Source organism: Gymnodraco acuticeps, unplaced genomic scaffold, assembly GCF_902827175.1.
Source record: "Gymnodraco acuticeps unplaced genomic scaffold, fGymAcu1.1, whole genome shotgun sequence".
NCBI classification, from domain to species: Eukaryota; Metazoa; Chordata; class Actinopteri; order Perciformes; family Bathydraconidae; genus Gymnodraco; species Gymnodraco acuticeps.
In genome coordinates, this window is record NW_022991621.1 from 203,746 (window position 1) to 322,942 (window position 119,197).

Sequence of the window (119,197 nt, forward strand, 5' to 3'; positions counted from 1 at the left end):
GGGACTCGGGTCTGTAGTCTTTCTAGTTGCGTATTTTTCATAGTCTTATATTTCAACAGTTTTACGACAAACTGACTTTTTTGACATGGAAATGATTTTTTTAATTAACAAACATCATGTGTGTAATTTGTGGCACAATTCAAACGGGATCGAAAGATAATCTTTCTCTCTCCAATACATACTTTTTCAGAAATAAGGTTCCATGGGGCGGAGTAGACGGGCGGGGACTTCGCCTCTCTATAGCAAAGACCAATTAGCCAGGCACATCTACAGGTCTACCCATTTATCATTTGGTGATTCATCCTGGTATTGTCTCAGCGAGTTTGCTTACAGAGCCAGGTGTCGTTGTGGAGCTCCTCAGTGATGCTGGACACCTCCTGCTCCGCCTCCCCCCCGTCGAACCTGCAGCTGGTTCTGGATCAGCTGGACTCTGGAGCGGGTCAGAGCCAGCTGCACCAAAACTCTGCTCCACCTCCTCCCAAGCATCCTGAAATCAGATTTGGTACACTTTACATCACAGGTCCCCTATTATACTGTTTTTCATCAATATATCACAGGTCTCAGATATATACAGAGCCTGTCTCTGATTGGCTGAAACACCAAACAGATCATTGCAGCATTACCCATAATCCCCTCTGTTCAGCCCTGTTTCCAAAGTGCTGATTCTCTGTCTGTTACTTCAGATGAAAACAAGGAGCCCCTCCCCACGCCCCTCTGAGAGAGATTTGGTTACAAAGAACTCAATGGTGCTCTAGAGGAGATTCAGGGTGATAAGGGTGGGGGGGGGGGGGGGGGTTTACCTTGGGTTGGCATGATTGGCTAATGGTTACACAAGACACACATCGTGATGACATCATCAAGTGGCCAAAATCTGATCAGCTCATTTCAGACAGGTTTTTATAGAATATGGATCAAAAAGAAGAGAAGTCTTTGTTCCTGAAACTTTCAGAGTCTCTTTGCACAGAGGGGACACATGTTATGTAGAAGAGACATGAAGAAGAGGGGACACATGTTGATGTAGAAGAGACCATGAAGAAGAGGGGACACATGTTGATGTAGAAGAGACATGAAGAAGAGGGGACCCATGTTGATGTAGAAGAGACATGAAGAAGAGGGGACACATTGTTGAGTAGAAGAGACATGAAGAAGAGGGGACACATTGATGTAGAAGAGACATGAAGAGAGGGGACACATGTTGATGTAGAAGAGACATGAAGAAGAGGGGCACCATGTTGATGTAGAAGAGACATGAAGAAGAGGGGACACATGTTGATGTAGAAGAGACATGAAGAAGAGGGGACACATGTTGATGTAGAAGAGACATGAAGAAGAGGGGACACGTGTTGATGTAGAAGAGACATGAAGAAGAGGGGACACATGTTGTAGAAGAGACATGAAGAAGAGGGGACACATGTTGATGTAGAAGAGACATGAAGAAGAGGGGACACATGTTGATGTTGAAGAGACATGAGAAGAGGGGACACATGTTGATGTAGAAGAGACAAGAAGAGGGGACACATGTTGATGTAGAAGAGACATGAAGAAGAGGGGACACATGTTGGTGAAGAAGAGACATGGAGAAGAGGGGACACTTGTTGATGTAGAAGAGACATGAAGAAGAGGGACACATGTTGATGTGAAGAGACATGAAGAAGAGGGACACATGTTGATGAAGAAGAGACATGAAGAAGAGGGGACACATGTTGATGTAGAAGAGACATGAAGAAGGGGACACATGTTGATGAAGAAGAGACATGAAGAAGAGGGGACACATGTTGATGTAGAAGAGACATGAAGAAGAGGGGACACATGTTGATGTAGAAGAGACATGAAGAAGAGGGGACACATGTTGATGTAGAAGAGACATGGAGAAGAGGGGACACATGTTGATGTAGAAGATACATGAGAAGAGGGACACATGTTGATGTAGAAGAGACATAAGAAGAGGGACACATGTTGATGAGAAGAGACATGAAGAAGAGGAGACATGTTGATGTAGAAGAGACATGAAGAAGAGGGGACACATGTTGATGTAGAAGAGACATGAAGAAGAGGGGACACATGTTGATGTAGAAGAGACATGGAGAAGAGGGGACACTGTTGATGTAGAAGACATGAAGAAGAGGGGACACATGTTGATGTAGAAGAGACATGAAGAAGAGGGGACACATGTTGATGTAGAAGAGACATGAAGAAGAGGGACACGTGTTGATGTAGAAGAGACATGGAGAAGAGGGGACACATGTTGATGTAGAAGAGACATGAAGAAGAGGGGACACATGTTGATGTAGAAGAGACATGAAGAAGAGGGGACACATGTTGATGTAGAAGAGACATGAAGAAGAGGGGACACGTGTTTGATGTAGAAGAGACATGAGAAGGGGACACGTGTTGATGTAGAAGAGACATGGAGAAGAGGGACACATGTTGATGTAGAAGACATGAAGAAGAGGGGACACATGTTGATGTAGAAGAGACATGGAGAAGAGGGACACATGTTGATGTAGAAGAGACATGAAGAAGAGGGGACACATGTGATGTAGAAGAGACATGAAGAAGAGGGGACACGTGTTGATGTAGAAGAGACATGAAGAAGGGGACACGTGTTGATGTAGAAGAGACATGGAGAAGAGGGGACACATGTTGATGTAGAAGAGACATGAAGAAGAGGGGACACATGGTGATGTAGAAGAGACATGGAGAAGATTCTGCATAATAGGTGACCTTTAAAAAAGGTCACCTATTCACCATCAACTAGTTGTTAATTAACATGCATATTAGCAGTATATTGGCTGTGTGTGTGTGTGTGTGTGTGGTTGTGTGTGTGTGTGTGTTAGTGTGTGTGTGTGTGTGTGTGTGTTCAATACCTCTAAGAGACTCTTAACAGATGGCAGATCATCCTCTTCTGCTGACATGTCCAGAAGGTGATTGCTTTCATAGCGGAACCTGTGATTAATATAAAAGGTGTATACTTTAACACCGAAAACGTTTCTTAGTTTAAAAGCAGGAGAGAACATTAATAAAGAGTTTACTTTAGATTGGTCACATCCCGCATCACGTTCAGAGCCGAGAGTTTCTCCTCCAGTTCCTCCTGCCTCTGGAGGCTAAATACTGTAAAGCTGAGAGGATGTGGCTCGGAGGGTAACCGCCCAACAGGTTCTGATCACATGATGAGAAACATTATTATTCAAAGTGTCATAGAGTGCCGCAGTGACGCGTCCTAAAACCCGGAAGTAAGTTAGCATTTTACCACGTCCGGTTCCTTCGACAAAAAGCAATTAAAGTTCTCCATAGGGTTTAGGAAACTATCTGAACTAAGGTCTGTGGTTGAGACACATTGAAGAGACAGATCACGTTTTGTTCTACGACATTAAACACATCAGCAGTGACCCCGCTGGTGATTTCTGAAGAGTTGACGTGTCTGAAAAACGATGGTTGTTACCAAGTGGCTGAATAGGACTACAGAAGTCGTGGAGGCCGTTGTACGTCATTACGCCGAACACGTGAACACTCCTCTAAGTTAGTTTCTGTTCTGCTTGAAAGCAAGTTCCTGAAACGCTTCAACACAAGGACAAAGCGCCTCACCAGTCTGGTAGTCTGTGTGCGTCCTCTGAGCGGCAGGAATACTCGTCTGGTAGTACTGCATGAGACGGGTCACGTTTTGTTCAGTCGGAAAATCTCCACATGCCTATCCTACTTTTATAATTGTTTAATCATAAATCTAATCACCAGAAGCTAAATGCTAACGTTATGCTATAAAGGAACCATGCCCGGCGCCGTGGGAGGGCCAGGCCCTCCCATTTGACATTCCTGCCCTCCCCCAATAAACACGTTTTTTATTATTTATAAAAATTAAAAAATATATATATTTTATTTTTTTAATTATAAATAAACTGTGAACTTTTATGCTACGATGTATGTGATGTCAGAACAAACAAAAAAAATCGCAGGCTACGTCAAATAAATGCATGTGTCTGTGATTCGTCCCCATTTAGACCAATCACAGCGTCACACTCTGCCGCCTATTCTGGATTTGTTTATTGTGCATTCTGTAGACTCCCATTTCTGTTTGAATTACAAAATGGACATCAGAAATTGGCTCAAAAGGTCTAAGGATTTGTTAAAACGAAATAGCGATGAAAGAACTGCAGCCGATGGTGCTGCTGGCGACCCTGCACCTGCCGTTGCAGCAGCGCGCCTTAATGTCACAAGCTTGACCTCGGCAAACCCCGGGGCTGAGTTAGCGATGATCTTGGGGTTAATAAACCCAAGCAGGTGAAGCTGGATCGTTATCCAGGGAGAAAGAAGCGCACTTTAGCCGCTGCATGGTACACAACAGACCATGGCTTGAATATTCGTTAAAAGCAGACGCAGCCTTTTGTTTCCCCTGTAGACAGTTTAAAGTCAATACATCTTCATCTGATGCGGCTTTTACTGTCAAAGGTTTTTGCGACTGGAAACACGCATTACAGACTGATAAAGGACTGCTAAGGCATGCCGCATCAAAAGAACACATTTCATGTGAGAGTGTGGAGAGAGAGAGAGAGAGAGAGAGAGAGAGAGAGAGAGAGAGAGAGAGAGAGAGAGAGAGAGAGAGAGAGAGAGAGAGAGAGAGAGAGAGAGAGAGAGAGAGAGAGAGAGAGAGGAGAGAGAGAGAGAGAGAGAGAGAGAGAGAGAGAATACGCGAGGAATCAAATATGAAATGAGTTACTTTGGTGCAGATCAGCCTGCACGGAGCCGTTATTAGTGTCAGCTGTCGTTTATATTATAGCTTTTTAAGCCTTCAACCTTGCTCGTGATTTACCAGTGTCTGTGCTGCCACGCACACAATGTTTCAAAGTGGTTGCTAGTTGCCCTTTATTTGTGTATGTTTGCGATAAGTGTGCATCTTTGCGCAATGCCGTTGGCCTTGCTGTTTGATATATATTGTGCCGCAGGCCCGCAGCACGTGACGGTTTTGTGTGCCCTCCCATGAAAATCATAGGCCCTCCCTTTAGATTTGTGCTGGCGCCGGGTCTGAAAGGAACTACAGCAGGGTCGCTGCTTCAACGTCACGCCGACTTCAGATCCATATTCAAACACACAGACTCTAGATGGAACGAGTTGAAGTGTTTGTTTGAACAGTCTGCAGGAGGCAGGGACTTGCTTTCAAGCAGAACAGAAACTAACTTAGAGGAGTGTTCACGTGTTCGGCGTAATGACGTACAACGGCCTCCACGACTTCTGTAGTCCTATTCAGCCACTTGGTAACAACCATCGTTTTTCACACACGTCAACTCTTCAGAAATCACAGCGGGGTCACTGCTGATGATTTAATGTCGTAGAACAAAACGTTATCCGTCTCTTCAATGCGTCTCAACCACAGACCTTAGTTCAGATAGTTTCCTAAATCCTCTGGAGAGATCCCATTGGAGGAACCGGAAGGAGTTTACTTCCGGGTTTTAGGACGCGTCACTGTGGCACTCTCTTCACAGTAAACGAGAGGGCAAAATATGTAGAGAAATGTGCTCAAAATATACAAACCTCCACAGCACTCAGCCAGTACTGAAACACAGCAGTCCTCTGTTCTCTGCTCATACTGACAGGAGACAAAGACAGAATTCATTCAAGAAAATAAAAAGGTTGCCAAGCGTAGTAGAGAGTTATTTTTTCAATACTGTATCTCTCGTGGTAGTTCTTACTGTTTGGACGTTGTCTTCAGCTCACCGTCTTGCAGAGACTGGTAGAAGCGGACTCTGCATTCACACAGCTCTCTCACTTCATGCTGTCAAAGAATAATTAAATAGGATGACTCCTTTAATCAGCTAAGAAAGATATGGGTCTACATTTGTCATATTTAGGTTACAGGTTGCTAGTCCAAAAATATTTAGATTCCAGCTTTGATATATTTTACTTCTAACTTCAAGCTACTGAACACAATTGTTAAATGTATATAGTACACTATATTTATATGATTAGTAGATTGGTATATTACAGAGTATTCTAATTATACTGTGTATTTTATAGTGTTTAGATACTCCTCTCTGATTATATGTGTTTTTGACTGAGAATATGTATAAATTGTTTTTACATTTAAAATGTTTCATCTTTATTTTATTTGTATTTTTATTCTATTTTTAAGTAATTTTGTAATTCTTGGAGATTGACTGTCTTAATGCTGCTGTGACCAAAACAATTTCCCAACTTGGAATGGCTAAATATCTATCTATCATCTATCTTACAGCTGTCAAATTAACATCAATCTATTGTGTAGAAGTGGAGAAGATGGAATCAGATGCAAAAAGAAACAACCAGAAGTTATGCATTGCCGTTCGGTTTCCCACGTAAAATCACATATTGCAGGCACTACAATAAAAACATTTCCCAGACAATTCAGACACTCAGACCAAATGAGGGATGTGAATAGAGTGCAATATATAGTAATTAAACATTCCTCACACAGTCCATGTTTAGCTGTTGTGTGAGTCGGCCTGTTCACACAGACTGAAGCAGCTCTTACCAGGACTTGTGCCTCTGCTGCAGCTTTGGAGTTCAGGTTGTCCCCATCACTGCTGCTCGAGGGCTTATTATCAAACAGCACCTCAACCTCTGCTCTCCTGCAAAACACAACACAGCTCTTACTAACGTTCATGATGGAGGAGTGTTGCATGGTCCAAGGAAGAACCGTTTACAGTGTGGAGTGGATCCGAGTAACGGCCCGTCCACACAGCAGCTTTTGGCGATTTGTCCACCGCGTCTCCGCCCATTGACTTTGAATGGGGATGACGTCACTTTCCCTCGCTTGTCGCCGAACTGCATTGTGGGGGGGGCGAGGCGAAGATTTCCAGGATGTTCAGGATTCCAAAGTTGAACAATGTTCAACTTTTGAGGCTGAGCTGGAAGCGACAGCCAATCAGATCCGTTTATGCAAATCTGACAGTTCAAGCTCTAGCCAATCAAACCGCGTGTAAGCAGGGAGAGCCAGACGGCAGTTCATTTCCTCGTATTCCAAACGAGAAATTACGGTAGCAAATCCCCCGGTTCTTTACGACCAGACTATTTACCGGGATACAAACCGGAGGAACCAGGCATGGAGGGAGGTGGCAGAGACAGTGGGTGAAACTGGTAGGTTTTCGGCTGTTTGGGGATTTTATATATATTTATATATATATTGCTCGCATAAAATCCCCGGGGTTTTTTGCTTTGTATGTCGGGGGCGGGAGATTCATGTGATTGGTTGTTGGTCGCGTTGCTCGCAAAAAAAATCCCCAAGCTGTCAGACACGCCCAGCTCCAAGATTTTCAAGATTTGTTCAAAGCTGCGGTGTGGGCGGGCCGTAACGGCGAGGATACAAGCATTAGGCATCACTAATTAATGGGTGTACATTTTCAAGATTAGAATTAGTTCTCAACCAGGAAGACCCAAAGAAACAGGTATTAACTTCTGGCTGCCTTTCCGCCAGGGGGGCGTCTTGCCGTCATTTGACGCTCTTATTCAGCTCGGAACGACCTGAACTCGAGCCGAGGGCGTCGGAAAAAATAAATAATTTGAGAGAAGATCGAGAGTTTTTATCGCTTGAAATGACGAAAAGGAAAAAGGACAAGGACATCCCTCTGTTGGAGGGGCAAAGGAGTCTGGTGGGATTATTTTTGCTGCCAGCAAAGCGCGTTCCTGTGACGGAAAAAAACAAAACACCGCCGCAGCTTCCAAGGACCATGCAAGGAGGGGTGTCCCTGTCGGCAGGGAGACGTTAGGAGATAGTATAAGGGACGGCGCAATTCTAAATTTAAGTCACGTCACACCACGCCCCGCTCTCGGGGTGGACGCCCTCTCAGCCCTGGTCTGGCGGAAACACTGACTGGTCTATATGCACTAAGAAATACACCTCCTTTATTGCTCATTAACACATAAAGTTAGAGGAATGACTGCCAAACTTAAGGGAAGGACCATCAGCATCAAAAGCCATGGTCTTCATGTAAGTCAGAGTCACTCTACTTCATATTTATGTTACTTCAACTCTTAATGATCTGCCTTACCTGGACATTTGTTCCAGAGTCTGGCAGTGCCCGCTGATCTTCTGTGTGTCATCAGAGAGCTCCTGGCGGCCCACAATGCAACGCTGCCTGAAGGCCTGCAGCAGCATCTCTCTGCGTCGGCTGTCCTCCACCTGAGCCCAGGTACGGCTGACGGACTGCTCTGTTGGTGAAGAGTAGAACAACACCAGTGCAGGCTTTCTGTTTGAGAGTACTGTGGTTCGCTCAGACACTGAGAGGAACTCACCTTGTGTAGCCAGCTGTTCCTCTGTCCCACTGATCTGAGAGTCCAGGTGACTGATCTCGGACTTCAGCTGCTCGATCTTCCTCTGAAGGTCTTTCTGCTTAGCGGCCTCACTCTGGCCCTCAGTCTGCTTCAACTGAGCAGATCAAAACACATGTCAGTTTATCTGTGGCTTTCTGACTGGAAATGTAAAATGATACACAGTGAATCACTCAAGATTAATCAAGTATCACCTTAAAGGTAGGGTAGGTAATTTTGGAGAAACCAGCTCGAGTGCGCTAGTATTTGAAAATACGCAGCCGAAAAGAATCTGCCCCTTCCTTCAGACTTCCTCACAGAGCCCCTCCTCCAACACACACGAACGCGCACATGACCAATGAGGGCACGAGATAAGTTTGTGCCCAGATGGAAGGCTGACAGGCAGGTAGGCCATCCAGTTACTTTAGCCGGCTCAGATGATTGGTCGTGCTTTTTACAGCGCCACGGCTTCAACAGGTGACTTTTTTTAATGTATTTATTGTCAAAGCATTTAATGTATTCATTGCTATCGGGATGTTAAGAGCATTCCATGGAATATAACAAGTGTTTCTGAAGTGAATTACCTACCCCACCTTTAAGTAGGGATAACATGAAATAGAAAATAGCAACAAGAAAGAAAATCAAGTTTGAGCTTACCTCTTTGTCTTGAATAACTTTGTACCTTGAAGATCATTATGTTAAGGGCATCAATGGATACATGCAAAACACACACACACACACACTGTGCATTGACAGGTACAAACAGCATCAACAACACTTGAACAAGACTCTATTCTGTCTTTGTTATCTCTTACTCACATTTCAAAGAGCAGCTACATTACCCACATGTGCGCATGAATTGCCACGGCCAAAGTAAGGTGGCTTTAAAATCATTAAATGTGGACAAGAAAGGATACCACTGCAGATTGCCACGCATGATCCTGACATTCCTGGGAAAACAAACAAAGCGTCAGAAATCTTTAACCCATTGCAATTAAGCAGTTTCTGACAAGACTAAGGAGGATTGAGTGAGCATGAAGATCAGCATGGCTACATTACTAGGACATGTATTGAGGAACATCAGAACTGGAAGACTTACCTCTGTTGAAAAACATGTTGGATGACATATTTCCATATTGACTCCCCTGTCCCGATGCAGAGCCTGGAGAACAAATGATCAGCTTTACAATTGTTCAACAATGCAACATTTAGCTTCAACTGTGAGAACATTTAACATACATCAATACATATCCTCTTTGACTGGGTTTATGTATGCCCTATATGCACCAAGACAAATTCCTGTATGTGTAAACCTACTTGGCAATAAACCTGTTTCTGACTCTGATTTCTGATTCAGATATGTTCCGCTTTCTAAAATGCCAATAAGGGTCATGTTTATTTTACATAGAGGTGAGAATATGGTCATGGTGGTGTTGTTGTAGTTAGTTGCATTGTCATGAGGTGTTTCCATCATTGTGTCCCATTCATTCGTATACATAATGGAGAACATCAAAATAGAAACACCTCCCAGTATCATGTAATCCTGTACAACACTGAAAACTACAAATAAATCCCACGTTCCCCATAATGTCAACACAAACTGAACATTACCAAGTACAATTTATGTCAGAGCTGTTGTACTGCTTTGCATTACTATGCAGGTTGCTACTTAGTGTACATTTAAGACAGTAAAGATGATACCCACATTTTAAAGTTGCCGTCATTTGGCAGGCTGTCCGGGGGCAGATTGAACTCCTCTGTCGCCCAACGTCTCAAGTCCCGAACAAGACTTCTGTCCACCATCCTGTCAGAAAACACAACGTAAACAACTTGAACAGAGCTAATACTAGCCTGTAAAGCTAGCTACTACCGAGCTAAAGCTACTGAATTCCCATCAGATAGCTTAGTTAGCTTCAACCTTTTACCACAGTTAGATTATTAAAGCCCTCGCACTTACTCTGCGTGCAGAATATGCTTCTTTATTTAAATACACGTTAATTCAGTCGGTGATGAAAATGTTTTGAAATCTCAAAGATTTTCAACTACCCGCCCGTTTACAGTATTTCCGGTCAGCGTTTCCGGTGACACAGCGCTTCGGTTTTTTTATGTATTAACTTTATGTAATTTTATATTACTTTATATGTCTATCCCATAGACTGGTCTATCCCTGATGCGAAATTGTTTGTATACAAATTAGTTATGTTCATATATATTCGTGAATACATAATGAAAAAATAGGTGTTGGTCTGTTCCATGCGAGTACCAAATGCGTCACTTCCGGGCAAAAAGTACGGCTCCGCTTACTTTTGGGGGAAACCAACGCTGTCATTTGAATGGCGGTCAATACAAATTCTGAAGTTTTTGCCAATCCGATCAGAAATTTAAGAAAACCGTGGATTTTTGGATCTTCAAAGAGCCCGATTACAATGGCCAGTCAGGCAAACAATTACATTAAGCCATTGGAAATCGACGATCGGGCTCGATATATGGTTAAATATAGCAGTAGGCACATTACGGCCGCGCCCACTTTTGGGGGAAACCAACACTGTCATTTGAATGGCGATCGAGCCTGAAGCCACAGAGCTCTTCTTTTACTGTCCTTTTTTCTTAGAGAAAGTACAGAAACACTGAACTCTGGATTTGTTTTAATGTTTGAGGTGCAATAAACGACACAGCAGATTTTTGGCATGATACAACTATTATTTTCTGCCTTGCTCATGAGAGTAATCGGTTTGGCAAATCAAATGACACAGAGCCCTCTAGGGCTCTGAAATGACAGCGTTGTTTTTCCCAAAAAGTGGGCGGGGCCGTAATTTTTGCCCGGAAGTGACGTAGGTGTTACTATCGTCGGTTGGATACAGAGTTCTTATGTGCATGCCACCACCTACTGTACCGGAGTGGATATCTTCAAAACAGAGAGACATTGAAATAAGATTAGGTGTACTTTATTGATCCAAAATTGGGAATGGGGGAAAATATTAGAGAATAAATACATTTTAAATTCTAAAAAAGTAAAATATAAACATCATTGACAGAGAAATATATACATCTGTAGAACATGACGGGAACATTACAGCTTACACAATTTTAATGAAGGATATTATTTACATTACGTGTGCAAGGGAATAGCATATTTAACAAAAGTTAAATATGAATCTCTATATTCAGATGAACCGAGCGCTATATAGATCTATAGATGAATTACCAAGAAGGAAACACAAAGTCGTAATGCATTGTTGAATGGGAAAATGTATTCTGTGGCCATACAGTAGCCAATTTTGTTTCTTTAATTTGTTTGTGTTGTGATTACATTAGTCTTGTTTATGTTTGTATTGTGACGTGATTGTGTTTTGTTTGTCATGACTTGCTGTTTGTAGGACCCCCTTGAAAACGAGATGGTTAATCTCAGGTTTATCCTAAACACCAATTCTCAGTGTTAACCTGCTATAGACGGTGTGTTTGCATGTGCGCTTCACATCACATACGATCTTACCATGCATTGGCCGAGTAAATATTTGGTGAGACCCCATCTCGGGATGTGAATACAGTTGTTTGTGTGGCACTACCCGGTATAACAGGGGAGTTTGGGTAAAGGATATATTGGCTTGTTCTGAAAGAAATAAGGTTGAAGCTCGTTGTGCCACTATTTTAACACATTGTAAATGTTCGAAGCATTTCCCATTACTAATTGTAATGAGACTCGAACCCTTGACCTTCAGATTGGCAGACATCCATTCAGTCCTTGAGCCAAAGCCATCCACATTCCATTACAATTGGAAAAGGTGGGCTTATACATCACATTTTTTACCTTTGTTCCACAAAAACTAAGCACAGTTGATCCCGGTCAGTGCTTGGATGGGAGAGCCTTTAGTGTTCTAGTACATTTGTTAAATAGGTTGTCACACAGTATCTAATGCTACTGTATTGTGTGCTTCAGTCTATCAATCAGAATGGACTTCCACACTTTATTATCCATTAATCTCTAAGAGGTAAGTACATGAACTGCTCTGCATGACAAGCTAGCAGGAATGTCATCAAACCCCGGTACCCTCACTAATGTGTCTGGGTTGCAACACAATAATATCCATGGTGAATTATGTATAATAACGTGTCGCCACACAAGCCCCCCCAGAATTCACCCATAAACAAAATCAGCGTGGCGGGGCGGCACGACAGGTCGACCCCCACGATTCCTGAGCACGGGAGTCGGGAAAACGACCTCTGCATGTGCGGCCTCCGGAAGAGGCGAGACCGGAACAACGGGTCTCAAGTCAGTGATAGGGATCAAGGCCGGGGTGCGCCCCCGTCGCGGAGGTCGTGCCAGCACCATCGGCTGGCCCAAATCCAAATGGGCCGTCTTCACCCGGTCCACAGAAACTCGCTCGGCCTTACCACCCAGGTCGACCACATGGTTTTTGTCCCCGTGCTCCAAAACACGGAAAGGTCCATCGTAAGGAAGCCGCAGAGGACCCCTGTGTGCATCATGCCGTATGAAAACGTGCTCGGCCGAGCAGAGATCCGCTGGGACCCGGGACATTTGAGTAACATGTTGGGCAGTGGGAATCGGGGCAAAAGTCTCGGCGGTGTCCTGCAGGCAAACCCGCTGTGCTGACGCCGACCAGGGAACCGATGTGTTAGGGAGGAAATCCTCTGGAACTCTCAACGGCTGTAGACCATCTCAGCCGTGGAACACTGCAGATCTTCCTTGGGCTCGGTCCGCAGACCCAGTATCACCCAAGGCAGCTTATTGACCCAATTTCCGTCCTTCAGGCCAGCTCTGAGCCCAGCCTTCATGGAGCGATGGAAACATTCACAGAGGCCGTTAGCCTGAGGGTGATAAGCGGTTGTCCTATGAAGCTTAACCCCCAGACCACACGCCACAGCGTTCCAGAGCTCAGACGTGAACTGTGAACCCCGGTCTGAGGAAATGTCCGACGGGGTGCCAAACCGACACACCCACGTCGCAATGAAAGCCCGGGCTATGTCAGCCGCCGACGTCGACACGAGAGGAACTGCCTCCGGCCAACGGGTCGTCCTGTCCACCATGGTGAGGAGGTAGGAAAAACCCTGAGAGGAGGGCAATGGACCCACGAGGTCGATGTTGACGTGGTTAAATCTCCTCTCTGGCACCATGAAACGTTCCAAAGGAGCTTTCGTGTGGCGGTGCACCTTAGCGCGCTGACAAGCCACGCACTCACCAGCCCAAGTCCTCACGTCCTTTTTCAGTCCCCGCCAGACGAACTTCGCGGCCACCAAGCGCACCGAAGGTTTAACGCCGGGGTGAGACAGGTCGTGCACTGCCTCCAAAACGGAGCGCTTCCAACTGGCGGGAACAACCGGCCGCGGCAGGCCTGTGGAGACGTCGCACAGGAGAGTAACGCCTGCGTCACCAAAAACCAGGTCCTCCAAGCGCAGCCCCAAGCCGTCCTCCTTCAGGGCCTGTACGTCGGGGTCCGTGACCTGGTCCGTCGCCATTCGGGTATAATCCAGGCCCAACTGGACGGCCCCGATGACGACCCTGGAGAGGCAATCTGCGACCAGGTTTGATTTGCCAGCCACGTGTAACGGCCCGTCCACACTACAGCGTCGACAGCGTCGACAGCTTCAATCTGCCCATTCACTTTGAATGGGGTGACGTCACGTTGCGGCTTTTTTTTTCGCCGAACTGAATTGTGGGTAGCATAGCGGTCCGTCTCCGCCGGAGTAGCCAGCACCAGCCAATCAAATCCCGTTTCGGAAAATCTGACAGCTCAAGCCCTAGCCAATCAAACCGCGTCTAAGCTGGGAGAGATATCCCGCCGTTCATTTCTATATTTCAAAAAAAGATGGAGGAGAAACTAATTATCGCCGTAGCAAATCACCCGGTTTTGTATGACCAGACCCTCTTCACCTACTGGGATACAAACCGGAGGAACCAGGCATGGAGGCAGGGCTCTCGACTAACTTTTTTCCCCATCCTCCCGGAACCGTCCCGAAATACAATCTAAGCCCGAAATTAATGTGGACCGTCCCGAATTTAAAATGTTAGTTTTTCTACATTATCATTAGTTAAAATCATTCAAAGTGACCTTTAACATAAATAAAAAATCATACAAATCATTAGATGATAATTCATCAACCTTTTTATTTGAGTAAATCATTCAATCACATAAACAAAGGCCAAATATATTTAAACAAACACACAAACGAGAAAATTACTCTAATATTGAATCCAATCAAGTCCCATCCAATTAACCAAAAAAATCCAACACTGTCCTGAAGACAGAACCCAGAGTAACCACTAACCAGGATGACAGTCTGTCAGTCAGGAGACCTTTACAAACGGCCCCGCCCCCTCGCACACAGACGGGAGAGAGATCTCGTCTGGATTGGAAAGCTCGAAAATACATCATAGACGCATGTTGTAGTCTTATTGCATATTACAAACGGAGTTGGTGAAACTAAAACTGCGATATAATGTGTATGTAGCAATAATACATATAACATATATTTTTTAATGTCTCCAGCACCGATAAAAAGTCCGATAACGTCGGAGCTTAACGTTACCACTGTCTTTAATAATTCCGGCCAGTTTAATACCGGGGCTCGGTACCCATCCCTACATGGGGAGAGACGCAGCATATTGCTAAGGATTAAATACGATGGAGGGTTCTCTTCTCAGCCTTATTACCCATAGGCAGGGGATGAAGAGGAGTAAGTAAATAAAGAGGCCGGCGCTCCAGGGTCTGGTTCTGCTGTGCGTTTTTGTGATGTAACGGTAAAACATTTCAGAATTCCTCCGCGGGATGCCATTGTACATCACTCAACCCGCGAAATAAACACACTCAGTACATAGCTAGACCCGCGAATTTGCGGGCCAGGAATTCGCGGGCACAGCCAGCGGCACAGCTGTAGCTACATGTGTGTGTATTTCGCGGGTTTCTAAATGTTTTGTGCGTGTGTGTTTATGTTGACAAGGAGGTTTAATGTGCTACACAAAACGTGCAGTCGGTTTCATTTTCATCGCCATTTGTAGTAGAGTTAGCAGGGTATTTTTATTTTAACTCTCGTCCCAAATTCGTCCCAAAATTATTTTGTATCCTCCCCGACACTATTTTGTTCGGCCCCGGGACGACGGGACATCCTTAAGCTCGAGCCCTGCATGGAGGGAGGTGGCAGAGACAGAGGGTGAAACTGGTAGGTTTTCGCCTGTTTGGGGAGTTTATATATATATTGCTCCCATAAAATCCCCGGAGGTTTTTGCTTTGTATGTCGGGGGCGGGAGATTCATTTGATTGGTTGTTGGTCGCGTTGCTTGAATAACATCCCGCTTCAGACACGCCCAGCTCCAAGCTTTTTTTGAAGCTGTAGTGTGGACGCTCCGTAAGTCTGTGGTGAACTCTGCCCAGAAGAAACAAGCCCACGAGGTAGCAATCGGTTTGCTGGTCGACCCAGCAGGTCGTGCATCGTCCCCCTGTTGGTTGGAAAGCCGATGCGGGAATGGCGAGCAACGTTCCCAGCCATTTGCGGGGCGCGCACCGAGCCTCAGTCCGCGTGCCGGTGGCAGCCACGGACGATTCCAAAAAATCCCCGGCATTTCGAGAGAAAAAACTTGCGTTCTTTTTGCCGTGTTCGGGTCCGTCCCGGAAACTTCTCGAGACTTTGTCAGGGTCACCAGTGTAGTGCCGAGAGATAGGGAGTCAGAGGCGGTGCAATGAAGGTGCAAAAAGGGTACTTTATTTGCTCAGCAAAGGTCATGTTGTCCGGTTGCCGTCCGGGAAGAAGAGAGTGAAGTCAGGAGAGCACACAACATATATAGTAAACACATAATATGTCCGTGTGGGAACAATACCCCCAACTTTAGTTCCATGTATGAATTATGTCCCAGTGTATTAATAGGTGGTCACCAGAGTTGGGTGTAACGCATTACTGTAATAATATTACTTTTGCCGGTAACGGAGTAGTGTAACGCGTTACTTGTGATTTATGATTTAGTAATCACACTACAGTTACTAACATTGCCCCGACACGCGTTACTTCGTTACTTTTATAATTTATTAAATAATCCCACTCACTGACAGACTAGAGGGGTTTCCGCCGCAGGTTTACATGTAGGCCTATGTAATCTGCGCGATTTGCGAGACCACATCTCCACGTGCAGTGCTGCATAAACATGGATGAGTCTTTTCATCTGTAAACTCCCTCAACGGGCCGCTCGCTCTCTTTTGTTGATCGCCCTCTCACGGGTGAACAGTTCAATGTCCCGATTCATTGTAGGAATTCTGTCTCTACCACTTTAGTTTGACCATCTCTGTTACTAAGTTATGGAATACTAAATACATAAGTAATTATATACCTTACCGTTACTGCGCTCATAAAGAATGATAAGAATAATGCGTCTTGAACTGGTTTAATTAATTAATGTCTTGACGTTTCACAGACTGTTAGCTTGTTGTGGTATATGCTCTAAAATAGACTGGTAGCCTATTTTAGAGCATATACAAAGAAAGACTTGTGTTATGTCTTCCTTAATGCAATAGTAATTGGGGGTGCAAGTGGAGTCTCGCAGAGGCAAAACTGTGGCGCGCACACTGTAGGTGCGCCGCAGTCTGCGTGATCTGCCTGTAGGGGCGGGCCGGCCCTGCGAGTATAAAGTAACGAGTAAAGTAACGAGTAAAGTAACGAATTACTTTATGTAGAGAGTAACGAAGTAGTGTAATATATTACTTTTTTTTAAAGTAATATGTAATATATTACTTTTTTTTAGTAACGACCCCATCTCTGGTGGTCACCACAGTACACAATTTAATTTCATAAAAGAAAAACCTGGTATTAGGTAAGGAATCAAACTGGCATTTAAGGGGCTAAAATGTGGTGGGTGGTTGATCCAGTACTGCATTTCCACTTATAGGTACTATGAATATGTTTTTTCTTACGCAAAATTATTAAGTAAAAACTACTTATCAGAGCTATTTCTTCTAATTTTAAGTGTTCATGCGTGAAGAGTTGTGTTGAATACCCACAAGAAATTGAGAAATTAATTCATGCTAAAATGTCTCCGTAAATAATCTGAAATGATAGACTCACTCACACTGCATTTTTTGTGCAGTATTTTTGTTTTGATCTGACTCACAGACACATGTTTGACTGACGCAGTTCCGGTGTAGCATTGAGAGTCCTCCCCAACAGCAGCAGGAGAGGGGGGAACCATCTTGACGGTCAGTGTCGGGGGCTTCTCTGCTGTCTGCCTGTTAGATGTTGTGTGTAATAATAATAATAATAATAATAATAATAGTTATCAAGCGCTTTATCAGCTGCTCAAAAACGCTTTACAGAGGTAAAACAACAAGATACAAAGTCAAATAAACAACATTTATCACAAGGACACAGCATTAATCACACATTAAAACGTGTGAAGATTGAAAAAGACAATACAATCACATTATAGGCAATCCAAATGACAACGTGACTTTATATGAAGACTGTACAACCACCACGGGCCCTGGTAGACCACCACACAATACAGAATATTACAATCCTGTGCAGTAACCCTGATATGTGCAATTTACACTCTTTTGCATTCTGCTACTTCACTCAGCATTAATCACTGGTATTTGCAATACATACATTATATGCTATCAGCGTTTTAAATGCTGTTACTTCTAACCATGGATGTGTACTTATTAGTCTTCATTTTTTATTTGTATGCCTTTATCTGCACTGTCACTTTTCTTGTAACGAGTCACTCACAGTTTATTTTTATTTTTTATTATTATTCAATAACAATACAAAAATGAAAAAGTATGGAGTCAGTCAGCCCATATCTTTGTATGAATTCATGTATATCCACCCAGATCACATCACACATTCTCTGCTTTTCTCATTTATTGATTGATTGTCGTGTTTGTCGGACTTTTGTTTGTGTTTTGTGTAACTTGTACGGCGACCTTGAGACGCTTGAAAGGCGCCTTTATTAATCAAATGTATTATTATTATTATATGATATTTCCCTAAAATTAATGGTAACTGTACAACAAATCAGCGTCCTTCCCTGTTTCATAAATGATTTTAAGTCCTTTTTTCTGTCCCTTAGAAAAATACAATCTTGTAACCTGTCTATAAAGAATATTTACAATGACATTTCCAATTTTTTTTTAATTGTAAGTAAGCTTAATGCCTCTTAAATGCGTTTTTATTTCCCCCCTAGCTCCTATTGGATGTATTATTTATGTTTTTTTTCTTATTGTGATTTTTCTTTGCACTTATGTTGATAACTTGATGATATCCTCACCGAGCTTTTGTATGTTCTAAATATGTTCAATGCGAAATAATAATAACATTTAAAAAAAAGACTGACGCAGTTCCGTTGTTTCAGAGCGTCCTCGTCAACGGCTGCACGAGAGGGGGGGGAACTATCTTGCCGGTCAGTCTCTTCCTTATGTCTTTGCCTGTCTGCCCGTTACTGTAGTGTACTGGAGATGCCAAGATGGCTGCAAGCAATTACTTCGGCTTCACACATGGTGCCGGTCCGCAGTACAGGTAAATACAGGTGATGGAGTTCGGTGTCAGTGTGTGCTTTGACTCACATCTATCAGCTCGTGCTCTGAGTCACGTCTGTCTGCGCGTGCTGTGCAACGGTCGGCGGTTGGTACCGTTGGGTACTCAGCTAGCTTCACCTGCTAGTTCTGTTAGCTCACGTTAGCAGGCCGACACTGCTGGCTTTAGGTGATAAAACCTAAGTATGGCCATCTTTATTTACCCTTTTAACCAGTTTAAAATAGCTTAAAGATGAACAATAAGGCAGTTATGGTGAATGTCACGCAGCTGATTTGGCTAACGGAGCCGGTTGCAGCTGTGACGAGATATCTTGGCCGGATTAAAGAGGGCTAAACCTGGTTTAGCTGCCCTGAAGGCAGAGGTGGAAAGTAACTAAGTACTTGTACTCAAGTACTGTACTTAAGTACATTTATGAAGTACTAGTGCTTTACTTGAGTATCTCAATGTTTTGCTACTTTGTACTTCTACTCCCATACAGTTCAGAGGTAGATATTGTACTTTTACTCCATTACATGTATTCAATACCCTTCACAGATGTGGATGAATAATGTGAAATCGAATCAAGTGTTAAATCAGACTTTAGTTCCACCTGGAGTAAATCCACCAGCTACCCTGCAGTATACAAAGTCATTCAAACTAGCTGCACCTTTACCAGCTTTGAGAACACTTTCATGATCAATCATTATAAAACATATCATATATATTATTCTGAAATGGACCAATCTGCACAACGACTACTTTTACTGTCGGTACTTTAACTATATTTTGATGAGAATACTTTTCTACTTTCACTTGAGGAACATTTTGAATGCAGGACTTTTACTGTAACAGAGTATTCCTACACTCTGGTACTTTTACTCAAGTACAATATCTGAGTACTTCTACTTTTACTCAAGTACAATATCTGAGTACTTCTTTCACCTCTGCAAACAATGCACGTTTTGTTTTATATTAACAAGCTCCCACAAATGAACATTTAAAATAGATTCTAGGTAGAAAATAAAGAAAACTCCAGCAGCATGAATTGATGTTTGCCAAGTTTGTGGTACAGGTAAATCATGTCGGCTGTCAGTTTGACAGGTATATTAAATATAATTAACACATCATGTAATCATCATTCATTGTGGTTAGTCATTGCTGTTTTGTCTTCTTAACGGCACTCAAAACAAACTAAACCTGAAAACCAGATGTTGCCCTAAATTACAGAGAGCTAATGTAATTATTTTCTCTGTACTTACCTTTTTATATAAATGCTCTTTTCCAGTATTTATTCCTGTTACCTATGTGAAAGTAGTAATGACACAGAAGTATTATCCTCAAAATATCAACAAGTGAAAGTACTCATTATGCAGAATGGCTCATTTCACAATCATAGTTTAATGACTGCATTATGTTGCAGCTTTAATGTCGGGGCATGGTTTAATTACTTAAAATACTGCTGGGTATCTTAACCTATAATACTGTTTAAGTAGAAATGTCAAACAAACGTTTATGAAACTTCTCCACATATTAACACAACTTTAGGATTTTTAAAGTAAAAAAAAGCTAAAGGTGGCTAATGTTGGCTTATAAAGGAACTACAGCACGGTCACATGACTTCACGTCACCACCGCTAAGCTAAAGGAGGCTAATGTTGGGCTATAAAGGAACTACAGCATGGTCACATGACTTCACGTCATCACCGCTAAGCTAAAGGAGGCTAATGTTGGCTTATAAAGGAACTACAGCACGGTCACATGACTTCACGTCACCACCGCTAAGCTAAAGGTGGCTAATGTTGGGTTATAAAGGAACTACAGCACGGTCACATGACTTCACGTCACCACCGCTAAGCTAAAGGATGCTAATGTTGGGCTATAAAGGAACTACAGCACGGTCACATGACTTCACGTCACCACCGCTAAGCTAAAGGATGCTAATGTTGGGCTATAAAGGAACTACAGCACGGTCACATGACTTCACGTCACCACCGCTAAGCTAAAGGATGCTAATGTTGGGCTATAAAAGAACTACAGCACGGTCACATGACTTCACGTCACCACCGCTAAGCTAAAGGTTGCTAATGTTGGGCTATAAAGGAACTACAGCACGGTCACATGACTTCACGTCACCACCGCTAAGCTAAAGGATGCTAATGTTGGGCTATAAAGGAACTACAGCACGGTCACATGACTTCACGTCACCACCGCTAAGCTAAAGGATGCTAATGTCGGGCTATAAAGGAACTACAGCACGGTCACATGACTTCACGTCACCACCGCTAAGCTAAAGGTGGCTAATGTTGGGCTATAAAGGAACTACATCACGGTCACATGACTTCACGTCACCACCGCTAAGCTAAAGGTGGCTGGCTAATGTTGGGCTATAAAGGAACTACAGCACGGTCACATGACTTCCCGTCACCACCGCTAAGCTAAAGGTGGCTAATGTCGGGCTATAAAGGAACTACAGCACGGTCACATGACTTCATGTCACCACGCTAAGCTAAAGGAGGCTAATGTTGGGCTATAAAGGAACTACAGCAAGGTCACATGACTTCACGTCACCACCGCTAAGCTTAATGTGGCTATGTTGGTATTTACTGACGTACTTTTTGTCGTAGAACAAAACCTTAAAATCTTTTCAGCTTGTGTTAAGCACAGACATTAATTGATACTTCTAACCCTCCCAAAAAAAAGCTGTGTTCGATTCGAGGGAACCGGAAATTGTAAAACAATAACTAATTTCCGGGTTTTAGGATTCAATCCCTCACTGCTCTATTGTGCTCAGCAGGACTAAGACAACAGGATCCAGAGTAGTGTTGTTTGTAAAGAGGTCCTTAAAGCAGTTTTAAAGTATATCTTAAAGGTGGGGTAGGTAATTTTGGAGAAACCAGCTAGAATTTGAAAATACACGGCCGGAAAAAATCTGCCACTTCCTCACAGAGCCCCTCCTCCAACACACACGAACGCGCACATGACCAATGAGGGCACGAGATAAGTTTGTGCCCAGATGGAAGGCTGACAGGCAGGTAGGCCATCCAGTTACTTTAGCCGGCTCAGATGATTGGTCGTGCTTTTTACAGCGCCACGGCTTCCAGAGGTGACTTTTTTTAATGGATTTTTTGTCAAAGCTCTTTAGATATTCATTGCTATCGGGATGTTAAGAGCATTCCATGGAATATAACAAAAAGTGTATCTCGAGCCCGTTTCTCAAACTTACCTACCCCACCTTTAAATATCATAGTTCATATAAAAATAGAATGAGATATGAAACTGTCTTGTTATCTGAACATGGACTTGTAGGAATTTATTTAAACATTTGTTTGACTTTATTCTTTTATTTTCACCCTGGAAATGGGTGTATGTATATGTGTGTGTGTGTGTATATATATATATATATATATATATATATATATATATATATATAGGATTGTGTTCATCTGTGTAAGTATTTAATTACAGAATTATCTTTTTTTTCTTTATCCTGCAACTGGATGACTAACAGGAGGGCGACCTCTGTATACACTTTCTGCCCTCCTGCTTCTACTCATTCAAATATCTACTGTTTATTTGTAGATATTTACTAAAGCCTTCAAATGAGCCTAATTTAGGCCTGTTATATATTATGAGTGATATATATTATACACACTGCTCTGCTTTCTGCACGGACCTCAGCAGCTGCTCTCACTGCAAACATGCAGTTAATAAAATCAAAAAAAGTAGCCTAACATCCAGGGGAGATGTAATTAGTGAGTAAACAAACGGTAAAGTGCAGAACGTTTGGTTCACATTTGATCATCTTAAAATAACTTATAATCACAACGGGAACAGTTTGCAGAGCGGTGCTTCGTTGAGATCAGACCGGCGGTGCGTCACGCCTCTTTTAAACATCACTGTTGCCTGAAATACATCTCCGGAGGATACATCAGTGTATCCTAGGTCAGTGGTTCTCAACTGGTGGGTCGCGGACCCGTTTCAAGTGGGTCGCAGATGTGTGAGTGAAGAAAAAAATAAATTGAAAAAAAATATATATACATTTTTTTTTTTTTTTTGGGGGGGGGAAAAGTCCAACTTTTATTTTGAAGGCCCGATTTTCTAACGCTGTGCATGCAGTAGGCGTTGGACTGGAAGTACCGGAGACTAGGGCTGAACGATATACCGTGTCATGGCGATAACCGCGGTATGCGCATGCGCGGTATTCACACCGCAGGGACGTGCGGTTTTATTCATTTAAAAAAAAAAATGCTAACGCACTTTAGCACAAAATTCAAAATAAAGATACCCTTATTACTTATCGAAACTGCACATACAATATATCCGATGAAAGCTGAGACTCCACAGATTATTTAAGTATAGTATCTAAGCGATCCGATCTCGCAACAGGGGAAGCAAACACAGACATCACAACACGTACCTTTTACGGAGCTTTTACGGGAGATCGTCTCACCGTAGCTGTCAATCTGATCAAAAGACGTGTTCAATGGCATTAAAACGAGAAAGAAAAAACGCGGCTGAATCGGTTGATCCATAGGTTGATAATGTATCTGTGGCTTTGAAGCAATTGTTTATAATCCATAATTCCATTTTTATGTAAAAATCGGATCACAAAAGTTAGCTGCTAATGGTAGCCACCTTGGTGGTATGCAGCTTCCGGTTTTGGCTACGCGTCACTCTCACTCCTTATTTGTTCATGTGTTGGTGTGTGTAGAACTTCCCCTGATATTTGACCTTTTTAGACAGATTTAGCACAAAAAACCCTCTTTTGGGGCCATTTGGGTGGATTTTCCATATCTCTGGCCCACCTTGCTGGATTTTGACATGTGACATCTCTTTCTGACCGTCAGAGCCAATGGAATCGAGGGGAAATCACACAGTCCTTATTTGGTAATGTGTGTGTGAGAGACTTCCGCATAGCCAAGACCGGAAGCAGCAGCCACTCTGGTGGCTACCATTAGCAGCTAACTTTTGCTCTGCGATATTTACATAAAAATGGAATTATGGATTATAAATTAAATCATTTTTTTATACAGAGACGTTAAAAACCTATGGATTAACCGATTCAGCCGCATTTTTTTCTTTCTCGTTTTAATGCCATTGAACACGTCTTTTGATCAGATTGACAGCTACGGTGAGACATCTCCCCTCGAAGCTACGTAAAGGTACGTGTTGTGATGTCTGTGTTTGCTTCCCCTGTCCGAGTTCAGATCACTCAGTGATGATACTATATACCTAAATAATCTGTGGAGTCTCAGCTTTAATCGGATATCTTGTAAGTGCAGCTACGATAAGTAATAAGGGTACTTTTATCTTGAGTTCTGTGCCAAAGTGCGTTAGCATTTTTCGCTCGGGTCATTTAGATGCTTCTTATGAGACTTGTGTTTTGTTTTGGTATAAAATAGTTTGTATCGTCAGTTAGCTGAGATTATTTCCGTTAATCTGGTATAACACATTAATAGGTTCTTAAATATTACGATCCCCTGAGACACAGTATCGTGAAAAAAAAAAAAGTAAAGTACCCGCCGGGACTTTGGGGTTTAACAGGTTAAAAAAAACGCGATATATACCGCAGGGGGGGGAAAACCGCGATGTCAGTTTTTTTCAATACCGTGCAGCCCTACCGGAGACCATGAACGGTTTTGAAAACTTCTGTCACGTAGTGATCATCTTCTCAATAAAATATCTTTGCTGATGTTTTTTTCGAGTCTTCTGGCCAATCAGAATCAAGATTGTTGCCGGAAGTCCCCATGGAGAATAACTTTGCAGTAGAACTACTCTTTATACATCCATGTGTACAACTTCAGATAACAATGAACACATAATCAAATATGACCCCCAGTTTGATGATTGACAGGTCACAGAACAATGGGGGCTATCTACCCTTACCCACAATTTAAAGTCATTCACACAGACTATCTCCTCTTTGCTCTTCTCTCTGTGAGGAGCAGCAAGATGTCAGAACAAAGTGAAAATACAAACAATGGCATCAAATATTATTAATATGTCGGGTAGTAATAGATTTATTTATTTTCTCCTCAGAGTACCAGAATGCGTAGTTTATATGTTAGTATTTTTATAAATCTCCTGGGGGAGAATCCCCCAGACCCCCTGCTGGGGTTGGGTTTTCAGCACGTGTGCCTTTTTATGTTATACAGTTCAGCTTTGATTCCATCATCTCATTAAACCTTATTTAAAAGCATACTTTAGTTCTGTGAAGGGATATAAGGGAGATATGCACTGTACTTCACTTTCATTAATATTGTACGCTGAAAAGCGTAGATATTACAGCACGATTTTTTGTTGAATAGATTTAAGTGGTTCAAAATTTCGGGTCGCGATCTATTGACTAAGGAAAAAGTGGGTCCCGAGGCCTGACCAGTGGAGAACCACTGCCCTAGGTTATGTCTCCTCTCCTCTCTCCTCTACATCAGTGTATCCTCGGTTATAGCTCCTCCAGAGAGCCTCCTCTCCTCTCTCCTCTCTCCTCTACATCAGTGTATCCTCGGTTATAGCTCCTCCAGAGAGCCTCCTCTCCTCTCTCCTCTCTCCTCTACATCAGTGTATCCTCGGTTATAGCTCCTCCAGAGAGCCTCCTTTCCTCTCTCCTCTACATCAGTGTATCCTTGGTTATAGCTCCTCCAGAGAGCTTCCTCGATGCTCGATCCTCGATGTGCAGTTAGAGAAAACATTTTTTCCTTCAACATGGCGCGCTGACATCGATTTCCGGGTCACTACCGGAGCACCGGGGAGTCGAGGAGGCTAAAATTAGAGACATGAGAAACGGCTCATTGTAGAGGACATATATGCGTCGACTAAGAGGCGAGGGCCCGCTCATCACTGTTTCAATTTGTTTTTCTTTTTGGGATGTTTAAACTGTCTAATTGTTGAAATAGTAGAATAAAAAAATAAGTAATTTCTCTCCCTCTGTCCCCTCCCTCAGTACTCAGCCCCCCCCAGCGTACTCCCACCCCTCCCCGGCCTACAGCGTGCAGCAGCCCCCTGCTGTGGCTCATGCAGTGACGGCCTCCTACTCTCCGGCCCCGGTGCAGGCGGCCCGGCCGGTGGTCACGGCTCCGTACCCGACCTACCAGACCCACCAGGCCCCCCCCGAGTATGCCTACAGGCAGCCAGAGCCCCCTGCCCCCCCGCAGCCCACCACCACCCCGCAGACATACCAGGTCTACCCCGACACGGTCAGTGTCTTCCTGCTTCATTCCTTTATTTCTAGTCCTTTTAATTGTATTGTACAATGCCATGTCTTTTTATGCTGCTGCAACACAAACATTTCACAACTTGGGATCAATAAACTACTTCTTATCTTATCTCCTCAGTTTCTCATAGCATGATGTGCTCATATCAGATCTCACAGAAGCTTCTGTTTTGAAAGGGCTGCACAACTAATCCAAAATATATCCAAAGCGCATATTAAAAAGCAGTACAGTGCTTACATTTTCACTTGACCTTCTTGTGTTTATATACAATTATTTATCTGTTATGGCACATTATTATTTGACAAATTAAATATATATAATAATAAAAAATCTCTAGTTGCAGCCGTACTCTCTGAGATTGTCTTATTGTTCCATAACATCAGCATTTAAAGGACGCTTGAATTGTTCACTGAGTGGCTTTAATGCAGTAATCTGATATCTGTGCTGCAGCTATCTTCTTTAGTATTCTTCTCATCGTATTATCTGTGATCCCCAGCAGGACAACTACAGCTACGGGCGTCCTGCCGCCGTCACGACCTACGACAACAAGCAGTACTACCAGACGAGTATTCCTGCCGCTCAGAGGACGCACACAGACAACTACTACCAGACTGGTGAGTCACTTTGTCCTTTTTAATGTCAAGAGCACTCGTTTTCAAACTTTTGTTGGCCAAGGCACACCTATAATCATACCCTGGCAAAATACCGTCTATACAGTGGTTCTCAACTGGTGGGTCGCGACCTAAAAGTGGGTCGCGGACCCGTTTCGAGAGGGTCGCGACTGAGAGACCGGGAGAGTCCCTGACTGGTCTACATCCAACTCACAGGTTTATCATTGCTTTGAGAAAAAAGATTATTAATGTTCCCCTTTTTAGAAATGAAGATATGGTCATTTGTTCTGGAAATTTCATTTTCGAGCCTGAGACCTGGAAAACAGGCTCAGGGCTTAACAGGTTAATGCCTTTTGTGATTTAAAGGGAGCATTAAAAACATAGCTTATGTCTTAAGGCAGGGGGGTCAAACTCAATTTCATCACGGGCCACATCAGCATTATGGCTGCACTCAAAGGGCCGGTTGTAACTTTAAGACTATATAAAAATACATATACAAATATTTAACATATATAAAATAATGTATAATATCACATTATTGCCTCTGCATTGGATTATTATCGGATAGGGTAATAACTTCATAATTAACTACGTCTGAAAGCAGAAGTCTAGGGCAAATCATTGCAAGTCTCTTCAGTGAGAATGTTACAACATGATTTAAAAAGAAAAGCCACATTCTGGAAAAAAAATCTAATTCTGAGAAAAAAAGTCAACTTTGAGATGCATTGTGGGACATGTAGTTTATGGGCAACGTGTTTCTGTAAAGTAGCATGTAACCGTATAATAAACATATTATATTCTTTGCAAGCTCTTATGGGGCCACATGAAATGAAGTCGCGGGCCGGATTTGGCCCCCGGGCCTTGAGTTTGACACCCCTGTCTTAAGGTCTCGAGGTGTTTTTTTAAATTATTTGGTATTTCTCGCTCACCTGGTGGAGCTTTGGACGGATTTAGTGATGGTTTAACTACATCCACCTGCTCACCTGGTGGTTTTGCATGGACAGAGAGAGGGGGGTGAGTCAGGAAGCTAGACTTTCTGTTGACAGCAGTTTCTACTACGACTTTTATCGCCATTTTTAACCACAATCCCCATCGCATCGCACTCATGCAACTGGATTATAGTGTTTATTGTAGCCTGTGTTTGGAATAAATGGTCAAAGGATCACAAGGAGTGGAGCAGATTTGTTTGTCCGTGTCTAAGTGTGTTCTTCTCGTTTTTAGCCCCTTTTTTTGACTGCCTTAAGTTGCAATATTAAGCACAAGGCGTTGCTGAAATCTCAGTCATGTTGTTCAATCACGATTTTTGCTGCTTATAAACTAAATGAACATGATGGCATGTGAAATTGACATTTAAAATGCTCATAGAAAATGTGCACTGCATATCAAATCAAGCGCTCCGTGAACTGACACTCAGACAGGCTCATTTGAAACCCTAATTTCTACATTAACAGGATTGTAGCACAGCGGGGAATTAAAACGAGTGCAATAAAGTTGTTTCTTTAATTAAAATGAATGAGCAGTGGCGAGCCGTCAGGGCCTCTATGCCCTCTGCGAGGGCCTAAGATATTAAAAAAAACATTAAAAAAATTTTATTTAATTTTTTATATTTTTTTTAATATTTTTTTGTTGATGAGAGAGTAATGTCAAATGACAGTACAATTGACCAATCATATCTTCCCTCTAAATGGGCGGGCTTTATTTTCGCGGACTTTATGACAAGTTCCGCCCGCTGTGAGGTCTATGCAAGTGGTGCAGTGACGCGTCCTAAAACCCGGAAGTAAGCTGCGCTCGGATTCCCTCGACAGAAAGCAGTGAGATTTCTCCACAGGATTTTGGAAAATAGCTGGAAATAAGGTCTGTGGAAAACGAACCTGTTAGATAAATGCACGTTGTGTTCAGTCGGATAATATCCACATGTCTATCCCTACTTTTATTATTTTTGAATCATAAATCTAATCGATAGATTTATGATCGATAGATTTATGATTAGCATAAGTTCGTTCATGATGGCTCACTTCAGTGATAGTGATGACATCGTTGCGAAATTATTAATCGAGTCATTTTCAAGATTGAGTTACAATGATAAACTGGAGTGGCAAAGGATCAGCTGCATGACCCGCCATCAAGTGCTTCATCCAAAAGGACAGGAGGATGGACTTTGTGTTTCAGTGATTTGATCATCAAAGGTAGGCCTAAGTCATTTTCAATGCGGGCCGCCGTGCCGACTTAATTCATTTGTAATTGCTACTTGGCTGTGGGTGCCCTGTCATGATAGGTGTTTATATAAATGATGTTGTTTTGTGTGGTAGAGGGTCGCTGTCATTGATGCGTTTTGCACCCCGGACCACTGTTTTGATATTCCGCTGAAGTATACGCTGTGACGTAATAACTCTTCTTTTTTTTCTCGAGGGAGGGGGGGTCAAAGGGCCTAGGTATAAAAGTCACGGCTCGCCACTGTGAATGAGCAATCGTGATGTCAACATTGACGTGCTGCCCTGGCCTCCTCTGTACATTATATGACACACTTTAGAGAGGGAATAGATTATATATTAGGCCTGAATTCTTGTTTACAGTTAGAAGATGTAGTTTGTCTTAAATCTGTGGTTGTGTGGGATTTAATTGTTGTTGTTATCTTAAATATCAGATCTAATTAATCCCGACTGCTCAGTGTTGCCGGTGTGTTTGTGGGTCGTCTGTCCTCTGGTATTATTTCCCTGTATTCCCTCCTGCAGGCTGATATATGAGACACAGAATGTAAAATGTGTCCTGCTGCTCATTTGCTCTGAAATGAAGATACTTCCTGTGCTGCCAAAACTCTCTGACAGTCCCAGAGGAAGCATCGCATGGATCAGATCTCTGTTGCTCTCTAATGCCCTTCCTCTCCACCTTTAATGTTCAAGGAGCTTTATTCAGAATTAGAATCAGAATCAGTTCAATTTAGCAGCCAGGTATATATTGCACAGTTATTAATGGCATATATATTTATATTGCACATACTGTAGTTGGTGGTTAACAACAAGGAGTGTTATTGTGAGTGTGTGTTGCACAGCGTAGATATGCAATGAAAAGTCACAGACTCCTCCAACAATGCAACATAAATATATTCTCCCTCTCCAGTGGGAGTAAAGAGCGCCTACAGTCCGGCCCCCTCCTCGGTGTACAGCCAGCCGCCCCCTCCTCAAAGGCAGGTGACGGCCCTAAAGCCACTGGCCCCGTCGGTCTCTACCAGCTACAACATCTACCCCGTCTCCACCAGCGTGCAGCAGCCGCCCACCCCCATCTCCTCCTACACCCTGGGCTCCTCCTTCCCCTCCACTGTGGCCGCCACCACCTACTCAGGTAACTCCAGAGCACTCATCAGACCAGAGATCAGACCAGAGATCAGACCACAGATCAGACCACAGATCAGACCACAGATCAGACCACAGATCAGACCACAGATCAGACCAGAGATCAGACCACAGATCAGACCACAGATCAGACCAGAGATCAGACCACAGATCAGACCAGAGATCAGACCAGAGATCAGACCAGAGATCAGACCAGAGATCAGACCACAGATCAGACCACAGATCAGACCACAGATCAGACCACAGATCAGACCAGAGATCAGACCAGAGATCAGACCAGAGATCAGACCAGAGATCAGACCAGAGATCAGACCAGAGATCAGACCAGAGATCAGACCAGAGATCAGACCAGAGATCAGACCAGAGATCAGACCAGAGATCAGACCACAGATCAGACCACAGATCAGACCAGAGATCAGACCACAGATCAGACCACAGATCAGACCACAGATCAGACCACAGATCAGACCACAGATCAGACCACAGATCAGACCACAGATCAGACCACAGATCAGACCACAGATCAGACCAGAGATCAGACCAGAGATCAGACCACAGACCAGACCAGAGATCAGACCAGAGATCAGACCACAGACCAGAGATCAGACCAGAGATCAGACCAGAGATCAGACCAGAGATCAGACCAGAGATCAGACCAGAGATCAGACCAGAGATCAGACCAGAGATCAGACCACAGATCAGAGATCAGACCAGAGATCAGACCACAGATCAGACCAGAGATCAGACCAGAGATCAGACCACAGATCAGACCACAGATCAGACCACAGATCAGACCAGAGATCAGACCACAGATCAGACCACAGATCAGACCAGAGATCAGACCACAGATCAGACCAGAGATCAGACCAGAGATCAGACCACAGATCAGACCAGAGATCAGACCAGAGATCAGACCAGAGATCAGACCAGAGATCAGACCAGAGATCAGACCAGAGATCAGACCAGAGATCAGACCACAGATCAGACCAGAGATCAGACCAGAGATCAGACCACAGATCAGACCAGAGATCAGACCACAGATCAGACCACAGATCAGACCAGAGATCAGACCAGAGATCAGACCAGAGATCAGACCAGAGATCAGACCACAGATCAGACCACAGATCAGACCACAGATCAGACCACAGATCAGACCACAGATCAGACCAGAGATCAGACCAGAGATCAGACCAGAGATCAGACCAGAGATCAGATGAGCTTTAATTCTTCCTTGAGGAAACATTTGTGACCAACATGCTCCATATGCATACATTAGTAACATTCTATACTGAATTCTGATGAACTAGGGATGCATCGTCACATTTCTCAGCCGATGCCAATGTATTCTCTTTTGTCCCAGGGAAATGCGTATATATTATTTGTTAAATAGTATGAACTGTTTTCAGGCCTTGTACTATCTGTGAATCTGCACACATTCCATATAAAGCTCTTTACTTTGACCTGAAGTCTGATCATAATCATAGCAAATATTTAAAGACAAATGCATTCATTTAGTTCCTAATCATTTGTGTGTTTTATATAACTTACCACTGTACAGGAGAATGACAAATCAAAAGGATAACATTGCATTTCTGACGGTTAACAGTAATTGAAAACAGCTGCGAAATGAAAAACACAAAAGCTACAGCGTTGTTGTTGTTGGCAATGAAAATCTGAAGTCTCTGGCTCTAACAATGCAAAAGACGACATACTTACAACGACACGATACAAGAAAGTTGCAAGATAGGAACAAATCTATGACGAGTTAGGTCCTGTGAAGTAGAAATAATCCTGTAATAACGTATACACATGTACAGATCAGTGTATGCTTTTCTCCCTCCCTCTCAGGCATTAGCTACTCCAGCTATGACTCCAGCGGCTACACCTCCACCTCGACCCCCTCCTACTACCAGCCGGCCCAGCAGACGCTCTCCCAGCCGCAGCCCCCTCCCCAGCAGCAGCAGCAGCAGCCCCCCCTGCAGGCGCCTCACAAACAGCTGACCAGCTCTTCCTGGAGCAACTCGGGCAGCAACATGGTGACGGCTCCGACCGTCAACACCTACAAGAAGCCTCTGAACTACCACCTGAGCCAGAGCAAGCTGCAGAAGCCCAAAGGCCCGCCCAAGCAGCCCCAGCTCCACTACTGCGACATCTGCAAGATCAGCTGTGCAGGACCCCAGGTACCACATTACAGTATTAAGAAGACATACCTAGAATCTAGGGGTGTAACGGTTCACAAACATTTCGGTTCGGTACGTACCTCGGTTTTTGGGTCACGGTTCGTTTCGGTACGTTTGCAGTACAGCAGAATTTTTTTTCACAAAACATATATATATATATATTTTTTATTATTATTAAACTGTGAATAATGTATTCACTCAAATAAATACAAAATATAATAAAATAAACATTAAGGTGCAGCTTTTCGATGAACTGAAATAATCTGTATTTGAAACTGTACTGTACTAGCACCTAAGCAGCCAGTTTGACATTAGGACTTGCTTGTCATTCTATTTTCATGTTGTTCTAAAGAAAGATGAACTTGTCCACATTGCTTGCTGAAAGGGCAGATCTGCTGGCACTAACAATGTCTCCTGCTGTGGAGAACACCCTCTCTAGGGACAGAGGTAGCAGATACAGCCAGGTAGCGCTTTGCTAACATGGCAGCATAAGGATATTTGGCGTTTGTAATAGCTTTGGCTCGGTCTGAACTCTCTGCGAGTGGTGGAGGCGTACATGCTAGTGGGAGTTGGGTTTGCACTTCAGTCTTTTTTCTTTTGGTACCGGTGATATTCACGTTCGGGTGATGCCTTTTCAAGAGTGTGCACGTTTGATGTATTGCCAGCCGCGTAACCAATGTTAGTTGAACAATGCCGACAAACAGCTTTGGTTCGGTCCACCTGTCTTTGTCCGTCATCCTTGTTCGTAACTGCGAAACCAAAATGTTCCCAAACCGGAGACTTCAATGATGCTGGAGGATTTTCCAGCTCAACTTTATCTGCGTTCGCCATTAATTTTCGACAGTTCCTCAAATTGCTGACTACATTTGAACGCATCCCTCTGACCAGCTCTCATAGAATGCCTCTCATCCAATGAAATGACTTGCTCGCTCTATGACGCGTTGAACCCAATGTGAGCAAATTACTCTGAATGCGACGCAGCACCTGAGATTACTTCCAAAAAGTTGTTCACATTCTCAATTTTTTACGTTTAACGTTATATTCGTTCGGTACACTTCGGTACACACCTGTACCGAACCGAAGGGCCCGTACCGAAATTATTCGGTACGGGTACCGTTACACCCCTACTAGAATCTAATAAGTCAGTTTTAGCTTTTATCTAAGAGTGACGGTGCTAAAAGGGAAGATAGAGGGGTGACGTGTGCAAAGGCCCGCATCTTTTGTTTTCATTATCTTTTTATTTTGCTTTCTTTACAGGTTAACAAACAGGAACAACAGTCGCAGAAAAATAGACGTATGCAAAAATAACAAAGACAAATAAGAACCAAAAGACATCACATCAGGGCTATTTATCTCTTGCTCGCAGGCAAGAGCTCTTTAACAGTCCAGTCAATCCTCCTATTTTAAGCTAAACTAAATATTCACCAAATCCCTCCATCCCTTCCACCTAGTCTCAAACTGTTCACTCTGTAGTCTCATTGCACATGTCAACTTTTCCATTACATATATCTCATGAATCACGTCCATCCACTCTCCCTCCGTCGGAACCTCTTGGCTCGTCCACTTCCTCGTTATACATTTTTTAGTTGCCACCCTTAAAAATGTAGTTATTGTCATTATCCATTATATCCAAGTCTACTTTCCCCAGGTACATCACTTCAAATTTCAATAGTACTTTTGCATGAAGTATTTTACCATATACTTGTAGACCCGAGTCCAAGGCCCGAGTTTTAACCTGCTTTCCGTTTTAGTTTCTGTACTGCTGCCAGTGTGTTTTGCCGTCGGTTAAACTTTTGCCAACCGGTTTGGTTTCCCAACACCAAGATCTCGAGTGGAGCCAGGTCGTGACGTCACCATTTACGTAGCTGATATTCCAGCGTAAATAACAACAGGAACAATTAGCCTACCGAGTGCTAAGAAGTGGCTGCTGGATAGCAATAATACACATTTTGACTTTCGCACAAGCAACGCTACCTGATGCAGATCCCCCATAAATTAATGTGTTCATTTTTAATAGACAATGTTTGTCAAGATAGTGCCATAAATAAAGTTCCTCTGGTATGACATAGCTGATGTTAGCTTAGCCACCGAAGCCAGTGTCATTATCCTGACTACTTGTTCCTATCATTTTGGCATAAGCCGTTTTCTCCTGGCATATTTTACCAGTGTGTTTTTCAATATGCTCTTAATGTGATAGTCTGATATAACAGCTTGTGTAGCCTATGGATTGAATACACCTGACAGCCGGTATGAAAAATGGCTTATGCCTCTGAAGCAGTGTGCTGCGCTTCAAAACAGGCAATGAAAGCGATTACGGTTTGTTCAAGTCCCTCTGCGTTGTCAGCTCTACTGCTTCTAACTACTTTCTACGGTTCTCTGTACTCGACTGTTATTGCTCAACCTGATTTCGCTCCAGCCTTCAACAAAACCCTTTTACATGTACGCTTCTCGGTTCTAGCCCAGCAGATTATTGCTCTCAAATGGAAAGCAGTTTTTAAAAACGATCACAAGGAGTGGAGCAGATTAGTTTCTGTGTGTCAAGGTGTTTTTTGTTGCTTTGTTTGAACTGCCTTAAAGAGCCTGTGACACGAGTTTCCCCCATCATCCAAACCCATACATTTGAGTAAATATTGTCCCCTTGAAAACCGTTACTGAACTGATTTTGGATATTTGTACTTTGATAACCATTAATCTGCCCTTCAATGTTGACCATTTCCTGGATCTTCTCGGGGATTCTTCAAGTCCCGCCAAATGATGTGTGACGTCATTGCGGGCACAGCGCTCCAGCTGCACCGTTCAGGATCCCAGCATCTGCATGTAAACGCACGATGGCGCACACAGCAGCAAGCTCAGACAGCGATGACAGTTTAATGTTGAACGTGTCTGAGAGCTCATATGAAGCTGAAGGATCGGTTTATGTTGTATCTGTTAGAAGTTTAGGAATTAGGTGCGTCAATATGGGCGATCATACGGTCATGTAGCCCATGGTGGACTGGGACTAAAAATCAGCCCGGGACTCTCGACCGGCCCACTTCGGTACCGCTAGTAAATTGTCAACGGGGGGAGTGGGGGGTGTGCTAGTGACTTATCCGACCGGCCCACTTCGGTACCGGCCCATCGGGATTGGTCCCGATGGCCAGTCCGCCACTGCACCCAGCCCACGTAAACTGTCAACGGGGGGAGCCTCGCTGGGGGAAACGGTGGACCTGGTGTCCCGATCGGAGTGGGAATAATAATAATAATAATCCGTGCATTTTATCCATTAATTTCCCCAACATTGTGGTGAAAAAAACACACGTTTAATCCACGTTGGTGTACTACAACTACAAAAAGCATCGGTTTGTGTTCTCATCAGGAAATGCAGACCGGCTCAAACAAACGATTTTTAATCATCATCCTCACGATCATTTAATGTATCATATGTTCGCCGAATTGACATGAAAGCACTAATAAATGTAGTTTCATCCACTTGAGTTTACAACTACAAAAATAATCAATTTGTTTTTATATCACATCCTACGGGAGGAAATTCAGCAGCTCCGATTTTAATCCTAATGTAATCATCATCTTCACCACGATCATGTATGTTTGTGTTCGCCGAATTGACATGAAATCACTGAGAAATATGAATATACTGTAGTCAACTTAATTACAACGTTATTAACGTGCCTAAACTCAGTAATTCACCATTTCTACGACACACTTTGTCCGTGTTTGGCTCTCTCGCCGCACAGTGTAGCATTCCCGCATTGACGTCACTTCCGGCTTCCCCCAAAACTTCAAAATGAGTCGAAGGAATTTCCCCGCGATGTTCGAAATTATTGATATTTAACGGAACGGTATCGCACCTTCTTTTTTAAACTGACGGTTCGAGATGACTAGTAGCCCAATATTTCATTGCACAACAGTTGTTGGGAGGCTGTCAGGCTCTTTAAGGTGCAATATTATGCACAAGGCGTTGCTGAACTCTCATCCATGTTGTTCAATCACCATTTCTGCTTCTTAAAAACTAAATGAGGATGATGGCATGTGAAATTGACCTTTTTTTAAATGCTCATAGAAAACGTCACTGCATGTCAAATCAAGCGAACTGACACTCAGAGAGTAGCCAGCGGTTCAAGATGCAGTTTTCAGTTTTAAAAGTTTTTAGCACAGCCTCGTCTCCCACTGAGATTTCTCTGCAGCTCCCACCGTGAGTTTAAAGCAGACCAGAGCCCAACCCGTGCATTCCTGTTACAGCTGGTTCGAATATTTTCACCGCAACAACACCGGGGACCTCCGGGCGACGTTTGGGTCCACGTCAACCCTAGAAGCGGAGGTGCTGTGCACGCTAAATACCGTAGTTGAACACCAATCATACAACAGCATGAAGACAGCAGGGCTCTGACTATAGCTCTAACACACACACACACACACACACACACACACACACACACACACACACACGCACACACTTTTTGGCTAACACAGTTCTGTGTACTGTAGAGATGTTAAGATTCACCGATTCGCATCGGTGCACCGGCATAAACGTTCAAGATGCGAGTGCACCGGTTGAAAGAGTGCACATCGGCTACAGTTTGGGTTGAACCGGGTTGAACTCGCGATGCATCGATGGCGTAGCGTCTTTGCATCGGTAAAAAACCGATTCATTCATATAAAATCCCCTCATCTTGTCAACGCTCAGCAGAGACGATCTTTGATATTTGCTTTGCCACTACGGAGGCCGAGAGTCTCAGTTATCAACACACACGGAAGTCGAGGAGAAAGAGAAACACAGCGCACCGAAAAATACCTACAAATCAAACGTTTGGCAACACTTCGGATTGTTCAAGAAAGACGGTGTAATAGTCCTTTATGCTATATAGTTGACCGCAGGTCATGGAGAGTAATAAGGTATCCGTAGACCTTTGTATGAGGTATCTTTATTACTTAACAGGTCTACAGCCATGATACATAGATCCGTCCTAGATGCGGGCTTGCATACACACAGTATCACTCCGCAGCCGCACCCCATCAGTAACGTCCTGATGGTATATGTGTGCGGCACTATATACTACAGACGGTCAACTTGAAAAATCGCTCGCAAATTGTTAACGATGCCGAGCCGCTTTAAAGTACACAAGTAGTATGAGGAACTTAGCGACGCACATAAAGAGGCGACATGGGGTCTGCGGCTGAAAAGATAAACCTGAAAGTTAGACATACGAGTTAAATCACTCAGTGAGGTGTTCTGTCAGAGAGAGTGGTGTTTAGTTTACAGCAGCCTGTGACGGCCAATAATAATGTAAATGTCTTCCTTACTGTAAGCAGTTATGAAATACCTGTTTGTGAAAGGTTATTTGTGTTCTTTATTGTTCATATAGAACCCACCGCTTTCTGCTCACTGGTGAGTTAGCCTATGAATGAGTGTTAAGCACATCAGGCTGGCAGCTGTATGGGCATTGCTCTATGGTAGCTGTTATTTTCACATTGTTAATCATGAGCAATGCATCCTTACATTGTTGGATGTGGACTGTGAGGTGTTATAGAATTGTACTCTGGAGAGCTTTTAAAGGTAAAAAAAATAAACGGCATGATGGGATGTGCAGTACCAAATATATAAAGCACTTTTTTGTTAATGTATGATTTGCTGCATATAAGGAATAAAACAAAAATCCTCTGTCGTACCAAATTGAAGTATCATTATTTTTGCATCGTGTTGAATCGCATCGTATCGCACCAAATCACATAATGTTGAATCAAATCGTATCGAACTGTATCGCAACAGGGGTGAATCGTATCGTATCGCATCGCCTGGTGTTTCAAATGTATCGTTAATGTATCGTATCGTGGCAACGTATCGAGATGCGCATCGCATCGGCCTCAGTGATGGAGATGCACATCCCTAGTGTACTGTTATGTTCAGTCATCGTTCTTATGTTGAACATGAATACATTTACTTTGTAAGTAATTATGGGACGTATTTCTTCTTCCATAGCAATTTTCCTTCATACTTTCTTGCCGTGAAATGGGTCTTAAATTGTATTCAAAGTGGTCGTAAAAAGTCTTACATTTGAGTTGGTGAAACCTGCAGGAACCCTGGAGTGGATATTCTCACATGCTGATATTTATCTTTATATGCATTTTGACGCTTCAACCTTTGACTGTGATTTCCTGCTTCAGACGTATCGGGAGCACCTGGAGGGTCAGAAGCATAAGAAGAAGGAGGCCGCTCTGAAGTCTGGGGGTCAGACGGGGGGAAGCACCGGACCCCGAGGCGTTCAGACTCAGTTACGCTGCGAGCTGTGTGACGTGGCCTGCACCGGCGTGGACGCGTACGCTGCTCACATCCGAGGAGCCAAACACCAGAAGGTAACGCTGCAAAGACTGCAAGAAAGAAGGCAGAGGGGAGGAGTTTCAAATGAACAAACAGTATATTTATTTACAATATATCATTACTTAACGTGAGGACAACCAAGTGTTAGTAGACTAGGTTAGATGTGCTATATTATCGTAGTTTAATCCGGATCAAGCAGCATGTAAACAAGGCATTGCACATGAAACTGAAAAGAGAAAAAATGATTAAATACATATTAACAATAAAAATATACATTTATTTGTGTACACAGTATAAAAGCACACAGTATGAAATACACTAAGATAGACCAACCTACTGCTAAATATACTATAACCATAGATAGTATATATACATATTAAAGTGTGCAAAGTAGTTTAATGGTAGATTTATTACATTTTTAAACATTGTTGATTATATTTCACAACAGTTGTTAAATCAGAGCGTGTATCAAAAATAGGAATACAAATATCAAAAGCAACACAAAAATGAAACTGAATTGTGTTAAGAATAAAAGCAGCATGTCCTCATCAGAAATGTACCCTCGAGGCGCAAGCTGTCATCCAGAGAACAGGAGGGTTTAGGTAGCGCCACACAGCAGGGCCGTGGGCGTAAAGCCAGCCTACATTTCAGATATGACGTCATATCCGACGCAAATCTGGATCAATTCCGTTGTTCCCCGTTTTTAGAGATTTGGGTACGGAGGAAAAGAGAGAGGGGTTTATTTTCTGACGCTGCGTGAGTTCCCCGACGCACTGGGGACACATACTTACGTATAAAAGACATCAAAAAGTGACTTTTGCATAGGGTTGGGAACCGAAACTCGGTTCCAGGTGAGAACCGATAAGAAAATTCCGGGTACCCGTACAAAATACACAATTTCGGTTCTGCTTAACGGTTCCTAAACACGGTTGACCCTGTATTCCACCGGGTCCGTCTGCGCCGCGGCGACCCGGTGGAATACAGGGCGGACTGGCCATCTGTGTGTTCTGGAGAATCACAGAACGGCCGGTCGTCAGCGGGTCGTTGACGGCCGGGTCGTTGACGGCCGGCTCGGTTCGCTGACGGCCGGCACCGCCCTTCATTTTTTTAAACGGCATCATGTAAGTTGCGCTGACAGGCGACAGAGGTCCACAGTCGCCCCGCAGCGAGGCTCCCCCGCCCTCCCGTAGACAGTTCACGAGCTCAGTCACTTAACACCAAAGATAGGTCGCGGTAAACGCTCTGAAGTGAGGCTCCTACACTAAGAAAGAAAAAGACAAGGCACAGTGTAATGCCTGCTAATAGCTGGCCACAGGCATAGCTCAGTTAAAATAAAGCACAGCTATTGTGCAATACATTTGTATTGCATGTATATTTTTTATTTGTAAAAACGTCAGTTAAAGCTTAAAAGAATAAAGATATTTTTGTTATCTAAACGTTTGACCTCTTTCTTTTACAATTTTGAAATCGAAACGGGCAATCGATAAGAATCGGAATCGATAAATTTCAAACGATACCCATCCCTACATGATAGGTCCCTTTTTAAGATATTTAATATGGCACTGTCGTATACATTTAATTAATCCATTTGATAATATGTAATCAACCTCCATCATAATTTAATATACAAATATTCATAACTCATATTCGAATTCCTGAATCATTTTGAATCTTCGATGCCTCATTCCCATCCCTAATAATAATAATAATAATGCATTACATTTTTTATTAGAGCGCTTTTACAGGTGCTCAAAGCGCTTTACAATTACACATTACACATATTAGACATGTAAGAGTCATTACGGCGGACACAACGGCCTGACGCAGTGGCGGCTGAGACGGGATTCGAACTGGAGTTCACCAACGCCCCTTGATCTGATGACCAACGCTCTAACCACTGCGCCAAAACCGCCCATAATGCGACCTGATGGTGATGTAGTGCTGCTGTGCTGCTGTGCTGGGGTTAAGTTCCCTCGGCTTTAAAGTGTGTGTCTCCTCCCGTCTCTGTAGGTGGTGAAACTTCACACCAAGCTGGGCAAACCCATCCCCTCCACTGAGCCGGTGCTGGTGAATTCAGCTCCAGTTCTCAGCACCTCGACAGCTGGGAAACCCCCCGTCTCCACAGCCTCTGTTGCCCCGGTCTCCACTGCTGCTGCCCACCCTGCCCCCCCCAGACAGCTGGCAGCCAAAGCCACCGCAGCAGCGCCTGTCAAGAGGCCAGCTCCCTCCAAAATAACTGTCATCTGTGAGTCTGTTTTGGTTTGTCTCTTTCTGTATTTTTCTTCGTTTTTAGTTTTATTCTCTGTCCAAGCGTCTTTGAGTTTTTAGAAAAGCGCGATATAGAATTATACTCAAGTACTTTACTTGAGTAAATGTACTCTGTTACTTACTACCTCTGCATCAAGCATCATTACATTACTCTCGTTCTCTTCTCGTTCTCTTCTCGTTCTCTTCTCGTTCCCTTCTCGTTCACTTGTCCTGCTCTCCTATCTGTGTCCCTTCTCGTTCCCTTCCCTTTACACTTGTCCTGCTCTCCTCTCCGTCTCCCTTCTCGTTCCCTTCCCTTTACACTTGTCCTGCTCTCCTCTCTGTCTCCCTTCTCGTTCCCTTCCCTTTACACTTGTCCTGCTCTCCTCTCTGTCTCCCTTCTCGTTCCCTTCTCGTTCCCTTCCCTTCACACTTGTCCTGCTCTCCTCTCCGTCTCCCTTCTTGTTCCCTTCCCTTTACATTTATCCTGCTCTCCTCTCAGTCTCCCTTCTCGTTCCCTTCCCTTTACACTTGTTCTGCTCTCCTCTCTGTCTCCCTTCTCGTTCCCTTTACACTTGTCCTGCTCTCCTCGCCATTCTAGTTCCCTTCCCTTTACATTTATCCTGCTCTCCCTTCTCGTTCCCTTCCCTTCACACTTGTTCTGCTCTCCTCTCTGTCTCCCTTCTCGTTCCCTTTACACTTGTCCTGCTCTCCTCGCCATTCTAGTTCCCTTCCCTTTACACTTGTCCTGCTCTCCCTTCTCGTTCCCTTCCCTTCACACTTGTCCTGCTCTCCTCTCTGTCTCCCTTCTCATTCCCTTCTCGTTCCCTTCCCTTTACACTTGTCCTGCTCTCCTCTCAGTCTCCCTTCTCGTTCCCTTCCCTTTACACTTGTCCTGCTCTCCTCTCAGTCTCCCTTCTCGTTCCCTTCCCTTTACACTTGTTCTGCTCTGCTCTCTGTCTCCCTTCTCGTTCCCTTCCCTTTACACTTGTCCTGCTCTCCTCTCAGTCTCCCTTCTCGTTCCCTTCCCTTTACACTTGTCATGCTCTCCTCTCCGTTCTAGTTCCCTTCCCTTCACACTTGTCCTGCTCTCCTCTCCGTCTCCCTTCTCGTTCCCTTCTCTTTACACTTACATCATTACATCAGACATGAATAAACACTGAAGGAATGATTAATGGTTGGTTTCGAAGAAATTGCGACACCTAGTGGTGAAATTCAGAATAACAGTTTGATGTTTGTCTTAGTGTCAAACCGATAATAATAATAATAATAATAATATCTACCTCCTCAAACCTCTTTAAGGTTTCATGTCAGCGTTTTCCAAAGATACTACACCCTCTCATGGAGTATACCGCCTCCTAAATAACTGTCATATTTCAATGTTTATTCACCAGACTTTGAATAGAATTAGACATAGAAATGACCTAAACTAGATTCTCAATGTCCCTCCTCGACTCCTCTCTCCCCCTCCTCTGGGACTTGACCCGGAAATCGATCAAGACACGCCATGTTGAAGAACGTCCCAATCGCTGAAATGCACACGGAGGAATTGGTGAGGGAGGAGGCTTCCAGAGGAGACGAAAGGGAGGATACACGAGAGCGGACTACGTGGAAGTGTTTTCACTCCTCGCGCATCAGAGCTCCGCCCCCAGCTCTACAGCGGTCTGCTCACTGCAGCGGTTCTGACTCAGAGCTCCGCCCCCAGCTCTACAGCCCTCTACAGCGTCTGCTCACTGCAGCTGTTCTGACTCAGAGCTCCGCCCCCACCTTCACAGCTGTCTGCTCACTGCAGCTGTTCTGACTCAGAGCTCCGCCCCCACCTTCACAGCTGTCTGCTCACTGCAGGTTCTGACTCAGAGCTCCGCCCCCAGCTCTACAGCCCTCTACAGCGTCTGCTCACTGCAGCTGTTCTGACTCAGAGCTCCGCCCCCACCTTCACAGCTGTCTGCTCACTGCAGCTGTTTTGACTCAGAGCTCCGCCCCCACCTTCACAGCTGTCTGCTCACTGCAGCGGTTCTGACTCAGAGCTCCACCCCCAGCTGCACATTCTCTGCTCACTGCAGCTGATCTAACCGTTAAAGGAGGATCAGAGTCATTACATGTTTAAAGTGCTTCATTAAGAGTCAAATATATTAGTTAAGACGCAAGGAATTAAGACGCAAGGGAGGGAAAGGAGGAGGTGACATATTCAATTGAGATGAGCCTAAAGAGTTCTCTAGCGTCCCTTAAATGCATTCCCTAATTTCTCTTCATTATCTCTTCCTGCCACGCAGCCAATAAGCCGGTCAGCGCTCCAGTGGCTCCTCCTCCGGTTGTGGTTGTTTCTAAGGTGGAGGAGCCGGTGTCAGCTCAGAAGATGGAGCCTCAGAGCGACGATGAGGACGGGGACAGAGCTGGAGGACAGGGGGACATCCAGCCTGTGGGACACGACTACGTGGAGGAGGTGAGAAGAACAGTGGAGAGATTGTGGATAAATATTTAAACAAGGCGTTGCACATGAATTAAAAACAGAAAACAAGCATAGTAGAGTAAGTAACATTTATTTATAAAGCGCTTCACAGACACAGTCACAACACATTAAAACATCATAGGAATCATAAAAGAATAAATGACCACGTGTTAAGAAGTGCTAAAAACACAATATTCAATAAAAACACAATAAAAACATAGGATAAAATTGAAGAAACGCCATATTGACAGTAGAAACATTTATGTTATAGAAGATCTCTATCAAATACGCAATATAGATATACAGAATAAGATGGTATACACTTTTATAGACAAACATACTTCTAACAAAATATAAATATAGGATAATGTTCAAAGTAGTTGTGGTTATAACTTAATATGAGCTTATTGTATAACCCATTATCACAAATGTTACGTTTGTCTCAGTTTGTACAGAATATCAGAATGACAAAACGACACCCTCTGTCCTTAGACCCTCTGTCCTCAGACCCTCTGTCCTTAGACCCTCTGTCCTTAGACCCTCTGTCCTTAGACCCTCTGTCCTCAGACTCTCTGTCCTTAGACCCTCTGTCCTTAGACTCTCTGTCCTTAGACCCTCTGTCCTTAGACCCTCTGTCCTCAGACTCTCTGTCCTCAGACTCTCTGTCCTCAGATCCTCTGTCCTTAGACCCTCTGTCCTTAGACCCTCTGTCCTTAGACCCTCTGTGCTTAGACTCTCTGTCCTTAGACCCTCTGTCCTCAGACCCTCTGTCCTCAGACTCTCTGTCCTCAGACTCTCTGTCCTTAGACTCTCTGTCCTTAGACCCTCTGTCCTTAGACCCTCTGTCCTTAGACCCTCTGTCCTCAGATCCTCTGTCCTTAGACCCTCTGTCCTTAGACCCTCTGTCCTTAGACCCTCTGTGCTTAGACTCTCTGTCCTTAGACCCTCTGTCCTTAGACCCTCTGTCCTTAGACCCTCTGTCCTTAGACCTTCTGTCCTTAGACTCTCTGTCCTTAGACCCTCTGTCCTTAGACCCTCTGTCCTTAGACCCTCACATCGTACAAGGAAACACTTCCAGAGAAAACCCACAGTTTAACCCTCCTGTTGTCTTCGGGTCAAATCGGACTGATTTACTACGTTCATCAATCATACCTTTTTTGTTTTTAATTCAATTGCATTCAGGCTTCATGATATCCTTCACAGGAGACATTTGAACATATACAATTGCTGATCAACACTTCCATTGAATTCTGGATGATTTAGTCAACTTTGTAACACCATGGTGCTCCCGCTCAAAACTACCGCCATAAAGAAAAGGAATTAGTAATCATCCGGATCAGATACAACACACACACACACACACACACACACACACACACACACACACACACACACACACACACACACACACACACACTATGGATCACACCTGGCACACGCAATACATGTTCAGTGTCTATTCTTTGTATATTTACTGCAGTTTTTCATGTATACCAGTAGGCTACTATAAGTAGACATTTGGTGATGATTGATGGTTGTTGTGTTAACGTAATGCCAGTTAAAACAGGACCGGTCAAATTTGACCGCGAACACCAAAGTAAGGGTGGGAACACGAAGGGAAAAATGGGAGGAACCTCAGGGAGAGCAACAGAGGAGGGATCCCTCTCCCAGGAGGTGAGGGAAAGGGGTAGCAAGTAAGGAACAGAGGTGGAGAGGCGTGTCTACGTACATGCACTCCCTTAGGATAGGCTGAGGGAAAAGAGTAGGACTAAGATGTTTGCGCCACATCTATACCATGAGCGCATTGCTCCTAAAAAGTGTTTCTGGCGCTGACACCAGTCAACAGACTAAGACTATTACACACCTGAACTTTTTAAAGAACATCCAAAAACATTCATTGTTTAAAAGATATATATTACATTACTTCGTAGACGCTTTTATCCAAAGCGACTAACATACTCAATACTGTGGGCAATCTCCACAGGAGCAAGTGTCTCAGGGACACAACGACATGCTGACTGCAGTGGGGTTTGAACCTGTGCTCCCTGATCCCAACACACTAACCCACTGCGCCACACGCCTCCCTATATAATTCCATTCACTTGTATATAAAATGTTCTTGCACTATTTCTATTTTATTTGTATTTACCTGCACATCTCACAACGTTCTATTTGTTTTATGTCCTATATATTCATGTTGCTCTGTGGGAGGAGCCTGTGAGCTCAGTTTTTCTGCAGCTGCTGAGCACATGATGATAAAGCCTTGAATCTTGAATCAAGTGTATTTCATTTTGATATTATATATTTTGTGTCCCTGTCTCATGGTAAAGGATTGGGAGTGTTGCATTCACTGTCTCGTGATGTGTTTTTACCTGACGTTTCTCTGTGTGTTTCAGGTCCGAAACGATGACGGCAAAGTGATCCGCTTCCACTGTAAACTGTGTGAGTGCAGCTTCAACGACCCCAACGCTAAAGACATGCACCTGAAGGGAAGGAGGCACCGACTGCAGTACAAGGTATCTGTTAGAAAAATCTCACTGGTTCCCGGCGTGAGCTTCAATCTCAGGATCCATGTATCTGTGATCCTCTCCAGAATGGAAGCAGTCATCACATACAGAGCATCAACTAGTTCCTGAACAGTGTCCTTCACATGCTGATATCCAAGAGAGGGAGTTACTCAGTCACAAGATGGAGGAATAGAAAGCAGTATTCAATGTTTACTTCAGATTAGCTCCAGGTCAGAAATGAGCATGCTTGATGTCTCTCTCCATAGAGGCTGAATCATCATGTTAATCACATAGCTATCATCTGCCTCAAACAGTCCTGATGCTCTTCTAGGTAATCACACATCCTGTCATGTTCACAGCTACAGTTGATACCTTTGTTATCATGTTGCTCTCATGTTGGAAGAGGACGTTCAGTGTTTTCCCAACAGAATCTGAGACGGATCCCGTCTGACTGGCTTTACATAGAGCCGTGAAGAACAAGGTCAAAGTGTCATTTAAAGGTCTCCTATCATGCAAAGTGCACTTTCTGATGTCTCCTCTACATCACTATGTGTCCCCGGTGTCAGGAGACTCACAAAGTGTCAGAAAACACAACCCTCTCTCTTTTCCTCCGTACCCACATCTCTAAAAACGGGGGAACATCGGAGCTGATCCAGATTTGCTGCGTCATGACGACATTACTCAAATGTGGGCGGGCTTTACACCCACGGGCCAATCAGAAACGTTGCTGTCAGAAACAATGCCTGACGTGTTCTGGAAGTAATATGGTCTGTGTTTACATTAGCATGCTAACACTCAGAGCTAACCTGTACTGGAGAGAGTGTGTGTGAAGAAGCAGGAAGTAAAAAGGAACTCACCTTGTGGTAAACCTGAGAGAGAGAAAGAGTTTGAGCTCCGTACTGTTTCAGAGATAATCCTTGATGTGGTTTGGAACATGATATGGAGTTTCACCACGGCAGCATTTAGCTGAGTTTCTGCTTCTCGCTACTGACCCAGAATCAGCACTTTAGTAACAGGGCTGGAATAGAGGGGGATGAGGCTGCAATGGGTGATCTGTTTGAGAAAAACACTTCAGAGACATGTTTTTTATAGATATGGCCCTAAAATATATTGTTCAAATATAGCATGATCTCCTCAGCACTGACTCTCGTTCCCTTCTCGGTTCCTTCCCTTCACACTTGTTCTCTTTTCTCCTCTCCGTCTCCCTTCTCGGTTCCTTCCCTTCACACTTGTTCTCTTTTCTCCTCTCCGTCTCCCTTCTCGATTCCTTCCCTTCACACTTGTTCTCTTTTCTCCTCTCCGTCTCCCTTCTCGGTTCCTTCCCTTCACTCTTGTTCTCTTTTCTCCTCTCCGTCTCCCTTCTCGGTTCCTTCCCTTCACTCTTGTTCTCTTTTCTCCTCTCCGTCTCCCTTCTCGGTTCCTTCCCTTCACACTTGTTCTCTTTTCTCCTCTCCGTCTCCCTTCTCGGTTCCTTCCCTTCACACTTGTTCTCTCCTCTCCGTCTCCCTTCTCGGTTCCTTCCCTTCACACTTGTTTTCTCCTCTCCGTCTCCCTTCTCGGTTCCTTCCCTTCACTCTTGTTCTCTCCTCTCCGTCTCCCTTCTCGGTTCCTTCCCTTCACACTTGTTCTCTTTTCTCCTCTCCGTCTCCCTTCTCGGTTCCTTCCCTTCACTCTTGTTCTCTTTTCTCCTCTCCGTCTCCCTTCTCGGTTCCTTCCCTTCACTCTTGTTCTCTTTTCTTCTCTCCGTCTCCCTTCTCGGTTCCTTCCCTTCACTCTTGTTCTCTTCTCTCCTCTCCGTCTCCCTTCCTTCCCTTCACTCTTGTTCTCTTTTCTCCTCTCCGTCTCCCTTCTCGGTTCCTTCCCTTCACTCTTGTTCTCTTTTCTCCTCTCCGTCTCCCTTCTCGGTTCCTTCCCTTCACTCTTGTTCTCTCCTCTCCTCTCCGTCTCCCTTCTCGGTTCCTTCCCTTCACTCTTGTTCTCTCCTCTCCGTCTCCCTTCTCGGTTCCTTCCCTTCACACTTGTTCTCTTTTCTCCTCTCCGTCTCCCTTCTCGGTTCCTTCCCTTCACTCTTGTTCTCTCCTCTCCGTCTCTCTCTTCTCGGTTCCTTCCCTTCACTCTTGTTCTCTCCTCTCCTCTCCGTCTCCCTTCTCGGTTCTTTCCCTTCACTCTTGTTCTCTCCTCTCCGTCTCCCTTCTCGGTTCCTTCCCTTCACTCTTGTTCTCTCCTCTCCGTCTCTCTTCTCGGTTCCTTCCCTTCACTCTTGTTCTCTCCTCTCCTCTCTGTCTCCCTTCTCGGTTCCTTCCCTTCACTCTTGTTCTCTCCTCTCCGTCTCCCTTCTCGGTTCCTTCCCTTCACTCTTGTTCTCTCCTCTCCGTCTCCCTTCTCGGTTCCTTCCCTTCACTCTTGTTCTCTCCTCTCCTCTCCGTCTCCCTTCTCGGTTCCTTCCCTTCACTCTTGTTCTCTCCTCTCCGTCTCCCTTCTCGGTTCCTTCCCTTCACACTTGTTCTCTTTTCTCCTCTCCGTCTCCCTTCTCGGTTCCTTCCCTTCACACTTGTTCTCTTTTCTCCTCTCCGTCTCCCTTCTCGGTTCCTTCCCTTCACTCTTGTTCTCTTTTCTCCTCTCCGTCTCCCTTCTCGATTCCTTCCCTTCACTCTTGTTCTCTTCTCTCGTCTCCGTCTCCCTTCTCGGTTCCTTCCCTTCACTCTTGTTCTCTCCTCTCCGTCTCCCTTCTCGGTTCCTTCCCTTCACTCTTGTTCTCTCCTCTCCCTTCTCGGTTCCTTCCCTTCACTCCTCTCCTCTCCTCTCCCTGCAGAAGAAGGTGAACCCCGAGCTCCCGGTGGAGATAAAGCCCAGTAATCGGGCCCGGAAGCTGCAGGAGAGCAAGCTGAAGAAGCAGAAGCAGAAGGCGTCGCTGAAGAGGCAGCGAGACGACGAGCAGCGCTGGCACATGGAGATGAGGTCAGACTCGTGGCCAAAGTTAGTAACCTCAACTTCTTTACACCATACATGTGTTCTCTGTTGGAAATGAAAAAGGTAATAATCAGTAAATCCTTAAAGCTGAAGGGATTTACTGTCAAGCTTTCTTGCCTGTATATTAAAATACAGACTGAAACGGCATTGAGAGGATTTTATCCTTTAACTGTACTTCCACATTAGGGTGGAATAGTGTTGTAACGGTACATTTATAATCATAGGACGTTATTTTAGGAGTTATTTGAGTTCCTTACACACTTAATTTATATAATATCCTGCTTTATATTTTGTTTACTGTAAATTGGTATTTCAACAAGTATATTTTCTACTTTTTCAATGCTGTTTTATTTCGATTTTGATATGTTTACATTTTAGAATAGTTTATTTCTACTGTTTTAAATGTATCTTATGTGCAATGCCTTGTCTTTTATGCTGCTGCAACACAATCTTATAAACATCTTATCTTAATGTATCATGTGCCACTAACGGGTACACTCAAAGGCTTTTGGCTATAAAGAATATTATAGATTCTGTTATTTTATTTCATTTCTTTAAGAGTCATTATTCATAATAATAATAATAGTGATATATAAAATAGTGGAGATGTTGTCTTACTGTGAAAGCCTCATGCTGTTACAACACTATGATCAAATTAATGTTACCTGTCCTTCCTGCATCCTGTCCTCCATCAGTTGATAACTTTCAAGAAACACAATGTTTTTAACTCAAATGTCTGTATGAATATTTATCTCATGTCACTTTATTTTAGACCAGGGGTCGGCAACCTTTTTGATATGAAGTGCCATTAAAACCATTTTTTTTATCAGCGTGCCGACGATCGTGAATTATCAACAGGGGGGGGGGCGAGGAGCTCGACGCTCGTGAACTGTCACCGGGGGGGCGGGGGAGCCTCGCTGCGGGGAAGCAGTGTGTGGACCTGTCAGCGTACATGATGCCGAATTTAACAAACAAATTTAAATAATTGGTTTAAACGGCATAATAATAATGACGACCGTCCGTTCTGTGATTCTCCAGAACACAGATGGCCAGTCCCTTAGTAGCATGTTATTTCAATGAGAGATGAGCAGATCGCCACTGGGCTTTCAACTAAAGACACAGCCACGCAAAAACTGCGGCATTTGTACAGCTCGTTATGGGTACTGCTATTAGTGAAGTGCTTTCCTCCGTGGGGAAACGATCACTGCGGAAGAAAGCGGCAGAAAGTCACCTGGAGTTAAAGAGAGCGGGGCTGCGTTGCGTGCATGGCTTCCTTCTGCGGGTAACGGGGAGACGCGCTCTGGCGGCGGTCTCGTTCAGGATCCGAAAATAACATTTAAATATTTTGCACACTTATTACACTTATTCCTAGTGTGCCACTGGTTACGGTGCCGCGGGTTGCCGACCCCTGTTTTAGACTATAGTGCATTTCCATGGACTGCCTGTGGGAGCAAATGACTCTCAATAAGTGTTATTGATCCCCCTGCTGCAGGCGGTACGAGGAGGACATGTACTGGAGGAGGATGGAGGAGGAGCAGATGTACTGGGGGGAGCAGAGGCGCAGGATGGTGCCCCCCCCCACTGATGAGCCGCCCTGGGATGCCCGTACCCCCCCTGCTGGTGAGTGCTAGTACTGCTGTGTTTATCACAATCACATTTGTCAAAGTCAACTTTATTGTCAATCTTTCAGTTTGTGTGTACAGACAGAGAGAGACCGTTTCCCACAATCCAGAATACAAAAACAAATATATGTAAAAATCAAAAGACACATGTATACAGATGCACACATTAAGACATAAATAAAAGCACAACAATCGATACAAAATAACAGTCATTTCAATATCTTTGGGAAATGTACATTAGAGCCAGACTGTCTGTTACATTCCTAATAATTGGGGATTGCTAGCAGGAATTAGGCGACGCATATATGAAAAAAACACACATTACCCCCAAAGAAATTGTGTTGTATTAGGTGTCCCTCATAGAGTGACGCATCCTAAAACCCTGTAAACTCCTTCCGGTTCCTTGAACAAAACGCAATGCAATCTCTCCATAGGATTTAGGAAACTATCTGAACTAAGGTCTGTGGTTGAAACACATTGAAGAGACGGATCACGTTTTGTTCAGAGGATAATCTCCACATGTCTACCCTACTTTATAATTTTCTAATCATAAATCTAGTCGCAAGAAGCTAAATGCTAACGTTATGCTATAAAGGAACTACAGCAGGGTCGCTGCTTCAACGTCACGCCAACTTCAGATCCATATTCAAACACACAGACTCTAGATGGAACGAGTTGAAGCGTTTGTTTGAACAGTCTGCAGGAGGCAGGGACTTGCTTTCAAGCAGAACAGAAACTAACTTAGAGGAGTGTTCACGTGTTCGGCGTAATGACGTTCAACGGCCTCCACGACTTCTGTAGTCCTATTCAGCCACTTGGTAACAACCATCGTTTTTCAGACACGTCAACTCTTCAGAAATCACCAGCGGGGTCACTGCTGAGGATTTAATGTCGTAGAACAAAACGTGATCCGTCTCTTCAATGCGTCTCAACCACAGACCTTAGTTCAGATAGTTTCCTAAACCCTATGGAGAAATCCCATTGCTTTTTTGTCGAGGGAAACGGAAGTGGTGACATGCTGACTAACTCCCGGGTTCTAGGACGCGTCACTGCGGCACTCTATGACATACTTGCAGCTGACTTATTACAATGTTAGTAAACAACTGAAGAGAGTATGTTGTGTATTATGTAAGACAGCAGAACAATAAGAAAGCAAGATATTTAGGATCAGAAATGATTTTATTGAAAGGAAAACCTGCCTTTCATGAAGCATATTCAGGCAGCAACACCAACACTGAAACACATGAGCATCAATTCAATTCTGAAAAAGAAGTTAGAATTATATAAAAAGTCAGGAGTTTGAAAAAAAAGTGAGATTTTTGGAGAAAAAAAATCAGGATTTAATCAAAAAAATTGATTTTTGTGAAGTGAGAATTTGCAAATGAAAAATTCAGGATCCTGAGAATTTGTGAAAGAAGCTGATTGGTGTAATCACTTTATCCCCCCTCTCTTTTTACAGACCTGTGTGCGTCGACCAGACTCCCCCGATGACCGGCACATCATGGCCAAACACTCCACCATCTACCCGGTGGAGGAGGAGCTGCAGGCGGTGCAGAGGATCGTCTCTCACTCCGAGCGGGCGCTGAAGCTGGTGTCTGACTCTCTGCTGGAGAAGGAGGAGCCACCTGTGGAGACTGAAGCTGCTGAGGAAGGAGACGAGAAGGGGTAACGAGGGGCTTCTGGCACTCTGCTTTATGCATGTAGGAAGGAGACGAGAAGGGGTAACGAGAGGCTTCTGGCACTCTGCTTTATGCATGTAGGAAGGAGACGAGAAGGGGTAAAGAGAGGCTTCTGGCACTCTGCTTTATGCATGTAGGAAGGAGACGAGAAGGGGTAACGAGGGGCTTCTGGTACTCTGCTTTATGCATGTAGGAAGGAGACGAGAAGGGGTAACGAGAGGCTTCTGGCACTCTGCTTTATGCATGTAGGAAGGAGACGAGAAGGGGTAACAAGAGGCTTCTGGTACTCTGCTTTATGCATGTAGGAAGGAGACGAGAAGGGGTAACGAGAGGCTTCTGGGACTCTGCTTTATGCATGTAGGAAGGAGACGAGAAGGGGTAACGAGAGGCTTCTGGTACTCTGCTTTATGCATGTAGGAAGGAGACGAGAAGGGGTAACGAGAGGCTTCTGGTACTCTGCTTTATGCATGTAGGAAGGAGACGAGAAGGGGTAACGAGAGGCTTCTGGTACTCTGCTTTATGCATGTAGGAAGGAGACGAGAAGGGGTAACGAGAGGCTTCTGGGACTCTGCTTTATGCATGTAGGAAGGAGACGAGAAGGGGTAACGAGAGGCTTCTGGGACTCTGCTTTATGCATGTAGGAAGGAGACGAGAAGGGGTAACGAGAGGCTTCTGGGACTCTGCTTTATGCATGTAGGAAGGAGACGAGGGGCTTCTGGCACTCTGCTTTATGCATGTAGGAAGGAGACGAGAAGGGGTAACGAGAGGCTTCTGGTACTCTGCTTTATGCATGTAGGAAGGAGACGAGAAGGGGTAACAAGAGGCTTCTGGTACTCTGCTTTATGCATGTAGGAAGGAGACGAGAAGGGGTAACGAGAGGCTTCTGGTACTCTGCTTTATGCATGTAGGAAGGAGACGAGAAGGGGTAACGAGAGGCTTCTGTTACTCTGCTTTATGCATGTAGGAAGGAGACGAGAAGGGGTAACGAGAGGCTTCTGGCACTCTGCTTTATGCATGTAGGAAGGAGACGAGAAGGGGTAACGAGAGGCTTCTGGTACTCTGCTTTATGCATGTAGGGAGGAGACGAGAAGGGGTAACGAGGGGCTTCTGGTACTCTGCTTTATGCATGTAGGGAGGAGACGAGAAGGGGTAACGAGAGGCTTCTGGTACTCTGCTTTATGCATGTAGGAAGGAGACGAGAAGGGGTAACGAGAGGCTTCTGGCACTCTGCTTTATGCATGTAGGAAGGAGACGAGAAGGGGGTAACGAGGGGCTTCTGGTACTCTGCTTTATGCATGTAGGGAGGAGACGAGAAGGGGTAACGAGAGGCTTCTGGTACTCTGCTTTATGCATGTAGGAAGGAGACGAGAGGCTTCTGGTACTCTGCTTTATGCATGTAGGAAGGAGATGAGAGGCTTCTGGTACTCTGCTTTATGCATGTAGGAAGGAGACGAGGGGCTTCTGGTACTCTGCTTTATGCATGTAGGAAGGAGACGAGGGGCTTCTGGCACTCTGCTTTATGCATGTAGGAAGGAGACGAGAGGCTTCTGGTACTCTGCTTTATGCATGTAGGAAGGAGACGAGGGGCTTCTGGCACTCTGCTTTATGCATGTAGGAAGGAGACGAGGGGCTTCTGGCACTCTGCTTTATGCATGTAGGGAGGAGACGAGAAGGGGTAAAGAGGGTCTTTGAGCACTAGGAAAAGCGCTACAAAAATCAAATATTTTTTAATTATTATTAAAATCATCAGTATAATATCGTCTTAAAGCACCTTTTAACACTAGAACCGCCAGACGTCGCTGTATACCTAAAACCGCCAATGGGTAAAATGTACCCGCTATTAGAATGCATTGATTTTCAAGGTACAATGTTCTTTTATCTCTATCTCTATCTCTCTCTATCCATCTCTCTCTCTCTATCTATCTCTCTCTATCCATCTCTCTCTCTCTCTATCCATCTCTCTCTCTCTCTATCTCTCTCTATCCATCTCTCTCTCTCTATCTCTCTCTCTCTATCTATCTCTCTCTATCTCTCTCTATCCATCTCTCTCTCTCTATCCATCTCTCTCTCTCTCTATCTATCTCTCTCTATCCCTCTATATCTCTCTCTATCCATCTCTCTCTCTCTCTCTATCTCTCTCTATCCATCTCTATCCATCTCTCTCTCTCTATCTCTCTCTCTCTCTCTCTCTCTCTATCTATCTCTCTATCTATCTCTCTATCTATCTATCTATCTATCTATCTATCTATCTATCTATCTATCTATCTATCTATCTATCTATCTATCTATCTATCTATCTATCTATCTATCTATAAGGAACCGCAGTAAACAATAGGCGTTGCTATAGCAACACGTCATGTTTATGTAAACACTCTATTATGTAAATATTACCCGCTGGCGCTGATGGGCCTAAATGGCCATTTTTTTGGGCCATTTTTTCAATCTGTCTTCATATTGACCATGTGTAACAACAGAGGGCGCTACATAACAGACTTTCAGGAAAAGTCACGGACTGGGAGACTTGAATATTTTATTGAAAAAAAGTTACATACAATCAAGAAACAGCTGCAGGTAAAATGTACCCGTTGGTGGTTCCAGTGTTAAAGGAACCACCTCAGCTGAATAACGTGTTTCTCTCGCAGCACGGAGAACTCTCCTCGGGTCCTGAAAGGAGTGATGAGAGTAGGCATCCTGGCTAAAGGCCTGCTTCTTCGCGGGGACAGAAATGTGGAACTGATCCTTCTGACGGCTAAGAAACCCACCATCACTCTGCTGAAGAACATCGCCAAGAATCTGCCCAAAGAACTGCAGGTAAGAGAACCTCGCCGGTGGATTTAGGACATTGGTTGAGGCTAATGGAGGGAGGAACTGTGGTCAACCTGGACTTCACAACACTGACTCTCTTACATTTGTATCTTAAACTATTTTAGCATTTCGTGACACACTTGGATTATAAACTGTAGATCCGAACAAAAACAGCGAGAAAGTTTTATAAAAGTTTGTTGAATGTAATGCAAGTCTATTTAAAAATAAAATGTGCTGCCTTGTGTCATAAGAGCAGGACATTAGCGACTGCAGCTCTGTATTGTTATGTAACAAACAGAATGAGAACGAGAAGTTTTCACAACATGTATAACACAAACAAACAATCAAAACGTCGTGAGGAAGACGGCAGACGAGTTAGCAAACAAAACACAACCCGGAGATGGGTTTCTGTCAAACGCTAGAGCGGCTCATTCATCATTTGTGAACGTGAACAGGTGTTCTCCACAGCCAGAAACAACACAGCAGTTTGTCCTCCACACATTATATAATTATACTATGACTATAAAAGGGATGTTTGGCTGTTTTGAGGTGGGTTTGAAGGAGATGCTAATCCATGGTTTTCACCTCTTTACTGCAACGTAGAGAGGTGAAAATACTCTAAGTATAGAGTCCACTTTTACTCATATTGATTATGTGTTTTGCTGCTACAATGGTTTTCAGAACATTGCTTCACTTCCTGATGCTGTACAGTAGGCGCTTTCACACCGCAGTACTTTTCCCACAAAGGTTCATGAGAACTTAGTTCATGTGAACTCTTTAGTTCTCATGAACTAAGTTCAGATCGCGTTCACACCGGAATAAGTTCCTGAGGGAGGATTAGGCAAATGAAGCCGCTGACGTCACTTCTTCTTCTTCTGCTTTGGGTTTATTGGCAGGCCGCAAACCACTTCACGGAGTATACTGCCGCCCAAAGTCCCCGGCCGGAAGTCCCCGGAGTTGGGGAAGGCTTCAGTAGAAGCTGCTGGGAGTCCCAGCAGCTTCTACTGAAGCCTTCCGAGTAAATCGCCAGAACGCCGACACCTCCTCATCTCCACCGCTCCCATGTTTTCTTTTGTGTTGCCATAAGTTAGTCTCTCTGCGTTTCTGCGCTGGGCTAATGCTAATGCTAATAATGCTAATGCGAGGATAATAAAATGGCGGCTTCACAAAACTTTTTTGGAGTTTTACGGGCCGTGGTTTGCAATCCTTCCAGCCAATCAGACACAGGAACCGCTTTCTCCCTCGGAGGGACGGAAAAGGGGGTAAAAAGGTTCTCATGAACTAATTTTAGTTCCGGCTCTTTTTGGTGTGAACGCGACATTTAGGAACTATATTGGAACTAAAGTGGGAAAGGTACTGCGATGTGAACGTGCCTATTGCTTCACTTCCTGATGGTGCTTCTGTCTGTTTCTCTAAATTAAAGCTTCTCCAACCTCAATCTACTTTAGATAAAATACTGACCTCATACAACCCCACTCCAAAACATCCAAACTATCTCTTGTATTCTCTTATATCTCTTTTGACTTGATAATGCTGGAAGTTAAAGTTGTCTGTGGATTTACAGTACCAGTTCACATGATTTGATGGTTCAGAACTGCTTTTATTCAAAGATAACTGGTCTAAATCCATTAAGTCTGTTTCTTGTAATGCTTTCTGGCTTTGGGAGAAAACGTGTTCATGTTCACAAATGACTGAACTGCCTTTTAGCCTGAACAAACATTTCCATCTGAGCTCCACTCCACAGAGGATTGTCTCCAAACACAGGGTTTGACGTGTTGTAATTCCTCCCTCTTCCTCCCTCCTGCTGTAATGTTTGATTGAAGCTGCTTTTGACTGATCTTTAGATGCACTGCCTGGTTATGACACCTGAATCCTACAGAGTGAGATGGGGCTTTTTTATTATTATTAAACCACAATCACAAACATTAAATGTGAAATGTTTCAATGATAACACCCTTGTTAAATACCTTGAAAATAAAGAACTAGGGGTTAAAAACATACCAGTATTGCCCTATGAGGCTTTTCTCTGCCCCGCCTCCTCTGTAGTGAGTAATCCCAAGTGTCCTTTGAACCGGCAGACATTTTCTGAAGATCAGTATGAGGTGCAGGCTCACCCCGAGGAGGCCAACATCGTGATATTTTCAAGCAAGGAGCCCAAAATGCAGGTGACCATTTCTCTCACCTCGCCGCTGATGAGGGAGGACTCTGCTTCTGAGAAGGACAAGCAGGCAGGAGGAAAAGCGGCTGAGAAAGGTTAGAGAAGCCAAAGCTTTCAGTACCAGGCGACCAGATGTAAGCGATGTGTGTAATACACTTATATATAATATTTATATATATATATACCCCTCGCTCCACCCTTCCACCCATAACCAGCCTATTTTTTTAGGCTGTGAAGCTTTTAAATCACACCAAAAGAGAAGTGGGACTTTTTAACCAAGCCCACGTTCAACTTTTATTTTCTTTAACCCCTGAAATAAGATTTAACTCGCATTCATTTGTCCCCACTTTTTTCTCATTTTACCCCCATTTCTTTTTTGCAGCTTACAATATCCCCCCGAATTTCTTTATTTGTTTTTTCGACAACATGGGAATCAAAAGCCGGGCTCTCCGACCTTTCTGTGCCACGAGGGTGTGTGTTGACCCTGTGAACACACACTCACATGAAACCTTTGGGGAAACTACAGTAACTGAGGATGATGTTCAGATAATGCCCAGGGATGAAAAACACTTCAAATTATGGAAATATTGTTCCACAAATATCTACTTTTCTTAGACTTCTTGTGGCGTTTTGGTCACGATTCCTAACGAGAGGTCCAGCGACTTCCCCTCCCCTCATCTCTCATCCCTGCTTCCTTCTGTGGCATTATCAGAGAAGAGGTGCTGGAGTGTCTTTTTATGCACTTACAATGATCAGTGTTAGAATAATAAAGCTCAACAGTGAGGTCCAGGAAGTGAGGATCCCATTCAAACTATCAAGGGAAGTGTTTGACTATCATTTTGTTACCATCAAAAATAGGAAAGCTATGAGATTGTGATGGGAAAATATGTCCTTATGATATCCAGATATACATGTGTTATTTGCGATGTCATGGAGCAGTACTACACTACCCACAATCCTTCATTGTTAGAGCTGATGACATCACTCACTGTACTGCATGTTGAACAACGTAAAAGGATCCAGAATTACAATTGACTTTACCTGCACTTAGAGAAGAGGACTGTAACAGTAGAGATCTGTGTCTTCAGGTTTAAAACAATACTGTACATCAGTGGGAAACACTTCATCACAGCTAATGATGCTAATGAGGCTAACGTCTATCGTCAGTAAACCATTGTAATATTATGGCGCATTTCCACTGCAGGGCCTCGCACGGCTTAGTACGGTATGGTTAGGCCTTGGTAGGCCAAGCTCACTTTATGCTACGTTTCCATTTCAGTTTAGTAGCTGGGGCAGTAACTATAGTAACGCAGTGTAGGCGGAGCCGTGACGTCATCTTCAATGCGAAACATAACATCAGCCGTTAGCTCTTAGCACTCAGAGCTCACAGCTCCTCATATCTGTTCAGAAACTAGACAAAAGTTAAACCAGTACAAACCACAGACTGCCTGTGTCATGGCGAATACAGTCGCTGGTTTATTTATGTCTGTATAGGCCGTTGTTGTGAGTGTGGACGGTCGGAGCATATACTGCGTTAGCTTAGCCGATCTCCATTCACAAAACACGCATTTTAAAGGTCTTTCTCTGCCGTCTGTCTGCAGACTTGTCAAAGCATTAATTCATGGTTTTTACTAACCGGTATCAGTGTGTTGTTACTTCGGCATCATTTTGAAACGTGTATTACAATTCAATCACGGTCAAATATGTTCACCTTGTTGTAGTTGTAGCCCCCTTGCCAGCGATTCTCTCACTAGTTTAGCATACTCAGCCCGGTTGTTGGCCCGGAAAGAACCTGGATTTTGGAGTGCCAGAAAACTGAAAAAGTACCCGCTAGCCGGAACTACGCCGAGTGGAAACGCAACAAAAAACGGGCCGGGTTTGGCACGGCACGCTTAAACCGTGCTGCAGTGGAAATGCGCCATTAGATGTTAAAGTAGTGTCTGTAGACGCTGCATTAGGATATAAAACCCTGACAAGCCAAGGGAATCACAGTTTAAGTGATCCCCTATAGCTTTTAATTTAAACATAAATCGACGCTGATCTGCGATATAAGATGACATTACAGTGTTTCCCACAGAATTTGATTCTATTTGTGGGGGCACTGCACCGCACCCCCCGGCAAGAAAAGCCAAAGGCCCCTTAACCTATTCGGGTGGTCCACGCATCCACCCCCCCCTCAAATAAGATAATATATGCGAGTTTATGGCTACTGTAGACAACGTTCTTGTTGCTCTGTGTTGCGCTGTTAATGAGTGAGACACACCGGAGTTGAGGATCTGTGAGGTTTATTCTCCCAAAAATATAATTTACAATTTAGGCATTTCGCAGACGCCTTATTCCAAAGCGACTTACAATGACCGATTACAGGGACATTCTCCCTGGAGTAACCGAGGGCTAAGTGCCTTACTCAAGGGCAAGTGGTGTTCCAGGCAGGATTTGAACTCGCAACCTTCCGATAATCACCTCACTATCCAGACCACCAAAAAAAAAAAAAAAAAAATATATATATTTTTTTTTATGAAATCCATTTGTGGCGGACGATATTTAATTGTGGCGGCCCGCCACAAATAAATCAATGTATGGGAAACACTGCATTATGTAATTGTTTGCGTGACCCACCAGCGTAATTGGCTCCTTGTAGATTATAAAATTGCATGGTTGTCTTAACTCTTCAGAAGACCTCAGAATCTGTATTTACCACCAGTCACATGACAGCGAAGGTGAGGCGTCATCTTATGTTCATTTATTAAAGATCTACAGATGCAAATAGACAAAGTGTAGTTGTATAAACATCTAAATGTAATCTGAAACATGACATGTAATGAGAGCAAAGAAAATAGCCTGCCACAAAATAATTATATTCAGTCGTCTAACTTTATCGGTTTCCAGTGTTTATAATCTTTTTTTAGAATCAAATATTTAATAACCACGATTCATCTCGTAAGTGATTGGCTGAGATCCACGCTTCAAACTCTTAACTTTTCTGATGGGAAACTCACGTCCAGAACCAGAGCTTTCACTGTTGAGCTGTAATGGATTCAATCAGTAAATCATATTCATTGCCCACCCCTTCATTAGGAGTAAAGGTTACTGCTGATATCATTGTGCTGCAAACACTCCTCCACCTGCTCCAGTAACTGTCAGTATTTTAATGTGTATTTTTTTTCCCATCTGGAAAACATGACAATGTTTTCTGTGTCTTTTTTTATTTATTATTTTAACTTTTGTTTGGGTTTGTTGATCAGAGCCCCTCCTCCTGAATCAGCAGACCTAGACAAACCAGTGGCTCGTCCACATACCACTGAGAAAACAAAGTGTTAAAGTTACCAGGCTGCCCGTGTTTATTAAGCTTCTTAGAAGAGGAACTACTCTCTTCTAACTTCTGCTAAATCAGTAGAGTGGTGCAGGGATGTCTGTGTTGGACCCTGAAGGCAGTATCTCCCTGGTCCAATGGGATTTCTCCATGTGATATTGGATTATTGCAGGAAATAATCTGTGACAAACAAACGTTTATGATATTTACACAATGATTTTTGAAGTAAAAAGATAACGTTAGGCTATAAAGGAACTACAGCACGGTCACATGACTTCACGTAACCACCGCTAAGCTAAAGGAGGCTAATGTTAGGCTATAAAAGAACTACAGCACGGTCACATGACTTCACGTCACCACCGCTAAGCTAAAGGAGGCTAATGTTGGGCTATAAAGTAACTACAGCACGGTCACATGACTTCACGTCACCACCGCTAAGCTAAAGGTGGCTAATGTTGGGCTATAAAGGAACTACATTACGGTCACATGACTTCACGTCACCACCGCTAAGCTAAAGGTGGCTAATGTTGGGCTATAAAGGAACTACATTACGGTCACATGACTTCACGTCACCACCGCTAAGCTAAAGGTGGCTAATGTTGGGCTATAAAGGAACTACAGCACGGTCACATGACTTCACGTCACCACCGCTAAGCTAAAGGAGGCTAATGTTGGGCTATAAAGGAACTACAGCACGGTCACATGACTTCACGTCACCACCGCTAAGCTAAAGGTGGCTAATGTTGGGCTATAAAGGAACTACATTACGGTCACATGACTTCACGTCACCACCGCTAAGCTAAAGGTGGCTAATGTTGGGCTATAAAGGAACTACAGCACGGTCACATAACTTCACGTCACCACCGCTAAGCTAAAGGCGGCTAACGTTGGGCTATAAAGGAACTACAGCACGGTCACATGACTTCACGTCACCACCGCTAAGCTAAAGGTGGCTAATGTCGGGCTATAAAGGAACTACAGCACGGTCACATGACTTCACGTCACCACCGCTAAGCTAAAGGTGGCTAATGTTGGGTGTGATGACGTTTAGTCGTCTCATTTAGACACTTGTTAGCAACCTCTGTTTTTAAATCCTCCAGTGGGGTATTTAGTGACGTATTTTATGTCGTAGAATGAAACGTTAAAATCTCTTCAGCTTGTGTTAACCACAGACTTTATTTCCGGCTAACAGGAAGTGCTAAAATGCTGACTCATTCCCGTGTTTTAAGACTCATTCCTGCACCACTCTATCCCTCTCTCTAAGAGTTATGATAAATACGGGTCTTTGATTCTCAGTGGTATTGAAGTGTAGGCTTCGAAAAAGTGGCGTTGTTTTTGTCATGTATTTCTCTGTAAGTAAGCTAATTTACGTGTTTCTGCTTCAGTTCTGGAGAAGATAGACGTGTGGAAAGCCCCAACGTTATTCTTATGAATCATTACTTAATCATCAGTAACCACAATGAATATGTCTCTTAATTTATCCTCAAACTGTCCCATCAAATGAACACCTTAATCCAAAAAACTATATTTATTTCTAAACTAACATAACTGTGTTTTCTCCCTTTGTGGCTTTAATATATGTTATACTGTCTTTAAAATATAGAGGCATAAAGGGAAAGAACTATCTTCAGTGTTGTGCCTTTATCCGCATAAAAGGTGTCTAACCCCTCGATTCCACCGGGTCCGTCTGCGTCGCGTTACGGCTCAGAAGCGTCCCAGAAGCGTCTCGGCGCTGGGCTCCGCTCAAAATAGAATGCAAGTCTATTTTCGATGCTACGCGCCGGGCAGGAAGTGGACCGGTCAGAGCATCCAGTCAATCCCCAAAATAAATTAATTTTGCAGACCCTATCCCTCCGTAGTCGTTCAAGTAGGAGGAGAAAGGCCTGCGTTCTCCTCCGGTTTACAGGCACTGTGTAAATTATATATATATAGAATAATTATGATGATGAATGCATTTTTTTACCACTAAAATACAGCAACACATCTTTGATTCATGTCGTTTATAACTGGAATATTACAATTATTATTAACTGTGTCTGTACAAAGTAGCCTGTCCAGGGAACATGCCCAAATCAACAAAAACTGCGAGCCGGCACGCAAGACGCTCCGCTTCTGAAACGCGCCCGGTAGGGTATGACGCCGGACCAAAGCCGCGGCGCAGACGGACCCGGTGGAATCGAGGGGTTCTTGAAGAGGAGTTATAGGAATTGGGGGCTAATTAAAACATGTAATTCAGAATGAGAGCATCTTTCCAAAAGGATGATGTCTTTGTTTCATGATGAAGAGTTGTAGAAAGTATTTGAAGCTCAAACTCTTTTTTAACTCAGGCTTCTTTTGTGCAGAAGAAATCCAAAACACTCAAGAGTTCAAGCTCATTACATTAAGATTTAGCTTTAATCCAAAGTGCAGATATAGTCGCTTCAAATAAGCCAAAGTGTTGGTGCATTAGCTTCAAATGGGCTTAACTCTTTAAGTGCCAGAGTACAAGCAAGAATGGTGGGTTTTCAGGGACGAAAGATGTGTAGGCTTTCTGCTGACCTGATGTCAATGGGGAGCTCAAAAAGTTAAATCCAACCCCGTCCCCACTCGTCTCTCTGAATGACCTTTTTGAACAAATGTTTCTGTAAGCTTCCACGCCAAAGAAAATATCTGTAAAACACGTCGTTTGATGATCAAATGCTTTCTTTTCTCTCATATCTTCCCCTCATTATTATTCTCACAAAACCAAAGAGGAAATGTCCTGAGATAAACACGAGTGTTTTTATGATTTCTCCCCTGCTCAGCCTCGGTATATGAACAGTAACAACAATTACTATGTGCTGCACAGTCCTTTTATTAGCGTTATCTTGACTGTAAGTGATGTGCACGTTTTCTCCCCCAGGTGTGGCTGAGGAGGAGCCCACTGATCTGCTGAATAAGAGGAAGTGTCTGGAAAACCTCGCTTCTCTCCGCCATGCTAAATGGTTTCAGGTAAATCCTTCACAAGCATTTCAAAATGTCTAAAGAGACGCTATTTTGGGGGGTTTTCCCTTTCCTGTGGTGTGCATGTAAATGGTCTGCAGAAGCTAAAATCCATATGTTCCAAAACAGTAACATCACTATGGTACGCTCGGGCTCCTATTGGCTAGCGCTCCAACACATTGTACGTGATAGAGATGTCCCGCCTCTTAGCCTAAGTGGTTGACCAATCACAACAGAGCCGGCCAGCTAACCAATCGGAGCAGACTGGGCTCTGGTTTCAGACAGAGGGTGAAAAGAGGTGCTGCAGCACAGATATACACCTGAACATCAGCAGGAGAGGACTCTTTAAAGTAGAGACACTACATACTGATATACACCTGAACATCAGCAGGAGAGGACTCTTTAAAGTAGAGACACTACACACTGATATACACCTGAACATCAGCAGGAGAGGACTCTTTAAAGTAGAGACACTACATACTGATATACACCTGAACATCAGCAGGAGAGGACTCTTTAAAGTAGAGACACTACATACTGATATACACCTGAACATCAGCAGGAGAGGACTCTTTAAAGTAGAGACACTACACACTGATATACATCTGAACATCAGCAGGAGAGGACTCTTTAAAGTAGAGACACTGCATACTGATATACACCTGAACATCAGCAGGGGAGGACTCTTTAAAGTAGAGACACTACATACTGATATACACCTGAACATCAGCAGGAGAGGACTCTTTAAAGTAGAGACACTACATACTGATATACACCTGAACATCAGCAGGAGAGGACTCTTTAAAGTAGAGACACTACATACTGATATACACCTGAACATCAGCAGGAGAGGACTCTTTAAAGTAGAGACACTACGTACTGATATACACCTGAACATCAGCAGGAGAGGACTCTTTAAAGTAGATATACTACATACTGATATACACCTGAACATCAGCAGGGGAGGACTCTTTAAAGTAGAGACACTACATACTGATATACACCTGAACATCAGCAGGGGAGGACTCTTTAAAGTAGAGACACTACATACTGATATACACCTGAACATCAGCAGGAGAGGACTCTTTAAAGTAGAGACACTACATACTGATATACACCTGAACATCAGCAGGAGAGGACTCTTTAAAGTAGAGACACTACATACTGATATACACCTGAACATCAGCAGGAGAGGACTCTTTAAAGTAGAGACACTACATACTGATATACACCTGAACATTAGCAGGAGAGGACTCTTTAAAGTAGAGACACTACATACTGATATACACCTGAACATCAGCAGGAGAGGACTCTTTAAAGTAGAGACACTACATACTGATATACACCTGAATATCAGCAGGAGAGGACTCTTTAAAGTAGAGACACTACATACTGATATACACCTGAACATCAGCAGGGGAGGACTCTTTAAAGTAGAGACACTACATACTGATATACACCTGAACATCAGCAGGAGAGGACTCTTTAAAGTAGAGACACTAAATACTGATATACACCTGAACATGAGCAGGAGAGGACTCTTTAAAGTAGAGACACTACATACTGATATACACCTGAACATCAGCAGGAGAGGACTCTTTAAAGTAGAGACACTACATACTGATATACACCTGAACATCAGCAGGAGAGGACTCTTTAAAGTAGATACACTACATACTGATATACACCTGAACATCAGCAGGAGAGAACTCTTTAAAGTAGAGACACTACATACTGATATATTAGCTTGAAAATGAACAGAATATGACCTCTTTTTAACAAAAGCTCAATCATTTGTGACTTGGTTCTGATTTAAATTAAAAAAATTGTAATATATGGCGTACGTGGAGGAGTGGGGGAACTTAAGTGAACTGACCTAATTTCCTTTTAGGCTTAAAATTGTAGGATTTTGTGTACAATTACAGACGGCATCTCTGTTAGTCTACTGAAGAAAAACTACTTTACTAATTATTCTGTACACTCACAGAACTGGATGATAGAAAGTAATCAAATGTTTTTCTAACACCTAGATTTAAAGTAATCAGTGAGATGTTATAGTGGCACTGTGAGGAGCCCAGTCTTTATAAATAATGCTCATTATCTGATGTCTTTCTTCCCTCCTCTCCGCAGGCTCGTGCTAACGGGCTGCAGTCCTGTGTGATCATCATCAGAGTGCTGAGGGATCTATGTCAGAGAGTTCCCACCTGGGAGAAGATGCCCGGCTGGGTGAGAGGCCTCAACTCTTCACATTATTATTATTAATATGAATTATTCAGTTTTAGTGTTTCCTGCATGTGCATTTACTTTTTAGTCTTCTGTCCTTTTTTTGTATATCTGTCTCTAATGGGGCTTTCTGAGAGAGAACAGTAACATGAAAAGTATGTTTTAAACATTCAAAGCTAATGTAAAGGTATGTAAAGTAAACCTAGAGAAAATCACACTATTCAGATAATAGTTGTAATTCTTCATGCACAAAGTCTTACAAAATGAACATTGTCATAAATCATCAGGCTACTGCAATAACAAGACAATTGCAAGCAGTTTTTTTGTATCTGTTCAACCCTTATTCATAGCTATATGAATATATATCAGCGCTGAATCAAAGCTGTGATGAGAAACTCTCAGATGTCGACATAAAGGTCTTGACTTAATGCTTTATGAAGAGACAGCTGGAGAAGTACATATATTGGTCCTTCAAACTCCTGCCAGATATCTTCTTACTGTGTGTGTGTGTGTGTGTGTGTGTGTGTGTGTGTGTGTGTGTGTGTGTGTGTGTGTGTGTGTGTGTGTGTGTGTGTGTGTGTTGTGTGTGTGTGTGTGTGTGTGTGTGTGTGTGTGTGTGTGTGTGTGTGTGTGTGTGTGGGTGTGTGTGTGTGTGGTGTGTGTGTGTGTGTGTGTGTGTGTGTGTGTGTGTGTGTGTGTGTGTGTGTGTGTGGTGTGTGTGTGTGTGTGTGTGTGTGTGTGTGTGTGTGTGTGTGTGTGTGTGTGTGTGTGTGTGTGTGTGTGTGTGTGTGTGTGTGTGTGTGTGTGTGTGTGTGTGTGTGTGTGTGTCCAGGCGATTGAGCTGCTGGTGGAGAAGGTGATCAGCAGTGCTTCAGGTCCTCTGAGCCCCGGGGAGGCGATGCGTCGAGTCTTAGAGAGCATCTCCACCGGCATCCTGCTGCCAGGTCACACTACTTTATCACTTCTAGGGTTTCTCTCTGACAAAACTAACTCTTAACAAAAGAGGAAAAACAAGCACCACTCTTAAGATCTTTTGTTTACCATGGATATGCTCTTAAATGTGCTGGAAATAAATAGGTAATTCAACATGAAAAACAATTCAATGACAAATGGACTCAAGAAAGCTCTGGCCACTAGAAAGAAAAGATTCATTACTTTATGTCGTTTTTATTTCTGCTGATATTTCCTTATTCCTCCCTCTGGTGCTATGAAATCAACTTGTACATTTGAATTTTTCACTCAGATTTAATGACTTTCATTATCTAATTTAACTTATTTAACGTGTTCCCCCTCCCTCAGACGGCCCGGGGCTGATGGACCCGTGTGAGAAAGACACCACGGACACTTTGGACACCATGATGCTCCAGGCCAGAGAGGATATCACAGCTAGCGCACAGGTACACACGGAGTATAAATTAGGCTGAAAAACGTAATTCTGATTTGAGATTTTAATGTTTTGTTCCACTACATAAAATAAAAATACCCCACTGGTGAATTTAAAAACAGAAGTTGCTAACAAGTGTTAAAATGTGACGACTAAACGTCATCACGCCCAACGTTAGCCGCCTTTAGCTTAGCGGTGGTGACGTGAAGTCATGTGACCGTGCTGTAGTTCCTTTATAGCCCAACATTAGCCGCCTTTAGCTTAGCGGTGGTGACGTGAAGTCATGTGACCGTGCTGTAGTTCCTTTATAGCCCAACATTAGCCTCCTTTAGCTTAGCGGTGGTGACATGAAGTCATGTGACCGTGCTGTAGTTCCTTTATAGCCCAACATTAGCCTCCTTTAGCTTAGCGGTGGTGACGTGAAGTCATGTGACCGTGCTGTAGTTCCTTTATAGCCCAACATTAGCCACCTTTAGCTTAGCGGTGGTGACGTGAAGTCATGTGACCGTGCTGTAGTTCCTTTATAGCCCAACATTAGCCGTCTTTAGCTTAGCGGTGGTGACGTGAAGTCATGTGACCGTGATGTAGTTCCTTTATAGCCCAACATTAGCCACCTTTAGCTTAGCGGTGGTGACGTGAAGTCATGTGACCGTGCTGTAGTTCCTTTATAGCCCAACATTAGCCACCTTTAGCTTAGCGGTGGTGACGTGAAGTCATGTGACCGTGCTGTAGTTCCTTTATAGCCCAACATTAGCCACCTTTAGCTTAGCGGTGGTGACGTGAAGTCATGTGACCGTGCTGTAGTTCCTTTATAGCCCAACATTAGCCGTCTTTAGCTTAGCGGTGGTGACGTGAAGTCATGTGACCGTGATGTAGTTCCTTTATAGCACGACATTAGCTTTTAATAAAGATAGTACAGTACTTGAGTTAATGTACTTTGTAACTTTACACGACTGCAAAAATACAACATCCCTTCACAACTGTATACAGGAATAAGAATGTAGAATGTAGAAATGGACCAGCTGTGTAATAACGAGTAAACTGATGAACCCACTGACTGTATTTCTCTTTCCTGTTCCCTCTCTTTTTGCAGCATGCTCTGCGGCTGCTCGCTTTCCGTCAGATCCACAAAGTTCTGGGCATGGAGTCTCTGCCGGCGTCGAAGGCCAGCGCTCGAAACCGCAAACGCAGACGCGACGGCAGCGAGGCGACCGAGGGAGAGGGCGAGGGGAAGAAGGACAAGAAGGAAGACTCTGAGAGCGCTTGACCTCGAGTCCTAGTTTAGAGGCTGGTAGAATATCACGACTTGTTAACACGCAGCTATACACATATGAATATAACTGACAGTGACAGAGTAAATCGGTAGAGAATCCTTCTGTGTTATGGTGTGCAGAGATAAATCACAAACTGATAATTGCATCATTCCATTTCAGTATAACTGCACACACTAATTACTGTTCATTTACAACACTTTAAGTAAATGTTATATTGATATATGTGACGTTAAACCATCAGCACCTTCAGAAGCCTGATATCTGGTGCATGACATTTTGTCCGCTGTTAATCAAGACAACAAATAAGATTTAGAAGCTTTGACACATTCACTACCAGAGCTCCTGCTTTTCTTGGAAACATTGTGGCATTTAAAGTCCCTGCATCACAAAAACAAAGCTAACACTAATTTAACTTCCCCACGTCATTGAGTTTTTTTTCTTGCGCGGAAGACAGGCGGTCACACTGGAGGAGAGGATGTTGCAGTCTGTAGCATGCTGGGGGAATGAAGCACTTAAAGAAATGACAATGCAGCCTGAGGTTTATCATTTGAATAATATGCCTAGTAATCTTTTTTCTTCCAGAGGAGAGAGGAGCTTTAGCCCGACTGAATATCTACTGTAACGATCAAGTAGTCCTGACCTTCTTCCTTGTGCCTGCGTCTTGTAGTGTGTCACACAGTGAGGGGTAATGACTTGTGTTTTTGTGTTGGATTGTTATTGTAATATGATTTCACAGAGATGTAGGACAGGGAAGCGACAGTTGCACAACTCTTTGGCTTAAAAGTTGAGAGAAAAACCGTTTTATTATCGTGCCGTTTTAAGTTTGATTTTCATGTATCGAGAGCATCACATATATAAGCTTATTTTATTTCTGAAGGATGTCGATATCCGTTTTGTATCGTTTAAAGGAAAGTGTGAACGTTTGCCGTCTTTATCATTTGAATGTCTTTGTAGTATTGCCTCAAGAATCATGGAGAGATATTAAAAACACTTTTAAGCCATTTTGTGTCCGTGGTTGATTTTCAGTGTACATTTTAACACTTTCCACATTCAACATGTTTTTATTGACAAAAGGGTTATATGTAAAAAGCATTCAGGTGAGCGTCAGCGGAACATAACAGATTTAAAGAAGCCATATTGATTTTGATGCGGCGCGTGAAAGGCACTGTCACTGCCTCTCATTCAAGCGCCAGTCACCATTCTGAAACCTCGGTCCTAACTGCAAAAAGGGCTGATGCAGCCGCAGAGCTTGCTGCAAAGGAGGCTCAATAACAAAAACAATGCAACATCCCCTTCAGTCTCACAGAACCTCAGGGTTATCTACACTTATTCTTAGCTATAGAGACACTTCAGGGTGATAGCAGGCCACCCCAAATACTCACTCAGAGAATATCAGGTCATTCTGATGAACAGTTTCAAAATAAAAGACTTGAAACCTCATATGAGCTATCGTCCCTCTGAGTGAACAGTTTCAAAATAAAAGACCGTTGAAATCTCATATATGATTTATCGTCCCTCTATGAGTGAACAGTTTCAAAATAAAAGACCTTTAAAGTCTCATGAGCCATCATCCCTCTATGTACATCAGAATATTAGGACATTCTGATGTACAGTTTCAAAATAAAATATATTTTAAATGTCATATACTGTATGAGCTATCGTCCCTCTATTTTTAGATAAGAACAAATAAAGAACTCTCCATAATCAAAGACTAATTTCACTTCAGGGTGATAGCATTCACTCAGAGAATATCAGGAGATTCTTATGTAGAGTTTCAAAATAAAAGACCGTTGAAATCTCATATATGAGCTATCGTCCCTTTTATGAGTGAACAGTTTCAAAATAAAAGACCGTTGAAATCTCATATGAGATATCGTCCCTCTGAGTGAACAGTTTCAAAATAAAAGACCTTTAAAGTCTCGTATATGAGCTACAGTCCCGTAAATCAGAATATTAGGACATTTTGATGTAGAGTTTCAAAATAAAACATATTTTAAATCATATTTTAAATTTCATACTGTCCTCATACTGTCGCTCTATTTTTAGATAAGAACAAATAAAAAAACTGTCCATAATCAAAGGCTAATCACACTTCAGGGTGATCGCAGGCCACCCGAAATATTCACTCGGAGATTCTTATGTAGCGTTTCAAAATAAAAGACCGTTGCAATCTCATATATGAGCTATCGTCCCTCTGAGTGAACAGTTTCAAAATAAAAGACCGTTGAAATCTCATATATGATTTATCGTCCCTCTATGAGTGAATAGTTTCAAAATAAAAGACAGTTGAAATCTCATATATGATTTATCGTCCCTCGATGAGTGAACAGTTTCAAAATAAAATACCTTTAAAGTCTCATATGAGCTACAGTCCCTCTATGAGTGAACAGTTTAAATTAAAAGAACGTTGAAATCTCATATAGGCTATGAGCTATCGTCCCTCTATTTTTAGACAAGAATAAATGAAGAAATGTTCATAATAAAATACTAATTTCACTGCAGGGCGATAGCAGGCCTCCCCAAATATTCACTCAGAGAATATCAGGACATTCTTATGTAGAGTTTCAAAATAAAAGACCGTTGAAATCTCATATGATCTATCGTCCCTCTGTCAAACGGTTAAATCACTTTTAAGTTGTGATACTATGATAAGGAATACATTATTTTACAGGTGAAGCCACCCTGTTCAGATCACCATGAGGTCACTGTTTTCCAGGTCCTTATAAGGGACACCCATACTTGTCTCGGAACACAAGGGGGGCCCAACAACACTTTGGGAGTTTGATTTGTAACGCATTAGACAAACCCGACTGTTAAACACCGCCCTCACCCGCTACCCCGTGCTACAAAACGCGCTAACTTGATAGGCTGGGGGGCCAGGTGACGTCACCCTGGAAGCAGAGCAGTTGGTTTTCCAGCCTGGGATTTATGGAGTAAATCTACCAAGTTGTCCCACTATCAAGAGCTTTTTACCCCAAAATAACTGCTGGTGGTAGCTTTTTAGTTTGTTTATTTGTTTATAACTTTAAATATAGTAGTGGCGCAATGTCGAATTTCATCCCGGGACAGCCGTTGGTGGCAGTTGTGGTAAGTTTGGGAGTACCGTAAAGTGTTCATTCAACGGCTCTCTTTTGTTCTGCTTGTCCACAATGTGAAATCGTGTCAGTACAAAACTCTGAATTCAATGTAGTTAACTAGTCATAATGAGCTTACTAATGTTAACTAGCTTTATTAACTTTTATTTGTTTGTTTAGCAGAGGTGCTACAAAACAAAGCTAGCCGGTGGGCAAACAAACCGCCCCTAGAGTTCGAGTGCACTTGTATTCTGAGCTTTACGGTAAATCTTTTTTAGCTTTATTCTGTCATTTTATTACTTTTTACGGAATTATTCTGACTTTAACGCTAAATACACGTGAGTTTATACTATCTAAGTTCTTATTTTTTAAGGACATATGTTTAACTCTATGGTAAATGGCATTGAGTTCATCTGTCAATTTGCTTACTTTTTAAGGCAATATTCTACGCTTTACGGTATTTTTTTACATTGTTAATGTCAGCTCTCATTTTTCTTACGTGTTGTGATCTGAAAGTTTAACTTAATGAGAGGCTTATATAGTATTAATGTTAGCACACCATATACAATGTAATTCATCAAATGATCAGACTTTCCTCGACCTTTTCTCTGGGCGTCACCTATTGTGCTTCAGCCTTCCTGGCTCACTTTAATGCAAACGATAAAGCATACAGGGTGGTGCCTTCAAATGTTGCAGGAATTTTCACAACTGATTATGAAAAAGCCACAGAGGTGCTAGGTGACTGTGTTGCAGGGTCACGTGAGGGGTGGGGTTCAGATAAAGAAGGGTGTAGATAGGAGGTTAACTGTATTGTGTGTCCTAAAGGTATGTGGTATCAACCATCAGTAAATACATGGTGTTTGTAAATCATTGGGTGTCTTACTTGATAATATAAAGTCATTTCCTTGGATGAAAACATTGTAGCAGCAGAAATCTTACATTTTGTAAAATTGTATTGTCAAATAAGAGATGTTTATACAGCCTAATGCTGTATTGTTCAGGCAACAGATTCCAAATATGATATTCAAGAGCTAGGCTGTATCAGCCTATTTATTATGCTCAGGATCGCCGACAGCTGGGACCACGATATGTACTTAATGGCACACTTCCCAGTTAAAGCATAAACCTGGATAAAAGCGTCTAACAAGTGACATGTAATGTAATGTGTACTCAAACACTGATATATCAATGTATCGCCAAGACCAACTAATAAGTCTAATATAAAGGTTCCCTATGATTACTAGGATGACATTACATTCCCTCTCAGTCCACATATAGTAAAAGATCATATTTATAGTTTCAAGCGATGGAACGTTTGCCAGTCAGGCTTTTAAACCACTTTTAACTGGGTGACATAAGTGTGCTGACTGATGACTCGATGTTAACAACAATCCAGACTTCCTCAGACTTCATTGGATCAGCGACAGCACTCAGTGAACATCTGCTTATTCATCAGTGCACACACGCACACACACACACACACACACACACACACACACACAGGCTGCCTTTGTGTGCAGGAGTGTTGTGAGGAGTCACACTCATCCCTCCTCTGCTCTGGGAGCTGCAGCTGCTCGCAGAGGGCTAATAAAGTCTGACTGTCTCTGCGGACTTCAGTCGGTGGGAAACAGCCTCTGAAACCAGACAGTTGTCAAGTGTTGAAATGTGTCAGTGGAGGGTGAATCAGAGCCTCAGTGGAGGGTGAATCAGAGCCTCAGTGGAGGGTGAATCAGAGCCTCGGTGGAGGGTGAATCAGAGCCTCTGTGGAGGGTGAATCAGAGCCTCTGTGGAGGGTGAATCAGAGCCTCAGTGGAGGGTGAATCAGAGCCTCTGTGGAGGGTGAATCAGAGCCTCAGTGGAGGGTGAATCAGAGCCTCTGTGGAGGGTGAATCAGAGCCTCAGTGGAGGGTGAATCAGAGCCTCAGTGGAGGGTGAATCAGAGCCTCAGTGGAGGGTGAATCAGAGCCTCTGTGGAGGGTGAATCAGAGCCTCAGTGGAGGGTGAATCAGAGCCTTAGTGGAGGGTGAATCAGAGCCTCAGTGGAGGGTGAATCAGAGCCTCAGTGGAGGGTGAATCAGAGCCTCAGTGGAGGGTGAATCAGAGCCTCAGTGGAGGGTGAATCAGAGCCTCGGTGGAGGGTGAATCAGAGCCTCTGTGGAGGGTGAATCAGAGCCTCGGTGGAGGGTGAATCAGAGCCTTAGTGGAGGGTGAATCAGAGCCTCAGTGGAGGGTGAATCAGAGCCTCGGTGGAGGGTGAATCAGAGCCTTAGTGGAGGGTGAATCAGAGCCTTAGTGGAGGGTGAATCAGAGCCTCAGTGGAGGGTGAATCAGAGCCTTAGTGGAGGGTGAATCAGAGCCTTAGTGGAGGGTGAATCAGAGCCTCAGTGGAGGGTGAATCAGAGCCTCAGTGGAGGGTGAATCAGAGCCTTAGTGGAGGGTGAATCAGAGCCTCAGTGGAGGGTGAATCAGAGCCTTAGTGGAGGGTGAATCAGAGCCTTAGTGGAGGGTGAATCAGAGCCTCAGTGGAGGGTGAATCAGAGCCTCAGCGGAGGGTGAATCAGAGCCTCAGTGGAGGGTGAATCAGAGCCTTAGTGGAGGGTGAATCAGAGCCTTAGTGGAGGGTGAATCAGAGCCTTAGTGGAGGGTGAATCAGAGCCTCAGTGGAGGGTGAATCAGAGCCTCAGCGGAGGGTGAATCAGAGCCTCAGCGGAGGGTGAATCAGAGCCTCGGCGGAGGGTGAATCAGAGCCTCGGCGGAGGGTGAATCAGAGCCTCAGCGGAGGGTAACAGGGCTGGGGTTTGATCCGCTTCTTTTGCCTTTTTGAAGGTCTTTAATGTATTGCCGATTCGTATAAAAACACTCACAATAAGTCCATTGAGCTGAGTTTCCATTGTTGGTAATATCGTGAATAGCTCCACATGAGTGCTTTAAAAAGCTGTCTGACTATCACGGTAGAAAATGTAAGAATTAACATATTCTAACTAACACAATGTTTTCTTTCTAAAAACACTTTATAATGCAGCATATTTATATTTAGCAGGAGAATACTTCGGAAAGGAAAATGATGACATGACGTTTTCTAATGTCCCATCCCTTAAATTAACACATAGATGAACAAGATGTAATGTAGCAGTTATGATTGATGACCATCACAAAATAAGAACACATTTCCTTGAAAATATTGTGTATTTTTTGTGCTTTTTATTTCAGTTTTGGGGAGTATTTATAAACTACTAAAAGTATTTAGTGTGTCAGGGTTTATAAATGTAACGGGTAAAGCCTTATAAAGATGATTTGTGTCCTGTGGAACAGCAACGGATTGAGATCAAGAAGCTGCGGCAGGGAGATAATCTGATCCTGGGCTTCAGCATCGGAGGAGGGATCGACCAGGACCCCGGACAGAACCCCTTCTCTGACGACAAGGCTGACAAAGTAAGAGTGTGTGTGTCGTGGCGTTTTACTCCGTTTCTACATTTAACATCCGCTTCAGGGCTGCACCATTTGGGGGGAAATCTAATTGCGATTTTCCTGACAGATATTGCGATTCGATTTGCGATATTTGTTTTTAAGCGACCCAACGGAAGTTTATTGTAAAATGCGGCCATATCTCCGGCTAGGAAGGTCGTATCAACGTGCTCCCGTCTCTAGCGCCCCCGCAGCCCGAGCTACGAGTGAAAGAACTAAACTTACATGAAACTTCCGTTGGGTTGCTTTAAAGTCAAGCTTCAGTTTAAGGTTCACCCTGCAATAGAAACATGTGATGGAGCGTTACTAACCTGACTCAGAAACCATCTAGGAGAGCTCCATTGGAAGCCATTTGGAATTGGTTAACAATGGCTGGTACATGTGGAGCACAGCCCTTCTGATTGGTTAACAATGGCTGGTACATGTGGAGCACAGCCCTTCTGATTGGTTAACAATGGCTGGTACATGTGGAGCACAGCCCTTCTGATTGGTTAACAATGGCTGGTACATGTGGAGCACAGCCCTTCTGATTGGTTAGCAATGGCTGGTACATGTGGAGCACAGCCCCACATGTGGAGCACAGCCCTTCTGATTGGTTAACAATGGCTGGTACACGTGGAGCACAGCCCTTCTGATTGGTTAACAATGGCTGGTACATGTGGAGCACAGCCCTTCTGATTGGTTAGCAATGGCTGGTACATGTGGAGCACAGCCCCACATGTGGAGCACAGCCCTTCTGATTGGTTAACAATGGCTGGTACACGTGGAGCACAGCCCTTCTGATTGGTTAACAATGGCTGGTACATGTGGAGCACAGCCCTTCTGATTGGTTAACAATGGCTGGTACATGTGGAGCACAGCCCTTCTGATTGGTTAACAATGGCTGGTACATGTGGAGCACAGCCCTTCTGATTGGTTAACAATGACTGGTACATGTGGAGCACAGCCCTTCTGATTGGTTTGGATGACTGACACAAGAAAAAAGAAAATAATTGATAATTGCATAATTTCAAATCGGCATACAAACATGAAGACAAACTTCCTCGCTTCAAAGTAACTAAAAGTTCTCCGTATCAAAATGGAGCAAAAAGAACACGGTCAAAAGTCTCTACCGCTTCCCGTCTAATCACACCCTCAGCTGTGAACCATCGTCCTGCCATATAGAGGCATGCACGTCATACCCGACAGCGCACATCTGACAACAAGTGAGACATCTTTTAACCCGTAGTGTGACTCACAGAAACAAATAAGAGTTTACTCTAAATCCTTATGTTATCAAGCCAAACATTCAAACCATAATGATGAAAGGAAAAAGGCTCTAACAGTGTGTGTCGTTAGGTATTCAATGTACAGCAGCAGTATGCGATGCATGCTACAACAACATTGCTTTATTTATCACGACACACACATCTGAATATCTGGAGCTCAGGTATTCAACATCAGATGGGGAAAAGTGTGTGTTACTAGGAAGGACAAGCCTGGACACATGACATGCAGCCTGCGGAGGAGACAGACCCCTCACTGATGTCATATGTCTGACTGCAGGTTTCCACAGAGTGGTTCAGACCTCGTTAAATCAATTCCTCTATGTGCAACACAAGGTTCATATAAAGGGCTGGATAGGAACGTGAGAAACTACAATCTTTTGTTCCATTTAGCCTCAAACTATTTATTCCACAACAAGCCCTAAAAAGTCAACAAAAACCTTGCATACAATTTTAACATTTAATAAAGCAGATGGATTACAGCTCGGTTTATCTTGTGTGCGATTTATTATTGATTGTTGTTATTTAATATTTTGGAGGTACTGGTTTCTGTATTCTGTAATAAGATACGATAAGAAGTAAATTATTGATCCCAATTTGGGCAGTTTTTGCGTCGCAGCTGCATAAAAAGACGAGGCATTAGAGAAATGAAAGACTGTCAAAATGAGTGACAACGAAAAAGTCTACGCCACCACGGCTTGGGAGAAAGAAACGATGTGATATTTGGGCCCATTTTCGCTCCAATGAGGCGGAGAAAACAATCGAATGCATTGTTTCATCAGAAGGGAAGCAATGTGGCCAAAACACCACAAACCTGATACTCTCTGCAAAGCTGCTTTCTTAATCATTCAACCTGAGTTTTTCATCAAATAAGGACGAGATATAATCTTATTTATTTATATTTACTAAAATGACAAATGATTGGTTTTGACTAGTTTGACTGAAATGTTCTATAATCTGATGACTAAAAAAGACTCAACAGTTTTCTTTGACTAAAATAAGACTGAAATGCTCAGACTTTTAGTCGACTAAAACTTGACTAAATAAAAACAGGATGAAGGTGACTAAATATGACTAAAACTAAAAAGGAAATGTAACACAGGACTAAGACTAAAACTAAATAAAAAAATAGCTGACGAAATGAACACTCGTCTGTACTTGATATAAAGTGGATGATGTGTGTTTTCTGCGTCCTCAGGGGATCTATGTGACCAGGATAACTCCGGGAGGACCAGCCGAAACAGCCGACCTGAGGATGGGAGACAAAATAATGCAGGTGTGTAGAGAAACTCAAACTAGATCCACTGTATCATTATCAATATGTCTTTTCTGAAACGCAGTCCTCTTCCTCCTCTTCCTCTTCTTCCAGGTGAACGGCTACGATATGACCATGATGACCCACGACCAGGCGCGCAAAAGACTAACGAAGAAGAACGAGGACGTCGTGCGGCTTCTGGTGACCAGGAAGTCTCTGGAGGAGGCCGTCAAGAACTCAATGGGTGGTTACCAACGACAGTAACAAACACAGGTGGTGATGTCACCGTGGCCTTTAAAACTGCGGCAATGCAACGCGTTCAATATCTACGTGACTCAAGTGTCTGCAGAGGACAGTCGTTGGACAACAGGACGGGGCTCTTTATGTCCACACACACTAATTATCATCTTACCTACTTCACTTTTTAAACATCTCCGTCTGAAATGAGGAGCAACCTTAAAAACCCAGATTATCAGGGGCACGAAAAAATGAAATCTAAATAACTTTTTCCACATTGTTTTAGTAAAATCTTCATTATTTTCAAAAGGTTTCTGTATAAAACCCTAACTAAGGGTAGCAACAGGGAACAGTTTATCCAGATATTCCTAATATTTACTATAATACAGTTCTCTTGCTCTGGTTTTTGAACCAAAAGCGGCTGAAATGAGGCGTTTTTTCAGGACATTTTCTAACATAACTTCCACATGTCTCGAAACACATCTGTTTTAAAATAAACAAAGCATCACATCTTTAACTCGTTCCCACTCTGGAGGTATTCGCTTGATACGAGTTATTTGGGAGCAATCTTAGTCTCTTTGATCAAATGTTGTGCGTCGTTAATCATCCGCGTTTCATCTCATTAAAAGAAAACCGTACAGCGTTGATGTTAAAGTTGTGAAATGATCGAAGCCGTTTTTATAATCATTTTCTTTCTGTATCTAAAGGTAGAACAAATCATATTCCTGTATGCACAATGTATTCACGCACACTAATGTCTTTTACACTAATTATTACGTTTGTTTTTTGTGATCACATGTGTTCAAGTAATGTCCTTATTATTCTGCGTGTGCTAAAAGAACCCCAGGGTATCTCATGCTAACATTCCTCCAGCTTGACTGACTTCACGGTATCATTTCATTTCCCATATATCACTTTAATCTCCTTCAGCGTGGGAACGTTGGTATTTTCTTTTTGATACGAGCAAAAGCTGCTAGTTTCACACTGGAATCAGCTCAGAAAACTGTCTCTAAGTGGTTTGTGCATGTGGTTTAATAATGTGCTCAGCAGCCTTTTGGGAATACCTAACACCACTAAATGTAATAAAACCCATTTGTTTTCCACACTAACTTTTATACACACTTCAGAGTGAAATCATAAACCATTGTCTTTGCTTTGAAACACTATCTTATATCCTTGGGTGATGTTATTGGCTCTTTCTTATATAATATATGTTGTTCTCTGTGTGTTTACAACAACAGTGTGATTTGTGTGACATCAATAACCTTATCTATCAAGTGTGTTATTACAACTTATTCCACTGTTCAACAGGAAAGGGATTCGCCTTTTATACCAATGACAATAAATGAATGTTCAAGGTCCGTCTAAAATATGTCATAATGTCTAAGACAGATTTAATTGTGTTTTTTACCCTTCAAAACTAAACCTGATCCTTTTCAGCAACCTCTCCATTTTAAATACTGTCTCTGCCAAGTTCCCCACACCTTTTTGATATCAAAAATAAAAACCTATATGAATAATTACAATATAGTGATGTGTCAGATCAATCAATAAAACACTTTCTTTAATCAACTGTGCAATAACCTCAGGGCATGAATATAGCTGCATCATTTTAGTAAGGTACACTTTTAGTAGTTTGCATCACTAAACCTCATTTACACCCTGCAGTACCCCAAAGGTACCACTAGAGGACCATGTACCCCCATTTGAGATTCACTGCTCTACAGAACTGATTCATAACCTTTCAAACTTTAAAGGTCCCCTATGTTAGGGAAATAATTATCATAGACGCCAAGATGTGACATACAGGACAAACCTTGACGTCTGTTTACCTCCTTTAAGGACACAGGCTGCTTCAGCCAATAATGTTATTGTTCCCATTCTGTGACCGGTCAATACTGGGTCACAGATGGTCTGTATTGTGGGTACACTGGGACACTTCCTTCTCTGTTGTCTGAGGACTCCAGGGCATGACATATCCAAGGCCATAAGTGGCGGAAGCTGGTAACTTAGTGTGCCCAAACTATCTAAAGCTATCTTATCAAAACATGTTGATGACTCTCTGTGGAATCAGTTAAATGGGCTAGCAAGAGAGAGGCTCTCCAGAATTGACGTGGCAACTCTACCGTGAAGTCAGAACATCTGGCTCTTGGACTTGTGATGTGAATCCTCCGGCCGTAACTCCAAATAAACCATCAGTGTTTGACATCAAAGCTACTGCTCCTACCGTGTCTCCTTCCTGAGTCGGTGACTCCCACTGCGTTGCTACACAGAAGTTTCCCTTACACCCTATTATACTGTTTTTTATCAATATATCACAGGTCTCACATATATCCAGAACCTGTCTCTGATTGGCTGAAACACCAACTAGATAATTGCAGCATCGGAGCATCCCATAATCCCCTCTGTTTCAATCCTGCATAATAGGTCCCCTTTAAAATGAACCCAAATATTCTCGTTAACCCTCATCACACGTCTTCAATTTTAACATATTATGGAGAGTTCGATCTATTTTTTTCTCCTCAGTTCATTTAATTTAAAGGATCAGGATTCAAGGCTTTATTGTCATGCAATGAAAAAAATGAAGTCCCAGGTATGGAAGCAAACAAGAGACAGAAGTATTTGAATTTTATCAGACACCGAATTTATAGCATTGAAAATAATTACTTTGAAAATCATGTATCTGAATTGTTTTGCTCCGAATTTACCTATGTGAAATAAAAATGTAAAAATTCAAGTGAAAAAAATTCGACGTCAAATATGTCGGTGTTTAAAATTCGATGTGTATAAAATTCGATGTCAAAAATTGCGATGCAGCATCATCCGGGCTACTCAGACAGGATAAGCAATCGAGTCCGAATGCAATCAAACCGACAGTGCGGTGAAGCCCAATGCTGCAAACTGTAGGCGATGGATGCAGATGGGAGCAATTCCCGTAGACCCTATGTTAAAATGTCCAACTTAACATCAGAAAATGAACATGTTTCTAGCCTGGATCCACAAAAACATATTCTGTATATAGTTAGATTCCCCCTTCATGACAACGGGACTGCTGCTCCTAGCTCCTCTCTGCTAGCTCCGTTAGCTCCGTGATGCTACAGCGAGGAGAACACTACTTGAACTCAGAACGTGTTTGTAGTGTTGGTTCCTGGTGGACTATTCGTCGTGCAAATATAGGATTTATCTGCGGTTGAAACAGACCATCCATGAATGCAGTTTCTTCGGTAAGTCAACCCTGCGTACTTTATGTTATGTTACTGGTGTTTTTATTAAGCTAACGTTAATGAATGTTTAGAGTTGGGTTAGCAGAGGCAGTGACGAGAGGAAGAGAACCGAGATCCGAGGGAACAAATATCCGCCATGTTGTTAGCCACCCTGCTAGCATATCAACGGCTAAAGCTACAACGGAGCCTCCCTCCCCACACCACCCCACCACGGCAAGCCGGTTGCTGTAACGGACAAAGACAAATATCTGCAAGCTGACGACATTGTGCATTTAAGCAACAAAAATGGACTACATATTTTTAATCTGAAAACTAACAGCCTGAGACACAAACTGGCTGAACTCAGGCAGCTATTCATGAACGGTAAGGCAAGCATATTATGCTTTTCTGAGACCAAATTGGACAATTCCATTACAGATTCAGAGATTGAAATGGAAGATTATCTTGTAGTGAGAAGGGACAGGAACGTGAATGGAGGTGGTGTCTGCATGTACATACATAAAGACACCAATTTCAAAAACCGTACTGACCTGCATCATGAAAATATTGAATCTGTGTGGGTTGAAATTCTTTTTGACAATGCTAAATCTGTAATAGTCGGGACAATCTATAGACCACCGGAACAGAGTGACTTTTATGATACATCAGATGGGTGTTTGGCTGATGTGGGGGATGTAGAGACAATTATTATTGGTGACTGGAACACGGATATGCAACGTAAAGACACGTCCGTCTTCAAGTCCTTCAGTAGGATTTGTGATCTGCACAGCTTCAGCCAGCTAATCACCCAACCCACCCGGGTATGTGAAACAACACAAACTACCATTGATCTCATTCTGACCTCTGACAAGTCCAGGATCTCCAGTAAAGGGGTTATAGCATGCGGTTTAAGTGATCATTATATGATATTCTGTACCCGCAAAAAGCTAAAACAAAGGGCCGGCTGTCACAAAACAGTCATATCTAGAGACCTCAAACACTACTCCAGCGAGGCCTTTAACCTAGAACTGGAGAGCCTGGACTGGTCAGATGAGCTCAGTGGTACACAAGTTGAAGAAACATGGCTTGGTTTCAAAAACAAATTCTCTGCAATACTCAATGAGTTGGCCCCCCCTAAGAACAACCAGGGTAACACATCGCGCTGAGCCGTGGATGCACTCCGGCATACTGACCGCCATGAAAACCAGAGACAAAAAATGCTCTGAGTTTCATAAAAGTCAGTCAATGCTTTCCAAAAGCACGAGCAGTGAACTCCAGGCCCACGTGACTGAACTCAAAATTGAAAGAAACAGACTAAGAAATGACGTAAGCTCCATGATCAAAACTGCCAAAAAGAATTTCATCAATGTCAAAACTGAGGAAAACAAAAATAAACCCCGTGAACTTTGGAAATTACTCAATAACCAGCTTGGCTGCAGTAAAAAACTCAAAACGAGATTTTCTAACTTAAACATAAAGACAGATAACAGGCTCATCACAGACAAACTGGATGTGGCCAAGTACTTGAACATTCTTTTCACAAACATAGCCACAACTCTTGTAAATAAATTACCCTCCCACTCAGGGCTTTTTGGAGTAGATCACATCATGACCTACTACAAAAACCTAGGGGTACGCAAAGATGATTTCAGTCTAGCAAGGGTAACAACAGCAGAGGTACTCATTAAACTGAGCGCCCTCGAACCTAACAAGGCCACTGGCCACGACAATATCCCCTCCAAATTCCTCAGAGACTCAGCAACCGCCATCTCACCAGTCATAGCTCACATAATTAACCTCTCCATAAAACAGGGAAAAGTACCCAAAGACTTCAAAATTGCAAGAGTAACCCCCCTGCACAAAAGGGCAGCAAATTGGACCCAGGCAACAACCGCCCTGTTTCTATTCTTACCTCCATCTCGAAAGTCATGGAAAAAATAGTATATGAACAGGTCGAAAAGTACCTCGCGGAAAATAAACTAATCTATGAATTTCAATCTGGCTTTAGAACATCCCACTCCACTGACACATGCCTTCTTTATTTGAGCGACCACATCAAACAAGAGGTGGACGAGGGCAAGTACTGCGGCATGGTGATGCTGGACCTACAAAAGGCTTTCGACACTGTCAATCACCCCATTCTGATTGACAAGCTAAAAGCCATTGGTTTTGATAAACTATCGGTGAGCTGGATGCGGTCCTACCTGGAGGGGAGAGAACAGATGGTGGAGGTAAACGGTACTCTGTCCCCCCCCCTCCCAGTGAGCTGTGGTGTTCCACAAGGAAGCATATTAGGTCCGTTACTGTTCCTAATGTATGTAAATGACATGTCATCAGCATGTGACTGCAACGTGTTCCTGTTCGCGGACGACTCAGCCCTGCTGGTCTCTGACAGGAGCAGATTGCAGGTTGAAAAAACCCTCAGCTCCGAGCTCGGCAGAATCTGCACCTGGCTCGCCGATAATAAATTATCATTACACCTGGGTAAAACAGAGTCCATTCTCTTCGGTTCGAAACATAATCTCAGCAAATCCGACGACTTCTCAGTTGCAGTGGGCGACATTATTGTCACAAGTAAGAAGGAAATTACATACCTAGGATCTATTCTTGAGGCAAACCTCTCCTGTGACAAAATGGCATCCAATGTAATAAAAAAAGTCAATCAAAGAACTAGATTCCTATACCGGATCTCCTCTCTGGTAAACAAAAACACCCTGAAGACTGGCAGGAGCACTCATTCAAGGGTACTATGACTATGCTTGCACGTCATGGTACCATAGCACCTCCAAGGCGCTAAAAATAAAACTTCAAACATCGCAAAATAAACTGGTCAGACTACTGCTTGACCTTTCATCTAGAACCCACCTCACCTCTGCCCACTTTGACAACCTAGGATGGCTTAGAGTAGACGACAGAGTACAGCTACTTGCAATGGGCCTGGTCTACAAGATCCACTACACCTCTATGGTACCCATGTACATGTCAAAATTCTTCCCAAAGGTCAAGGAATACCATGATCGTAACACCAGAGGGAGCTCCACAAATCATGTGAAACCCAGATTTGGCACAAAAAAGGGGGAATACACGTTTCGCAATTATGCCACATCAAGGTGGAACGCTCTTCCCACAACTGTAAAGGAAAGTAAAACTATACTTACCTTCAAAACCTCTCTTAAAGAGCACCTTCGGGGGAGAGCATTGCAAAAACTGGCCCCGGTAATGGTACAAATCTCAACCTGTCGTTCAATGGACAGCTTCCCCCCCCATCTATGTATATACTCGCATTTTAGACTCTGTTACTAACTGTATATCTGTAGACTTGGTATGTCTTAAATGTCCGGTTAGGATGTATTAGAACGAAACCTAAAATGAAAATTGTAAATAAGCAATCTGTATGTAAAAAAACACCTGTATGTAAATTGTAAATAAGCCATCTGTATGTCAAATATGTCTTATATGTCTTAAATGACATGATGAATTGGAAATGGGGGACCCTGATGTAAACAAGACGAAAGTCTTTCTCTGGTCTGCATCCCCTTAACAATTGTATGTTTTGAGCTGTACTGTACTGTACCCAATATACAAGCTGTTAATAAACTTTTTAATCAATCAATTAATCAATGAATGTTTAGAGTTGGGTTAGCATTTGAGCAATCGTAGCTCCATCTGTGCTAACGATGCTATGCGTAGCATCCAAGAGTGTAAAACATTAAGTGGGATGCTACTGTATACCAAAAGGCTTCTGTGCGAGGTTGCTAAAATAAGGTCATCCTTGTACGTTAGATAGTTAGTTTGCTAGTTAGGTTACTGTATGCATTGTTAAGGTTCATTTAAATTCGCTATGCTCTACTATAGCATAAAATAGACTAGCTAACGTCAACGTATTGTTGAAGAGAGGCTTAGTGTATATTAAATCAACCTCACCATGAAATGTGTATCTTTAAAATATGAACGTCACATTTCAAGATAATAACGCTCCCTTAGATATTGTAATATGGTTTGTTGAACTGGAGTTATTTATTGCAGCTAGGGATGCACGATAATTATCGGTCCGATATTAGGAATTATGACGTCATCCCGATAAACCCGATACCAGTATTAATAGCCCCGATAATATACAATATATTTTTTGGGTAAAAAAAAAAGAAAGAAATACTGCGGTGTGGGTGGATTGGGATGAGGGGCGCTTGTTTTTCACTCGGCTCCTCCCGTTTTGCCAGTACTGTGGTATTAGTGGTTTAGGAAGAGGGGAGTTCTTCACAAATCCAGCGCTCCCTAACTCGTGAAGCCAGGACAGTAAACAAACATGTCGTCGGTGGTATGGGCGTTGGAGCTATGTGCAACTCAAGGCATATGCTCGAACCGGAGCTTCCTGGACGCTGCAATCATGTTGCGCACTATCCGTGCTGAGTGTGCTGACTTCTCGTACAATGTCCCACTGTCTGGCTTCCTGCATAAAGTCAAGTGCTCGGCGCAGTTGTGGCGAAATGTCGCTCCTCTGTTTTCATTTAAACAGCTCCTTCTATCCGTTAGCGCAGCTAGCTAGCACCAGATGCTAACAACAACAATGCACGTAAGGTCTCTCTCTCGCTCGCTCGGGCCACACATACACACACCCTCCCGGTCCTCCCAACAGCCAGTCGGTGCCTGCCGGTGAGCGTGGAAGTGTGGTCTGCAGCAAGCGGGCGGCAGGAGCGGGGCTGTCAGCATCAGCTTGTAGATGGTATTTTAAACTCGATGCGCTCTGAAACTACGGGGCGGCCGAGGACAAACAATACACATGCGTTAATCGCGTTAAAATAATTAGTGGCGTAACATTTTTTTTTGCGTTAACGCGTTATTATATAGACACTTGTATTGTAACACAAAGACCTGCACACTGACTAGTTTTCTAGTCTAACAGGAACTTCATTTGTGTTGTTTTGTGTTTTACGTTGCACCTCAGAGACAGTGTGATTATTGTCAGGCCTATAAAGTTTGGCAAAAAAAAAAAGTCAGCTGATCAAATGCATTTGCCTCACTTTGAGCTTCACATCACTTGTGCCTTGTACCGCCGAGTTTGCAACGTCACAAATAAATGGTGCCAATCTTCAGTCAGATGTGAATGTGTAATCTAACATTTTCAGCAAGAATAACGGACAAAAGGAATGCAAATACAATTTATTGAAATGTGAACTAAAAGTTATCAAGCATGAACCATCACCATTTATTTTTTTAAATAAAAACGAAATAATATACAGAAGTTACACTAAATGTTAATCTGTTAATTGATTAAACACATTTTGTCAAATAAAGTGACAGGCTAGGCCTGTGCAGGTGGTAACAGCTATGCCCAGCATGGGCTAAGTTCTGTAGGTGCAGCTGGTGCAGGTCCTCCTCCATCAGGTCTGGTCCTCCTCCCTCAGGCCTGGTCCTCCTCCCTCAGGCCTGGTCCTCCTCCCTCAGGCCTGCAGGGTCTTTCCCTGCGAGGAGGACTCCTCGCAGGGAAAGACCCTCAGCCCTCTCCGGCCAAAGCAACAGACAGGACGTTCATGAAGCTGAGGTTTCCCCCAAAGTCTCTAATCATCCATCCTGTGAACATGAGAGGGGAAAAAATAGTGTAATAGATGCTTTGGACAATAAGAAATATAAAGTTAAAGGTGGGGTAGGTAATTTTGGAGTAACAACATACTGATACCGTCCACGCTCACAACAACGACCTACAGACATAAATAAACCAGCGACTGTATTCTCCATGACACAGGCAGTCTGTGGTTTGTACTTGTTTAACTTCTGTCTAGTTTCTGAACAGATATGAGGAGCTGTGAGCTCTGAGGGCTAACGGCTAACGGCTGATGTTGGTTTTGTGTGGTTCACATTGAAGATGACGTCACGGCTCTGCCTACACTGCGTTACTATGGTTACTGCCCCAGTTCCTAAACTGTAATGAAAACGCAGCATAAAGTGAACTGGCCTACCAAGGCCTAACTATACCGTACTAAGCCGAGCGAGGCCCTGCAGTGGAAAAGCGCCATAACAGTGCAACATGAATATATAGGACATAAAACAAATCAAATCAATAAAAATAGTGCAAGAGAATGTTGTAAGACGTGCAAGTAAATACAAATACAATAGAGATTGTCCAAGAAGAGTCTATATACACATAAATGGAATATGTAGATAAATAAATTGCAAGATGCATTAATGTTTATGGAGGCACTTTACAGAGCTCAGGTGTTTAATAGATCAGGGAAGTATCTAGTAATTGGCGGGAAAACATGATGATTAGGAATCCATAGCAGTTGTTTTTTCACATTTATTTTATCGATGTCTGTGTTGGGAACCACTGCAACGTCAACACATTGATTTGAGAAACGAGTGTTCAACATTAGAGAAAAATCACTAATTTCCTACTTATGTCAGATTGTGTAAAGTATGCCCTGTTTTTAAATCCCCTCGTGCAAAGCCTTTTATTTTAATCTGGCTCTTCAGATGGCTTCATGTCGCCTGTTATCAAGTAATCAGCTGACATTTCAAAGCACAGAATCTATTCCCTGACCTTTGAGTGTTTGCCAGGCGTTTCGACTCAGAGAGCTTCTCTACTTTCATCTCTTAAATATCTGAGCCTGCAACCAATCACTGGCCTTTGAGCCGAGCACTCTGGGAAACAAGCAGTCCGTATTCTGCAAGATTTAGAAAGCAAAACCTTGTCAGGAAGTTTAATTTTAATGTTCTGCACCAGTTCATTTTGGATTTGGTTTTTAGAAGAACCTCCTCTCGAGTTAGAGCTGAAAGACCGACTCATTTCCAGCTGTTTCAAACCTATTGGGAGCCTGAGTGTTCAATGTGTCTTTGAGCTGGGAAGTAACTTCTACTTAAGTACTGTACTTAAGTGCAATTTTGAGGGACTTGCTACTGTGTACTTCTACTCCACTACAGTTCAGAGGTACATGGTGTACTTCTACTCCACTACATCTATTTAATCCCTTTAGTTACTTCACAGATGTGGATGAATGATGTGAAATCTAATCAAGTGTTGAATCAGACTTTAGTTCCACCTGGAGTAAATCCACCAGCTACCCTGCAGTATACAAAGTACATCAGACTAGCTGCACCTTTACCAGCTTTGAGAACACTTTCATGATCAATCATTATAAAACATATCATATATATTATTCTGAAATGGATCAATCTGCACAACTACTACTTTCACTATATTTGGATGAGAATACTTTTATACTTTCACTTGAGGAACATTTTGAATGCAGGACTTTTACTGTAACAGAGTATTCCTACACTCTGGTACTTCTACTTTTACTCAAGTACAAGACCTGAGTACTTCTACTTTTACTCAAGTACAAGACCTGAGTACTTCTACTTTTACTCAAGTACAAGATCAGAGTACTTCTACTTGTACTCAAGTACAAGATCTGAGTACTTCTACTTTTACTCAAGTACAAGATCAGAGTACTTCTACTTGTACTCAAGTACAAGACCTGAGTACTTCTACTTTCATTCAAGTACAAGATCTGAGTACTTCTACCTTTGCTCAAGTACAAGATCTGAGTACTTCTACTTTTACTCAAGTACAAGATCTGAGTACTTCTACCTTTATTCAAGTACAAGATCTGAGTACTTCTACTTTTACTCAAGTACAAGATCTGAGTACTTCTACTTTTACTCAAGTACAAGATCTGAGTACTTCTACTTTTACTCAAATACAAGATCTGAGTACTTCTACTTTTACTCAAGTACAAGATCTGAGTACTTCTACTTTTACTCAAGTACAAGACCTGAGTACTTCTACTTTTACTCAAGTACAAGATCTGAGTACTTCTACTTTTACTCAAGTATAAAATCTGACTACTTCTACTTTTACTCAAGTACAAGATCTGAGTACTTCTACTTTTACTCAAGTACAAGATCTGAGTACTTCTACTTTTACTCAAGTACAAGACCTGAGTACTTCTACTTTTACTCAAGTACAAGATCTGAGTACTTCTACTTTTACTCAAGTATAAAATCTGACTACTTCTACTTTTACTCAAGTACAAGATCTGAGTACTTCTACTTTTACTCAAGTACAAGATCTGAGTACTTCTACTTTTAGGTCGCTTTATTGGTTTTAAAAGGTGATTTCATTCATTTCTGTGTAGATTATTATGTCCTTCTACAGACAGGAAATTGTATTAAACGTTCTAAAATATACAAGAAACTGATCTCTGATGCAATATTCAATCATCTGCGCAATATACATTTAAATTGCTAATTTGTACACAAACTTCCTGCATTGCATTCACTAATAGGGGTTCATTACAGTGTATTATCTGCACTGTTATTGCTTTGAATATAACACATAATATCCATGTCTCTTATTCATGGGTCTTCAGTTACTCAATGATACAAAAAAGAAAAAGGGTTGTCCCTAAAGGAAAAGGCTGCGAACAACTGCTTTAATATAATGAACCACCCCTATATTTACAGTCAATGGTACGGCCCAGAAAATATCTTCTTTTAAGGTCCAGGTGATCTGCTGTGTAATGTTTTTAACGTCTTCAAATAACACCTGTGTCTCATGAGTCGATTTGGGCCAACACTGAGCTAATATCCCCCCTTTCAGAAATAATTGATGAGCAAACAGTGTGTGTGTGTCGTGCGTTTTAGTGTGTGTGTCGTGCGTTTTAGTATGTGTGTGTTATGTTTGTTCTATGAAACAGAAAGGAAGCATGCTCCATTCCACTCGCCCGGGCATCGTAATGCTGTTTTCTCCGTGTTTTGAGACAATAAAACATTTTGAACATCTTGGCAACGGCTTTATTATTCAGCCTGACACCACAACATGAACACATTGCCTGTTGCTAGGTAACTAATGGGAAGCAGTTAAAAGTGGGAGCAACAATGACTTCATTACAACTGTGCTATAATTAAATCAGCATTCATTATGGCTCTTGTTGCCGTGGTCATCAAAGGAATTTAAGAGGCCCCATTATGCTTTCTGGAGGTGTTCCCGTTCCTGTAGTGTGTTATAGGTTTTAGTGCATGTAAATGGTCTGCAAAGGATCAAATCCCACAGTTACATCTCTGAGAAGTTGACCAATCACAACAGAGCCGGCCAGCTAACCAATCAGAGCAGACAGAGGGTGAAAAGAGGTGCTGCAGCACAGGCAGTATTAAAGCATGGAGACATGTCACAGTAGAGACACTAAATACTGAGGGACTCTTTAAAGTAGAGACATTAAATACTGATATACACCTGAACATCAGCAGGAGAGGACTCTTTAAAGTAGAGACACTAAATACTGATATACACCTGAACATCAGCATGAGAGGACTCTTTAAAGTAGAGACACTACATACTGATATACACCTGAACATCAGCAGGAGAGGACTCTTTAAAGTAGAGACACTACATACTGATATACACCTGAACATCAGCAGAAGAGGACTCTTTAAAGTAGAGACGCTACATACTGATATATACCTGAACATCATCAGGAGAGGACTCTTTAAAGTAGAGACACTACATACTGATATACACCTGGACATCAGCAGGAGAGGACTCTTTAAAGTAGAGACACTACATACTGATATACACCTGAACATCAGCAGGAGAGGACTCTTTAAAGTAGAGACACTACATACTGATATACACCTGAACATCAGCAGGAGAGGACTCTTTAAAGTAGAGACACTACATACTGATATACACCTGAACATCAGCAGGAGAGGACTCTTAAAGTAGAGACACTACATACTGATATACACCTGAACATCAGCAGGAGAGGACTCTTTAAAGTAGAGACACTACATACTGATATACACCTGAAAATCAGCAGGAGAGGACTCTTTAAAGTAGAGACACTACATACTGATATACACCTGAACATCAGCAGGAGAGGACTCTTTAAAGTAGAGACACTACATACTGATATACACCTGAACATCAGCAGGAGAGGACTCTTTAAAGTAGAGACACTACATACTGATATACACCTGAACATCAGCAGGAGAGGACTCTTTAAAGTAGAGACACTACATACTGATATACACCTGAACACCAGCAGGAGAGGACTCTTTAAAGTAGAGACACTACATACTGATATACACCTGAACATCAGCAGGAGAGGACTCTTTAAAGTAGAGACACTGCATACTGATATACACCTGAACACCAGCAGGAGAGGACTCTTTAAAGTAGAGACACTACATACTGATATACAGCTGAACATCAGCAGGAGAGGACTCTTTAAAGTAGAGACACTACATACTGATATACACCTGAACATCAGCAGGAGAGGACTCTTTAAAGTAGAGACACTACATACTGATATACACCTGAACATCAGCAGGAGAGGACTCTTTAAAGTAGAGACACTACATACTGATATACACCTGAACATCAGCAGGAGAGGACTCTTTAAAGTAGAGACACTACATACTGATATACACCTGAACATCAGCAGGAGAGGACTCTTTAAAGTAGAGACACTACATACTGATATACACCTGAACATCAGCAGGAGAGGACTCTTTAAAGTAGAGACACTACAATACTGATATACACCTGAACATCAGCAGGAGAGGACTCTTTAAAGTAGAGACACTACATACTGATATACACCTGAACATCAGCAGGAGAGGACTCTTTAAAGTAGAGACACTACATACTGATATACACCTGAACATCAGCAGGAGAGGACTCTTTAAAGTAGAGACACTACATACTGATATACACCTGAACATCAGCAGGAGAGGACTCTTTAAAGTAGAGACACTACATACTGATATACACCTGAACATCAGCAGGAGATGACTCTTTAAAGTAGAGACACTACATACTGATATACACCTGAACATCAGCAGGAGAGGACTCTTTAAAGTAGAGACACTACATACTGATATACACCTGAACATCAGCAGGAGAGGACTCTTTAAAGTAGAGACTCTACATACTGATATACACCTGAACATCAGCAGGAGAGGACTCTTTAAAGTAGAGACGCTACATACTGATATACACCTGAACATCAGCAGGAGAGGACTCTTTAAAGTAGAGACACTAGGTACTGATAGACACCTGAACATCAGCAGGAGAGGACTCTTTAAAGTAGAGACACTGCATACTGATATACACCTGAACATCAGCAGGAGAGGACTCTTTAATTATATTTAAATCAAACTAATAATTCACATAATTTTAAAACACACAACGGCAGAAATCTCACCAAACTATAAAAGACATGTTGTAGCAGAAAGATGTTTTTTCTGTAGAAAGATAAGTGTTGCTTCCTGCAGGCGTGTGAATAATTACTCGATCTAACCGCGGATCATAATGTGATCCTCGCCTCCCACGTTATGGCAGTGTAATTGTGTTGCCATGGCGATGCAATCTGCTCATCCCATCACTTTTGGTCCTGCACCAGACTGGAACCAGAGGGAAGTCCAGCGCTCCCGTTGCATGCTGAGCGTGCCGAGTGCAAATAAACGGCTTTCTGGGTGTTGTGCAGGTTAGCTGTGTTTATGTTCTGTAGATAAAGTACTGTTATGTTCTGCAGAGATGCTACATTGGCCAAGTTAGAAAAACAACAAGGAACGATATTTCCATGTCATTAAAAAAGACAATGTGATTGCATGAAAAAGCTGCTGAAGATTGCATTTGTAGTGTCTCTGTTGTGAAGCTTGAAGACTTCTTGTCCCAGCACAGAACTCTCACTGCAGTGTAAAACTAAAAGAAAAATAAGATGATAAAACTTGTTTGTCCTCTATTAAAGGTGGGGTAGGTCATTTTGGAGAAACCGGCTCGAGTGGCTAGAATTTGAAAATACACAACCGGAACAAATCTGCCACTTCCTCACAGAGCCCCTCCTCCAACACACACGAACGCGCACATGACCAATGAGGGCACGAGATAAGTGTGTGCACAGATGGAAGGCTGACAGGCAGGTAGGCCATCCAGTTACTTTAGCCGGCTCAGATGATTGGTCGTGCTTTTTACAGCGCCACGGCTTCCACTGATGACATTTTATTTATGTATTTATTGTCAAAGCATTTAATGTATTCATTGCTATCGGGATGTTAAGAGCATTCCATGGAATATAATACAAAGTGTATCTCGAGCCGGTTTCTGAAACTTACCCCACCTTTAGGTTTTCTCTGAAATTCTGGGTGTAAAACGGAGACAGCTGTTTCCCTCTAATCACATGATCTTCCATTTCAACTCGTATTGTTGTCTTTTAAGCCAATATGGACACAAAGTCATTAAAATGATTAGAACAAAGAAAACTTGCAGTTCCATGACAACTTGTTAAATGAAGCTCAGCACAAGTTCTTTCAGGAAGACTGGCTATACATATACATTCACTCAGTTCGGCGTCTTCTTTTAACCAATTACCATTCACGACAATCTCCAGCAGCCAATCAGCTGCAGTCAAACTTTTAAAAGGTTCTCCTCTCCCCTGCAGTCAGCTGTGATTCCAGGTGTTCTAATTGTCCTAATTGAACTAAGCTTTTAACTGTTGACGGAACGCTCGGAAACAGCTTCTGATTGGACCTTGTTGTCGTGTGGTTCAATCTAAACTCCTGTGAAGATTAGTAAAAAGATATTCTCAGGATAATCCACATTAAACCCTGAAAAAGAAATGCTTTGTTATTCATTCAGCAACTTTTTAATTCCAGACATCAAAAGGGATCTCCTTGCTTTCATCGTTAGTGATGCATTCATGTTTATCACTTTAACGCTGCTGATATGTTCTATTCTGCCTATAAAAGCTACATGATCAATGAAGCTCGTGCAGTGAGAAGGTGGAGATACTCAATTCAAGTTCAATTCCTCGTGATATTTAACACATTTTTTAGATTTAAAGTTAGTTTCTTTGTGATACTTTTACCATTATGTACAGAGTCTTTGAGAACCATGAAAATCTATTTGTATTATTATTATGTTACCTCGTTTTACTCCTTTGTGTTATTTCCTCTTCAAGATGAACTGTGTGTGTGTTAATAAAATAACACACACACATATGGTGTAGCTTTTTTCAGCTTGTTGCAGGCTTCATGCAAATCAATGCAACTGGTGAGTGGGCGGGGGAGTGGAGAGCCAAGGGTTACACACACACACACACACACACACACACACACACACACACACACACACACACACACACACACACACACACACACACACACACACACAGATCCCCGGAGAGTTTCAGAGCTGCGAGTACTACGGTTTATTCTGATCCTCCAGGAAGCATCTCTAACTGATGGTTTGTAAATACAGCCGATGAATTAACGTTAGCATTAAGCCTCCCGTTCTCACATTCACGCAGTGCTGAAAGAAGTCATACTAAAATGTGTACAGAAATAAGCTCTGCTTCAAGTAAAAGTCCTGCATTCAAAATCTTACTCTTGACGCATTAGCATCGAAATAAATAAAGTCGTTACGTTTTTTTCAACCTTATTGAACAACATGTTCTTAGTCAGGAGAAAAGGCACTTCCCATCAAGTATAGAAAATGGACAGAAAACAGAATAAAGTAATAAACAAGATGAGGAATTAATGAGCGTAGAAATGTGTAAATATGTTTTTAGTAAAGCAACATTTCATCGGTTTTTGTGTAGTTTCCTTTCATTAAGAAAACCAATTACTAGTGGAGACATTTTGAGGAGTATTTAGTGTAATGCCCCATTTCAGAATAATATGTAATTATTATCATTAATGCATTAATATGTTCATCACGGCTGGGAGAGGTGGAGCTATTTTGTAGCTACTAATCTAAATATGTAAAGTAACTAAGCTGTCTAAGTAAAATAGAATAGAATAGAATATAATTAAAATAAACATTAAAACGTTAAAAAATATACATATTGTCAGTAGAAAATACATATATTCAGACGAGTACACACTATGAAATATACAGAATACATTATATCACTAATATACCAATCTGCTTAAGGGACAGAATCATATAAACATTGTGTACGATATGCATTTAAAAATATACACGGTAGCTTTTAATTAAAAATAAAATATATCCTGTGAGAAAGTGGAAATATAAGTAACATTTTGGAGTAAATGTACTTCATATCATCCCATCACTGCATTTATCTAGTTAAAAAACACATTAGGAAAGCAGTTAATAATAATAATAATGCATTTTTATAAAAACACATTTCAAACCTATTAATTACAGATTAAAAGCAGTTCTGAAGAGGTGAGTTTGTGTGTAGCATTTCTCACAGGCTGTAATGTGGTCGGGCAGCAGGTGGTTTATCTGTGAGGATCTTTCACCTCTTCCTCACCTCTCCTCCTCCTACTCTTCCTCCTCCTCTTCCTCCCACGCAGACCTTCACCCACTAGAGTGAAACTGAAACAGAGAGAGGAGACGCTGCTTCTTCATCACTGAGAGGAAGAGGAACTGAGAGAGAGGATCGGAGAGAGGAGCGTCTTGGACAGAGAGGTGAGGAGATCTGATATGTAGTCGCCTTAATGGACGTCTGTCTTTAGATAAACCTGAGGGGAAGTTGTGTGAGATTGTAAACTTTGATCATCTCCTCTTTCTGCAGGGTGGAAAGACAGAAAGGATCAACCTCCTCATGACGACTTGAACTCAACTGAAGCAGAAAAACAGGGTATTTGGAGTTCTCTATTTATTGTGCAGCAAGTTTCAGGAAGCTGATGGATTATATCATAAGAGTATACATCTATCCATCTATCTATCTATCTATCTATCTATCCATCTATCTCTCTATCCATCTATCTCTCTATCCATCTATCCCTCTATATCCAACTATCTATCTATCTATCTATCTATCCATCTATCTATCTATCTATCTATCTATCTATCTATCCCTCCATCTATCCATCTATCCATCTATCTCTCTATCTATCTATCCATCCATCTATCTATCTATCTATCTATCTATCCATCCATCCATACATCCATCCATCTATCCATCATCTATCTATTCATCTATCTATCTATCTATCTCTCTATCCATATCCATCTATCTATCCATCTATCCATCTATATATCCATCTATCTATCTATCTATCTATCTATCTATCTATCCATCTATCTATCTATCTATCTATCTATCTATCTCTCTATCTATCTATCTATCTCTCTATCCATCTCTCTATCTATCCATCCATCTATCTATCTATCTATCTATCCATCCATCTATCTCTCTATCTATCTATCTATCTATCTATCTATCTATCTATCTATCTATCTATCTATCTATCTATCTATCTATCTATCTATCTATCTATCCATCTATCTATCTATCTATCTATCTCTCTTCTATCCATCTATCTATCTATCCATCTATCTATCTATCTCTCTCTCTATCCATCATGACTTCCTGGGATGTACATTTAGACTTCCAATTAAAGGGATAATTAAGAAATGTAGCATTGCATTTCCATAAAGGGGGGGATGTGTGCGATGGAGATGTAAAAACATAGTTAAAGCAGCAGTGTGCGAAATATCTTTCTAAGAAATCTCCCACTCGCTCCAATGAACTGAGATTCTTGTAGGCGTGTAAATTGACATGTGATTAACATACTCAGGTCTGATTGGATAGCTAGCCTACTTGAAGTAATTTCTTCAGCAATTTTGTCTTTCTCTCCTTGAATTCCTGTAGCTTGTTGAAGTTACATCACAGAGATTTGGGAAGTTGTTGGCAGCTCGTTTTTTGAAAAACTGTACCGTAGCGTTGGTTGACACTTTGCACAGATGTGCAGTTCTCCTCTGGGATATTAGCTAACCTCAGTTGTAGTCTGGAAAATGTTAACGAAGCCTTGAGTGAATGAGAAAACAATTATACCTATTGTATCCAGTCTGGACAGGTGGAAAAACTGGGGGTGGTTTAAAACACAATTCTAATCAAATTTCATCAAATGGGTCAAAGTGTCTTTTGTGTCACTTGCGTTGTTTTGAGACATACCAAAAATAAGGTCAAATCCAGTCAGCAAAATATGGAAGAATGTTTGTGAATTCATCGTGATTTTACGTTGTGATTTTATGATGTGATTGTTTATAAAATGCGCAAGCCACGCCCACTTCCGTTTTTTGGTAAACTTCCCCGACATGCTACGCATATGAGATCCAAAGTGTGGAGATGAACCAAAAAGCCTCCAAAAACGTACAGGATTACCTTCATATCTTCCGTTCAAAACGTTTTACAATGCTAGCCAGCAGTTAAAACACAACGCAAGATTTGCTCTCGTTTTGTAACCATTACATTTCATTACATTACATTTAGCTGACGCTTTTATCCAAAGCGACTTACAATAAGTGCATTCGACCAAGAAGATATAAACTTGAAGAAAACAGAATCATAAAGTACATCAGGTTTCATAGAGCCAAACATTTCAAGTGCTACTCAACTGGCTTTAGATAAGCCAGTCCTTTGTTAGTATATAAGTGCTTTGTTAGTCATTCTTTGTTAGTAACCAGCCTCACTATTTGATGCTTTGGGTTGCAGTGAAGCACCACTTCAACATCTAGGCTACGCACCCTATCTTATTCCTGATAAGGCGACATTGAGAACAACAAGTCTGGGTTGAAGTCAGCGGGAGGAGGGCTAGCTACGGTTAGCGGTTAGCAGCCGAAGCAAGTTCAATAGAGTTGCAATATAATAACAATAATAATAATAATAGCTTGGATTTATATAGCGCCTTTCAAGGGACCCAAGGTCGCTTTACAAGTAATAGGGCAAAAACAAACATAACAAAACAAAAGTCAGACAGACAAAACAACAGATCGATTTAGGGGCCGAAAGCCTTGGTGAACAGATGGGACTTGAGGGCCCTTTTGAAGGCGTCCAGTGTGGGGATGTTGCGAATCTCCGCAGGGAGAGCGTTCCAGAGGGGGGGGGGCTGCCACACTGAAGGCTCTATCCCCTAAGGTTCGCAGTTTGGTGCGGGGGGTGGTAAGCAGGCCAGAGTCTGAGGACCGCAGGTTCCTGGGTGGAGCATGTGGGTGAAGGATGTCCGATAGGTACTGGGGGGCAAGGGCATGGAGGGACTTGTAGGTGAGGAGGAGGACTTTGTAGGATATGCGGGACTTGACCGGCAACCAGTGTAGGTGGATGAGGGTGGGAGTGATGTGCTGCCACGGCTTTGTGTGCGTGAGTACCCTAGCAGCACAGTTTTGGACATACTGGAGCCTGTCCAGGGTTTTGTTGGGAACCCCGAACAGGACACCATTGCAGTAGTCCAAGCGGGTGGTGACAAACGCATGAACTAGGGTTTCGGCAACCGACTCCGAGAGTGACGGTCGGAGTCTGGCAATGTTCCTCAGGTGGTAAAAGGCTGATTTGGTCACAGATTTGACGTGGGAATATATGGTGTGCTCAATGCGTAGCGCATACTCTCTCCAGTACAGGTTAGCTCTGAGTGTTAGCGATGCTTGCTAATGTAAACACAGACCATATTACGTCCAAAACACGTCACGCATTTCCGATATAACGTCAAATCCGCAGCAAATCGGGATCAGCTCCGTTGTACCCCCGTTTTTAGAGATTTGGGTACGGAGGAAAAGAGAGAGGGTTTTATTTCCTCACACTTTGTGAGTTCCCCGACACACTGGGGACACATGTGTATAAAAGACATCAAAAAGTGCATTTTGCATGATAGGAGATCTTTAACAGCATAAGAAATATACAAAAAGGTCATTATGATCTGTTTAAATTCCCATCAAGGAACATTTTACAGACGGTATTAAAGTAGAAAAATAACATTTTGCACATTATGAAATGTGGAATTTCCGCAGTATTGGTTTCTTCTATTAAATATCTATCGTGACATATAACGTGAATTTGTGGACGGTAGCTTGATGTCTGGATTTGACTTTGATGGACTTGTCGTGGACTGCGAAAGGTTGGCTGTTCACTGTGCATGTGTGTGTTTGTGTGTTTGTGTGTGCGTGTATGTGTGTGTGTGCGTGCGTGCGTGCGTGCGTGTGTGTGTATGCGTGCGTGCGTGTGTAAGGTCAGGTCTTTTCATGTCCGTCTGCTAAAGAGAGAGGGCTCAGCGACGCTCTGTCTTTGTGTCTCTCGGATCCGTCCGGACTCTTTATTCTTTGAGAAGTTTCTCTGGATTGTTGGACACCATGAGTGGTGAGTAACTCACATTAGAGGGACATTATTTCATCTGATTATGTAGAGAAAACGTAATATTAGACTTTAGGACAGAGGAACTGATACTTCATTGAGACATTTTTCACATTATAGTATGGAGGTGTCGCAATAAAGCAGAATTCACGATAGCCGTGATATTAAAATATGAAATAGAGACATCATGTTAGTAATAGACATATTATTACACCGTGTAATTGCTGTTTTGGTTTGTTTTCATTCGTTTATAATAACAGACTCTTTCCACACTTTGTTAAATCCATATTTCTAGTGTAATTAATAAGCCAAAAGAACACAAACAACACTTTTTGAATTATTTTGGCCATAATAGTCGTTTAGTGGAAATCTGATATTGTTACAGCTCTATTAAAGTACGTTTATAGCAGTATATAAGGTGTGCTGTTACACCTCTACCCTCTATGATTTCAGGAGGACACATCTTGTTGAAAAACAGATCATACTTTGTGCCAACACGATAGACAGTATTACAGAATTACAGATGTGTGAGAAGAGGTCTCTGCTCTCTGGGATATTTTAACACGTCGGTCTGAAGAGGCTTTCTGCTGAGGTGTGAGATGTTTGAGTTCAACTTTAAATCTCTGCTGGAGCTGCATGGGGATGTTTTTTTTGTATTTTTAAAAGCATGTCAGGGTTTTTTAAGCTTTCCATTACTGTGACAGACTCTCGTTACCGTGCTGTTTAAATGTTTATCACTGGTCTTTCGTGATTTACTGCTGGATGTTTGGGTCGTCGGGCAGAAGAGGACTGAGTGGTTTGAGCCGGAGTTCTTTGTACTGGAAGTAAGGTTTCTGCACTGGAGACACAAATAAAACTCATAATATACAGGTTTAATACAGGGAATATACAGGTAGATAGCAGTTGTCTAGCCATGCTGTGAATAGAAAAGATTATGGCATTTATAATATGGCATTTTCAAGTATTTTAAATGACTAGCTATCAGTCGTCAATGGTGGTTCATGGTCGGTGTTTGTACTGTACAATATAACCTTAAATCTTCTATCATGATAAAAGTACTTTCTTATCTTGATAACAATAGCTATCATTGTTTCAGGTGTTTTAAAATATTAAAATATATAATAACCAAATGGTAAAACCCGTTTTTGTTACTCCTGTGGGAATTGAATTCTTGACAAATGAAAAATATGTTGTCATTTTATTAAGAACTATAGCGCCAAATAAACAATGAACAACTGTAAGTGATATATATGAATAAACATAATATACAATAAATAAATAAAAGCCATTGTACAGCTAGTTTGATAAGCTATAACTTGGTGTTTAATTTGCTTTAAAGGTTTTGATTGAATAAAGAACATTCATTTATTAACGATGGACAACCATAGATATTTTGATATACAGTATTGTACAATTAAATAAATAACACTCATCCCTAATGCAGATTAAGGCTCTGGTTATTTATAAGTTATAATAGTTTAAATTAGTATTTAGTTTAAGCATGGCTGTGTTCTGTGTTTATGTTTAGCAGCTGATGTTTAATTCCTTCATTGTTAATCCATTGGTTTCTTGCCACTTAACATGCACACGCACGCACCACGCACGCACACACACACACACCATGTATACATCACTTCACCACCTCCATTATGTCCCCATAAGGGAGGCGAGTCCCCACACGTGACTGTGTAAACAGATGTAGGTCCCCACAAGGATAGTAATGCTAGAACTCACACATGCACACATGCACGCACGCACACACACACACACACACACACACACACACACACACACACACACACACACACACACACACACACACATACACACACATACCATGTGTACATCACTTCACCACCTCCATGATGTCCCCATAAGGGAGGCGAGTCCCCACACGTGACTGTGTAAACAGATTTAGGTCCCCACAAGGATAGTAATGCTAGACCTCACACACATGCACGCATGCACACGCACGCACGCACGCACACACACACACACACACACACATACCATGTATACATCACTTCACCACCTCCATGATGTCCCCATAAGGGAGGCGAGTCCCCACACGTGACTGTGTAAACAGATTTAGGTCCCCACAAGGATAGTAATGCTAGACCTCACACACATGCACGCATGCACACGCACGCACGCACGCACACACACACACACACACACACACATACCATGTATACATCACTTCACCACCTCCATGATGTCCCCATAAGGGAGGCGAGTCCCCACACGTGACTGTGTAAACAGATTTAGGTCCCCACAAGGATAGTAATGCTAGACCTCACACACATGCACGCATGCACACGCACGCACGCACGCACGCACACACACACACACACACACACACACACACACACACACACACACACAGAGAGACAGTGCTTCTGACATGGAGATATGTGACGGTCTTGGATCATTCGGGGTCCTCCGACAACAATAGGATGTATCGATAAACATCACAACAATAAGACAAAAGCAAATCAATAAACAACAACGACACAAACACGATAGATAAAGTCTGTGGAGTCTGTATGGTAAGTGTTTCACCCCGAGGGAGGAGTTCAGATATAAAGCAGTGGGAGCTCAGGGGGTTTATGGATTGTAACGGACAGGTGAAGAAGCTGGCTGTTTATTGTTTTATTGTTCTCTGAGGTCTGTTTGAGGTTGACTTTGTTGCTCATAGTTTTTAACAGCTCTTGTTGCATGATTGAGTAAAAAGAACTGTTTGTATTCAAGGTCACGCTGTGTAATTTAAAGTTTATCATGCTGTCTGTTGACATGAGCATTTGCCAGTTTGAGTGGTGGAAAAGGTGTCATTCATGTTTACATTGAGAAGAAATAAGACAATTCGACATCATGAAACGAGGTACTTGTGATACTTAGGTACTAATGTTAAATAATTTAAATATACATTTGTATCACTGTAGAAATTGTGTAATTTATGTTTATAACTGCTGATAATAGTCGCTTGATTTGTGGTGGACAATCAACAGACTAACAGGTTGAAGTAGAACTGCTTTTCTTTTAATTCCACTTAAAGGGGACCTATCATGCAAAATGCACTTTGTGATGTCTTGTATACATCAACATGTGTCCCCGGTGCGTCAGGGAACTCACGCAGCGTCAGAAAATAAAACCCTTTCTCTTTTCCTCCGTACCAAAGTCTTTTAAAAACGGGGGCACATCGAGCGGATCCAGATTCGCTGCCGATCTGACGTCAAATCGGCAGCGAACCCACAGAGAGGTATCAGAAACAATGCCTGACGTGTTTTGGACGTAATCTCGTCTTTGTTTACATTAGCAAGCCTCGCTAACACTCAGAGCTAACCTGTCCTGGAGAGCACAAGGGTGTTTCTCAATGTCGAGGACGCTTCCTTGGTAGCACATGTCTTCCGAGTCACTTGCTTCAGAAGTGAGGCAAGAATACTTCCTGGCATTCGGAAAACGAAGAGTGGAACAGGCGAGCAAGTGTGCAGGTGTGCGTCAGATGAGAGGCCCCGCCTTACATTTTCCACCACAGATTTGGGGAAATTGGTCCGTGTGCAAAACATTGTGGGGATTTTAAGACCGCGGAGTCTACACATGTGCAGCCTCGAAATTTCTCGCTACGAAGTACGCCGGGCTCGGTAGAATTCCAAGTATGCTGGAAATTGGAACAGTCCTTCGGCGGCACTTGATGACGTAGTATGCTTGAAATAGTGGCTCTGGAGCAGCTTTACTCGACTTTGAGAAACACCCCATGTGTTTAATAGCAGGAAATTAAAAAAGGAACTCACCTTGTGATAAACCCGCAAGAGAAAAAGCATTTGAGCTCCATACTGTTTCAGAGATACTCCTTGATGTGGTTTAGAACAGGATGGCGTTTTATCACAGCAGAATTTAACTTTATCTCCGATAGAATTCTGATCAGGCATTAGCTCCGCCTCCTCTTTTTTTTTTTTCAAGCTAAGGACCCAAAATCCGTGTTTCTCTAACAGGGCTGGAAAAGAGGGGTTTGAGCAGTTTGAGGCATGGCTACAACGGGGGAACTGTTTGGTATTTGAAGCAAAACACTTCACAGACATGTTTTGTGTATGGCCCTACAATATATGTTTCCAATATAACATGATAGGTCCACTTTAATTAAGAAATCATAGTAATCGTCAACATTATTAACGTGATATCTTTACAATGCTTACTTGTTAAAGAATAATGCAATATATTTCAAATGCAATGATATAAAACAAAACCTCAACAATTCCTAACCTTTGAATGTTGTCTGATTGTATAGAAGTCTATGAGAAAATTAGCCTAGTTCTCACTTGATTTATTACCCTGGTAAACATTTGACCAATGAGTTTATGATCTCAATCCCTAGTTTCAAATCTTCCTCAATTCATTTAGTGAACTATTGTCCCATTCTTTGGTTAAATAGACGATAAAGCAGCATATGCTTTCTGTCATGGCTACTTCTGATTGACAAGTTGCTACCCTGGTGTTGTCATGTTACTGTAGGTTGAAGTGTTTCAGCTATAACCCTTTTGAGTTGTTCAGTTCATGAAAGTTAATTGCAACATTTTGGGGGTTGGTTGTACTTTGCTCAACCTTATTGTGGTCCTTTTGGTAAGGCTGAAAACCAAGATGGAGACAACCAAAATGACAAACTCAAGGCTTAAAACCGTTGTCCACAAATCTATAGATGCCACTTCTAACGTACAGTCCCAATAGATTTGATTATTTCAAACACAGCTGCCCTTTTGATGCGACTTTCCCTCCTGTTTCCACTCAACAATCTTCCATCTGTTTTTGGTTTTGGAGCGGATGCTTTCTGTTGGACATTATCAATGAGTTGTCCAAATTCAGTTAACGCTACATTGCCTAAGATTGAACATGTGAAAAACGAAATATGTGACCCATTATCTCTCTCTTTCATCCTCCGCTCCCTGCCAATAGTTTCCCACGAGACCTGCCTCCTGGACCAGGTGCTGGAGCTGATTATGAGCGAGAAGCCCCCCAACAGTGCCAGTCTTTTCCTGAACGAGGACACGGACAAACCCCCGCTCCCCGAGAGAGGAGACCTGAGGAGACGCCTCCGCAGAGCCATGGAGAAGAGAGGCAGCAGCGTGAAGGAGAAGATGAGCTCCATCAACAGGGACAACGTAAAGGGTTTCCTCAAGAGGAACCTGTTCGTCCTGTTCACTGTGGCCGCCGTCGCTCTGGGTGAGTTCAGATGGGACGAGGACGTAATCTGTGTTCAACGGATTGTGTGTGCAGGGCTGGGGGATAATATGACACAACATGTTGGTTATAACGTGATTGTATTACATTGGTTCTTTAGCATCAATGAAACACTTTTTGAAAAGTATTTCATTGTGTTTTCTGATGTTTTTTTGCAAACAGCTGACATTACATTTACAAAACTTCTTGATATGAATGCACATCCCTTGATCAGAGCGTCCTTAGTTAATCTAAAGAGACTCTATTACCTTTTTAGGGGATTTCCCCTCCCTGTAGTGAGTTATATAGGTTTGTTGTGCATGTAAATCAGGGGTGTCAAACTCAATTTCATCGCGGGCCACATCAGCATTATAGTTGCACTCAAAGGGCCGGTTGTAACTTTAAGACTATATAAAAATACATATATAAATATTTAATATATATAAAATAATGTATTATGACATGATTGCCTCTGCATTGGATTATTATCGGATAGGGTAATAACTTCATAATTAACTACGTCTGAAAGCAGATGTCTAGGGCAAATAATTGCAAGTCTCTGCAGTAACATTAAAAGTAACATTTTGAAAAAAAAATCTAATTCTGAGAAAAAAAATCCATATTTTGAAGAAAAAAATTCAAATTCTGAGAAAGTCAAATTTGAGATGCATTGTGGGACATGTAGTTTATGGGCAACGTGCTTCTGTAAAGTAGTATGTAACCGTATAATGAACATATTATATTATTTGCAAGCTCTTGTGGGGCCACAGAAAATGAAGTCGCGGGCCGGATTTGGCCCCCGGGCCTTGAGTTTGACACCCCTGGTGTAAATGGTCTGCAAAGGCTAAATTCCCACTGCCTCCATTGGACTTGTTTATTTACTTCTGTTAGTGACATCACTATGTACAGCCATTGTACGAAATAGGCAGTAGGGCGGGAAATCTCTAAGCAGACTGGGCTCTGGTTTCAGACAGAGGGTGAAAAGAGGTGCTGCAGCACAGGCAGTATGAGAACAATAAAGAGTTTTTTGAACATTAAAGCATGGAGACATGCAGATATGAACCTAATAATGAGCAGAATATGGCCCCTTTAATTATATTGTATGTAACCGTATGTAACACTATCCGTGGGGTCTAGGACTTAGTGGGATTTCATTTGCAAACAACTAGGCTGTAGCTATTGTGCATATGACAATACCATCTTTAAATCTTTAGCACAGTCCAGTATGTTCTGAAAATAACAACCATTTAAAACCAGGAAAGGTACAAAATCAATATATTGCTCCGCCCCTTTTTGTACGTTTAATGCTTTTATGTGGTTTCCTTCAGGTGTACTCTTGGGATTCGCTCTTCGCCCCCACAACCTGACCCTGAAGGAGATCAAGTACTTCTCGTTCCCCGGGGAGCTGCTGATGAGGATGCTGAAGATGCTGGTGCTGCCTCTCATCGTCTCCAGTCTGGTCACAGGTCGGTTTTAAATTCACAAAAACACCTTGATAACAGAATCCAAACCTGCAGGATTATTTTCCGTTTTCTTTTTTTTATTACTGCCAAATTCTATTCCTTATTCTATTCCATTCTATTTCTATGTAAATACTGCTACTGTATATTATTTTTTATATTTTTTAATGTTATTATAGTTCTCTATCTGTGTTTTTTAATTTTAGTTTTAGTTGTATGTATGCACCATGACATCAAGTCAAATTCCTCGTATGTGTCAACCTACCTGGTAATAAACTATGATTCTGATTCTCAAATGTATTTCCTTCTGCCTCAGGTATTTCCTCTCTGGACAGCAAGGCCTCAGGTAAGATGGGGATGCGAGCGGTGGCCTACTACATGGTGACCACTCTGATCGCGGTGTTCATCGGCATCGTCATCGTGGTCATTATCCAGCCGGGGAGAGGCAACCGGGACAGTCCTGTGTCCAAGAGCGGGAACATCGAGCCGATCCAGGCCACGGACGCCTTCCTGGATCTCATCAGGTAACAGGAAGTAGACTGAACGTGTTATCATCAGTTTTGAGCCACAGCTTGGCATCGTTTTACGTGTTGTTAAATGCCCAGCGTCAGATAAGAAGGCACCAATACCAATCTCTCGTACAGAGACTAGTTTTCATTCTCATATATAACTCTCAACAAGAACATTTGTGTATTTCCCCAAATGTTGTACTTAATAATAATATGAAATCGTATTTATATAGCGCTTTTCCCAGTGCTCAAAGACGCAGGCTACGCGTCCACTAACACCCACGATTATCACATGATTGACAAGTCAAAAGTCAATTGAAACAATTAAAATAAAACAATTATATTTGGATACTTAGATTCTTAGTTGTTTTTGTTTCCTATAAAGAATCAATTTAACTGAATCTGAGTAGACGTACAGATGATGGTTCAACTGTTTTAAAGGGAGGCATTGGTGGCGCTTAATATAAATATTGAAGTATTACAAAATGTATTATATTGTTTTATAGAAATATGAGCACAAATATAATGTTTTCCTTTTTATCCCCAGGAACATGTTCCCTCCAAATCTGGTAGAGGCTTGTTTCCTTCAGGTGAGGCTTTCCCATCATTTAACCTATTTTATTTACATTTTCAGACACAGTAAACGCATATATTTAATATTACAACACAACACCTATCATTCATCTAAACCAGGGGGGTCAAACTCAAATACACAGTGGGCCAAAATAAAAAAAAGGGTACTAGTGGAGGGCCGGACTGGTTCAATGTGTATTGCAGAACTTATTGAAATGAACTTATTGCACATATTAAACCTGGAACTAACAAAGCTTAAATTATTGCCTATAAAAACATTAAACATTAAATAATCAGTTGCATTCATTTCTTATGGCTCTATCTGCAGCTTAGAGTCATTTATTATGATTACATTTTCCCACAGGCCAACAACAGCTTCAACAAAACTATTCCCCTCAAAGAGAAAACCAAACATGCCCTGTTGTCCTGAGAGAAAGTGCAGAAGGAAGCATCCATTAAACCCAGTGTGCTGCTCTGTGATGCTAGCTCAGATACTTGGCATCTCATCTTGGGTGCAAGGTCATCAATGTTTGGGCTCAGGCTCTGAGCTGAGGAGACCCTCAGGATGGAGTGAAGGTGCGCGTGCAATATACCGGCGGGCCAGATCTAATAGGAATGACAAATTATCCTGCGGGCCGAAATTAAATCCACCAAGGGCCTGATTTGGCCCCCGGGCCTTGAGTTTGACATGTGTGATTTAAACCAACCACAAAGGGAAGATAAAAAACCGACATTATTTCACTTATATTTGACTGACATTTTAACTGTTTAATTGCCCTCTCCTTCAGTATAAAACAGTGTATAAGAAGACGGTGCACATCAGGAACGTGACGGTGTCTCTGAACCTCACCGAGTCTCTGAACTTCACGGAGTCGGACCTGAACGTGAATCTCAGCCGGGTTCTGCACACAATTCAGGTGGGCTATTAATTAACATACATATAATGCATTATAATCTGCTTATTGCACTGTATATTCATAGCTATGAGCACTGAAACATGTGTATAATGCTGTATAACAATAATTACAACAATTATAAAATATTACACACCAACTTAAAAGGTCAAGTATCATACAACCTTGCAAGGATCATAGTGTATTTTAATTATAAGCTTTTTGAAACATATTATAATCACTGGTAAAATGCATTATAATGTATAAGGGGAAATTAACGTAACATTTTGTGTGTAAAGATTTAATGGGCTTGTAATTTTGGAGAAACCGGCTCGAGTGCGCTAGAATTTGAAAATACACAACCGGACAAAATCTGCCTCTTCCTTCAGACTTCCTTACAGAGCCCCTCCTCCAACACACACGAACGCGCACGACAGCTAGTTTCTATGTGAACATTATGAGATGGACAGCCAGAGAGAATACATGAAAAACAGTTATGAAATACTATATGACAAAACAAGAATACAGTTTAAGTGATTTGTAAAATATCCATAAAGAAAAATCTTCATCTGGGTGTTGAGAGATGTATCCATAGGTCTCTTAATGTTGCTCTCAAAGTGCACCAGATTGATGCTTTTAACTTCAATATTTAAAAAAAAAAATCTTCCCGGGTGAGCATGCCCCCGGACCCAGAGGAGGTGAGGACCCCCTTAGAGGAGGTGAGGACCCCCCTAGAGGAGGTTAGGTCCACGGTGTTTACATGCTTATTTATACAATATGTGTGCTTATGCTAACATTATAAGACAAAAGTTGGTTCCGTGTTGTGTGTAGTGAGAACGCGCTAGAGTGAGGCCAAAGCTCGCTTTGGGCCCCCAAAAGTCTAGGGCCGGCCCTGCCACCTTTAACTTAAAGCAAACCATTATAACTTAGAGTATCACCATTCAGGTGGGTGACCCCTCCTCTGAAAACACATCAGATAAGTGGAAACATAGTAAAAAGTCAGACTTCAGCGGGATTCCTATCCTCTGCATTATGGTCTGCTTACAGCACTGTATAATTGTGGTTGTAAGCACTCATGTGTTACAGTATTAGAATAAGCATCATTATTAATCACTGACTTTTGTGTTGGAACGATCATAGTATTTCTGTGATTTATTAGGAATTATGATAATAAATTAGACATAATGGCGCTTTTCCACTGCAGGACCTCGCACGGCTTAGGCCTTGGTAGGCCAGGCTCACTTTATGCTGCGTTTCCATTACAGTTTAGGAACAGGGGCAGTAACTATAGTAACGCAGTGTAGGCGGGGCGATCGGCTGTTCGACGGGCGGAGCGACGCTGCATAAAACTGCCGTGATGTCATCTTCAATGCGAACAACAAAACCAAAACATCAGCCGTTAGCTGGTCCCCGGCTTGAGCTTCAGTCTCAGGATCCATGTGTCTGTGATCCTCTCCAGAATGGAAGTAGTCATCACATACAGAGCATCAACTAGTTCCTGAACAGTGTCCTTCACATGCTGATATCCAAGAGAGGGAGTTACACAGTCACAAGATGGAGGAGTAGAAAGCAGTATTCAATGTTTACTTCAGATTAGCTCCACGTCAGAAATGAGCATGCTTGATGTCTCTCTCCATAGAGGCTGAATCATCATGTTAATCACATAGCTATCATCTGCCTCAAACAGTCCTGATGCTCTTCTAGGTAATCACACATCCTGTCATGTTCACAGCTACAGTTGATACCTTTGTTAGCATGTTGCTCTCAGATTGGAAGAGGACATTCACTATTTTCCGTACATGAATGAACGTAAGTAAGTTAAGGATGTTTACCCTTGCATATTAAACACAAAATGTTGCTCGTGTTTCCTCCTTCGTGTTTCCTCGTGCAGGAGACGGTGGTGGAGACGGTGCCGATGTCCGGCTCCTCCAGTGGAGTGAACGCTCTGGGTCTGGTGGTGTTCTCCATGTGCTTCGGGCTGGTGATCGGCAGCATGAAGCAGCAGGGCCAGGCTCTCAGGGACTTCTTCACCTGTCTGAACGAAGCCATCATGAGGCTGGTGTCCATCATCATCTGGTCAGTGAACACTCCTGAAGCTCGGGATACTTTAGTATTCAAGTTAAATATGCAGTTTCAAGTTTCGACTAAACTTCTTTACTCAAGTCAAAGTAAAGAGGCTTTGAAGTGTACTTCAGTAAAAAGTACCCATAACTAGCAGCTGTTTTAAAGAGTACCTGACCTCCCTTTATATTAATAGAACAATAATGTCATTGTTAGCTAATGAATGTTTCCATGCTGAACAACGGCAACATGACAACGTTTCCATTGGTCCCTCTTCTTTAGAGAAGACCAGGAAATGATGGATACACGGATCGTGTTCAAATCAATAGGCACGCAATGACTCTAAAGAATAATGATCACGCATCAAACACACATTCAGACTAAAGGAACCAGCTGTTTGGAAAATGAGAGAAGTACAAAGTACAGGTATTTGAGTTCAACATGTAAGAAGTAGAAAGTACAGGTATTTGTGTTCAACATGTAAGAAGTAGAAAGTACAGGTATTTGAGTTCAACATGTGAGAAGTAGAAAGTACAGGTATTTGAGTTCAACATGTAAGAAGTAGAAAGTACAGGTATTTGAGTTCAACATGTAAGAAGTAGAAAGTACAGGTATTTGGGTTAGAAATGTAAAAATAAGCAGTGGAGTAAAGTACTGATACCAGTAACAAAGTATTTGTACTCTACTACTTCCCACCTCTGCCACGAAGATAAAAAGTCTGTAAACTCTGACTATCATCCTCTGATCCCTCAGGTACGCTCCGGTCGGCATCATGTTCCTGATTTCGGGGAAGATCGTGGAGATGAAGGACCTGGCGGAGATGGGGGGGCAGCTGGGGATGTACACCGTGTCCGTCATCGTGGGTCTGCTCATCCACGGCCTCTTCGTTCTGCCGCTGCTCTACTTCCTGGTGACGAGGAAGAACCCCTACGTCTTCATCGGAGGGATTCTGCAGGCGCTCATCACCGCTCTGGGAACATCGTCCAGGTGAGACACCGCCTAACTTAAAGGTCCCCTGTTATACTGTTTTTCCTCAATATATCACAGGTCTCATATATATACAGAGCCTGTCTCTGATTGGCTGAAACACCAAACAGATCATTGCAGCATTACCCATAATCCCCTCTGTTTCAGCCCTATTTCCAAAGTGCTGATTCTCTGTCTGTTACTTTAGATGAAAATAAGGAGCCCCTCCCCACGCCCCTCTGAGAGAGATTTGGTTACAAAGAACTCAATGTGCTCTAGGAGGAGATTCAGGTGATAAGGGGGGGGGGGGGGGGTTACCTTGGTTGCTGATTGGCTAATGGTTACACAAGACAAAACATCGTTATGACATCACAAAGTGGCCAAAATCTGATCAGCTCATTTCAGACAGGTTTTTATAGAAATTGATCAAAAAGAGAGAGAATCTTTGTTCCTGAAACTTTCAGAGTCTCTTTCCACAGAGGGGACACATGTTGATGTAGAAGAGACATGAAGAAGAGGGGACACATGTTGATGTAGAAGAGACATGAAGAAGAGGGGACACATGTTGATGTAGAAGAGACATGAAGAAGAGGGGACACATGTTGATGTAGAAGAGACATGAAGAAGAGGGGACACATGTTGATGTAGAAGAGACATGAAGAAGAGGGGACACATGTTGATGTAGAAGAGACATGAAGAAGAGGGGACACATGTTGATGTAGAAGAGACATGAAGAAGAGGGGACACATGTTGATGTAGAAGAGACATGAAGAAGAGGGGACCACATGTTGATGAAGAAGAGACATGAAGAAGAGGGGACACATGTTTGATGTAGAAGAGACATGAAGAAGAGGGGACACATGTTGATGTGGAAGAGAATGAAGAAGAGGGGACACATGTTGATGTGGAAGAGACATGAAGAAGAGGGGACACATGTTGATGTAGAAGAGGACATGAAGAAGAGGGGACACATGTTGATGTAGAAGAGACATGAAGAAGAGGGGACACATGCTGATGTAGAAGAGACATGAGAAGAGGGGACCACATGTTTGATGTAGAAGAGACATGAAGAAGAGGGGACACATGTTGATGTAGAAGAGACATGAAGAAGAGGGGACACATGTTGATGTAGAAGAGACATGAAGAAGAGGGGACACATGTTGATGTAGAAGAGACATGAAGAAGAGGGGACACATGTTGATGTAGAAGAGACACATATATTAATCTAACTTTAATCATATTAATGTATACATTGTTTTATGTAGACAGAGAACTAAAATAAGAACACATCGGTGAATCCCCAAACGTAATGGGTACTTAGAGAAAAGAACAAATGGACATGAACCAAATATTGGAGGACATTTAATTTGTAAATCACTAATTGCATTGCTTAGAGGTTTTACATATCACAAAAGCTCATTTAACTCCATATTATAGTTTTAGGTTCTGCAACACAGATTCTGACTTGTGTGCAATTGCAGGGTTGCATTACAAAAATAAACTTGTCTTATTACCAGGGGTGCACATAACTTTGTTGCCCTGGTTCTCAAAGGAGCACCTGGAGATGTTGCTTGGTGCTCATCCTTAAAATGAAATAAACCGTAACTTTTGAGGGGTCTTGACTTTATTTGCCAGACACACGGCACTGAACACACATGCAGAGGTGAACACAGAACACACACACAGAGGTGAACACAAGACAACATTAGCACGACCAGTAATCCTACAAGCTGTCATCACTACCCTCCTGACTGTTCTCCTCACTGTCTTCCTCTCTGTCAGACATGGTACTTCTTTCTCTCTGGTTGAGTCTGCGATTAGCTGCTTGCATCCACAAGTCAACAGCTGGGTTTGGGTCGAAAGTCTCTGTTGTCATCTTAGAAAAGTGGATGTAATCAAATAAGTATGTGAACATAACCAATAACCTACCATAGCCAATAACAAATTAGTGTAACTTATTTTATTTATGTTGTTCATTCATATCTTATTTTACCTTAACATTTATTTATTTATGCATTTGTTTTTATCTCTCCAGTTTTAAAGGATGTTTTTGGTTACTGTCCTATAGTATACATTGGAATGATTTCAAACATGTTTATCCCAATAATTATAAAGGAGTGCCTTGGAAATATGTGTTTACATAAATTGTGACCAAACCGTTTGAACTTAGACTAAAGTGAACTATCTAAACACTCAGAGTCCTTTACCTCACTGAGCTGTAGTTATCAGCCTCTCTGTCTGACTGGAGAGGACTCTCCCTCCACGTTATTGTAGAAACATCTTCTTCTTATCTCCGTTAGAGCAGCTAGCACTAGATTATAATAAACAACAGCGCCGGAACCGGTGCGCCCTCCCTCGCTCCCTCGCTCACTCGCATTTTGGCTGTGAGCTGCGGGCGCCAGATAAGCCAACATCCCCCCTTTTCATCACTTACAGTGCCCATCGTACAGGGCAAATGAAACGTGTAACCGGGGTTGAAAAGGGTTGTTTACATTTACTTAATTGTGAATATCGTTACATCAAGGCCGAAAATTAGGATGAGCACCAACGGTCAAAAATATTTTTTCCCCTCCCAGCGCAGCGCCTCCACAGATCTGGCGCCCTCGGCGAACATCTATTACGCCAGGGCTACGGGCCGGCCCTGAGTTCATATCATAGGTTCATATGCAACTCGCAAATATATTTCTCTCTCTCTCTCTTCTCTTTTCTCTCTCCTCTCTTTTCTCTTCTCCCTTCTCTCTCTTCGCTCTCCCTCTCTCCCTCTCTCAATGTTGGTACGCAAATGCGCCTTTTTTCAAATGACACGGTGCTCTTTTGTTGGCGGAGGTGCGCATGCGCACCTGCGCACCAGTTATGTGCAGCCCAGCTTATTACCTATAAAATAACAGGACCTAAATCACAGTAACTTTGCCAGTATAGAATATATGATATAAACCGATGGAGAATAATGTGTTTTATGATATCTTTTTGGCGTCCTGCAGCTCTGCCACCCTGCCGATCACTTTCCGTTGTCTGGAGGAAAACAACCGTGTGGACAAACGAGTGACTCGCTTCGTCCTCCCCGTGGGCGCCACCATCAACATGGACGGCACCGCGCTGTACGAGGCGGTGGCGGCCATCTTTATCGCCCAGGTCAACGACATGGACCTCAACTTTGGGCAGATTCTCACCATCAGGTAACCATACCTTACTTGGGGTTTTTTCCCTTTACTGTAGTGTGGTATATCTTTTTAGATAGATAGATAGATGGATCGGTGATTGAATTGTGATCAGCTTGCAGATAATTGTGATCAGCTTGCAGATAATTGTGATCAGTTAGCAGCTAGTTTTAATAAGCTTGTAGATAATTGTGATCAGCTTGGACATAATTGTGATCAGCTTGTAGATAATTGACAAAACATTATTTTCCCTCGTGCTTCTATCCCTCCACTCCTCCCACCAGGAGTGCACATGTGCTTCTTGTGTGTTTTCCTGTCATTAAAATGTCTTCCCTCTCCTCAGCATCACGGCGACGGCTGCCAGCATCGGAGCAGCAGGCATCCCTCAGGCTGGACTGGTTACCATGGTGATCGTATTGACCTCGGTGGGACTGCCCACGGAGGACATAACTCTGATCATCGCCGTGGATTGGTTCCTGTGAGTTCCCACTAAATGTCAGCGTGGTAGGGATTGGTTCTGAGGGTCTGAAGCCTAAATGTCACCGTGAAGCTTCAGAGGGGTTATTGATGCATAATGCAGAGAGCCGGATTAGAAGAGCCTCAGTTTGGAGGCACGTAGCACCTAAATATGTTAGCGTTTATTGAAAAATGTCATAGCAATTGGACTTAACCTGACCAAAAGTACAATTAAACCCAATTATGTTGTAACGTAACCAATGTAAAACACTTTAGGGGTCGTATTTAAAAAAAAAATCTGATTATGAAATCATTTTAATTCAAAGAAAGTATTTTTTCTATCAGAGATTTAAAGTGTGTAAGTATACAACATGTTTGATACTCTGAGTGTCATGTGAGCATATTGAACACACACTTTGGCACTGATTCAATATTTGGAAAGGTAAATTATAGGCTTAATGTGCAATTTGAAATGTTTGTCGACAGATGGCAAGTAGTATGTTGTTGTCAGGCAAAGATGCATTTAATTAAAATAACTCTCAGTGGGAAGTGAACCCGCCTATGCTGATTGGACGCTGCTTTTGATAGAGTTAAGTGCACATTTTAATTTCAATTTGTACAAAGAAGTAAGTGTATATACTGCATGCTATCCATGTCATTCACAATTTGAACTTCAATTGACTCACACATTGTAAATAATGACCCACTTGTTGTGTAAAATACAACATCCTAAAGATGTTTGTGTCATGAAAAACTGTATCAAATAAAAAAAACAGGAATCAAAACAACATAACAGAAGGAAATAGACCCAAAAAAGTAAAAAGAATAGAAAAATGCAACTGTCATTATTTGTACCCATATTGCAAAAGAATAAAACAATAGTTTATCCGGTTAATTACGTCTAGGCCGGGAACAGTCCCCAAGCTTGCAAAGGTCTAAATATATTCAAGCAATAGCTCATGACAGGCCGTGGTATGCTCATTATATCACAGCTAAGGGGCGTGGTTCGGGCGAAGCGGAGGGTCGACAACCCCCTTAACTGTGATATAATGAGCATATACCACGGCCTGAAGTGAGCTATTGCTTTTATAAAACGGTTACCAAGTGTGGCAATATGAAAGAAAAATACACACTCTAATTTAATTATTTTTTATGAGTAAATAATGATGTCAAAATAAAATAATCCCTCCGTTGCCTTCTGCATGAAACATAGTGCGAGGTGGTTGCTATGCAACAACACTAACAGCTAGCGAACATATTAGACAGAGAGCGTTGATCCATTATTTGGCTATTTATTTACATTAATGTGTATGTTGCTGTTTATTGTGCAGCCACTGAAAACCTGTCCAGCATCAGTAGCATGCTTACGAGGTTACTTATAGGTTGAGGTTGTTCTAGGCTGTTGCTTGGCGTGGCGAGAATATTGCTTCACTTTCTCCGGTCCCCGAGATTGGGCTTCCAGCAGCTCTGGAGAGAGCTTTCGCACCTGTGGCCACTAACGCTCATCATGTCTCTGCTTTGTTTCAAGACCCGCATCAGAACGCTTTTGAATGGTGGCACTTCTCCAGTTGGTCTACCTGCTCTTCACGTAGCTCTGCATGTCGTCGTTTAGGTGCTCTCTGGAGATAGGCACTGCTCAATCCAGTCCTCCATAGTAAGACCCCCCCCGGAGGTCCAAGTTAACTTAAATGTTTCCATCTTAAGCTTTGTTAGTTAGTTTCGGACGTAATGTAACAGCTGTAACGGTTGTAGCTTTTTCTCAGACGCGGAGGGATACTGACTTGTGAAAAGTAACTACAATTCTACCCGTGATATACGCTCATCACGGCTAAGAACCAATCAGATTGCTTGATTTGACTTGTCCGTTTTATAATACATTTTAAAGCATTTTTACATTATCATTTACATTTTAATCTGTGTATAAGGCAAGTTTATATAGCACCTTTCAACACAAGGCAATTCAAAGTGCTTTACAAAAATGAAAGACACTAAGAAATAGTGCGGCATAAACATATTATAAAATGGCATTTTAAAACACTCATTTAAAAGCAAAGATAATAACACATGAATAACACAGGTACATGAATCCAAGTTACAGTGCAGTGTGAGATATGAGATATGATTAGTTCAATTAAAAGCAGCGGCAAAAAGAAAAGTCTTCAGCCTGGATTTAAAAGTAGTCAGAGTTGCAGCGGACCTGCAGGTTTCTGGGAGTTTGCTCCAGATATTTGGAGCATAATGCAACCCAGTCTCACGGCATTTCGTGTTATTGTCACGAAATTAATTTAATCGTGTTCAATAACACGATTTTTGCATTTTTTTCGTGTCACAGAACGATTTTAAAAGTAATGTATTTCTATTGGTAGTATGTTTCGTGCCTGTACCACTTCTTTCTGTCCAGTCAGGTCTTGGAAGACCAGAAGCTGTGTGGTTCATAAAAACATTTTCTTACTCAATATCTTACCCTAACCCTATCCCTTTTATTTTAAATTGTATAATGTCACAGTTTTTTTGCCGTCTGTGAGGAAAATAAATGGCTCAAAGCCTCAGAATACTGAAATCTGTATTTTTTTAAATCTGTTTTTCCTTCTAATTTGTTATTATTTACATTGCTTTTAAAATCGTTCTGTGTGACACGAAAAAAATGGCAAAATTGTGTTGGTGAATCAATAGATTAATTTCGTGACTATAACACGAAATGCCGTGAGACTGTGTTGGCATAATAACTGAACTTCTCCATGTTTGGTTCTGACTCTGGGGACACAGAAAGCAGACCTGAAGACCTGGGAGATCTGGATGGTTCATCATTTAGCAGTAGATCATAAAGCAGATATACATCAACATTTTCCCTATCCGTACACATCCACTGTACATTTATCTTCTCCTGACCCCCTCTCTTTGTAGGGACCGCCTGCGCACCACCACCAACGTGCTGGGTGACTCTCTGGGTGCGGGGATCGTGGAGCATCTTTCCCGTAAAGAGCTGCAGAGTCAGGACGCCGAAGTGTGCAACTCTGTGATCGAGGAGAACGAGAAGCCCTACCAGCTCATCTGTCAGGAGAACGACTCACTCAACCACCGCAACAGTGAGACCACGATGTGAAGACAAGAGCTACAAGGGATTCATGCACCAAGTTTAGATCGAAGGTTGACGTGCAATGGTGCAGGATAGTCTTAAAGAAATAATAGTTCATGGTCTAATCTGCCAATGGCTTCGGGTTTGAAGTTATCAGTTCAGATGAAATCCTTTCTTCAAGTCTAAAAACAAAGTTCTCCAGGAAAGGAAATACAAATGACAGCCGGTTGGTTTGCTTGTTAGGAACGGTTTACACCATAATGCCTATAATAACATATCCCTTTGCCTGCAGTGCCAGTTATTTGGAGGTATTTAGCTATTTGATGACTGTTTTACATCAATTTCAGCAACACAGTTTTCACATAGTCCTTAAACGTCATCATGTTTTCAAAAATGTGCATCATTTACGATACAGTCAAAGCAGCATAAGCTCCTTACCAGTGTCAGTGTTTGAATAGGACTGTAGAGAAAACACCACCATTCGTAAATTAAGAGCGGATTTGAATATGCTTTTTGCATTGCATGACTTAACACAAACTCATTCTCACTACGACTACCTCTAGAATATGGAGCTTCAGTGCTACACGCAGAAATACTCAATGCAGAAAAACCAGCAGGATGTAAAATACTTCAGTCTTGTTTTTTTTAATATATTTTTTCTTATTTAAGTTTGCTTGCACAAGTTAACTGTACACTTTTGAATGTACTTGACTGTTAACAATGTTAAAGGTTGATGTGAAGGAGAGTTGATGCATTTATAGTGACTTGTGTTTTTCCACTCAGTGCGTTTATATTATACTAGTGTGTATTTCCTCGGTGCTATTGCTGTTTTTATCGGTAAATGACTGTTCTGCTTTACAGTAATTTACAGGAATACCTGCCAAAGTTAATTAGTAGAAATATCCAACAATGAATGTGCAAAACTTTCTTTTCTCTTAGGTAAAATGTCTTGTTTTTCTACTTAAAGTTTGATTTATCTGTAACTAGATGTCTTTTTCACTGATTTATAAAGTAATAACACCTGTAGTTTCAAGTCATTGAACCTTAGAGGACTTTTAGACACCTGTCCACCTGCCTGTTGTGTTTTTTGCTTTTTAATTCACATTAACATTTAATTTTGTTATATTTGGACTGGAATGATACATAGTATATATTGCAAGCTTATGATTGTTTGAGTTTGATTGTTGTGTGAAAAGGTACTGTGAAGACAGTTTGTGAACGCCCTGAGAAAGTTAATGCACAGTTGCTTTATGCCTTTTGGTGTTGATAGTTTTAGAGCGAATTGTAGTGTATTATTTTGAAAGTTAGATAGCATTTAAAGCTCCTCTTAATGTGTGTCACATGTAAGCTCACTAGAGATCTGTCTTTAGTTTTGAAGTTTGGTGTTATTTCAGTAACAAGCAAAAAAAATTTGACAAATAAATGGCTCAGGAATTGAACTGAAGTGCTTATTATTGTGTTTGTGGCTACCCCTGGTGGAGGATATGTCCAGAAGCTCAGAGACACTCTTGGGTCAAATTAAATATGGGAAAAATAGTTTGAATTGTAAAATAATTACATAAATTCACGTCAAAACTTTCTGCTGTTTTTGAAGAATCTTACGTTGCAAAGCTGTCTTTTGAAACGCTCACTTACTGATGAATTTCCAGAAAACCTAGTACCTAGTTTTCTTCATTCACATGTAGGAAAGAGTACTCAACTTTAAGTAAACAAGGGTTAAAAAAAAACCTTTTCTAATTTTCTTAATTCCAAGCAACAGTTGGTCTACACAGCCATGCATGTTAGCATTTACAAACAACAAATACAATGCTAAAAAATATAGGCTACTGTAAATAAACAGTAAGTAAAATGATTTAAAAAAATACTAAGTTTTGACTATAAGCACTAAAGTTAAACACAAAGTTGCCCACAGCTGTTATTAGTTTGACATAGGGCCTATGTCTTTTTGGCATTAACCCAACTATAGGCATGGAAATAACCAAAAATATACCCGATGACACTGCTAAATTAAACGTTAATTAATTATGGTTCCTCTTACACATGAGTGTTTCGTACCAAATTTCATTTCAATAGTTGTTGGATATTTCACACAGAAATAGTGCAATATCATGCGACATATTTTCACTTTTCCACACCTTAAAGTGTTTTTTAACCTGGCCACCAGATGCCTACAAAGTAATCTGCTCTTA

At 42.4% G+C, this 119,197-nt stretch overlaps 4 protein-coding genes across 6 annotated transcripts in view; 3 read left to right on the top strand and 1 right to left on the bottom strand.

Annotated features, from left to right (window-relative positions):
- haus5 (HAUS augmin-like complex, subunit 5) overlaps positions 1–10,568 on the bottom strand; it is a 27,724-nt gene extending 17,156 nt beyond the window's left edge. The window contains exons 1-10 of the mRNA XM_034198070.1: positions 10,232–10,568; positions 9,980–10,078; positions 9,374–9,436; positions 9,192–9,224; positions 8,932–8,956; positions 8,260–8,392; positions 8,016–8,175; positions 6,500–6,596; positions 5,682–5,764; positions 5,524–5,578 (exon numbers count right to left, since the gene is read on the bottom strand). Coding sequence (XP_034053961.1) covers positions 5,524–5,578; positions 5,682–5,764; positions 6,500–6,596; positions 8,016–8,175; positions 8,260–8,392; positions 8,932–8,956; positions 9,192–9,224; positions 9,374–9,436; positions 9,980–10,077 — 747 coding nt within the window. The 5' untranslated portion in view covers position 10,078; positions 10,232–10,568. The remainder of the gene's footprint in view (positions 1–5,523; positions 5,579–5,681; positions 5,765–6,499; positions 6,597–8,015; positions 8,176–8,259; positions 8,393–8,931; positions 8,957–9,191; positions 9,225–9,373; positions 9,437–9,979; positions 10,079–10,231) is intronic.
- Positions 10,569–18,655: 8,087 nt separating this feature from the next.
- Positions 18,656–69,049, top strand: zfr2 (zinc finger RNA binding protein 2). The gene is given in 20 exon segments (XM_034198075.1): positions 18,656–18,792; positions 25,729–25,981; positions 26,496–26,613; positions 29,728–29,949; positions 31,809–32,140; positions 38,303–38,491; positions 40,467–40,701; positions 42,977–43,146; positions 45,549–45,668; positions 48,472–48,635; positions 50,122–50,200; positions 50,202–50,249; positions 51,711–51,916; positions 54,573–54,741; positions 56,814–56,988; positions 63,088–63,176; positions 65,298–65,393; positions 66,223–66,334; positions 66,690–66,787; positions 67,868–69,049. Coding segments are annotated over 20 exon segments (3,102 nt in total). The 5' UTR covers positions 18,656–18,739; the 3' UTR covers positions 68,042–69,049.
- A 1,854-nt stretch (positions 69,050–70,903) lies between these two features.
- tax1bp3 (Tax1 (human T-cell leukemia virus type I) binding protein 3) lies at positions 70,904–78,870 on the top strand. Its single transcript, XM_034198076.1, has 4 exons — positions 70,904–71,135; positions 74,435–74,554; positions 77,051–77,128; positions 77,222–78,870. The coding sequence occupies exons 1-4, from the start codon at positions 71,094–71,096 to the stop codon at positions 77,369–77,371; spliced, it is 390 nt and encodes a 129-aa protein (XP_034053967.1). The 5' UTR covers positions 70,904–71,093; the 3' UTR covers positions 77,372–78,870.
- A 16,003-nt stretch (positions 78,871–94,873) lies between these two features.
- Positions 94,874–118,447, top strand: slc1a6 (solute carrier family 1 member 6). Of its 3 annotated transcripts, XM_034198078.1 has the most exons (12): positions 94,874–94,984; positions 95,091–95,156; positions 103,593–103,859; positions 105,185–105,322; positions 105,633–105,840; positions 106,373–106,415; positions 107,187–107,315; positions 109,183–109,367; positions 110,106–110,339; positions 113,300–113,494; positions 113,820–113,954; positions 116,837–118,447. In XM_034198078.1, the coding sequence occupies exons 3-12, from the start codon at positions 103,637–103,639 to the stop codon at positions 117,033–117,035; spliced, it is 1,689 nt and encodes a 562-aa protein (XP_034053969.1). In that variant the 5' UTR covers positions 94,874–94,984; positions 95,091–95,156; positions 103,593–103,636; the 3' UTR covers positions 117,036–118,447. The 3 variants fall into 3 exon arrangements, with proteins under 3 accessions (XP_034053969.1, XP_034053968.1, XP_034053970.1); XM_034198077.1 differs by lacking the exons at positions 94,874–94,984; positions 95,091–95,156 and adding an exon at positions 98,566–98,651; XM_034198079.1 differs by lacking the exons at positions 94,874–94,984; positions 95,091–95,156; positions 103,593–103,859; ... (2 more) ...; positions 106,373–106,415; positions 107,187–107,315 and adding an exon at positions 108,932–108,995.
- Positions 118,448–119,197: the final 750 nt, after the last annotated feature.

Coding starts and splice junctions, on each gene's coding strand:
- tax1bp3 (XM_034198076.1), top strand. CDS start 71,094: ATGTCGAATTTCATCCCGGGACAGCCGTTGGTGGCAGTTGTG. Junction 71,136..74,434: donor AGCCGTTGGTGGCAGTTGTG/GTAAGTTTGGGA, acceptor CCTGTGGAACAG/CAACGGATTGAGATCAAGAA. Junction 77,129..77,221: donor TGGGAGACAAAATAATGCAG/GTGTGTAGAGAA, acceptor CTCTTCTTCCAG/GTGAACGGCTACGATATGAC.
- slc1a6 (XM_034198077.1), top strand. Junction 105,841..106,372: donor GCCTTCCTGGATCTCATCAG/GTAACAGGAAGT, acceptor TTTTATCCCCAG/GAACATGTTCCCTCCAAATC. Junction 107,316..109,182: donor GGGTTCTGCACACAATTCAG/GTGGGCTATTAA, acceptor TTCCTCGTGCAG/GAGACGGTGGTGGAGACGGT.